Source organism: Coregonus clupeaformis, chromosome 4, assembly GCF_020615455.1.
Source record: "Coregonus clupeaformis isolate EN_2021a chromosome 4, ASM2061545v1, whole genome shotgun sequence".
NCBI classification, from domain to species: Eukaryota; Metazoa; Chordata; class Actinopteri; order Salmoniformes; family Salmonidae; genus Coregonus; species Coregonus clupeaformis.
The window spans coordinates 24536461-24638154 of record NC_059195.1 but is presented as its reverse complement, the minus strand read 5'-3'; the positions used below and the strand labels follow the sequence as shown (position 1 = coordinate 24638154).

Genomic DNA, 101694 nt, shown 5'->3' with positions numbered 1-101694 from the left:
CACCTTTACTCCACACACAGAGCGCATACAAAGCTCTCCCTTGCCCTCCATTTGGCAAATCTGACCATAACTCTATCCTCCTGATTCCTGCTTATAAGCAAAAACTGAAGCAGGAAGCACCAGTGATTCGAACTAATAAAAAAAGTGGTCAGATGAAGCGCGAGATGCTAAGCTACAGACTGTTTTGCTAGCACAGACTGGAACATGTTCGGGATTCTTCCAGACAGCATTGAGGAGTACACCACATCAGTCACTGGCTTCATCTGTGCATCGATGATGTCGTCCCCACAGTGACCGTACGTACACTACCCCCAACCAGAAGCCATGGATTACAGGAAACATCCGCACGAGCTAAAGGGTAGAGCTGCCGCTTTCAAGAGCGGGGACTCTAACCCGGACGCTTATAAGAAATCCCGCTATGACCTCCATCGAACCATCAAACAGGCAAAGGTCAATACAGGTCTAAGATTGAATCATACTACACTGGCTCTGGCTTTCGTCGGATGTGGCAGGGCTTGAAAACTATTACAGACTACAAGGGAAGCACAGCCGCGAGCTGCCCAGTGACACAAGCCTACCAGACGGGGCTAAACCACTTCTATGCTCGCTCGAGGCAAAGCAACACTGAAGCATGCATGAGAGCACCAGCTGTTCCGACGACTTGTATCCGCTCTCCGTAGCCGATGTGAGTAAGACTTTTAAGCAGGTCAACATTCACAAGGCCGCAGGGCCAGGCGGATTACCAGGACGTGTACTCCGAGCATGTGCTGACCAACTGGCAAGTGTCTTCACTGACATTTTCAACCTGTCCCTGACTGAGTCTGTAATACCAACATGTTTCAAGCAGACCACCACTAGTCCCGTGCCCAAGAACTCTAAGATAACCTGCCTAAATGACTACCGACCCGTGCACTGGCGTCTGTAGCCATGAAGTGCTTTGAAAGACTGGTCATGGCTCACATCAACAGCATAATCCCAGAAACCCTAGACCCACTCCAATTTGCATACCGCCCCAACAGATCCACAGATGATGCAATCTCTATCGCACTCCACACTGCCCTTTCCCACCTGGACAAGAGGAACACTCTACGTGAGAATGCTATTCATTGACTACAGCTCAAGCATTCAACACCATAGTGCCCTCAAAGCTCATCACTAAGCTAAGGATCCTGGGACTAAACACCTCCCTCTGCAACTGGATCCTGGACTTCCTGACGGCCGCCCCCAGGTGGTAAGGTTAAAACACATCTGCCACACTGATCCTCAACACGGGGCCCCCTCAGGGGTGCGTGCTCAGTCCCCCTCCCTGTACTCTCTGTTCACCCATGACTGCATGGCCAGGCACGACTCCAACACCATCATTAAGTTTGCCGACGACACAACAGTGGTAGCCTGATCACCGACAACGATGAGACAGCCTATGGGGAGGAGGTCAGAGATCTGGCCGTGTGGTGCCAGGACAACAACCTCTCCCTCAACGTGACCAAGACAAAGGAGATGATTGTGGACTACAGGAAAAAAAAAGAGGACTGAGCACGCCCCCATTCTCATCGACGGGGCTGTAGTGGAACAGGTTGAGAGCTTCAAGTTCCTTGGTGTCCACATCACCAACGAACTATCATGGTCCAAACACACCAAGACAGTCGTGAAGGGGGCACGACAAAGCCTATTCCCCTCAGGAGACTAAAAAGATTTGGCATGGGTCCTCAGATCCTCAAAAATTCTACAGCTGCACCATCGAGAGCATCCTGACTGGTTGCATCACCGCCTGGTATGGCAACTGCTTGGCCTCTGACCGCAAGGCACTACAGAGGGTAGTGCGTCCGGCCCAGTACATCACAGGGGCAAAGCTCCCTGCCATCCAGGACCTCTATACCAGGCGGTGTCAGAGGAAGGCCCTCAAAATTGTCAAAGACTCCAGTCACCCTAGTCATAGACTGTTCTCTCTGCTACCGCACGGCAAGCGGTACCGAGTGCAAGTCTAGGTCCAAAAGACTTCTCAACAGCTTCTACCCCCAAGCCATAAGACTCCTGAACAGCTAATCATGGCTACCCGGACTATTTGCACTGCCCCCCACCCCATACTTTTTACGCTGCTGCTACTCTGTTAAGTATTTATGCATAGTCACTTTAACTCTACCCACATGTACATATTACCTCAACTACCTCAACTAGCCGTACATATTACCTCAACTACCTCAACTACAGCCCCGCACATTGACTATCACGCAGTACCCCCTGTATATATAGCCTCCCTACTGTCACTTTATTCTATTGTATATATAGCCTCCCTACTGTCACTTTATTTTTACTTCTGCTCTTTTTTTCTCAACACTTTTTTGTTGTTGTTTTATTCTTACTTTTTTGTTTAAAATAAATGCACTGTTGGTTAAGGGCTGTAAGTAAGCATTTCACTGTAATGTCTGCACCTGTTGTATTCGGCGCATGTGACCAATAAAATTTGATTTGATTTGATTTGATTTGATTTGAACAATACATATGACAAAATGTGAGCACATGTGAAAACCCATGTGTCAAATATAATTGAGAATATTTTACTTTAAAAGGCATCATTTACATTAATTCAATTTAAACAGTCATGGTCCCCTGCAGGTTTTGTCTAGTTCCCGGTTTGTTCCAGGGATGTCCCCAAGAATGTATTTAGGACATTGTGTCATGGTTCCCTAGAGGTTTTTGTTTAGTTGCGGTAAAAATACAGTAAATGTTGTACTATTGCCGCGTTCAAAACAACTGGGAACTCAGAACTTGGAAATCGCAGACATCCGACTTTAGTGCTTTCAAGACAACTGGGAACTCGGGAAAAAGCAGCTCCGACTGGGAAAATGTATTTTGAAAGGTCATCCTACATCATCGGGCCTCTTTCTAGAGCTCTGACTTGCCGACCTCAAGATCACTGACATCATAATTCAACCAAGTTTTTTTCAGAGATCCCAGTTGTCTTGAACTCACCAATAATTTTGAATATAAGGTATGATGATCACTGTGCTTTGATAGGTGAATGTATTAGCATACTTTGGGGCGTGTTCATATATATGTGTATTTGTGCCAACAGTCATTGGAAGTGTTGTAGCAGTTTAAGTGTTTGATGGTTATGCTAATGTTGGTTGAGTGCTTCTTTTGACACTGTCTGTTCTGCAAACTTTGTGAGAGCAAACGAGCTGTCACTAACGAGCTGCACTGTAGAGAGGTTGTTGTGCATTTTCCAGTAACTTAATGGCAAGTTGTTGCCAGAAAGGTGTGTGAATTTGTAATTTCTTAACTGGAAACCATTTGACAGTAAGTTATTCTAAAATACACAATTTATTGGCAAAACGTTGCCAGTAACCTACAGGCAACTTGCTCCTACTAGCAATACATGCCAGTAACCTACTGTGCCTTTACTGACTCTTCTGTTGACACACATGCAACATTACTTGCTGATTGGCAGCATACTGTTGCACTGGTAGCCTATCAGAATATTGGATTAATTATCTATTTTTGGTCTCCTATGTGTGATAATGTCATTCCCGTTAATGTGCTCTGTTGTATTCTGTTCATAAACTTTAAGTTTGTAGGCAAACTCAGCTCCATCATTCATTGAATCAGATGGCTCATTCATCACAAAACCCACTGATATTTCCAATTGCTTTAATTATTTTTTTCATTGGCAAGATTAGCAAATTTAGGCATGACATTCCAGCAACAAACGCTGACACTACACACCCAAGTATAACAGATCACATTATGAAAGACAAGCATCGTAATTTAGAATTCCGTAAAGTGAGTGTGGAAGAGGTGAAAAAAGTATTATTGTCTAACAACAACGACAAGCCACAAGGGTCTGATAACTTGAATGGAAAATTACTAAGGATAATAGCGGATGATATTGCCACTCCTATTTGCCATATCTTCAATCTCAGCCTAGTAGAAAGTGTGTGCCCTCAGGCCTGGAGGGAAGCAAAAGTCATTCCGCTACCCAAGAGTACTAATGCCCCATTTTACTGGCTTAAATAGCCGACCAATCAGCCGGTTACCAATCCTTAGTAAACTTTTGGGAAAAATGGTGTTTGACCAGATACAATGCTATTTTACAGTATACAAATTGACAACAGATTTTCAGCACACTTATAGGGAAGGACATTCAACAAGCACAGCACTTACACAAATGACTGATGATTGGCTGAGAGAAATTGATGATAAAAAGATTGTGGAAGCTGTTATGTTTGACTTCAGTGCGCCTTTTGACATTATTATGGTTTTACACCCCCTGCTATATTGTGGAAAAAGAGCGTCTGCTAAATTATGTAAATGTAAAATAAAGAGTTACCTGTCTAACAGAACACAGAGGGTGTTCTTTAATGGAAGCCTCTCCAACATAATGCAGGTAGAATCAGGAATTCCCCAGGGCAGCTGTCTAGGCCCCTTACTTTTCACTCTTTACTAATGACATGCCACTGACTTTGAGTAAAGCCAGTGTGTCTATGTATAGGGATGACTCAACACTATAAACATCAGCTACTACAGCGAGTGAAATCACTGCAACACTTAACAAAGAGCTGCAGTTAGTTTCAGAATGGGTGGCAAGGAATAAGCTAGTCCTAAATATTTCAAAAACTAAAAGCATTGTACTTGGGACAAATCATTCACTAAACCTCAATTCAATCTTTGTAATAAATAATGCGGAAATTGATGAAGTTGAGGGGACAAAACTGCTTGGAATAACCCTGGATTGTAAACTGTCATGGTCAAAACATGTTGATACAACAGTAGCTACGCTGGGGAGAAGTCTGTCCATAATAAAGCATTGCTCTGCCTTCTTAACAACACTATCAACAAGGCCCTAGTTTTGTCGCACCTGGACTACCGTTCAGTCTTGTGGTCAGGTGCCACAAAGAGGGACCTTGGAAAAATGTAATTGGCTCAGAACAGGGCAGCATGGCTGGCCCTTAAATGTACACGGAGAGCTACCATGAATAATATGCATGTAAATCTCTCATGGCTCAAAGTGGAGGAGAGATTGACTTCATCACTACTTGTTTATGTAAGAAGTGTTGACATGCTGAATGCACTGAGGTGTCTGTTTCAACTACTAGCACAATACTCAGACACCCATGCATACCCCCACAAGACATGCCACCAAAGGTCTCTTCACATTCCCCAAGTCAATAACAGACTATGGGAGGCGCACAGTACTACATAGAGCCATGACTACATGTAACTCTATTCCACATCAGGTAACTGATGCAAGCAGTATAATCATTTAAAAAACAGATACAAATACACCTTATGGAACAGTGGGGACTGTGAAGAGATACACAAACACAGGAACAGACACACACATACGCACACACACGCTAGCATACTTGTTGTGTATTACAATATTGTATGGTTGTATTATACATTTTTGTATTGTAGCTATGTAGTGGTGTAATAATGTTGTATGATATACTGTTTTATATTTTGTTTTGTGTGAGATGTAAGTGCCTTAATGTGTTTGGACCCCAGGAAGAGGGGCTACTGATTCCTAATAAATACAAATACAAATACACAGTCAGTTCTCCAACCTTATTAAACATAAGTGCATGTGATACCAAAGAGCGATACAATATTTCATTTATAGCTAGTCATCATGTGATTGTAATACTCACCTCCCTGCTACACCATCAGGTCAGTGAGTGTGAAAAATTAGCTACAGTAAATCACTGTGAATTTTACAATAACCTACTTGCAACTAGTTGAAATTAAGTTATTGAAAATTAAACATTACTTCACTTTGAACCAGAGCTATTAAATTGTTAGAAGATGCACAGTAACCTCTTAACAGTGCATCACTTGATTATCACTAGTTCTTACAAGGATTGCAGAACTGACGATGTAAGAATATGTGACCAACCGCCTCGATTCGGTCTTATGTAGCAACATTTGAAATTGTGTTTTTTTACATTGGATGAAAGTAGAGACTCAGAGCTAGAAAATGGTATGTCAAACACTACAGTTGAGGAACAATGGGAAAGTAATTCTGCTTTGAAAGTTGATAAACTTGTAACCTCACTTTTGAGAAAATGGCCCTTGAATGTTTTGGTACACATACTGGAGAGCTCTTCTTTGTCTACACCCATTCAGCAACGTTCACACCCTCTTAAGCTTTAGCCCCACCCAGCTCTTTAAGGATTCACATGTGAGGCCATGTACAAAATAACCAAAGATTGATACTACGGGTGTCTTTAATTCAATCTGCAGTGCCAGTGTGCTCAGAGTGCGCTCTGGGCGTTCGTAAACTCAGAGGGTTGTCAGATTGTCCGTTAGTAAATTCAGAGCGGTTCGCTCTCGGAGCTTTCAGAGTGCACACTGGACGCTCTGGCCGAGGAGTAGGGTTGATCCGAGCGTTCTGACCTATCTACAGCAGTCAAGCACCCAAGCTAACTGGCTAACGTTGTCTAGCTTGCTAGCTACTTCCAGACACAAATGAGGGAACAGCTCACTCTGACCATTTTACTTGCCCTAGCAGAGCTGGTTAGGCTGTTTTTATGTTATCCAGAGCGTTGGTGACTGCAACTGTGCTCCTGGCAACAGTTTAATCACGCTTTTTTGCCAACGTTTACTGACACCGGCCATATGTGTGGGTGTTGAGCGTTCGTAAATTCGTCAGTTATTCTGCGCTCTGGCACACTCAGACGAGAGTGCTCTGAAATCGGAGTAGATAGCCAGAGTGAATTTACCAGCTACGTCTATCGACAGTTGTCGCATCGCAGTGACATCATGAGCATTCCATTGAAATGGTTACTTGCATAGTGGAGTCTTTTGTTTAGACATGTAGCTAGCTAGTTAACCAATGAACGATATTCCCAACTCATAATGTTACTACCCTGCATGAATCTGCAGGTAGCTAACCAACCAGGTTAATTATTAGCTAGCTAGCTAACATTAGGCTATAACTAGCAATGTAAATGGCACTGAAATACGAATAATATTACTACACATCATGCATATAACGTTAGCTAGCTAGCGAGCCAGCCAGCTAACATTGGCTAGCTAGCTAACAGTACGCTTTAACTTGAAATGAAAATACTTTCTGATAAAATTGAAACGTGTAATATCTGAAAATGTAGCTAGCTAGACTATCTTACCCGTATACATGGATGGACGCTTCTCCCTCTCCAGATGCCATGGTTGCCTTAGTTTGATGATGTAATCCGGAGATAGGTGTTTTATACAACAGCCTTCTGTGTGTTCTCTTTTCGACTCAGTCTGCATATTTGCAATCAAACGCCAGAATTTTCTCCATGTCCTTAGCTATCCATAGTGCATTCCACTGATTTCAAAACTCGGTCCTCCAGAAATTTGAGAGCTACACTTATGCAATTCTACTTAGTGATATCTTTCAACAAAGCCGCGTTAGAAAGGATTACTTACACATACTGACCAGCTCATGTTATAGACAGAAGGTGCTACATGGCAGACCAATCTGAACTCATCTCTCGGCATGTCCAGCCCAGCCATTATCTCAGCCAATCGTGGCTAGCGGGAAGGTTCCTGTCTTTTTCTGTGGCTAAACCAACTAGGCTCATAATTTAACCATTTTATTCGTATTTACAGATGGCATACATGTTTGTTATTAAGGCACATGAAAGTTCACATGTTCCAGAAGGCATTTCTGCCAGAAAACGCATTTTGATTTAAAATAATAGTTTTAGTTCAAATGGCTCTCCTGTGAAGTAGTAACGTGCGACATACGTCTAGTTTCCTGAAATGAGTCACATATATGCTCAACCTTCAGCAACACAACGATAAACCCCTTAAACTGGTGCAACATTTCAACTGACGGTTGGCACAAATACAACGTATTTTAGACAATGCCCCCAAATGTGCTAATAAGCCACTGCCAGCACATTGCCCCCACCTACATTTCAAAGTGCAGTAATGATTGTACTTTATATTGAATATATTGGGTAGAAAAATTGACCATTATACTAGATTTTCCAAACATGTACCCTAAAAGGTACTGACTAGTACCATGTGAGTACCTTTTGAAAGTACCTTTGACCTTTTTGTAAACCAGGGAACAATATTGTACCGTAACGGTACTCTTATTTTTGACTGTATGTGGATATACACTGAGTGTACAAAACATTAAGAACATAGACTGACCAGGGGAATCCAGGTGAAAGCTATAATCACTTATTGATATGACTTTTTAAATCCACTTCAATCAGTGTAGCCGAAGGAGAGGAGACAGGTTAAAGAAGGATGTTTAAACCTTGAGACAATGGAGACATGGATTGTGTGTGTCATTCACAGGGACAAAAGATTTAAGTGCCTTTGAATGGGGCATGGTAGTAGGTTCCAGGCGCACCAGTTTGAGTGTGTCAAGAACTGCAATGAAGTTGGGTTTTACACCCTCAACAGTTTCCCGTATCAAGAATGGTCCACCACCCAAAGGACATCCAGCCAACTTGACACAACTGTGTGAAGCATTGGAGTCAACATGGGCTAGCATCCCTGTGGAACGCCTTTGACACCTAGTAGAGTCCATGCCTTGACGAATTGAGGCTGTTCTGAGGGCAAAAGGGGTGCATCTCCATATTAGGGAAGGTGTTCCTAATGTTTTGTACACTCAGTGTATGTTCTTGGTATCAAATAAGTATCTGGTGGCACTGCTGAGACATTATTGCACTCCAGACCAAAAGGTTGCAAGGTAAAATCCCGAGAACATTTATGCACACTTAATTTCAAGTGTCCCTGAGCATTGCTTCTTTTTAGTTGGTGTTGTCAGATAATCGCACATCCCCCTTATGTAAAAACCACATAATTTCACATGTGGAAAATCACATGACACTTTACATGTGACACTAATATAAAGCTTGTTGAGATACTGTAAATATTCACCCCTCTGAGTCAATACATGTTAGAAAAACCTTTGGGAGCGATTATTACAGCTGTGAGTTTTCTTGTGTAAGTCTCATAAGAGCTTTGCACACCTGTTTTGTACAATATTTGTCCATTATTATTTTCAAAATTCTTCAAGCTCTGTCAAGGTGTTGGGGATCATGGTTAAACAGTCTTGCCATAGATCTTCAAGCAGATTTAAGTCAAAACTGTAACTTGGCCACGCGGGGAACATTCACTGTCTTCTTGGTAAGCAACTCCAGTGTAGATTTGGCTTTGGGTTGTAGGTTATTGTCCTGCTCAAAGGTGAAGTCCTCTCCCAGTGTCTGGTGTAAAGTAGACTGAAGCAGGGTTTCCTCTAGGATTTTGCCTGTGCTTAGCTCCATCCCGTTTCTTTTCATCTTGAAAAATTCCCCAGTCTTTGCCGATGTCAGGCATACCCATACCATGATGCAGCCACCACAGTGCTTGAAAATAAGGAGGCAGTTACTCAGTGATGTGTTGTGTTGGATTTGCCCCAAACATAATGCTTTGCATTTAAGCCAAAAGTGTATTAATTTGCCATGTTTTTTTGCAGTACAATATTTTTTTATTCTGTATATATGTATTCTTCTTTTGTCATTTAGGTCATTATTGTGGAGTCACTACAATGTTGTCGATCCATCCTCAGTTTTCTCCCATCACAGCCATTGAACTCTGTAGATGTTTTAAAATCACCAATAGCCTCATGGTGACATCCCTAAGCAGTTTACTTCCTGTCCTGCAGCTCAGTTCTGAAGGGTGACTGCATCTTTGCTGTGTCTGGGTGGTTTAATTATTAATAATTATTAATTTGATCATGCTGAAAGATATATTCAATGTCCGATTTGTTATTGTTACCCATCTACCAATCACGGCCCTTCTTTATGAGGCTTTCGAAAAGCTCCCTGGTTTTTGTAGTTTAATCTGTGCTTGAAATTCAATACTTGACTGAGAGACCTTACAGATGTTGTATGTATGGGGGACAGAGGAAGGGATAGTCATTCAAAAATAATGTAAACCCCTATTATTTCACACATAACTTATTATCTTATTTGTTATTTGCCAGATTTGACTTCTAAACTAATTTAGGCTTGCCTGAACAAAGGAGGTGAATACTTATGCTACGACTATATTTTAGTTATTACATTTTTATTAATTTGTAAAAATAGGTACAATTAAATTTTCACTTTGACATTATGGAGTGTTTTGTGTAGATCAATGACAAAAACAAAATACAATTAAATCTATTTATTAAATCAAATTTGATTAAAGTTCAAGGGGGTGTAGACTTTCTATAGGCACTGTATAATTCATCTCTGCACTTGGCACTATTTTGCTATTTTAGTTATCACTTAATCTGACTCATCTCTCATCATTTATTTCATTTACTTATTTCAGCAATTTGAGGGTCTGTATAGTTGTCTAATGTTGGTGGGGCATATTATTCTGTTTCGATGTTACTCCTGAGTTTTTTCTTGAGTGTATTTTTTAACAAAGCTTAGATTTACTTTGAAGTCCAAAGTGTAGTAATACATGTGAAATCAGTCATTAACAAAGACGTGGTGGCGTAGTTGAAAGATCATAGTGCAGTGAACCAAGTGGTATTGAGTTCAATTCCCAGGTGAAGACATGTTGAATAATAATTACTGTATAAATAAACAATGTAGTCATGTGTGTCAAATATGTACGTTGAAAACACTATGTTAAAAGCACTGTGTTTATCCTAACGACTCCTTTTTGTTGTCACATGAAGTGTTCCAAAACACTTGATTTCACACGCTTTTAGTGGTCTGAATATTGACTTTGACCTCAGGCCCTTTTTCATGAACGTGTCTTCTTCAGTTAGCTAAATTTAAATTTAGCTAAATGAACATATTCTTTACACAGCTTATCAGCTTGTGCTTATCAGCTTACACCCTTTGTTGATTATGCTTATAATGCATTACATTTGAACCAAAAAATTACATGTATACTTATATACAGTATATGAAATGAAATAATAATGAATTTTGATGTACAATATCTAATGATGTTGCAATACGATTATCAAAATAATAACCTGATATATTCAACATTCTGTAAACTATTGTCTTTTAACAGTTTCACTTCTTCATCCCTCATCGGCCTACTTACTATGACACACCCCCTTACGATGGTCATTGGTGTCCCGTGTGGCTCAGTTGGTAGAACACGATGCACGCAACTCCAGGGTTGTAGGTTCGTTTCCACCGGGGGACAAGTATGAAAATGTGTTGCACTCACTAGTATAAGTTGCTTTGGATAAGAGCGTCTGCTAAAAAAGTATTTGTCTACATAACCTGGTTCAAGCATTCATGATATTACCCTGAAGAAGGCACAGTAATGCTGAAACTTTGGTGTTTTACCCAATAAATTACTGGAAGCTTGGAGTGTGCGACTCTCTTTATTTTTATAGCCTAAAGTTTACTCGCCGTTAGTCAGCACCTCTACTAACTTGTTTAGGTGTGCGCCACCTCATGCTTGTCACTCCCTACTGTTATTTTATTTTACTCCTGCTCTTTAATGATTTGCTCTTTTTATTTTTTTCTTAAACTGCATTGTTGGTTATGGGCTTGTAAGTAAGCATTTCACTGTAATGTCTACAGCTGTTGTATTCGGCGCATGTGGCAAATAAAATTTGATTTGATTTCACATGTGAAATTTCAAATGTGAAATCATGTGTTTTTTCCATAAGGAGAGGACACAAAAGTGTGTTTGTGCTCTCTTGGGACATTCATAGTTTTTTTTTACTGGCTTGTGTTACTGACCAAACTGGGTTAAGGACAGTCCCTACTGTAGTTAAATATTAATAGAGAATGTCTCAGTCGCAAAAATTTTTGTACCGGGTATAAACACAATTTGCAATCGTACATGCATATGTGTGTGTGTGTTCATCATTGACTAAATTAGGTGGAATTTAAAAAATGACAAGCCAAGAAACTAAATCAAATATGGGTGGTATCACTTCTGAGGGACCTTATGTGAGGCTGGAGCTTTGTCCAGGATTCATCAGGAGGCATCCCCAGGCGACAATCCATGTGTTGGGTTGGGTATCGATCTGGAGGCCCATGGATAAAGGACTCCTTCCACCCAGGAAATATGGGCAAGGGACGGACCTGAACTGGTACCCCAAGATGAAAGCCTCTTGCTGTGTTTCTATCTGAGGGAGAACATGCTAGAGGAGATGGATGCACTGGATGGAGAGGCTGAGGCTAGCAGGCTGGAAAGGGCACTCTCAGGGGGGAACCTGCTGCCCTTACCGCCCTCTATGGCCCGTAGAGTCTCCTCCTGCTGTCTGCACCAATCCCTCACCTCAAAGTCAGGGAATATAGTAGACTAGAACACTGACAGATGCTTAAACCTATGGTGTCCATATTAGGACAGCATGAGGCTGACAGCTCCCTGTGAGGTTGACACCAACTCATTATGACTCTGAGGCGATCCTTGTATGGATACCATATACTGTATATAGCCTTGTTATTGTTATTTTATTGTGTTACTATTTCCTTTTTTTATTGAGCAAATTTTTCTTACTTTTTAACTTTGCATTGTTGGGAAAAGGCTCGTAAGTAAGTCACTGTTTCTATTTGGCGCATGTGACAAATACAATTGTATTTTATTTGATACTAGCTAGATAAAATGTGAATGATCTGTTTCACTTCTCCGCTCACCATATCAGTGTAGCGTATGAGAACTGGGTGAATCTCAAGTTCCATCAGCGGGTCTCCCAGCAATATCCTCCAATGGTACCTCTCCATCCTCAGCCTCCTCTCCAGCTCCAGACTCTGGTTGAGGCCCAGCTCCTTTCTTCCGCTCCCCACCTCAGTGGCCTCCTGCTGGGCCTCATGTTCTAACATCAGCCTCTCCTGTCGGAGCTTGGCCTGGAGGTCCTGGATCCTGTAGGTGGCCTTCTGTAACCTCACCTCCAGAGCTAGCACCCACTGCTCTTTCCCGGCCAAAGCCATAAGCTCCATCCTAGACTTCCTCAGTCTGGCTTGGGCCTCTCCGGCCATTCCCTCCCCTCCCCTCTCTACCACAACCAGGACATGCTGAGGTAGACCTCTTTGGGGGCTATCTGGATAACCTTCAACCCACCACACCCTACTCTCCTACCCCTGTGTCAGTGCTGGTGCAGGTCTACCCACTGATAGCAAGTCGGGCAGCCCTAGAGCTCTTATAGAGGATATCCGGTACAAGCCATTGGACCTTGATGAACCACTCAGTAGACTGAACTTCTCTGTCTTGATTGGACCAGGGACAAGGATCAAAGCCCATCTGCGTCGGGGGAACAAGGAGCTCATTGGCCACCTTGGTCAGAGACGTAGGGGGCGGGCCTTGAGGGTCAGAGTTCAAAGGGACAGTCCAATCAGAAGAAGTGGCAGTGTGCTCATCTTCGTCAATAACGTACAGGTTCTCGCAGAGAGAGGGACTTCCACTTTCTCGCCACAGGTTTATTTCATGGCGCCCAGATGTTAGACGAAAGAGAGAAGCCAGGTTTTGTGTCCGAGCCTCTGTAGCCACTGACTGCCACCACAGGCACCTCTGTAACCTCGGAGAGGAGAACCCACAGCTGCTCCAAGCTGTTGATTTCATCCTGCTGTTTCGTGGTCAGGGCACACAAGACTGACTGAAGAGCATCCATGTTGAAGGAGTGTTTACAGTGTTGGACATGGTCCTGGAAGGAGGCACTCTCTCTCTTGAGGCAGGTGTACAGGTTATCCATGGCTTCTGCTTTCCCGTCTAGCAGCACCAATCCGATGCAACATTTTCCATTACACCAATGAGACACAATGTCCAAACAACACATTCTTTCACTTTCACAAACAAGCCTTTTCAGTGCGGACCCTGTGCCATCTGTATGTTTGCCCTAACACTAACGATATTATGCCGACAACTAAGTGAAATGGAAATGTTTCCATATGACCATTCCTGCACATTTCACAAGTCGCTAATTGATTCTTATATTATGTGTATGTTGCCTAGCAGCTCGAGATGGATGTGCATTTGCGAAATCGTTGAATCATTACATTTTGCACTTAGGGAAAAAATACGTGATGGGGGTGCTGAAAGGTATTTTCACAGGACTCCTGAAATATTCATCTTTCAAGTGGTCGTCTAGTCAAGGCAAATGAAACACCGCACAATGGTGTTCAAATTTTCCATTGCTCATTCTTGAGTTTAATTGAAAGGAGCAGAGTGAAGAGAAGGGCGCTGTTTGGACGAAAGCTAACACCCAAAACAAACCATTTGACTGATGAGATCAAAGGTTTGAGGGGGAAATTGTCCAGCTTTGCTTTAATTGCTTGTTTAATTGTAAAGAAAGTGGGGGCCTCCAAGTCTAAAGGCTTCATGAGGAACAGTGGCAATTAGGCTTAAAAAAATGAATTAGAAAGGCAGCACGTTATAAGTAAGTATGTGTGTGTGTGTGTGTGTGTGTGTGCGTGTGTGTCTTAGCCTCTGTGTGTGTCCATGACTTACCGTGGTAGGGCTGGATGCTCATCAGAACATTCTGACAGTTGTGATCTGCAATCCAGGCCTCTTGTCATTCTTCAATCAATCTCGGGAACATTCCCAGAGTGCTGCATTCCAGAAAAATTGTCCTGAGACCCGAGATGTTATTAGAACAAGAGAGACTTATGGAAAAGTTAAACCACTCTCTCCTAGGAAACAACTACTGCCACAGCCATACAACCCTAAACAGTGCCTTTTTCAAAGTTGTTTGGACACTTCAAATTGACATTTAATTAATATGCTTCATAGTTTATGGAACAGATCACATTACCTTTTGGGACACATTACCTTTTGGGATTTAAGAATAACATTGACATACAGTACATACGGAGTGGACTATATTCTTGTGCTAGTGGCTGCCAAGCCATAAATATGTCTTCCACACTCTGGCAACCATAGGCTTAAACATGCTGTCATTAAGCAATGACAAAGGGGTGTGATAGCTATAAGTCACTCCCTATTGCACTGGCTCTGGGCCCTGTCAACGTGTTGAGAGGCGAGTGTCACAGTTTGCAGGACTTCTAAAAGCTTTTCTGTTTACACAGCTCTACGTCGGTTAGCAGTGTTTTAGAAGGTAAAGAAAGAGACAGACAGGCATGGACATAAACATAGGCTCATGAGTGAATGTGGCTATTTCACATAGCAGTACTGCTCCTTTGGGTATAGTAGTCGATCAAAAACAACGACTGAGTGTTGTCCCCTTTCAATTTTCCTTTTTCTCTTAAGTTTTAGGACATGATAATATTTTACTACTAGTTAAAAAGTCACAGAATTAGAAACATTTGAATTATTGAGAGTTTAAAAATAAATGAGACGGTTAAGTTATATTTTAAAGGCTTCTGTGGAGCATATTGACTACAGAGAGATTTATCATTACAAGTAAACTTTTTGCTTGATTGAAGGATTGGGTTGCGTTTGGTACCTTCCAGTATCAGGATTGAGAAACTCTTGGGAGCGTAATACGACTTAATCCATATCTGTCAGTGTGGTATGTGTGTTGAGAAACAACTTGCCTAATGCTGTGTGTGCATGAAATATATCTCTCATAATAGACAATCCAATAAAACGTAATGCAATGATGGTGGCGGTCGTAACGTAAAATTCAATTAAACTGTAGACACACCGTATCTTTTCTCATCCACTACTGCAGATAGATCTTGGGCCGATTTAGATCATATAAAATGTCACAATTCACATGGTTTTACTTATGACACACAACAACACTACACTACTACACTACTACCAGTGGCGGCTGGTGAAAAATATTCTCGGTGGGGCTGTGCCATACTTTTTTCCTGTAACCATCGCGATATATTTTAACACAAACTGCAGGACAGCAGTGCTCAGTGAAACATTCAGTAATTATTTAATGCCAATATTAAAAAGTTGAGGCATTCTTACACAAAAACATATTACACAAACCCAAGCCTTTCATTTGCATTTAAAGTGAACTTTTTTACCATTGGTAGTAAACAGGCAACGCAACAGGCATGCTGTCAGAACAGAGTGGAAAGTGGACAATAACATGAAATTATTATAAAGTTTATAGGAAATCTTACACTGTATAAAAGGATGTATAATATAGAAATGGATATCAAGTGGATGAACTCAAACCTTTGACTGGAAGAATAGCATACAGTATTTTATGATCATACTAAATGTGACTAATTGTTAATGTGCTCCAGAACTGCAACAATTAATTGATACAAAACAACATATATACAGTAATATTAGCAAAGACACTATTAAGACTTTCTAGAGTACCATATATAACTGGATTTTTTATGCTAAGGTCAACTATATACAAAGAAACATGCGGCCAGAGCTGCTCTGTGTGTGTGTGTCTGTCATCTTATTTGTACAGGAATTTTGCCCGTCTGTCCTTCTGAGTGGCAAACCTCTCAATGACCCTTTGATTAAAGTCAGGAATGTCCCTGACAAGTTTCTTCTCCATGGAGAGCATGGCCAGAGCGTTCAGGCGATCCTGTGTCATGCTGTTTCTCAGGAAGGTCTTGATCCTTTTCAGTGTAGAGAAGCACCTTTCTGACTCAGCAGTTGTCATGGGTGTGGTGATGAGGATCTTGAGGAGGCTGGCAGTCTCTGTGAAAGTGCTCTGAAGGTTGTTCTCCATGAAGAACTGGTACAGGGGCACTGCACCACTACAAGCCTTGAACTCACTGTTCTCATAGATGAGGGACAGTTCGGTTTTGAGCTTGGCCTTGTTCAACATGGGGTACGCCTCCACGGTTGTTTCAAGCGCTGTATCGGGAACTTCACACTGTGTTGTGGGAACAACTCTCCGTGCAATAGTGTTGCGCTGATGAGGTGCTGGGTGAAGGAGAACCTCTCTTTGGCATGACTCAGGATGGTATCACATACCTGTAAAAGATACATCATCAGCTTTAATTTGCAATTAAGCTATTTTGATGCAAGTGATCCTGACTGACACATGCCTATGTCCAACTCAAGTATATGATTACCAAGGTGCTGATTGTTCAGGGTTTTGGCTACATACTACCAGGCCTGAAAAAAGTTCTATGGGGAAACACTGACAATTACATCACAACTTACCTCTATAGCCAACCTCTGTTGTTCTCCTGGTCCCAGCATCCTCCGTCGCTTGATGGGCTGTTGCTGCTCGTCAGATGCGCTGTCCCCACACAAAGAGGGAATTGAGGCCCTGGGTCCAAAAAATAAAGTTTAATTTGATAACTTGCAATCAGACTTCTTAGCTCACTGTAATTCCCCCTCAACACACAACCAGTGACTTATATATATATATATATATATATATATATAGACAGACAGACAGACAGACAGACAGATAGTGTGTATATACACACAAACTATGTCTAGTAACTGCTTTTAACCTGTGATGTACATAATTAACTGATGTTATTACGTTTTAAAGCCTTTTTCTATTACATTTGTGAGAGGGATGCAACATAATTTTGTTCTGCTGTGCACTTAGCAATAAAGTTAATCTTCAATAACAACTAGGCCTCTTCTAGAAATTGACCTGGTGGACACCTGAATAATTATTACAAACTGTGTAGTACTTTCCTGCATTATTATCAACGTCTGATTGTGTCTTTTGGACAAACACTTGTTCTCGTGGTCGAGTAACAACAACTGCGCTCCTTGAGTGACGGGGTGGTACTTGGTGAGAGAGGGAGAGAGACGACCCAAATTGCGGAGTAAACTAGAAAAACGGACGTTACACATGGCGGAGTGGCATTACCACATTTAACAAACCAAACATTGAAATACCGTTATAGAAGGTAAAGTAAAAACCCAAACTGGTCTGTGCATCAATACCGGTATATAGTAATATATAGGCAACATACCGTAAATCTGTATCAATTATGTATCAGTTTTACATGTGACCCATATCAAATTTGCGCATTCACACTGAAGGAGCACACAAATGCAATGCTCATTTGGCGTGATTGTCGTGGGTAACACAGGTGAAAAAAATCCTGAATGGTATCCTAATGGCAGCCATTTTGGTTAGGGGAGAAATACAAACAACTCTACTGCCATACATTCCAATTAGACTGAAGGCATACAGTTGTGTCCAAATATATTGGCACCCTTGGGCTTTTTCTTAAATAATTCCCTATTTCTTCTAAAATCAGTTGAAATTTGAGAGGAAAAAATGGGTCTCCACACCTTTAATTATATTTCTGTAAACTTAAGTTTACAATTGTAATTTAGAAAATATAGACAAATGTCATGGACTAAATTATTGGCACCCTGGAGCTAGTACTTGGTTGCACAGCTTTTGGCCAAGATAGCTGCCAACATATGCTTATTGTAGACATCAATGAGCTTGCTGCACCTTTTCTGCTGGCAATTTGGCCCATTCTTCAGCAGCAAACTGCTGTAATTCTTCAATGTTTGAGGGTTGCACTCCACCAACTTCTTTTTCAGATCTTGCCAAAACTAATGTGGTCCCGTGTAGCTCAGTTGGTAGAGCATGGCGCTTGCAACGCCAGGGTTGTGGGTTCGTTTCCCACGGGGGCCAGTATGAAAAAATGTATGCACTCTTAACTGTAAGTCGCTCTGGATAAGAGCGTCTGCTAAATGACTAAAATGTAATGTAAATGTCTTCTCTTTCCTTTTAAAATACTAAAACAAATATAATTGTGACGGCTCTATGATAATCACTCACTTTGATGACCAGACACATTTAGGCTTTTAAACTGTTGTAAGTGAACTATTCATCTTTCTAACAGCATCTTTATCAGCCAATAGTAAATATAGTTATTTACCTGATTGTTAGCATGCTTTCTGTGAACCTCTGGACAAGTGCTTTAATGAAGACAGGGTCGATGTTCCTCTTCTGCAGCTGGCTGAAAAGCATGTCCACATTTGGCATGATCTTGTGGAACAGTGCCAGGAAAAAACAGAAAGCCTCGTCTTCGAGCATCCTCACAAAGCCCCCCGCCTCTCTGACAGTCGGGGCATCAAAGTTCCCAGAGTCTCTGATGGTCTGGAAACACGTTAGGAGGTCATCCCTGTACTCGTACACAGTGTTTACAGCGCGACTGTGGAAGTTCCACCGTGTTGTAGAGGCTCTGGGAGTCTCCTCGTGCCCACGCAAGGCCAACTCAAAAGCCCCACAGAACTTCACACAATCGATAATTTTGGATAGAATGTGCCTGTTTTTATCCACCTCCTCATTGTGTTTCCTCACCGCAATCCTGTGGCCGTCATCCAGCTGCGTAGCAATGTTCACCCTTCCTAATACAGCTAGCTTTACAGAGTTGTCCATGTGTGCCCTGGTGTTCTCATGTTTCTTTACCTTCTCTGACAGGTGCTTCATATCCCTCACTCCGGTACCTGTCCATGCTGAATCTGACCCCGCGCTTTTAAAAAAAGCAAGCACGGAAAGCAAAATAAAGCATTAGCATCAGTGCACCCAGCTAGCCAAGCCTTCCTGGTGTACCAGCTACGGGAGAAGCCGCGCATATACTGCTTCCCTTTCTCGCTAGCCTGCTGTCTGATTGAGAGGTCAGGTTGATCTGGGCCCAGCTCTTTCACCCGAACTTTCTCTGACAAAGTTCTCCTCTCAAACGGATCTTGGAGGAGAGATTTCACCGAGTTAGGGTTGGGTCTTGGAGGAGTAACGCTTATGCTCGCCATTGTCGTCTAGTAAAAATGGCGCCACTGGAGCCCGGTCCTTATTTTATCAGGGGCGAGCTTGGGGCGATAAAATAATCGCCCTCCTTGGATTCGAATTAAAATCGCTGATTAGCTACATTTTATGTCATACATTCATATCTTAAATTAGCAATTGGCTTAACTGCTACGTAGACCCGCCTCCTCGGGGCACTTTCTGTATCGCCCAGAGCTGACGAGGCGTTTGACAGGCAGAGGAAAGGTTGCGAATATGATTTTCTATCATATCTTACACATATTACTGTGTGCATTCCATATTTCAAACACACAAATATTGACATACTGATGTTTTTATAATTATTATTATTATTTTTATTTTTTTATTTTTTTTTAAAAAATAATTTTATTTAAGGGGGCGGCGCCCTAGCGCCCTCTATCGGCCAGCCGCCACTGACTACTACCCATTGTCTTGTGGCTTCCTATTAGCCTGGAGACACAGAGGGGTCAAGAGATGGTCTGGGAGCAGATTTATGGCATGTAATTACTTAGGAAATATCAGTAGGGGGGTGAAAACTTAACACTGTGTTACTCTCAGATAAATCTATTGCCTCTCCGTACTGTCCAATGTATTTAGGTAATATAGAACAGTAATACGATGCTTGAAACATAACTATATGGACATGAGGGGAGGGTGACTTTTTTAGTGGAACTGGGTCATCAATTTACAGCTTAACAAAACGATTATATTGGATGTTGTCTGTGTGTGCTTGTGCGTGTGCGTGTGTCTCTGTGTCTGTGTGTGTCTGTATGCACGTCTATGTGCCTACAATAGGGATGTGTTGTGGTCACTGTATGTGTGCTGTCTGTATCTGTCTGGTGTACAGTATGTGTTGGTTACCCCAGTACATGTTGCTGGTCAGGGGTAGAGAGTGGATCACCAAGCCTGTACCCTCTCTCCCCATCCCTTCTTCTCCCATCTAGGCCCCCCACCCCACCCCAACATTCATATACTGTACATTTTAACATACCAAAATGTAAGGCCTGCTTGCCCATTTCACTTGGGAATAGCCGGAACATGGGGTTAAGAATAGAAGCATGGGAAAAGAAGCAGCCTGACAATGGTTTAAAGCTGGATGATTGCGTAAGCACAACTCCCAGTCACACTGACTGATAAGACCCTGAATCGCCAAAGGGGTTCTCGATCGCAGCAGCCGTGCAACTGTTTCCTCGGTTAGTTGGTTTTCAGCAGCGACTCTACTTCACAGGAGACCGACTGGGCTACAGATTTTGCGTGTGACCTTCCCAGGGACAGAAGATGAATTAATGTACAGATATAAGTCAAGGTATGTGCCCAGTGGTGTAAAGTACTTAAGTAAAAATACTTGAATGTACTACTTAAGTAGTTTTTGTTGTTGTTGTGTATATGTACTTTAGTTTACTCCACTACATTCCTAAAGAAAAGATTTACCTTTTACTCCCATACATTTTCCTGACACCCAAAAGTACTCGTTACATTTTGAATGCTCAGGCAGGACAGCAATATTGTCCAATTTACGCACCTATTAATACAATGCCTTGTCGTCCCTATTGCCTCTGATCTGGCGGATTCACTAAACACAACAGTGCGTTTATAAATGAGTGTTGGAGTGTGCCCCTGTCTGTTCATAAATTAAAAAAACTAGAAAATTGTGCCGTCTGGTTTGCTTAATATAAATAATGTTATGTATAGCACTTACTTTGTACTTTTACTCAAGTAAATCGGCTGGGTGCAGTCAATTGCTGTACTTTTTTAACTAATTGTTTGGTGTTGATTGATGAAGGATCATAGGTGGAATTCATGGACAAAGTGTTTGTATATCTACTCACAACTCCCAGTATAACTATTAGCTTTAAATGACAAATCCATCCACTGTATCAGTTTTGACAGTGTACGTGGACACAACCCGTATATTAGAACATTCAGATAGTACATTTGGCTGCAGTCCTCTCCACATCTGTTTTCAGTGACTCCCATGTCCCAAGAGATAAATTCATTAATTTAGAAAATATACAGTAAACATCTGGCCATTCTCTTTTTACCAGCTGTTAAAGATAAGAATAGAAATGTTTAGTATCAAACAATACAAAGCAACTTGATATTTCAATCATATCAGAACTTAAGCGGATGTTCTCTCTTCCTCGTCAGTCATCAATTTCTAAAGAAATAAACAACACGACAAGCCATTATCCATTTGAGTCACTCTTATCTGCACCAAAAGTATGGTAGCCATTTTTTGTTGATTATTGAGGGGGAAGTGAAGTGTTTATTTGGCTAGGCAAGGCATGGATTAATAAGTCATTTTTTAAAGTGCCATGTGTCTGCCACGGGTTGAGGGAACATTATGAGTAAAAGCAGTTGCTGGCATGGATTTGCTAGACTGTAATGTAGTTATTTGTAGCCTGGTTCTGGCATCAGCCGGTTTTCAACCATATTGCTAGTGTACCATATGGTCTTAATGATGCCAGCCTGAGCCGTTTACTTTACATTTGCCTTGTAATCTAGAAGATCAAATGGTGGGGAGCAACATGTTGATGGTGATGATACTCAGTAGGACACACTATCTGCACACCTGATATGTAGTTGCAGGTGCAAACATTATGTATTGCCATTACTGAATTGTCATTGTCTGATTGACTATGGACAGTATCTATTTCTGACAGATGGAGAATCGACAGACCATTTTGACCAGCCTTATTGTGATCCTCATGGCCTTAACACGTGAGCAACAATTACACTACTTTGCCTGACTTGGTCCTCCAACCTACTTTTCAATGCCATTCTTTTAAGAACACAGTTGATTTTTAATCCTTCTACAGCAGTGTCTACAGCAGTCTAGTCCTCTAATGTCATGCTACAGCAAAAACATATTCATCAGTAATGGATATAATGCCATTAAAAGTGGCGGAGAAGGCAGTATATCTCCAAACTGTCCTATTCCAAATAGAAGAGCTTTGTGGTCCAACAGTCGTTTCGCTGTTAGTTTTTATACCACCTAAAAATAATGGAAAACACATTCTAACTAGTGTCTACTGATTCAGTAGTACTGAAAGAGGCATGCGAGACAGTGGAATATTTCACCACCTCTTCCCTCTCTCCGTAATGGTCTGTGATTTATATGAAACATAATTTGTTTGTGAACACAGCCATTTACAGACATGAAATCACCAACCCACTGCCTATACTTTTCAGTTCTATTGAATGGTTGATGTTTTTTTATCTTATGTTCTAATACATTGGGAGTTGGGAGAAATGGGTCTGCTGTCACAATGTATTTACTTTTCACCAACTCTTGTTTTTTTCTAGGGCTTAGCGAGGGAGGCTACGTTGCACCGTGCAACAGGCTCAAGTTCGACCACTACGTGCACGGTTACTGCCTCCCGAACTTCAACCAGAGCATGGAAGCTAGCAATTATCAGCACAGGTGTCCCTGGCCCACCTTTAAAGGGTGAGTGTGTCCCCCTACAACAGTGGGGTTTGGTGCAACCTGACCTGCCTCTAGCCTTCCTGCCTATTGTATGTTGACGGCCTGAGGTGCACGTTAATCGTTGCTGTCTGCGCCACCCTTCACATCTGGGGGGAGCAGCCTCTGAGCTCCTGAGCTCACAATGACATCTTCATGGCTGATGAGTGAGTGAGAACAGAGGAAAGGGCTAAGTATAGCCGCGTATGACCATTTTTAACGGCTCTTTCGGGAAGATATACGACCTTTAGTCATGGGAAAGTCCGACTTTTCCTGTCTCCAGGTTTTTTTTGTGTTACTTCAGGTTTTGAGCTAATTAAAAATGTTGGGGGGTAGCCTAGTGCACATGGCTAGCCACACTGCTCCCGCTCGTATTTCTCCGACATCACATGTTTGTTCAGAGTGAAGATGTAGTGCTAGCCCATTAATTACACTGTAATAATCCATATATTACTGTTGACATCGCCTGCGGGGCCCAAGCCCTGGAGAGCTAAATGGTGTGTTAGGGTGGTGTCTCTTTAACACGGGGAACAGAACGACCGGTTACACCCTGAAATTTGAGAGATTGGTTCACAGTAGTCCAGGCTGTTTAGTACATGCTACTTTTATTAGTCTGTTTTGACAGTGGCTCCGGCCCATTTCTGTCCCCTTTCTTCCTGAAGTGTGTACTTTCTTCCTGAAGTGTGTACTGAAGTGTGTACAGTGAAGGCTCCACTAAAAGGAATGGAGAGAAGTAGGGAAATGGAACATAGTTTTTACTCCTTTTCACCCTCAGCTCCTACATCATGTTGAAGCACTGTGTGGATGAAGTGGCCACCATTACCAGGTGTGTGGAGCCTTCACTGAAGGATGACATCTTCCTAGAGGTGCACCAGATGTTCTTCTCACTCTGCTCGCGTGTGGAGGACCCGGCTTTCGCTGTCCTGATGTTGCTGATTCTGCCTTGTATCATCACCACTCTGCTCCTCCCCCTGTCGTGTGTCCACCTTACCACCTGCAACACATCCACTGGGCTCTGAGAGCCAACCCTCTTGTGTGGACAAATCTTACAAATGCACACACACACAAAATACACTTTCACGTGAGACACACTAGACGAAGCAAACAGTAAGTTGGATGTCTGTTTTACATTAATAAACACATTTTTGCACACCCATATATTGTATGTTGAACAATGGTACTTATAGTGTTGTAATACATTGTTATCTACTTACATAAGTTTGGAATAAAAAGTTAATAGATTTATTTGAAACACATAATAAATATTTATTTTCAGACAAAAAAATAACAATTTGTTTTACAGTAGTTTGAAAACCCCTTTACAATAATAACAGGCTGAACCACTATTCAAGTATCCACATAACATAAGTATCTTTCAGTATTGCTAATGCTAAAGTCATTTATAATTTACCATAAAATGAACTCACATACTTTTTTTTTCTCAGACAGACAAACCCCACTTTATCAGGTATAGTTTTCAGAGCAGAAAGACTTATCTTTGTTTGTGTGTGTGTGTCTCTATATTTGTGTGTGACATGGCTTCAGGCTGATTTTAACACAGGTATAGCATGTATAAACCATACTCACCTTCTTAAGAGTGACACTAAAGACATTGTCCTTCATTGAGGGATATGTCATAAGTGCTTCATAACAAGTGAGCTGCAGGGAAATCCTTTAAATGCCACAAGACCGTCAATTAAAGTAAAAATTCACCTGCCTGACAATGAAGCCCTTTATCTACTTCCCCAGAGTCAGATGAACTAGTGGATATCATTTTATGTCTCTGCAGGAAGTTAAAGGTAATTTTACGAGTCAATGCTAACTAGCATTAGCACAATGACTGGAGGTCTACAGGAACAGCTAGCATGCTAACTGTTCCAGTAGACTTCCAGTCATTGTGTTAACGCCTTAGTTAGCATTGAGGTAACTAGCTCATAGCTTCATTGCCAAAATCTCCAACTATCCCTTTAAAGGGGACCTTCACCATTATAACTTTATATGCATTACATGGTGCAAACTTGGAGGACAAGTTAGGAATGACCCATTAATTCAAATGAAAAAAACTAGACATACAATAGGATGTTGCCGCAGGGTTAGCGGTGCTATCATATTACTTATGAGGGTAGATACATAACAAAGATATACAGGTAATCTAATTGCATACATTTCTGATTGTCTACAGTATTTCTTAATGGCCTTCACAAATGTCCTAGTCATCCAATCAAATAAAATAAAAAAAGTCCCAGAGACTTCAAGCGAGAGGAGTGTAGGTAACGGCGGTTCAAAAATAACAACGCTATATTCCTAGATTTTGGGTGGGTGGGTGGTCTGGTCTGTGCTAGCATGGAGGTATCAGGCGACAAAACGTTGTGGATTCCCAACGTCTAACATGCCAGGCCTTTTTCACGGGCCTATAACTATTTTATTTTCATGTCCCTGTTCCAAAACTTAAGGAATCCAGACAGAACAGAAGAAAGTGGCAACACTATACCTTTTTATTATCTTGAATAATAACCACACTTCCAATTCTTTCTTTTTTCCCAGTGACTGAGTGATTGTTTTGCTGAGTGTAGGCCTATCTATCCCCCCCTCCCCCACTACAGGGCCATGGGGATCTCTGGTAGCCCTCAACACACCAGCAAGCCCGTGTTCTCAAACAACAAAGACCTTTTGACTTTCTCCCCTTGCCCTTTTCCCATTTCTGGGTAAGCGGCATGTCTGCCGCCATGGTTGAACAATGGTACAATTGTTTCAATGATCCTTATAGGTTTAAGCTGCTCTTACAGAAGGAATGTGTCAAGACGGTTGCCTCTAGCTACTTCACAGAGTGTTGAATGAGAAGCCATTCGCTTCGCGCATTGTCTCCGTGCTGCTCTGCTGTTTGTTGCTACTTGGCTACCTGCCAAACTATTCACGTTTTACTTTTAATAAACGTTTAATTAATCTCTGTGTTCAACAAATTTACCAACTTTTTAGTTTTGTCCTCACTCATCTTTTTTCGTTAAACTTTTTCACCCCGGACGTTTATCCCGAGACAGAAGAGTCACTTTCCTGTGCGTTTTAGCTGCCAACTTTACGTTATTTTCCTTTTTCCATCGCAACTTTTTTCCCTTATTCAACTTTTTTCACTCCGGACGCTTCATCTGGACATGGTTCATCAACATCTTCAACAGCCGAAGCTAAGTAGTAACATTAACATGATGTCTTCTAATTGCAGTCGCTGTACTCATAATATACAGGAGAATTCTCCGCCTTACGGCGAGAATAGCTGTGCTACAAGCCCAGCTTCAGACGCAATCGTTAGGCAAGAGTAATATCAGTGTAGGAAAGGAAGAAACAGCGTCTGTGCCACCAGCAAGTACAGACAGTAACGTTAGTATAAATCCCCCCGCACAGTCCCCGCAGCCGGACAACTTTCTCATGGCTTCTGGAGGGAAATACTGTTGGAATGCTCAACCGGTGTCGCTCATTCAGCCGACAGAAACCTTCAACCGGTTTTCCCCATTATGTAGCGAGTCGGAGTCTGAGTCTGAGTCTTCTCTAGTCTCTACTCCTCCCTTTACGGGGTCTGAGACTCCGAAGGCTCCCCACCATTAGCTCTGACAAATTGAAAACCCTAGTCATTGGCGACTCCATTACCCGCAGTATTAGACTTAAAACGAATCACCCAGCGATCATACACTGTTTACCAGGGGGCAGGGCTACCGACGTTAAGGCTAATCTAAAGATGGTGCTGGCTAAAGCTAAAACTGGCGAGTGTAGAGAGTATAGAGATATTGTTATCCACGTCGGCACCAACGATGTTAGGATGAAACAGTCAGAGGTCACCAAGTGCAACATAGCTTCAGCGTGTAAATCAGCTAGAAAGATGTGTCGGCATCGAGTAATTGTCTCTGGCCCCTCCCAGTTAGGGGAAGTGACGAGCTCTACAGCAGAGTCTCAGCACTCAATCGCTGGTTGAAAACTGTTTTCTGCCCCTCCCAAAAGATAACATTTGTGGATAATTGGCCCTCTTTCTGGGACTCACCCACAAACAGGATCAAGCCTGACCTGCTGAGGAGTGACGGACTCCATCCTAGCTGGAGGGGTGCTCTCCTCTTATCTACCAACATAGATAGGGCTCTAACTCCTCTAGCCCCACAGTGAAATAGGGTGCAGGCCAGGCAGCAGGCTGTTAGCCAACCTGCCAGCTTAGTGGAGTCTGCCAATAGCATAGTCAGTGTAGTCAGCTCAGCCATACCCATTGAGACTGTGTCTGTGCCTCGACCTAGGTTGGGCAAAACTAAACATGGTGGTGTTCACCCTAGCAATCTTATTAGGATAAAGACCTCCTCCATTCCTGCCATTATTGAAAGAGATCGTGATACCTCACATCTCAAAATAGGGTTACTTAATGTTAGATCCCTCACTTCAAAGGCAGTCATAGTCAATGAACTAATCACTGATCATAATCTTGATGTGATTGGCCTGACTGAAACATGGCTTAAGCCTGATGAATTTGCTGTGTTAAATGAGGCCTCACCTCCTGGTTACACTAGTGACCATATTCCCCGTGCATCCCGCAAAGGCGGAGGTGTTGCTAACATTTACGATAGCAAATTTCAATTTACAAAAAAAAAAATGACGTTTTCATCTTTCGAGCTTCTAGTCATGAAATCTATGCAGCCTACTCAATCACTTTTTATAGCTACTGTTTACAGGCCTCCTGGGCCATATACAGCGTTCCTCTCTGAGTTTCCTGAATTCCTATCAGACCTTGTAGTCATAGCAGATCATATTCTAATTTTTGGTGATTTTAATATTCACATGGAGAAGTCCACAGACCCACTCCAAAAGTCTTTCGGAGCCATTATCGACTCAGTGGGTTTTGTCCAACATGTCTCTGGACCTACTCACTGCCACAGTCATACTCTGGACCTAGTTTTGTCCCATGGAATAAATGTTGTAGATCTTAATGTTTTTCCACAAAATCCTGGACTATCGGACCACCATTTTATTACGTTTGCAATCGCAACAAATAATCTGCTCAGACCCCAACCAAGGAGCATCAAAAGTCGTGCTATAAATTCTCAGACAACACAAAAATTCATTGATGCCCTTCCAGACTCCTTCTGCCTACCCAAGGACGTCAGAGGACAAAAATCAGTTAACCACTTAACTGAGGAACTCAATTTAACCTTGCGCAATACCCTAGATGCAGTTGCACCCCTAAAAACGAAAAAACATTTGTCATAAGAAACTAGCTCCCTGGTATACAGAAAATACCCGAGCTTTGAAGCAAGCTTCCAGGAAATTGGAACGGAAATGGCGCCACACCAAACTGGAAGTCTTCCGACTAGCTTGGAAAGACAGTACCGTGCAGTACCGAAGAGCCCTCACTGCTGCTCGATCATCCTACTTTTCCAAATTAATCGAGGAAAATAAGAACAATCCAAAATTTCTTTTTGATACTGTTGCAAAGCTAACTAAAAAGCAGCATTCCCCAAGAGAGGATGGTTTTCACTTCAGCAGTGATAAATTCATGAACTTCTTTGAGGAAAAGATCATGACCATTAGAAAGCAAATTACGGACTCCTCTTTGAATCTGCGTATTCCTCCAGGGCTTAGCTGTCCTGGATCTGCACAGATCTGCGAGGGCCTGGGATCGGGAGAGACACTTAAGTGTTTTAGTACTATATCTCTTGACACAATGATGAAAATAATCATGGCCTCTAAACCTTCAAGCTGCATACTGGATCCTATTCCTACTAAACTGCTGAAGGAGCTGCTTCCTGTGCTTGGCCCTCCTATGTTGAACATAATAAACAGCTCTCTATCCACCGGATGTGTACCAAACTCACTAAAAGTGGCAGTGATAAAGCCTCTCTTGAAAAAGCCAAACCTTGACCCGGAAAATATAAAAAACTATCGGCCTATATCGAATCTTCCATTCCTCTCAAAAATTTTAGAAAAAGCTGTTGCGCAGCAACTCACTGCCTTTCTGAAGACAAACAATGTATACGAAATGCTTCAGTCTGGTTTTAGACCCCATCATAGCACTGAGACTGCACTTGTGAAGGTGGTAAATGACCTTTTAATGGCGTCAGACCGAGGCTCTGCATCTGTCCTCGTGCTACTAGACCTTAGTGCTGCCTTTGACACCATCGATCACCACATTCTTTTGGAGAGACTGGAAACCCAAATTGGTCTACACGGACAAGTTCTGGCCTGGTTTAGATCCTACCTGTCGGAAAGATATCAGTTTGTCTCTGTGAATGGTCTGTCCTCCGACAAATCAACTGTACATTTCGGTGTTCCTCAAGGTTCCGTTTTAGGACCACTATTGTTTTCACTATATATTTTACCTCTTGGGGATGTTATTCGAAAACATAATGTTAACTTTCACTGCTATGCGGATGACACACAGCTGTACATTTCAATGAAGCATGGTGAAGCCCCAAAATTGCCCTCGCTAGAAGCCTGTGTTTCAGACATAAGGAAGTGGATGGCTGAAAACTTTTTACTTTTAAACTCGGACAAAACAGAGATGCTTGTTCTAGGTCCCAAGAAACAAAGAGATCTTCTGTTAAATCTGACAATTAATCTTGATGGTTGTAAAGTCGTCTCAAATAAAACTGTGAAGGACCTAGGCGTTACTCTTGACCCTGATCTCTCTTTTGACGAACATATCAAGACTGTTTCAAGGACAGCTTTTTTCCATCTACGTAACATTGCAAAAATCAGAAATTTTCTGTCCAAAAATGATGCAGAAAAAATTGATCCATGCATTTGTTACTTCTAGATTGGACTACTGCAATGCTCTATTTTCCGGCTACCCGGATAAAGCACTAAATAAACTTCAGTTAGTGCTAAATACGGCTGCTAGAATCCTGACTAGAACCAAGAAATTTGATCATATTACTCCAGTGCTAGCTTCCCTACACTGGCTTCCTGTTAAGGCAAGGGCTGATTTCAAGGTTTTACTGTTAACCTATAAAGCGTTACATGGGCTTGCTCCTACCTATCTTTCCGAGTTGGTCCTGCCGTACATACCAATACGTACGCTACGGTCACAAGACGCAGGCCTCCTAATTGTCCCTAGAATTTCTAAGCAAACAGCGGGAGGCAGGGCTTTCTCCTATAGATCTCCATTTTTATGGAACAGTCTGCCTACCCATGTGAGAGACGCAGACTCGGTCTCAACCTTTAAGTCTTTACTGAAGACTTATCTCTTCAGTAGGTCATATGATTGAGTGTAGTCTGGCCCAGGAGTGTGAAGGTGAACGGAAAGGCTGGAGCAACGAACAGCCCTTGCTGTCTCTGCCAGGCCGGTTCCCCTCTCCACTGGGGTTCTCTGCCTCTAACCCTGTTGCAGGGGCTGAGTCACTGGCTTGCTGGTGCTCTTTCATGCCGTCCCTGGGAGGGGTGCGTCACTTGAGTGGGTTGAGTTACTGACGTGATCTTCCTGTCTGGGTTGGCGCCCCCCCTTGGTTTGTGCTGTGGTGGAGACCTCTGTGGGCTATACTCGGCCTTGTCTCAGGATTGTAAGTTGGTGGTTGGGGATATCCCTCTAGTGGTGCGGGGGCTGTGCTTTGGCGGAGTGGGTGGGGTTATATCCTTCCTGTTTGGCCCTGTCCGGGGTTTCTTCGGATGGGGCCACAGTGTCTCCGGACCGCTCCTGTCTCAGCCTCCAGTATTTATGCTGCAGTAGTTTATGTGTCGGGGGGCTGGGGTTAGTTGGTTATACCTGGAGTACTTCTCCTGTCTTATCCAGTGTCCTGTGTGAATTTAAGTATGCTCTCTCTAATTCTCTCGTTCTCTCTTTCTCTCTGAGAACCTGAGCCCTAGGACCATACGTCAGGACTACCGGGCATGATGACACCTTGCTGTCCCCAGTCCGCCTGGCCTTGCTGCTATTCCAGTTTCAACTGTTCTGCCTGCGGCTACGAAACCCCTACCTGTCCCAGACCTGCTGTTTTCAACTCTAAATGATCGGCTATGAAAAGCCAACTGAGAGACCTGAGCCCTAGGACCATACGTCGGGACTACCGGCCGTGGTGACTCCTTGCCGTCCCCAGTCCGCCTGGCCTTGCTGCTATTCCAGTTTAAACTGTTCTGCCTGCGGTTATGGAACCCCTACCTGTCCCAGACCTGCTGTTTTAAACTCTAATGATCGGCTATGAAAAGCCAACTGAGATTTATTCCTGATTATTATTTGACCATGCTTGTCACTTATGAACATTTTTGAACATCTTGGCATGGTTCTGTTATAATCTCCACCCGGCACAGCCAGAAGAGGACTGGCCACCCCTCATAGCCTGGTTCCTCTCTAGGTTTCTTCCTAGGTTTTGCCTTTCTAGGGAGTTTTTCCTAGCCACCGTGCTTCTACACCTGCATTACTAGCTGTTTGGGGTTTTAGGCTGGGTTTCTGTACAGCACTTCGAGATATTAGCTGATGTAAGAAGGGCTATATAAAATAAAATTGATTGATTGATTGATTGATGGTAACCGCGATACCTTTTGCCTTTGACATGCCAAACGCACTGCCAGTAGCTGTCTCTTACACCAAGCCCAGAGCAAAGCACGACCACTTTGGTCTGAGATTCTATTGACTTAAGTCATTCCTTCAGAAGCCAAGTTGACACTAGCATACCTCCAGTTTAACAGAGCAGCGGAAGAGACAGTGCAGAGAAAGTAAAGACTATCAAAACAACATCCCTGGAAACTTACCATATAGGCCTATACATTCAATAAGTCTCACATGGTGGGGCTAAGTAGGTTGTACATACACAACATGCCATTGCAATCCCAGTATCTACACTCTTAGAAAAAAAGGTGCTAAGTAGAACCATATAGGGTTCTTCGGTTTGTCCCCATAGGGAAACCCTTTTTGGTGCTAGGTAGAACCCTTTTATGTAGGGTTTGTCATAGAATCCCCTGTATATGGTTCTACCTAGAGCATGCTGGGAAATCCTGTATGATATACAGTGGGGAAAAAAAGTATTTAGTCAGCCACCAATTGTGCAAGTTCTCCCACTTAAAAAGATGAGAGAGGCCTGTCATTTTCATCATAGGTACACGTCAACTATGACAGACAAAATGAAAAAAAAAATCCAGAAAATCACATTGTAGGATTTTTAATGAATTTATTTGCAAATTATGGTGGAAAATAAGTATTTGGTCAATAACACAAGTTTCTCAATACTTTGTTATATACCCTTTGTTGGCAATGACACAGGTCAAACGTTTTCTGTAAGTCTTCACAAGGTTTTCACACACTGTTGCTGGTATTTTGGCCCATTCCTCCATGCAGATCTCCTCTAGAGCAGTGATGTTTTGGGGCTGTCGCTGGGCAACACAAACTTTCAACTCCCTCCAAAGATTTTCTATGGGGTTGAGATCTGGAGACTGGCTAGGCCACTCCAGGACCTTGAAATGCTTCTTACGAAGCCACTCCTTCGTTGCCCGGGCGGTGTGTTTGGGATCATTGTCATGCTGAAAGACCCAGCCACGTTTCATCTTCAATGCCCTTGCTGATGGAAGGAGGTTTTCACTCAAAATCTCACGATACATGGCCCCATTCATTCTTTCCTTTACACGGATCAGTCTTCCTGGTCCCTTTGCAGAAAAACAGCCCCAAAGCATGATGTTTCCACCCCCATGCTCCACAGTAGGTATGGTGTTCTTTGGATGCAACTCAGCATTCTTTGTCCTCCAAACACGACGAGTTGAGTTTTTACCAAAAAGTTATATTTTGGTTTCATCTGACCATATGATATTCTCCCAATCCTCTTCTGGATCATCCAAATGCACTCTAGCAAACTTCAGACGGGCCTGGACATGTACTGGCTTAAGCAGGGGGACACGTCTGGCGCTGCAGGATTTGAGTCCCTGGCGGCGTAGTGTGTTACTGATGGTAGGCTTTGTTACTTTGGTCCCAGCTCTCTGCAGGTCATTCACTAGGTCCCCCCGTGTGGTTCTGGGATTTTTGCTCACCGTTGTTGTGATCATTTTGACCCCACGGGGTGAGATCTTGCGTGGAGCCCCAGATCGAGGGAGATTATCAGTGGTCTTGTATGTCTTCCTTTTCCTAATAATTGCTCCCACAGTTGATTTCTTCAAACCAAGCTGCTTACCTATTGCAGATTCAGTCTTCCCAGCCTGGTGCAGGTCTACAATTTTGTTTCTGGTGTCCTTTGACAGCTCTTTGGTCTTGGCCATAGTGGAGTTTGGAGTGTGACTGTTTGAGGTTGTGGACAGGGGTCTTTTATACTGATAACAAGTTCAAACAGGTGCCATTAATACAGGTAACGAGTGGAGGACAGAGGAGCCTCTTAAAGAAGAAGTTACAGGTCTGTGAGAGCCAGAAATCTTGCTTGTTTGTAGGTGACCAAATACTTATTTTCCACCATAATATGCAAATAAATTCATTAAAAATCCTACAATGTGATTTTCTGGATTTGTCTGTCATAGTTGACGTGTACCTATGATGAAAATTACAGGCCTCTCTCATCTTTTTAAGTGGGAGAACTTGCACAATTGGTGGCTGACTAAATACTTTTTTCCCCCACTGTATGGTTCTATGAAGAACCCTTCTTGACTTCCAAAGAATCCTTATTGCCTTCCAAAGAATTATCAAATAACCCTTTCCTCCAAAAATGGTCCTTAGAATGTTAAAGGTTATAGGTAGAACCCTTTGCCTTACAAAGAATCCTTGTCTTCCAAAAAGGGATCTTCAGATCAAAACGGTTCTTGGTAGAACCCTATCCCTCCGCAAATAACCCTTTTCTTTGTAAGGTCCTCTGTGGTCCTCTGTAGCTCAATTGGTAGAGCATGGCGCTTGTAACGCCAGGGTAGTGGGTTCGATCCCCGGGACCACCCATACGTAAATATGTATGCACACATGACTGTAAGTCGCTTTGGATAAAAGCGTCTGCTAAATGGCATGTTATATTATATTTTGGAACCCTTTTTTCTAAGAGTGTAGTGTTTGTACAAGAGTCAATAAGACAGGTGATGTTACATTTCTCTAGTGGGGTCTATAAAATACAAATAAATAACAGTATCATATTATATAATAAATAATTTCCTCAAATTCAGCAGATGCTTCAATATTTGAAACATGGCCTCCACTTCACGTGTATCAATTTGAACCTATGGTTCTGCAGCACAGTTCATGATAACGTAGTCCATTTTAAACAGACAGACAAACATTCTGTGTGGGGTATAAACTTGAACCTTGGGGTAAAGAGTCCATTCCAGTCACTGTACATGTTAAGCACATGCTAAGTTGTATTTACTGTAATCACTTCTGAACCACCTGTGTGTATAATTTTAAATATTTCCTTGACTGATTTGTGTACACAACAGGGACACAAAACCAATGGTCAATGATCTATTTGCATTTCAAAGGTTCGTTTTACCTGATGCTATAGTACCCTTCACATCCAACAGTTGCCTACAGAACATGGAAGTACACAATGACAGTGGTGCTATACAGTGATTTTGATACCTGTGGTATAATTCCAGTGACCGTGGCAAAGGTTTTTGAATAATGTTAATAATTGCAAATTCCTCCAACTAACATGCATTTAGAATGCATCCCACATGTCAATATGGCTTCATACAATTTTGGCAAATAACAAAAAACAAAAGTAAATAGGTAGGTCGAACATTTAAGTCCTCATGTACTGTATCTTAGTTTCAGGGAGAACTATATTGAGAGGGGTCATCGAATGTATCTTCTGTTCTTGGATAAGGGAACTGGTGTGGCAGTGCAGGTGAATCGCAAAGGTCAAAGGTGAACAAATCCTGTGAGGAGCACACAACTAAAGCAAGTGCACACAGTGAAAATAAATAAAAGGGAATGCCGAACTCCCTGTTTGGTTAACGTCGTCATCAAATTCCACTGACAATGGCTACAGTACGAAGAAGGGTAAAAAGGCAGTTACGCTGCGGAGGCAGTGGAGTATTGGCTCCCAGTGAAACCAGTGTGGCTGTCATACAACTAGTGTTCATTCCACCGGTGCCCCAAAACCAACCTACTGGAGTACTTGGGGTTGTTGTCATTGCACTTACGCCCGGAACCTGTAGAGAGCTTGACCGTTAAAAGGAAGGGGAAGAACCCATGTCCAGGGTTTGTGTGGGGACAAGTGTTTATGAATTATTGGTCTGTGTTTAAAAGGTGCAATGTCCATGGCACATACTTGAGGATTCCTGACACGCTCAGCAACAGTAGGGCAGTAGCGCTACTGACGTCTTTGAGAGAAAAAACAATGTTGTAGCAGGAAAAACAGAAACAAATTATAACAGTGGGGTTATTCCTTTACAGCATTTTTTGATCAAAGTACAGCAGAATTTGAATATATAATATATGTATATACAGTATATATACATAAGGTATCTCTGTTGGACGAAAATCCTACCATCATCTGAATGTTTTCATGACACAGCTACCCAGACATAATAAGAAGCTTGCTCGTGATTGGTAGGCGTTGGAAGATGGAGAGAGCCTATTGGGCCGTCTACACAAGCATGTGAATCTCATTATACTCGTCCCGACCATCCTCGTCAAAGTTGGGGGAGTCCTCGTTTTCCCCGTCGAGCTGTGGAGAGCGAGAGATGTTGGGATATCATCAGCATCTTGATTCATTTGATTAGTGTCTTGATGCTTTGGCCAATATAGTGAAACAATAATATAATAATAATAATATATGCCATTTAGCAGACATTTTTATCCAAAGTGACTTACAGTCATGCGTGCATACATTTTACATGTGGCTGGTCCCAGGAATCTAACCCACAATTCTGTCATTGTCAAAGTCTGTTCTCCAGGACCCCTGCATCCTGTTTATGTTGTTGTTTTCATTTAGATCATGTAGTTTGGAGCCTTGACTTCGACGAGATAAATATTTTAAAATTGTATTGTTAACTGAATTAAAGTACTGTGTAATATAGCATGCACCTTTCACAAATAAACACAAATTCCCTGCGAATACAGGACATCCGTGCTACTACTTGTAACGTGTGACCCAATGTTGCCTGGACCAGATGATTGTGCCAGAATTCAGAGAATTTCAGGAATGTCCACCTACCGCCTGGAGCTCACGCTCCTCAAAGATCCGGGAGAGGATGAGACGGCGGAGCGGCACGGTCATGATGAGGATGAAGGGGAAGGCGAGCGAGGCCACCGTCGACTTGACCACCCACAGTAGCACAATGCAGGCCACCTGGATGATGGTGAACATGTTCATACGCCACGTCTTAACCTGCGGCCCACGCACACACAAAAATGGGGGGTTATACATGCTTATGACAAGTCTTACAATGCATCATACCTGCAGGCTTTAAGTACAGCGTTACCCACAATTGAAATGAATTGAATTCCTATTTTATTTAAATTAATTTGTTTAGGAATAATGTTCTGGGCAGGACAATTAACACATACTGTTCATAGAGACGAGATAGACAGACACTGAGTGTACAAAACATTAAGAACACCTTAATCGGGGCATGGACTCTACAAGGTGTCGAAAGCGTGTTGACTACAATGCTTCCCACAATTGTGTCAATTTGGCTGGATGTCCTTTGTGTGGTGGACCATTCTTGATACACATGGGAAACTGTTGAGCGTGAAAAACCCAGCAGCGTCGCAGTTCTTGACACACTCAAACCGGTGCACCTGGCACCTACTACCATACTCTGTTCAAAGGCACTTAAATCTTTTGTCTTGCCCATTCACCCTCTGAATGGCACACATACACAATCCATGTCTCAATTGTCTCAAGGCTTAAAAATCCTTCTTTAACCTGTCCCCTCCCCTTCATCTACACTGATTGAAGTGTATTTAATCAAGGTGACATCAATAAGGGATCATAGCTTTCACCTGGATTTACCTGGTCAGTCTATGTCATGAAAAGAGCAGGTGTTCCTAATGTGTTTTGTAACTCAATGTAAATACATGTTATAGAACAGTCTTTGACTCTGGCATAATTCAGTCCCATCCTGTCACAGAGTTAGGAGTTGTTACCCTACCTATTGAATTTGTTATATAGAATTAGATGGATTGAGCTCCATCTAGTGGGTGGATCCCCTTCTGTCTTTTACTAACATTGACAGCCTGCACCTGACCAGACACGGATCAAATACTTACCTATCGCAAAACTGACATTAGATCAATGTCTAGGGTCAACTTCATCCTTTTATCATTTGATTGCAAATTAAGTCCACACAAACAATCCCACTTAAGTCCCACATCATGCACAAATAAACTCACAAACAAACAAACAAAACCAGGATACCAAACCAGACTTGGGCACAAATCTATAACAAAAACAGAGGTCGAGTAGACTCTCCTTCATATTCTGCTATTGGGCTCACCTTGGTCACGTATATGTGGTCGGGGTGGTGCTTGGCGGGCGTGAACATGAGTGTGATGCGCTCGTAGAGCTGGATGCCGGTGATCGACGTGACGCCCATGTAGAGGAAGATCCCGAACAGCACGGCCAGTGGGATGTTACGGAGCACGTCCGTCATCACGATAGACATGCCTTGGGAAAACACAAGTCAAAGGTGAAAGGTCAAATGTGTGAGATCCAGGTCGCATGGGGATCTGTAGAGTGGTTGAATTGAGATCAGCTGAGCCAGTTCATCTGTAATCTCGGTTAACCCGGAACTAAAATCATGCGGAATTTGGTTATATTTACATAGACTGTCCACGAGTGATTAGTTCAGGTGTAACACCAAACAAGAATGTAAATACAAGGTCTGTTAGTTTTAATCATAGAGAAAGCTATATACACAGATAAATTACACCTCTGGTATCAGAATATAGTCTCTATCAACTCATTAACTGTTTATTTTCCTATTTCTTAGTTTGCTGTCCATGTTACATTGCTGAGTCTCAACGGTACAGTACACCTTACAATATACCATATTCAAAGACGCCTCAGAATGGACCACTATCTACTGTGTTAAATGAGGCCTCTCCTCCTGGTTACACTAGTGACCATATCCCCCGTGCATCCCGCAAAGGCGGAGATGTTGCTAACATTTACGACAACAAATGTACAAAATAAAAAATAAAAATGACTGCGTTTTTGTCTTTTGAGCTTCTAGTCATGAAATCTATGCAGCCTACTCAATCACTTTTTAAAGCTACTGTTTACAGGACTCCTGGGCCGTATACAGTGTTCCTCACTGAGTTCCTTGAATTCCTATCGGTAGTCATGGCAGATAATATTCAAATTTTTGGTGACTTCAATATTCACATGGAAAAGTCCACAGACCCACTCCAAAAGGCTTTCGGAGCCATTATCGACTCAGTGGGTTTTGTCCAACATGTCTCCGGACCTACGCATTGCAACAGTCATACCCTGGATCTAGGTTTGTCCCGTGGAATAAATATTGTGGATCTAAATGTTTTTTGCTCATAATCCTGGACTATCGGACCACTATCTTATTACGTTTGCACTCACAACAAATAATCTGATCAGACCCCAACCAAGGATTATCAAAAGATGAGCTATAACTTCTCGGACAACCCAAGATTAATCTTGATGGTTGTACAGTCTTAAACTGTGAAGGACCTCAGTGTTACTCTGGACCCTGAACTCTCTTTTGACGAACATATCAAGAATATTTAAAGGGCAGCTTTTTTCCATCTTCGTAACATTGCAAATATCAGAAACCTTTTGTCCAAAAATGATGCAGAAAAGCGAATCCATGCTTTAGACACTTCTAGATTAGACTACTGCAATGTTCTACTGTCTGGCTACCCAGATAAAGCACTAAATAAACTTCAGTTAGTGTTACATACAGCTGCTAGAATCTTGACTAGAACCCAAAAATGTGATCATATTACTCCGCTGCTAACTTCTCTACACTGGCCTCCTATTAAGGCTAGGGCTGATTTCAAGGTTTTATGCTAACCGACAAAGTATTACATGGATTTGCTCCTACCTATCTCTCTGATTTGGTCCTGCCGTACATACCTACACATATGCTATGGTCACAAAACGCAGGCCTCCTAATTGTCCCTAGAATGTCTAAGCAAACAGCTGGAGGCAGGGCTTTCTCCTATAGAGCTACATTTTTATTGAATGGTCTGCCTATCCATGTGAGAGACGCAGACTCGGTCTCGACCTTTAAGTCTTTACTGAAGACTCATCTCTTCAGTAGGTCCTATGATTGAGTGTAGTCTGACCCAGGTGTGTGAAGGTGAACGGCAATGCACTGGAGTGACGAACCGCCCTTGCTGTCTCTGCCTGGCCGGCTCCTCTCTCTCCACTGGGATTCTCTGCCTCTGACCCTACTACGGGGGCTGAGTCACTGGCTTACTAGTGCTCTTCCATGCCGTCCCTAGGAGGGGTGCGTCATGTCGTGCCAGGCTTTTTTCGCTATACTCGACTTGAGTGGGTTGAGTCACTGACGTGATCTTCCTGTCCGGTTTTGCATCCCCTCTGGCTTGTGCAGTGGAGGAGATCTTTGTGGGCTATCCTCAGCCTTGTCTCAGGGTAGTAAGTTGGAGGTCTATTGATATCCCTCAAGTGGTGTGGGGGCTGTGCTTTGGCTAAGTGGGTGAGGTTATATCCTGCCTGGTTGGCCCTGTAAGATGGTATCGTCGGACAGGGCCAGTGTCCCCCGACTCCCCCCGTCTCAGCCCAACTATCTATACTGCAATAGTCTATGTGCCGGGAGGCTAGGGTCAGTCTGTCCTACAGTTGAAGTCGGAAGTTTACATACACCTTAGCAAAAATACATTTAAACTCAGTTTTTCACAATTCTTGACATTTAATCCTAGTAAAAATTCCATGTTTTAGGTCAGTTAGGATCACCACTTTATTTTAAGAATGTGAAATATCAGAATAATAGTAGAGAATGATTTATTTCAGCTTTTATTTCTTTCATCACATTCCCAGTGGGTCAGAAGTTTACATACACTCAATTAGTATTTGGTAGCATTGCCTTTAAATTGTTTAACTTGAGAGAAACGTTTCGGGTAGCCTTCCACAAGCTTCCCACAATAAGATGGGTGAATTTTGGCCCATTCCTCCTGACAGAGCTGGTGTAACTGAGTCAGGTTTGTAGGCCTCCTTGCTCGCACACGCTTTTTCAGTTCTCCCACAAATGTTCTATAGGATTGAGGTCAAGGCTTTGTGATGGCCACTCCTTGACTTTGTTGTCCTTAAGCCATTTTGCCACAACTTTGGAAGTATGCTTGGGGTCATTGTCCATTTGGAAGACCCATTTGCGACCAAGCTTTAACTTCCTGACTGATGTCTTGAGATGTTGCTTCAATATATCCACATAATTTTCCTTCCTCATGATGCCATCTATTTTGTGAAGTGCACCAGTCCCTCCTGCAGCAAAGCACCCCCACAGCATGATGCTGCCACCCCCGTGCTTAACGTTTGGGATGGTGTTCTTCGGCTTGCAAGCCACCCCCTTTTTCCTCCAAACATAACAATGGTCATTATGGCCAAACTGTTCTATTTTTGTTTCATCAGACCAGAGGACATTTCTCCAAAAAGTACGATCTTTGTCCCCATGTGCAGTTGCAAACCGTAGTCTGGCTTTTTTATGGCGGTTTTGGAGCAGTGGCTTCTTCCTTGCTGAGCGGCCTTTCAGGTTATGTCGATATAGGACTCGTTTTACTGTGGATATAGATACTTTTGTACCTGTTTCCTCCAGCATCTTCACAAGGTCCTTTGCTGTTGTTCTGGGATTGATTTTCACTTTTCAAACCAAAGTACGTTCATCTCTAGGAGACAGAACGTGTCTCCTTCCTGAGCAGTATGACGGCTGCGTGGTCCCATGGTGTTTATACTTGCGTACTATTGTTTGTACAGATGAACGTGGCACCTTCAGGCGTTTGGAAATTGCTCCCAAGGATGAACCAGACTTGTGGAGGTCTACAATTATTTTTCTGAGGTCTTGGCTGATTTATTTTGATTTACCTATGATGTCAAGCAAAGAGGCACTGAGTTTGAAGGTAGGCCTTGAAATACATCCACAGGTACACCTCCAATTGACTCAGATGATGTCAATTAGACTATCAGAAGCTTCTATAGCCATGACATCATTTTCTGGAATTTTCCAAGCTGTTTAAAGGCACAGTCAACTTAGTGTATATAAACTTCTGACCCACTGGAATTGTGATATAGTGAATTATAAGTGAAATAATCTGTCTGTAAACAATTGTTGGAAAGATTACTTGTGTCATGCACAAAGTAGATGTCCTAACCGACTTGCCAAAACTATAGTTTGTTAACAAGACATTTGTATAGTGGTTGAAAAACAAGTTTTAATGACTCCAATCTAAGTGTATGTAAACTTCCGACTTCAACTGTATCTGGTGAAATTCTCCTGTCTTATCTGCTGTCCTTTGTTAAGTATGCTCTCTCTAATTCTCTCTCTCTCTCGCTCTCTTTCTGTCTCTCTGTCAGAGGACCTGAACCCTAGGACCATGCCTCAGGACTACCTGGCATGATGCCTCCTGGCTGTCCCCAGTCCACCTGGTCGTGCTGCTGATCCAGTTTTTGCTGTTTTTCCTGTGGCTATGGAACCCTGACCTGTTCACTAGACGTGCCAACTTGTCCCGGACCTGCTATTTTCGACCCTCTCTCTCTCTCTCCCTCCCTCCCTCTCCCCTCTCTCTCTCTACCGCACCTGCTGTCTCGACCTCTGAATGCTCGGCTATGAAAAGCCAACTGACATTTACTCCTGAGGTGCTGACCTGTTGCACCCTCTACAACCACTGTGATTATTATTTGACCCTGCTGGTCATCTATGAACGTTTGAACATCTTGAAGAACGATCTGGCCTTAATGGCCATGTACTCTTATAATCTCCACCCAGCACAGCCAGAAGAGGACTGGCCACCCCTCAGAGCGTGGTTCCGCTCTAGGTTTCTTCCTAGGTTCCTGCCTTTCTAGGGAGTTTTTCATAGCCACCGTGCTTCTACAACTGCATTGCTTGCTGTTTGGGGTTTTAGGCTGGGTTTCTGTATATGCACGTTGCGACATCATCTGCTGATGTACAAAGGGCTTTATTAATACATTTTAATTGATTTTGATCAATGACACCTTCCTTCACATCACACCAGGGCCTACATCCAATCCAACCCTTTCCAGAAAAACAGCATCCTCCTCACCCACGAGCACGGCGACTACCAGGCCCGTCACCCGCTGCTCCTTCACCTCCTGGATCATAGGCTTCTCGCCAGGCGCCGTGGCCTTGCTCATGACAGTAAGGGCGTTGACATGCGTGACGGAGCGCACAGTGGCGGCTGTGAGCCAGGGCAGGCCTAACAGAGGGCACATGGCGCCCAGCGTGACAATGAGCAGCAGGTCCAGGTGGAAGCCCGATCCCTTGACCAGGTGACGCTCCTTCTTGCTGACGATTAGTCTAGGATGGGGGGATGGGAGGAGAGTAGAGCGAGGGGGGGTAAGGAAGGGGTAAGGGAGGTGTAAATCACACACACACCTGTATACATATATTCACACATATATCCACATGCATGTTTACGCACACACATACATGTATAAACACATATGTGCAAAATCACACACACAAACGTGAGTATGTTCACACACACACAAGCAAACACACAGCTCATTTATGCGGCCCAGGTCACCACATGTAGAAAGAAGCACTATTTTCATGTTCTTATTTGTTGAGTATTGTTACACACAAAGTATCTGGTTCTGTGCCTGTGATATGAAGTCAGTAATGACTGTGTAATGTCTTTACTCTTCACGCTACTCCAATCTGATTGGTAAATGCCAGAGAAGGAACACATGTCCGTTGGTTAATCATTATAGCCTGCAGCCAATTGAGAGTTGATATTGTTGAACTTGCAGTACCTCCAACTCTGTTTATAGATTTGCTCCACAACACCATCCTACCTATAACTGGTTTCTCCATAGCAACCCCTACACTGATATCACCATGGTTACCCACCCAGCATGTATGTCCTCATCGCAACCTAATCTAATCTAACAAATGTGACTGGCATAACCATGGTAATTGACCCTCTCTTCACTTCTAAAGTGACACACGTTACCATAGCAACAGGCAGCACTTACGAGGTGATCTGTGTCTCCATGAAGATGAGGATGAAGACGAGGAGGGCGGGCACCACCGAAGCCCCCATCATCCACAAAGGGAAGGGCTTCTGGTCACCGAACGGACTGATGAACCAGCCCCGCTTGTCAGGAGATGTGACCGAGAAACCAGATGGTACATTCAGCTTCTGTAAAACCACAAGCAACAGAAACAAGACCAGTCAGGGCAAAGTTATAACGAGTAAGAACATGAGAGTTTGTAGTGAGTGACTTTGTTTAAATGTTAAATGTGTATGTTACGGGTATGTGAGTTTTTGTAGTTATCAGGGATGTAGTGGAGCTTTTAGATATACGGATAGATGTAGGAGTTGGCAATGGCAGTTATGGTTACCTGGGTATAGGTGTTGGGGATGGAGTAACTCAACAGTACAGAGAAGAGGATGGAGATGGGGATGCCAAAGTCTCCGATGATTCTTCTGGCCTGGGGGGATCACATGATAAAACAGAACACTCTTCAGATCATAGGGTCACTAGTATAGATTATACTGTATACAGTAGGTGTAAAATAGGAAGCCTATATTTATACTGCATTTTGTGATAACATTGTTATTGTTATTAGTAAGACAGAAACACATGGAACAAAACCTATACATTTGATTGAAATGAGCCCATAAAAAACAAATGATGGGTTTCTGAGAAATTGGCTGCCATAGGTTACCTTCCCGCCCAGGAAGCGACTATTGCGCAATTTCCTGAGGAAGAAGGCCACAAAGAAGGTGCCAAGCATAAGGACGAGAGACAGCAGGGCTGTGTTGGGTTGGTTTAGGACCGGGCCGCCGGGGTCTGTGGGGTTGATGAAGTCCATACCGGGCAGGCTGAGAGCAGGCGGGTAGCTTCTCATCAAAGGATGCTCCTGGAATACCTGGAAGAAGGAAAAAGGCCCAACCATTTCATTGTCAAATGGACTGATCCCATGTGACCGGCTTGGACTACCCATATTATATGCCAAATACCACATCTGATCTATTCTATTCTATTCTATTATTTTCTATTCTATTCTAAAGCACAACAAAGTTACAGCCTCTTAGACTGTCCTCATGTAAAACATTGTCCATTGGTTTTACCTTGATGAGCTTCGAGAAGGTCTCGTAGATGAAGATGAGCGAGATGAGGAAGGCGAAGATCTCCTGGGTGAAGGGTGAGATGTATTTGACCAAGAAGCTGCCCTCGGCCGCTACTATCAACAGCACTATGAAGACGAGCCAGAAGCCGATCCACACCCGGCCAGTCAAGTACTCAAAGCCCTGGGCCTGGCAGAACTGAGGGTGGAAGAGGGAGGGAGAGAGAGACGGAGAGATAGGGAAGAAGAGAGGGATGAAGGGAGGGAGGAAGGGAGAAAGGGAGGCAGAAAGGGAGTGAGAAAGGAAGAGTGAAATAGATGTTTAATAGGCTCAGAACAGGGGCAAATGGGTTTTCAAATGGGCTGTGCAACATGAACTAGCCTATTAGATACACATATCTAACCCTTTTAACGTTATCAAGACCACATTTAAAATGCTTTAAATTATCATGATTTTTGGATGGATTCTTATCTACCATCGCCCTGCTGTAAGTGTGTTTATTTTCAGGTACCTTGTAGAAGGCCTCCTCAAACACCAGCAGGGGACCTGAGAATCCGATGATGAGCAGGGGCTGTCCGGCCAGCAGCGAGAACAGCACCCCCAGGGTCGCTGTGGAGATGATGAGCTCAGACACTCCCATCATGCCCTCTGTTTTCTCTCCTGTTTAATTGGAAAGGTAGGAGGATATTGACTGAGCGGTAGTTTTTAAACTTCCTTTATGTCTCTTCTCATTCAGTAACAGCTACTTTCTAGTTAATGAGTACAGTATTGAATATTGTACAAGATTAATGAACTAATCAGTATCTAAAACCTACAGTGAGGTTCAAGGAAATGGGAAAAACAGCTAGCTATGTTGTCGCAAACATTTTTAGCAATGGGGTGTTCTATCAAGCTAGCTGGTTATTTAGTTAGCTAGCACTTTATGGAGTACACATTCTCTTAGGACAGCTAGCAAACATTTCATTGTTTGTTCTGAAAAGTCGTTGAATCACATTGAGGTAGAAGGAAAACAAATATGTGCCACCATGCTCTCTTACCCAGCAGTCCTCCGAAGGTGATGGTGGGCGAGAGGGCTGCGAAGTAGATGAAAATGACGGCGGCGATGCACTGTGAGTCTAAGGCGTCTTTGATGTCACTGGCGTAGCGTGGGTAGCGCCGCTTGATGTCATGGATGAGGCCTCCGAAGGGGATGCCCGACCGCTTCATGGGGTCCACCTCCTGGTCCTCCACTTCCTGCTCGTCCTGGCTCACCTCTGTAGTGCAGTGAAACAGACAGACAGACATACGGTTACACATACAGTATGCCTGGGTTTTTCAATCTACTCCTGGGGAACCCCAAAGGGCTGCAAACAAAATAAAGAAATAAATACAATTATGATCACCTTTGGTCTCCTGGCCTGTTCCGGGGTTGGCGTGGGTCAGGCCCTTCTTAATGTTCTCTCTCTCCTTCCTCTTGCGCAGCATCTGCTTCTGGAAGGAGGCTACCGTCTTTAGAAGGTCCTTGCCCTCCACATCCGACGGGGGGATAACGATGCTGCAGTCCAGGAACTCGTTGATGCCGTTCAGCAGGTCCTGCCGGTCGTCCGCGAAGTAGGCCACCTCATGGAAGTTCTGGGGAAGTTTTGAAGAGATGAGCAATAGTCTATAAGATCTCTAAAGGCTGATTTCACTGACCCAGATTAAGCCTAGTCCTGGATTTTTAGAAGCACTTTCAATTTTGTCCAGGACTTTTAATATGTGTCTGGGAAACCAGCCCTAAATGTTTGTACTATTTGTACCATTTACAACTGAGAAGAATTGTGGGAAAAGTTGTGTGATATGTTTTTTTTCAGGTGGGCTACCTTGTCGGACATGAGGGTGGAGAAGGAGCGTCCGATCTCATGATAGTCCATGTTGGACTGAGCGGGGCCGAGTAGGGTAAAGAGGAAACGGACCGGCACCGGCACCTCCAGGACCGACTCCAGCAGCACCGCCTCACTAAGCCTGATGAAGGCCATGGCCGGCTGCTCCAAGAAATCCACACACCCTGAGGAATGAAACACAGTTGAGGATCTTTGGAAACAATGCTAATGCTAATAGGTAAAGGGTAATAGGTGAGGGATAAGGAAGGCAAGCTAGGCTAACAATGCAAGGATTGGATGTATCCAATGGGTGTTTCCAGGGCAAGCCATTTTGCCTGAGAAATTGCACCACACATCTGCTATCACTGTCAGTGGAGAGGTGAGTTGTGCCAATTAGAAATGAAATCAATGCTAACAATTGGTACACACTGCCTTAGGGCTGACGTGAATGGACAGAGACAATATTTACACAGGCAAATGTAGCCCTGAAAAGAAATGTACAGTACATCCAAACGCATGCTTCACACACACATACAGTGGGGAGAAGAAGTATTTGATACACTGCCGATTTTGCAGGTTTTCCTACTTACAAAGCATGTAGAGGTCTGTGATTTTTATCATAGGTACACTTCAACTGTGAGAGACGGAATCTAAAACAAAAATCCAGAAAATCACATTGTATGATTTTTAAGTAATTAATTTGCATTTTATTGCATGACATAAGTATTTGATCACCTACCAACCAGTAAGAATTCCGGCTCTCACAGACCTGTTAGTTTTTCTTTAAGAAGCCCTCCTGTTCTCCACTCATTACCTGTATTAACTGCACCTGTTTGAACTCGTTACTTGTATAAAAGACACCTGTCCACACACTCAATCAAACAGACTCCAACCTCTCCACAACGGCCAAGACCAGAGAGCTGTGTAAGGACATCAGGGATAAAATTGTAGACCTGCACAAGGCTGGGATGGGCTACAGGACAATAGGCAAGCAGCTTGGTGAGAAGGCAAACACTGTTGGCGGAATTATTAGAAAATGGAAGAAGTTCAAGATGACGGTCAATCACCCTCGGTCTGGGGCTCCATGCAAGATCTCACCTCGTGGGGCATCAATGATCATGAGGAAGGTGAGGGATCAGCCCAGAGGTCCCCCTGCTCAAGCCAGCGCATGTCCAGGCCCGTCTGAAGTTTGCCAATGACCATCTGGATGATCCAGATGAGGAATGGGAGAAGGTCATGTGGTCTGATGAGATAAAAATAGAGCTTTTTGGTCTAAACTCCACTCGCCGTGTTTGGAGGAAGAAGAAGGATGAGTACAACCCCAAGAACACCATCCCAACCGTGAAGCATGGAGGTGGAAACATCATTCTTTGGGGATGCTTTTCTGCAAAGGGGACAGGACAACTGCACCGTATTGAGGGGAGAATGGATGGGTCCATGTATCGCGAGATCTTGGCCAACAACCTCCATCCCTCAGTAAGAGCATTGAAGATGGGTCGTGGCTGGGTCTTCCAGCATGACAACGACCCGAAACACACAGCCAGGGCAACTAAGAAGCATCTCAAGGTCCTGGAGTGGCCTAGCCAGTCTCCAGACCTGAACCCAATAGAAAATCTTTGGAGGGAGCTGAAAGTCCGTATTGCCCAGCGACAGCCCTGAAACCTGAAGGATCTGGAGAAGGTCTGTATGGAGGAGTGGGCCAAAATCCCTGCTGCAGTGTGTGCAAATCTGGTCAAGACCTACAGGAAACGTATGATCTCTGTAATTGCAAACAAAGGTTTCTGTACCAAATATTAAGTTCTGCTTTTGTGATGTATCAAATACTTATGTCATGCAATAAAATGTAAATTAATTACTTAAAAATCATAGAATGTGATTTTCTGGAAATCAACTTCACAGTTGAAGTGTACCTATGATAAAAATTACAGACCTCTACATGCTTTGTAAATAGGAAAACCTGCAAAATCGGCAGTGTATCAAATACTTGTTCTCCCCACTGTATATACTCCTTGGGCTTACCAACTAAGACCACGGTTGCTTCGGCGTCCTTGGGAATCTTGGCTAAGAGTTTTGTGTGTTTGGTAACCTGATGGTCATGAGCCGTCGGCAGGGGGGGATGATGTGATTTCTGAAGTCACAAACCAGAAAATCTTTAACAGGTGAAGCGTAAACGTAAGGATGTATTTCATGCTAAGCCTGTGTAAGGCCTGTGCTAACTAAAAGCTTTGCCAGACAGTCACAGAACATGCACAGGCTCTCTCCTTGGCATTAGTTTGTCCAAACCCTACATTTGTCAATTTTACAGACTGTTATGAACTTCAAACAGTCGAACAGTGTCTATCTGACATTCATCAGCAGACACAAATGTGACAAAAGTACAAAATGGTAAAATCACTTTAAAATATTTTTAATACGACTGGAGTTTTAGATTTTTATGAGCTGTTTTAAATTTGCCAACGTTTCAAGCCACTGGGAACATTAAAGTTTCACAGTTAATGCATCAAGAAGTTTTAACATAAGCTGACTAAGAACATAATTCATCTCATGTGGAGTGGCTAATGGGAGTTTTTTTTTTTTTTTACCGTGGCTGCATTACTGAACTAGCCGCATATCTCCGATTATTTAGTACACTCTAATATTCACTGAGTGTACAAAACATTAGGAACACCTTCCTAATATTGAGTTGCATACCCTTTTGCCCTCAGAACAGCCTCAATTCGTCAGGGCATGGACTCTATAAGATGTCGAAAGCATTCCACAGGGATGCTGGCCCATGTTGACTTCACAGTTGTGTCAAGTTGGCTGGATGTCCTTTGGGTGGTGCACCATGTTTTATACACACGGGAAACTGCTGAGTGTGAAAAACCCAGCAGCGTTGCAGCTCTTGACACACACAAACCGGTGCGCCTGGCACCTACTACCATACCCCGTTCAAAGGCACTTAAATATTTTGTCTTGCCCATTCACCCTCTGAATGGTACACATACACAATCCATGTCTCAGTTGTCTCAATCATTAAAAATCATTATTTAACCTGTCTCCTGTCCTTCATCTACACTGATTGAAGTGGATTTAACAAGTGACATCAAAAAGGGATTATAGCTTTCACCTGGATTCACCTGGTCAGTCTATATCACATACTCAGTGTATGTGAAATACAGTACTATACAATGGAGAAAAAATAGAATATGACATATAGCATTGCATTTCCATTTCAAGGTGGAATTTTAGCAATATATCCTCTGTGTCTCAGAACTTGTAATCATCTACTCAGACCATTCTTCTTTTGTTTTCAAAGGAAATGGACAAGGCCATTGAGCCAAGAAGAGGTGTATTATGTCCATCTGAACAAATATTCAGGCTTGTAACTAAGACACAAAGACGCAGACACATATCAAATGCTAATTGGATCCAAAAAGCTAACAGTTTCGGACCAATAGCTTAAAAGGCACAGTGCACTCAAAATATGAGATTTTCCTGTGTTTTATATATACTGTATTTCCACACTATGAGGTTGTAATAATACTGTGAAATTGTGAAAATTATGATATTATCCTTTTAGTGTTAGAGCTGAAAAGACCGCCTGAAATTTCAGCCTGTTTTGGTGGGATGGAGTTTTAGTCTGCCTGGTGAGGTTAAAAGACCAATAAGAGAGTTCCAAACCTCTCTGCCAATAACAGCTAGTTTTCAGTTTTCCACTCCCCACTCATACCACTCCCAGACAGTCCTATAATTTTTTTAACTTGAGAAATGGCCCTTTGCTAAGAAGATATTCTTGTTTCTTTTTTAACATGTTAATTGAATAACATGTTAATTGAAAACATTCACAGTAAGGTATTTAATAGTTACATTTACATTATTTAGCAGATGCTCTTATCCAGAAATGATTTGATATTGAGATAAAAACGGCTGCATTGGGCCTTTAAACATACATCTCCACTCCAGCCTATAGATGTGTACAAGACTAAACAAACAAGCAACACTTTGCCCACACCACTCATAAACAAGCTCACAAACACCTCTTTGTCGTGCTCTGGTGCTTTGTTGTCATGGTGGTGGTGGACCGCTGCAAGGTCTTCGGCCACAAGGGGCAGCGCTGTGTCGGGAATGTGGTTGTGGTTGCGGTGGAAGCTGCCTTGAAGGCTATTAGTAGAGTGGTTGCGATGGAAGAGGCCCTCCTTTTCGTCGTTGGGGTGGCTGGAAGCAGGAGATACAGAAGGTTGTATTACAGTAGGATGTTGCCATGCAATAAGACTGGAACTTCATGAAGGTTGCTATACAATATAAAGTGGTTGTTATGCACTGCGATGCTATAATTTATTGCGTCCATGCAAGAAGTGGATGATAGTTAATGCAGTCAGTATCAAAAGAAACAAATCCTCCATTTCCTCTACATAACGTCCTAAGACTCTTATTAAGGATAACTTATGAAGACTCTCATTAAGCATATGCTATAAAGACTCTTATTAGGGATATGTTATAAAGACTCTTATTAAGGATTTGTTATAAAGACTCTTATTAAGGATATGTCATAAAGACTATTATTAAGAATATGTTATAAAGACTCTTATTAAGGATATGTTATAAACTCTTTCAAGGAAATCAAAAATGGACTCAACCTATTCAAGTGGGTGACATACTGGGAGTTTTCCTTGTATTCCATGGAACACACTGGATTGTGTTGGGTGTACTCCTCTTAACAAGACACAGCAGTGTGTGTGTGTGTGTGTGTGTGTGCGTGCATGCTTGCGTGTGTGTGTGTGTGTGTGTGTGTGTGTGTGTGTGTGACCAGGCCCCTCACAGCACACAGACAGTTTGATCACACTCGTGCTCCGGTCCAGAGGTGACATAACCTCCATCATTAGGTCCGTTTGGTCTCGTTACCCGCCTCCCAAGTTGGACACAATAGTTCAACAAAACAAAAGAACAAGGTGTGCCACCACACCGAATTGTGCTCAAGCTGCGCCCAGAGAATCTTTAAATGGGACTGAGTAAGCGATGAGCTAAATTCTACAGCCACCTTGATGTATTTCTTTCCACATCATAAATTCCTATCTTGGACTGGCTCAGCCAATTAGACAGCTTTTTCCCATGGAAAGCAGCTGGTGACATGGTGGGAAATGTTGCCAAAAGGTTGCAACTGATGGGGAGTGTGCAACGAGGCCTGGTGGCGGAGTGTTGATGACTGTGTGTTGTGTGTGTGTGTGTGTGTGTGTGTGTGTGTGTGTGTGTGTGTGTGTGTGTGTGTGTGAGAGAGAGAGAGAGAGAGAGAGAGAGAGAGAGAGAGAGAGAGAGAGAGAGAGAGAGAGAGAGAGAGAGAGAGAGAGAGAGAGAGAGAGAAGAGAGAAGAGAGAGAGAGAGAGAGAGAGAGAGAGAGAGAGAGAGAGAGACATAGTTTAATATATTCAACCAAGTGTGTTTGTTTGTGTGTAAGTGCATGTGTGTGTGTGTGTATGCTGCACATACAGTGCATCTGTCTAAATGGTTGACAATGGTTCAATCTGGCCCAGAGTTTGCTCTATGGTTGGTGACAGACTGCCAGGTGACCTGTCACTGACCCCTGGTGTAACATGGCTTACAGGGAGGTTGGCACTTGGCGCCATAAGATACAGACTAGGCAGGTTCCATTTCTGGGATGAAACCACAACCCATGTTTTGACAACAATGTCTGGGCTAAATACAACCTAAAGTAAAATGACACCGCTGGTCCTGCTCACACTGCCCTACCCTATGCTTTGACTTCTTTCTCCCCTCTCTCTCCAGATGAAATCTTGTGACTTGTGACGGCCGGCTGCCCAACAACCTGCCTGATTGACCCTATCCCCTCTCTCTTCTCCAGAACATTTCCAGAGACCTTCTCCCTTACCTCACCTCGCTCATCAACTCATCCATGACCGCTGGCCATGTCCTTTCCGTCTTCAAGAGAGCGAGAGTTGCATCTCTGCATGTCTGGCAGACATATCAGTGTGGATATCGGATCACCACATCAAGCTGAACCTCGGCAAGACGGAGCTGCTCTTCCTCCCGGGGAAGGACTGCCCGCTCCATGATCTCGCCATCACGGTTGACAACTCCATTGTGTCCTCCTCCCAGAGGTGCAAAGTACCTTGGCGTGACCCTGGACAACACCCTGTCGTTCTCCGCTAACATCAAAGCGGTGACCCGATCCTGCAGGTTCATGCTCTACAACATTCGCAGAGTACGACCCTACCTTACACAGAAAGCGGCACAGGTCCTAATCCAGGCACTTGTCATCTCCTGTCTGGATTACTGCAACTCGCTGTTGGCTGGGCTCCCTGCCTGTGCCATTAAACCCCTACAACTTATCCAGAACGCTGCAGCCCGTCTGGTGTTCAACCTTCCCAAGTTCTCTCATGTCACCCCACTCCTCCGCACACTCCACTGGCTTCCAGTTGAGGCTCGCATCTACTACAAGACCATTGTGCTTGCCTACGGAGCTGTGAGGGGAACGGCACCTCCTTACCTTCAGTCTCTGATCAAACCCTACACCCAAACGAGGGCACTACGTTCATCCACCTCTGGCCTGCTAGCTCCCCTATCTCTACGGAAGCACAGTTCCCGCTCAGCCCAGTCAAAGCTATTCGCTGCTCTGGCACCCCAATGGTGGAACAAGCTCCCCCACGACGCCAGGACAGCGGAGTCACTGACCACCTTCCGGAGACACTTGAAACCCTACCGCTTTAAGGAATACCTGGAATAGTATAAAGTAATCCTTCTTCCCCCACCCCCCATTAAAAAAAAGAAGGTGGTTGTCCCACTGGCTATCATAAGTTGAATGCACCAATTTGTAAGTCGCTCTGGATAAGAGCGTCTGCTAAATGATGTAAATGTAAATGTAAGTATTTTTATGGGGTGTGGGGGAAGAAGGATTACTTTATACTATTCCAGGTATTCCTTAAAGAGGTAGGGTTTCAAGTGTCTCCGGAAGGTGGTCAGTGACTCCGCTGTCCTGGCGTCTTGGGGGAGCTTGTTCTGATCAGAGCCTGAAGGTAAGGAGGTGCCGTTCCCCTCACAGCTCCGTAGGCAAGCACAATGGTCTTGTAGTAGATGCGAGCCTCAACTGGAAGCCAGTGGAGTGTGCGGAGGAGTGGGGTGACATGAGAGAACTTGGGAAGGTTGAACACCAGACGGGCTGCAGCGTAGTAGCAACAGGTATAAAAGAACACACTAATATAACACAACAATCAATCAACTTCAGACACTGATCGCAATAGGCCTAGTATCCATTACTTCATCCCATCATCCAAAAGGCATACCATTAAGATAAAAATGGATGATTGCTTGAAGCAAACCCAGGAACACACCACAACATTAGTAAGAAAACCATGACTGATGAGTCTCTGCAAACCATTAATGTTCCACCACAGAGTACCTCGAGACACCATGCAAAGTTAATACTGTTAATGGCCAAACATGGTACCATTCTGTTCTCTTCTTTACTGGAGGGCTTGAGTCGGGAGCTGGGACCAAGCTGGGCCTAGGGACCAAGCTGGGCCTAGGAAAACTGAATCTGAGTACAGAGACAGATAGAAGGGAGAGTTCACACAAATTTGAAAGGTGTGTGTGCGTGTGTGTGTGTGTGCGTGCGTGAGTGAGTGTGCATGTGTTTATGCATGCGTATGTTGGAATGAGGCCTGTGTCCCAACTTAAGGCGACTTCCTGGGTTGTATTCAACTATGGCAAGCCACCACATTGAAGGCAACAAAATACAAATAGGAAAAGTCCTCCTTTATCCTTCATTCATATGCTCATGCTGCTCATCCCTCAGCCTTTATTTCAAATTGACTGCTGACATTCATCAAGTCTTTTCTCCCCATATATAAGTCTTGGTGAACTCTGTCATGTGCCGTCAATGCAGCAGCACTGTTAGGGCACATGTGCTGTGGTGGTAAAGAACACAAGGTGATGTACTGTAGATCAATAGATAGATAAACCAACAAAAGGGCTTACCAAGAAAAACTTCAAAAGGACTAATTGGAGACTGGATAGATAAACCAACGGAGGCTGGAGGGGAAGAGGGTGATTGGCGTTGGGGTGATACTCTTTAGTATTTTCATCTAGGACCGAAATGATTTAAATTGTTTGGATGATTTAAAACAGTGTGATCCTTTATTTAACCAGGGAAGTCACATTGAGATTGACCTGTCTCTGTCAAGTGAGATTTAAAAAAATGTTTTATCTGGGCTATGTAGGGTAATAATCAATGCTATTTACTATTGATCTCCCACTACTTATTCTATCATTTGGTTGTAGGTCCAACATCACTTACTGTAATCCCTATATGCATCCCAAATGGCACCTTACTCCTTAAATAGTGAACAACTTTTGACCAGAGCCACAGAGCCCTATGTGGATTACATAGGGCAGGGCTCTCCAACCCTGTTCCTGGAGAGCTACCCTCCTGTAGGTTTTCACTCCAACCCCAGTTGTAACTAACCTGATTTGTCTTATTAACCAGCAGATTATTACAGCAGATTATTAGAATCAGGTGACCTAGATTAGGATTGGAGGTGACCTAGACTAGGGTTGGAGCTACCGTCCTGAATTTATAGGACGGTAGCTCTCCAGGAACAGGGTTGGAGAGCCTTGCCATATGGAATATGCTGCCATTCGGGACACAGCCATGGGCTTCCATTCTCTGTATGAGATCTGATGGAGACTTAGGGATGAGGATAAACAAATATATTGTATACAGTGAATTCGGAGAGTATTCAGACCACTTTTTCCACATTCTTCTCATCAATCTACACACAATACCACATAATGACAAAGCAAAAAGCAGGTTTTTATACATTTTTGCTCATTTATAAAAAATGTTATAACTGAAATATCACATTTACGTAAGTATTCAGACCCTTTACTCAGTACTTTGTTGAAGCACCTTTGGAAGCAATTACAGCCTTGAGTCTTCTTGGGTATGATGCTACAAGCTTGGCACACCTGTATTTGGGGAGGTTCTCCCATTCTTCTCTGCAGATCCTCTCAAGTTCTCTCAGGTTGGATGGGGAGTGTCGCTGCACTGCTATTTTCAGGTCTCTCCAGAGATGTGAACTCAATTTCGAGTCTCATAGCAAAGGGTCTGAATACTTACGTAAATAAGGTATTTCTGTTTTTTATTTTTAATACATTTGCAAAAAAATCAAAAAACCTGTTTTCGCTTTGTCATTATGGGGTATTGTGTGTAGATTGATGAGGAAAAAAATGTATTTAATCAATTTTAGAATAAGGCTGTAACGTAATAAAATGTGGGAAAAGTGAAGGGGTCTGAATACTTTCCAAATGCACTGTATAAGAGGATGTGGCGTCTTATTTTTTTGTGGTTTAGCTCTCTGAGCAAAAGCCTGGGCAGCTGACCACTCACTGGTGTTTGAGCAGCAGGGCGCGGAGCACGTTGGCACGGTCCTCTGCTCTGATCTGGTCTGAGATGATCATGGTCTCCACCACCAGATGGGCAATGCCAGGCAAGGTGGTCTGCTCCAGGTCCAACAGGACGGCACCTTATGGGGGAAGGCAGGGGGAGAGAGAAGGGCACATATTTGTAGTGGAATTTCAAAGTTTTATCAGTAGTAAGTTTGTGACTGTGTGTGTATCTGTATGTTTGTGTGTGTGGTGAGGGCGTCACCATGTGTGATGGTCCTGCGGAGCTCCAGCAGGCTGCGGAAGGAAAGCGAGGCCACGTGGGGTTTTCCCCAGCGGTCCGTCTCCTCCTCCACATCCTCCTCAAACTTGATCCAACGGGCCATCTCCTTCCAGCGCATTTCCTGGTTCTTATCCACTATCAGCTCATTGAGCTCCACAAACACCTATAGGGACCAAACAGACACCTAGTTATCCATGACTTCAAATATGGCTCATCCTTTCTTTTTCTTTTCTTTTTTTTTAAGTCCAAGAACTGAGAAAGAAGTAGAAAATCTATTGGATCTATTGACTGGGATCTAAGTGAATGTTGTTATTCAATTCTAATTCAATTCTATTCAAGTCTATGAAGTAAAGCAGAATGTTTTCTTATTAAGTCAAAGGAAAACGTTTTATTTTGGTCTAATTTACATATGTGCGTTTGCACTGTAGGAGGCTTAATTAAATGTTTCTGCAAGGAATGTTCTTGGAGCACACAGCAAGCTAACAGAATCAATGTTAGCTTCAACCTTCCTGGAACATTAAAGGGACCAAATAGACGGCGATCCCTCCTTTGCCAGACCATGATATCATACAAATGGGATACAAGGGAGCTACTCAGATAACACTTTGATAGAAATAGTAAACAAAGTTAGAAAATATGTTCCAAAGGTCACTGATTAGATTATACAGTCTCAAAATATATCTCCTAAAGGTTATGACTGAAGGGTTATGTCATGACTCCAACTGTAAAGTGAAGTCCCCTGGCTTTAGATCTGCAAAATCTTTAGCAAACAATTACTAGGAAGATCATATGTTTTTAATGATTTAATATTTCCAATCAATCAATTAACCAATCAACTGGTGCCGTGGAGTTTGATCTCTCACCTCATGGGTCTTCTTGTCAGCCGTCCTCTTCTTCTTCACGCTGGACAGTTGCGAAGAGCTGTTGGTGTTCTGGAGGAGCTGGCATCGAGAGGACTTCTTCACCAGGTGACGCCTCACCCCAGGGTTGTCCTCGAACCGGTGACCTTAAAGCACAACAACAGGAGCTATTGTTAACGACACTGGGAGGTCAGCTGCAGAAAAGGTAAACTGTGTTCACACAAAGGCCTAGTATAGTACACACTCAGGTTGTATGACGCATTTGCCATTTGTTTTTATTTGTCTGCACAACACAACCGTTGTGTGGTGTCAAAAAAATGTTGTGCAGGTATCACAACTCTTATGTCAAATGTGTTATACAACCTGTGTGTACTAGGCAAAATACTGGCTGAGTACTGTCTCTATGGGGGAGCTATGTTTTATGACAGAGAATAATACATTAATCTGATTATTGATGTTTATTAAAGGCGCAATAGCAGTTGAAACAATAACAAAGCGTACTCCCTGCCCCTGTTTCAGTAAAAAGCTGAGGAATGGGGCTGGAGAAATGTAACCAATCTCAAATTCATGTTTTGAGGCTATAGTGTTTATTTACATTTACTTTGCTTACAAACATTGGAGCAAAACAAGCTTATATTTGGGGTTCTGTCGGGGTACTTCAAGAATCAATGGGTACATATCATGATTGTCGATTGCCCCTTTAAATTTTCCATGGGAAATAAAGAGAAAATTTAAATTAGGCACGCAATAGGTACATGGGGTAACAGAGGATCGGTCCCCAGCTAGGCAAACAGACAGGGGTCGTTATGTTGGGTGTTTTTTCGCCCACCACAGACCTTCAGAGGCTAAAAAAGCCTGATTCAATTTGAAGTTCTTCAGGCCACAAACCATATTTTATTGAATTTCGCGTAATTGATGCTGTCTACTCCCTAGGAGCGGGGCCTGGCGATGGGAGTGGAACGAGGAAGATGGCGCTCTAAGGACAAGGGTGTGTGTGTGCGTGTGTGTGTGTGCATGCGTGTGTGTGTGTGGGTAGATGCTAGTTACACTGCCAATCAAAGGGCTGGTTTTGCAGACACTCTGGGGAGAAGGCCAGACCACCTCTAGGCCTCAGCTGCTTTGTGTTGTGTTGTAGTCACACCCACCACAGAGTGTACCATAAACAAAGTGTAGGAGACAAGTTGTTTTGTTCCCTCTCTCATCCTCCATCCCTCTGACCCCAAGTTCATCCTTCCATCCTATTCTTTCATTCTTCTTTATGTGGTGTTGTTCAGACAATATAATCATAATAAGAAACGCTCTATGCTAACAGGTCTTGGAGTGCTCCCAGGGATAACTTGGTATTGAACTGGCAGAGATGCCCTTTGGCTGGACTCACTCTGAGCTTTGCTAACTAAATAAAAGTTATTCTGCTGCTTGTAAAGTGCACATCAAATTCCCCAGTGTTAAATGAAAAATGAAAATGTGGACCCATATAGACACTGAACAGTGTTGAACTAAAGCTTTATTTGCATATTTCCCAGAGTGCCTTTCAAGTAAATTGTAGAGTTACCACCCATGACTGAATTTGTTAGCGACAGAGACATGCTTGTTGCATTCATCAATGTTCAGTCCAATGAATTTCACCAAGTGCAATCCTAAGTGAATGTTGTCATTAAAATCATATTATTTAACATATTACAATGTATTTCCTGAGGCCCTACACTCTAAACATAATAATTAACTCTGTAAGTGTTGAATTAACACTCATTGGAGTAAAATAACCCTAGTGTTGGTGTTAACACTTTCCCGTGCATAATTTGGGGGTATCCCCGACATGGAACTCGAACACGGGTCCAACAACTGTCAACCCAACATCTTAGCCGTTACGTCAAAAGATCAAAACCTCTTGGCGAGGTCGATAGGTGTTGGGTTAAGGTCGCTACAATATGCATGTAACTGTTATATGTAAATGTTAATTCAAGTCATCATCATCATAACTTCCCAAAGTATTACCTGTGCTCTTGAGTAGCTTCTGAATGCCCCTTCTACAGACCCTATCTGCACTCTATGCCCCCTCCTATGCCCTATATAACCCCACTTCTCTCCCTCTGTGCCCCTTCTGTGCCCTATTTGTGCCACTGAGTATGCCCTCGACAACCCCACTTTTCTCCCTCTCTGCTCCCTTTGTTTTCGATTCTACAATTACCAGTCTGGATGGAAAATATTTTATACAGACTAACACAGTACTGAACATAGTGTATGCCCTCGGTAACCCCAATTATTTGCCATATTAAGCGACCAGTGTCTGTATCTCCAATGCCCTCTGTAGCACCCCAAGCAGCTTCTCCCTCTGTGAATCCTCTATTGCCCCTTAGTGTGGAACTCATGTCAACTCATTCTGTATTCCCCCACTGCTCTCTCTGTAGCCCCTCTATTGCCTTTTAGTGAATAATGTGTATATGTGGTTTATACATCTTGTATATTGTCAATTCCTGGCAGCAGAGTGACTTTCCCAATCAGGACAAGTGAGATATTGATTAATCAACATCATCAACGTTCAGCTGCAACACAGTTGACCACAAGCTTCCTCCAGTAGCTACGGTCACTAGCAAGGTTTGCAATTTGATGTGGTTGTGAATGACCAATAGGTGACTCCTCTATTGGCTCTCTCCCATTAGTAACCCTTGTCCCTTCTCTTTTGTATCTCTGGGAATGCTCTGTAGCTGTTTATATCCCTTAGGTAACCCATTTATCGCCCCTATACGTACCCCATGGATGGTGTAACGTATATTCAGTATGTAATATCTATACAGAGGGGCAGAGAGACATCACAAAAGTCAACCAAAGAAACTAGATGATGAACCAGAAAACAGATGATACCTCTCTTGATACCTGTCCTATTTCTCCCTTTTTCACTCTCTGATGAGCTCTTTGGGTCCATTCTGGTCGTCACTGGACACCAGTCCCACAATGTAATTGCGACCAGCACCTAGCTAACCCTCACAGCACTACTGCGGAAGTGTCCAAATCCAATGCCAGTCATAAAAACAACAGTATAGTTTGTCAATGGGATTTCTTTCCGCTCCAGTAATGGAGGGGCCCAGGGCCGAACAGGGGCCACACTATCAATAGTTTAGCAGCGAGGGGTAGAGAGGGTTCCAATTCACCCATGACCCGGGACTTGAGAGAGCTTTGATTTCCCCACCTCCACTGCCAGGCCAACCAAGCATTGGCTGTAATTAGCTTGTGTTTGTCTCTTCATACAATCAATAAAAACAACTCTGAATTCTCACTAATCAATTACCAATGTCAGGACTTTCCACCAAAAGGGTAGAGTGCTATTCTACCACTTCAGACACACATTCTCCATTCGTTAGTATGGAAAGGAGACGCGTTCTGTCTCCTAGAGATGAACGTACTTTGGTGCGAAAAGCGCAAATAAATCCCAGAACAACAGCAAAGGACCTTGTGAAGATGCTGGAGGAAACAGGTAGAAATGTATCTATATCCACAGTAAAACGAGTCCTATATTGACATAACCTGAAAGGCCGCACAACAAGGAAGAAGCCACTGCTCCAAAACCGCCATAAAAAAGCCAGACTACGGTTTGCAACTGCACATGGGGACAAATATCGTACTTTTTGGAGAAATGTCCTCTGGTCTGATGAAACAAAAATAGAACTGTTTGGCCATAATGACCATCATTATGTTTGGAGGAAAAAGGGGAACGCTTGCAAGCCGAAGAACACCATCCCAACCGTGAAGCACGGGGGTGGCAGCATCATGCTGTGGGGGTGCTTTGCTGCAGGAGGGACTGGTGCACTTCACAAAATAGATGGCATCATGAGGAAGGAAAATTATGTGGATATATTGAAGCAACATCTCAAGACATCAGTCAGGAAGTTAAAGCTTGGTCGCAAATGGGTCTTCCATATGGACAATGACCCCAAGCATACTTCCAAAGTTGTGGCAAAATGGCTGAAGGACAACAAAGTCAAGGTATTGGAGTGGCCATCACAAAGCCCTGACCTCAATCCTATAGAACATTTGTGGGCAGAACTGAAAAAGCGTGTGCGAGCAAGGAGGCCTACAAACCTGACTCAGTTACACCAGCTCTGTCAGGAGGAATGGGACAAAATTCACCCAACTTATTGTGAGAAGCTTGGGGAAGGCTACCCGAAACGTTTGACCCAAGTTAATCAATTTAAAGGCAATGCTACCAAATACTAATTGAGTGTATGTAAACTTCTGACCCCACTGGGAATGTGATGAAAGAAATAAAAGCTGAAATAAATCATTCTCTCTACTATTATTCTGACATTTCACATTCTTAAAATACAGTGGTGATCCTAACTGACCTAAGACCCCTAGGGAATTGTTACTAGGATTAAATGTCAGGAATTGTGAAAAACTGAGTTTAAATGTATTTGGCTAAGGTGTATGTAAACTTCCGACTTCAACTGTATGTACAGTTTTTCTCTGAGGTCTTGGCTGATTTATTTTGATTTTCCAATGATGTCAAGCAAAGAGGCACTGAGTTTGAAGGTAGGCCTTGAAATACATCCACAGGTACACCTCCAATTGACTAAAATGATGTCAATTAGCCTATCAGAAGCTTCTATAGCCATGACATCATTTTCTGGAATTTTCCAAGCTGTTTAAAGCCACAGTCACACAACTTAGTGTATGTAACTTCTGACCCACTGGAATTGTGATACAGTGAATTATAAGTGAAATAATCCGTCTCTAAACAATTGTTGGAAAAATTACTTGTGTCATGCACAAAGTAGATGTCCTAACCGACTTGCCAAAACTATAGTTTGTTAACAAGACATTTGTGGAGTGGTTGAAAAACGAGTTTGAATGACTCCAACCTAAGTGTATGTAAACTTCCGACTTCAACTGTATGTTACAGTATGTTACACAGTTATCATAGCCTAAAACAAGGTCAACATAATACCAACACAGCAAATTCTGAGTGTTAAATTAACACTGAAAGTGTTGACCTGTATAGACCAATGGAACAGTGTTAAATTAAAGGTCCCAAACAGTTATTCTGATTCCCATGTAAAATAGCCTTTTGAGTGACTAAAATATTGACCTGTATAGACCAATGGAACAGTGTTAAATTAAAGGTCCCAAACAGTTATTCTGATTCCCATGTAAAATAGCCTTTTGAGTGACTAAAATATCATCCATAATATTTTTGGGTGATAGAAATGTTGTTGTTTTTTTGAAAAATTATTTTTTCTCTCATGGCTAACTAACAGGAAGCTTGAAAAGAGGCTGAGTGGGCAGGGATCTTATATTAATGAGCTCGCCTTTACTGACAGCTCTTTGAAATGCTTATGTTAAGAAACTTGGATGCAGTGCGCAGCGTTGCAGTAAAATCATCTCATGAGAATCTGGCGATACACAAAGCAACTCAAACAATATTACAATTGCATAAATTATGTCAATTCTTTTACACCTCCCATTTGGCATGTCTGTTGTGATGTGGTTCACAGCAGCACTGACGGATATGTTGACATGACAACTGCATCAGAGTTTTGAACGACCTTCCCCCCTTTTTGTTCCATGCTGGCTGAAGACCTAGCTAGCCAGTAACTAGCTAACACCAGACACAGATGAAAGGGGAGACATATAAGTATCTTTGCCATGAATGAATAGTTTAAACTTTTAATTATATTTGCTGACACCTACATTCAAATGATTGCACCAGTAGAGTAGCTATCTAGCTATATAAACCACGCCTCTCCGCAAATACGCCTTCGCCAATGTTGGTTACAAGCCAGTACTTATTTAAATTTGGTAAGAGAATATCATGTTACCACTGGTGTATTAAAATGATAATAATAATCCAGCCTCCTGAATCCAAGTGTTTCACATGGGGGAGGGGACCAGCAACTTTATGATCAAACTTTATCAATGTAGAAGTAACAGTCATTTTTCATACTTTGGTCATCATACATTGATCTGGTTTCATCCAAATATCATAAAATGTCATGACAAACATGATTTTGACTCTTCATGACCTTTAACACACTGCTTGGTGTAAAGCCTTGTTTTGCAGAGAGCATTTCAAGTGAATTGTAGAGTTACCACCCATGACTGTATTTGTTAGTGACAGAGACATGGTTGTTGCATTCAGCCATTTTCAGTCCTCAGAACTTCACCAAGTGAGATCCTGAGCGTATATGTTATCATTAAAATAAAATTATATAACACAATACAAACATTAATGTATTTCATTATTTTGAGGGCCTAAACTCTAAACATTAGTGTAACATAACCACAGTTCAAACAAAACCTTATTATTTTTTTCATACTGGCCCCCCATGGGAAACGAACCCACAACCCTGGCGTTGCAATGCCATGCTCTACCAACTGAGCTACATCCCTGCCAGACATTCCCTCCCCTAACCTGGACGACGCTGGGCCAATTGTGCACCGCCCCATGGGTCTCCCGGTCGCGGCCAGCTACGACAGAGGCTGGATTCGAACCAGGATCTCTGGTGGCACAGCTAGCACTGCGATGCAGTGCCGTAGACCACTGCGCCATTCGGTTAATTTAACAATACATTTCTGTAAGCTTCATTAAAGCTACAGTAGAGTTAGTGTTTGACCATAACATGTCATAACAATTCAACAGAACCGATGAACCGGAATGACATTTACTCTCACAGGTGGCTAAAAATTACTTCCTGAAATCCACACCCCTACTAAGCCAAGCCTCCAGTCTTCTGATCTGACCCGCTTGGTCATATCTCAATAACCCAGCCTCAACAAACCAACCTTGCTCTTTTTAAAAATGCCTGCAACCCAGCAGTTGGGTCATCCAAACAACCCAGTAGTTTTTTATTGTAAGCCCTCAAAATAAGGCCTTATAAAATACATATGAGTGGGTTAAATACGTAATGGGTTAAATAATTACATGGTTATGATAACATATTCACTTAGGATCTCACTCGGTGAAGTCCATAGGACTGGAAATGTATGAATGCAACATGCACTAAGCAGTGTGTTAATTCAACACTGTTCAGTGTCTATAAGGGTCCACACTTTCAACACTGGGGAATTTGTTGTGAAGTGTTGTCCATTCTTCCATGGCCACACACTGCTTCCCTCTGGGAGGTGGGAGCCCTGGTACTTACGGATGGGCTCCAGGGGGTCTGGGTCCTCAGGGGACCCCAGGTGGTCATGGATGGACTCCAGCAGGTCATAGTCGTCGAAATCAAAAACAAACTCCTCAAAGTCTTCCAAGCCCTCCATGTTGAACTGAGAGGCGCGGTGCACAACCTCTGCTCCCTCGCTATGCCGGAGGAGCACAGGGGGACACCGGGGTGAGGTGCCCAAGGTCCCTGGTCGGTGAACGTTGGTGGTTGCCTTGGTGTTGGTCCCTTCTGAATAGGGATGTTTGTCTCCAACCACCTCCTCCGAAGAGGGGGCTGGTGGTCCCTTGTTCTCTTGCCCCACGGGGTCTGTCATCTCCTGGGTCGGCGCCGGTGTCTGTGGTGCCTCCTCCCCACCCTGCTCCAGGTGGGCGCCCTGCTCATCCAGGGTTCTGGCGTTCTCTCGCCTGCCGTCTCTCGCCGAGGGGTTGGTGTTAGCTGTCAGCCAAGCCTGGGCGTCTTCTGTGTTATTCGTCAGGAACAGGAGCTGGAGCACAAGCAAAGCTGGTGTAGTGGCTGCTGGTTACCAAAAGGCTATGTCCACTTTGCAGACTACTATGAGTTCAGGTGAGGTTTTTTAATATGTTTTTTGTCAGGCGTTTTCTCGCTGGCTGCCCCAGAGTTGATTCTATAGGTCCTATTCTGGACTAGCTGTTGTCACTGGAAATCCACTATACCATGTGAGGATTCCCTTTGGAGTTCTAAGAATGGAAACGAGGGAAAAAGTGTGGAGAAAAGGTCAGACAAAAAAAGACTAAAAACAGATATTTATCTTCTCAGCGTCCTTATACTTTGCCCCAATACATATCAAAAGCGGAAGAGAAATGTCACACTGCTGCTATCCTCCCATCGGCGCAGACAGAGGTGTAAGTGGTGTCGGTAGTAGAGTTAGCGGTACAGCCTCAGGCAGGGCAGGCTTCAGCAGGCAGAAGTTTAAAGCTCTGAAGCCCCCCCCCCCCGTGCTGGTCCCACAGCAAGAGTAACAGAGGGCTCGAGCTGTCATTCCAAAAGGAAATACTGATACAAACGGATCCACTTTTTTTCAGACCTCCCTCTAATCTATTGGGCCAATCCACCCGTTTCCGTGACGTTGGCTGTCCATTGATCCTGGGATGGACGCTTGGCTGTGGCAGGGCATGCTGGTGGGGTGAGGGCAGGCAGCAAGAGCAGAGTCAAGGCTGAATCAGAGGCTCAAGAGGAAAACATTGAAGTGATTGCTCTCTTCTTCTCTCAAAAAACATCCACACATCTGAGAAAATTATCATTCCGTAACACAGACACAGAGGCACAGTCACATACAGACAAACAGTAGGCATACTGCTGTTGCACAGCATGGTACTCCGCTTTGGAGTAATCTCCAGCACAGGTCTCCATGGAAACTGTGATTATTTCTAATGGCCTGTCACTCTTCGCCCACAACGGGTACCTGAGCTGAACACTGACCTTTCCTCAAACCTGTGTTTACAGTGTGTGTGTGTGTGTGTGTGTGTGTGTGTGTGCGTGCGTGCGTGCGTGCATGTGTGAGCATGTGCATGTGTTTCACTTGCTTAGAGGCATTCTGAACATAAGCACCAGTTTGTGAAGCTTCAAAGCAACCCTGCTCTATAGCATTGTCAAGCATGGTCACTAGTAGTCCACATCACAACCCTGCTCTATAGCATTGTCAAACAGGGTCACTGGTAACCCACATCAGCCATGTTACTCTCAGTGAATGAACAAGTACACTCTCAGTGGGGCAATGGAACTCACATTGCCATGGGCAAGACAAGACAAATCTCTGTCAACATTTCAAATGGTTATCATGAATGCTATACTACTAGATTCAAATGCAGTGCTACATCCTGGATGTTTTAACCCTGCTGTGACAAGACTCTGCTGAACAAGTCAAACAAGTGAATGGTCAGGTGGAACAGTTTCATTTGCTTGGAATAGCAATTAATGAAAGTTATGTCCTGTTAAAAAAAACAATGCTAGGGCTTGCCTTACATAATGCCAGTTAACCATTTTCAAACGTCAAACCATCACCCCGTACCACATCAAACTATCATTGTAAACCACATATATACTGCTGTGTGCTGCGACTGAATGACAATATGGACTCGTCAGAGTAGAAAGGGACGGGGAGGAGGTGGTATCCCCTAAATCCAATAGCTTGTTTGTTTCAAAGTGGGTGCCCTGTTTCTTGTTCTATTTCCATCTACTCCGAGCATCCGGTCAATGCTTCCCGTGCTGGGTGGGTAAAAGCAGGAAGGGCCTGGGGCAGGGTTGCTGTCAAGAAGAATCGACAACTGATCTCTTCTGATAATTATTGCCCAGGGATCATGGGACGGGTGGGATGGGCCAGGGACTGCTACCCATTTATTTGTCATACAAATAAATAGAGTTGCACACTCTATTTACAGTACCAGTCAAAAGTTTGGACACACCTACTCATTCAAGGGTTTTTCTTTATTTTTACTATTTTGGCCTGTCAATGGCCTGTCACAAGAGAGAGATCAAGAGTGAGCTATAGAGCGGCAGACAGTGAGAGAGAGAGACAGTAAAAGAGAAGGACACATACAGTGAGAGAGAGAGAGAGAGAGAGAGAGAGAAATATATATATATATATATATATATATTGTGATGTCACGAGAGGCTGTGTCCTGGAGGGACGTTACATCCCCCTGAGATGGCTGCAAACCCAGACAGCTATGGCTCCATCTGCTGGTATGGTCGGGAACTCCAACCCTCTATGGCCAATCTTCCCACGCAGCTGAAACCAATCAGGAGCTGATGAGCTGAAGGTTTGTTGAAGGGAAGAGACACGGTCTCCAAGCTGGGCTCTCTGGAGGACAAGAGTGCTGCACGTCCACTTCCATGAGGAATAAGGATTTGGAGATACTTACCTTTGGGAAATACTCACCTTTGGATATATGCACCTGTGGAAATACGTGTGGGACATTTGGAAGGACGTTTTGCTGGGTTGGCCACTAGCTGCAACGTGGAATACAGTAAGACTGGGGAAAAGTTATTTGAGCGAGGGAGAGTTATGATTTTGGATGTGGAAGAGACATCCCTGAACTGTTAACCCTTAAAGAGCCACCAGAGAACCGAATTGTGTTATACTTTCGTTAGTTTCCCAAGACCTTTAATAAAATCCTTGTTTTGGTTGAACCTGGTCTCCTTGCACTACTTGAGCAATCCCGCTGAAAGCTGTGTAGCCTCTCGTGACATCACAGATGGTGGAGAATACAGGCACGCTCAAGCGTTAATAGTGCATGTCAGAGGAGGATACCGAAGGTTTGATCACCCAGTTTTCCAAGTTGGCCGTAGGCTCCCCGCCGACTGAAATGGAGGACATATTGAAAGCCCTTGTTGCTGGCCAGCAAGCCCAGATGCAAGCAAACGTGGCTCTCTTGGAGGAGCAAAAGAAAGCCAACCTTCTGAAGGCAGAGGAATTGCAGTTGCAGAGACAGAGGGTGGTCCAAAATACCCGCCCAATAAAGGCAAGTGACTTTATATCTAAGATGGGAGCTACCGATGACATTGAGGCATACCTGCATGCATTTGAGGCCACGGCCACTAGGGAAGCCTGGCCCAAGCAACAGTGGGTTGGTCTGTTAGCCCCCTTTCTAACCGGGGAAGCGCTGAATGCTGTCCGGGACCTGGGCCCTGACCAGGTTACTGACTATGATGCCCTGAAGTCTGAGATCCTCAGCAGATATGGACTCACAAAGTTTGGTATGGCCCAGCGCTTTCACAGTTGGACCTTCCAACCAGACCAACCTCCTCGGGCGCAGATGCATGAACTTGTCCGAATCGCAAGGAAATGGCTGGATCCGCAGAGGAATACAGCAGCGGCGGTGGTGGAGGCCGTTGTGGTGGATCGTTACCTACGCGCCCTGCCTTATGAGGCAAAACGGTTCATCAGTCAACAGGCCTTGACCACGGCTGATCTGACCGTGGAAGCTGTGGAAAAGTACCAGGCCACAGCGGAGATGCTGAATGCTTCCCGAAAGGACCCCAAGGTCTCGAACCCCGCCGCGTCAGGACTTATCCCGGCTCCAGGGGGAGCCAGAAACCAGGCGGGTCCAAGAAGAGTACACCAGGATGGGGAACCTCGACAGTGTTACCGGTGTGGGGAGATGGGACATATCTCATGGCAGTGTGGGAAACCAGCCGATGAACCTATGCCCACTGCGGAGTCCTCCAGCTCAGCACCCACACATCGTTTTGCCTCGCTCTTGGGAGTCGTAGATGGCGGCCCAGATCGACCCCCCACCTGCCCGGTAACTGTGAATCACCATGATGTGGAGGCCTTACTGGATTCTGGTAGCCGGGCCACCCTGGTGCGTAAGGATTTGGTGGGCCCAACGTGTCTGACCCCGGGGAAAGTCCTCCCAGTTTCCTGTGTCCATGGGGACACCAGAGAATACCCCATTACTGAACTTACAATGACCAGCACACGGGGAACCATACACACGACGGCGGGGGTGGTTGATTCCCTCCCCGTCCCTGTCCTAATTGGACGAGAGACTGCCCAGCCTTTTACCCACTCTGGAGAGAGTCTCAGGAGAGGATAACCCGAGTACCTCGGAAACGGAGAGGCAAGACTCATCCTGGGAAGGCTCCGGTGCAATCCTCCGAGTTACTCACTCCCGCCCGGGCTCTGATAGGGATGGCAGGTGCCCAGACCGACACCGAGACTGGTCCGGATACGGGAGAAGAGAACGCAGCCCAGGAAAGTGCTCCGTTCTCCAGTGAAGAAGACGTCCCAGGCACCCAAGAGCTTCCCCTCTCACAGGCCAGTATGGTACGGCTCAATTACAAGATCCTACTCTTGCAAATGCCTTAAGAAATGTGCAGGTATTAGAAGGTGTAGTGTTAGGTGATAAGACAACCCCTACTTACCCCCATTTCGCAGTAAACCGGGGGTTAGTATATCAGATAGTCAAGAAAAATGAGGAAGTGCATGAACAGCTCCTCGTGCCACAGCCCTATCGGGCCACAGTACTCAACCTAGCCCACACACACCCGCTAGGGGCCCACTTGGGGGTAGAGAAGACTAAGGAAAGAATCATGCAACGTTTCTTTTGGCCAGGAGTACACAAAGAGATAGAGAACTACTGCCGTAGTTGCCCTGAGTGTCAGCAGGTTGCGCCAAAGCCCACATATAGAAACCCGCTCATTCCCTTGCCCATTATCGAAACTCCTTTTGAGAGGATTGGATTAGACATAGTCGGGCCCTTACCGAAAAAGTGCCAGGGGACATCAATACATTCTGGTCATTCTGGACTATGCGTCCCGGTACCCGGAGGCCATTCCGCTGAGGAAGGCTACATCCAGACAAATCGCCAAGGAGCTGTTCCGTCTCTCAACTAGTCTGGGAATCCCAAAAGAGATATTGACGGACCAAGGGACTCCATTCATGTCCAGGGTGATGAAAGAACTCTGTGCTTTACTGAAAATCAAACAGCTGAGAACCTCGGTCTACCACCCCCAGACAGATGGCCTAGTCGAACGTTTTAACAAAACACTAAAATCCATGCTGCGGAAAGCGGTAGGGGAAGATGGGCGCAACTGGGATCAGCTGTTACCATACATATTATTTGCGGTGAGAGAGGTACCTCAGTCTTCTACTGGTTTTTCACCCTTTGAGCTCTTGCTTTCCTACAGACCCAGAGGACTGCTCGACATCGCCAAGGAGGCCTGGGAGGAGCAGCCATGCCAACAGCGGACACTGATCGACCATGTAGGGGCTATGAGGGAGAGAATGAAGGCCATCTATCCCATGATGCGGGAACACCTGGAGGCCAGTCAGCGGCAACAGCAAGCCTCCTACAACAGATCTGCTCAACCCAGGGAGTTTAAGCCGGGGGACAGAGTGCTGGTCCTGGTGCCAACCGTTGAGTGCAAATTCCTGGCAACCTGGCAAGGACCATATGAGGTCATTGAACGCATGGGAGAAGTAAACTACAAGGTGAGGCAACCAGATAAAAGGAAAACTGAGCAGATTTATCATGTTAACCTTTTAAAGAAGTGGCACGCCAGAGAGGCGCTGTTCAGCTCTCTACCCCCACAGAGACCCAGGAACCGCGCGAGAAGAGGTTCAGCTGGGTCCAAATCTGTCCCCACATCAACAACAGATGGCCCTGGAACTCGTGGAGCAGAACCAGGATGTCTTCTCCTCCCTTCCCGGTCACACAGAGGTGGTCCAACATGAGATCCGCACCATGCCTGGCCGAACGGTAAACCAGCGCCCGTACCGCGTGCCAGAGGCTCGTAAAGTGGTTATACAGAAGGAGGTAAGGAAGATGCGGGAGTTGGGAGTAATCGAAGAGTCCCACAGTGCCTGGGCAAGTCCCATCGTACTAGTTCCCAAGCCAGACGGTTCAGTACGATTTTGTAATGGCTATCGAAAGTTGAATGAAGTGTCTGAATTTGATGCATACCCAATGCCTCGTGTCGATGATTTAATAGACTCCTTGGGGCATGCTCGTTTCCTAACCACTCTTGATCTCACAAAAGGCTACTGGCAGGTGCCCTTGACCCCGGCGTCTAAGGAGAAGACAGCCTTTGCCACCCCGGGAGGGGCTCTACCAGTATACCCGACTTCCGTTTGGTCTCCACGGGGCACCTGCCACGTTCCAACGCCTGATGGATCGAGTCCTTGCGCCCCACAAGAGGTACGCAGCGGCTTATTTGGATGATGTTGTTATACAAAGTCAGGATTGGGCCAGCCACCTACCCCGGGTACAAGCGGTGCTGGATTCGCTCAGGGAAGCAGGGCTCACGGCAAACCCGAAGAAGTGCAAGGTGGCCTTCAGTGAGACAAACTACCTGGGGTACACCATTGGGCGGGGGTTGGTCAAACCACAGGAAGCCAAACTGCGGGCCATACAGGACTGGCCGCAGCCCATCAACAAGAAGCAAGTAAGGTCATTTTTGGGGCCTCGCTGGCTACTATAGACGCTTTATTGCAGATTTTGCTACCATAGCTGCACCGTTGACGGAGCTGACGACCAAACGCCACTCACGAATGGTGAAGTGGAACCCTGCGGCGGAGGCGGCTTTCCTCAACCTGAAGCGAGCACTCTGCTCCAGTCCGATCCTGGTGGCACCAGACTTCAAGAAGGAATTCATTGTCCAAGCGGATGCTTCGGAGGTGGGTCTGGGTGCTGTCCTCACCCAGGCACAGGACGGTGAAGAACATCCCATTCTCTACCTAAGCAGAAAGTTACTTCCAAGAGAGAAGAACTATTCAACGGTGGAGAAAGAATGTCTGGCTGTAGTCTGGGCCCTGGAGTCCCTTCGGTTCTATCTCCTGGGCCGACGTTTCATGGTGGTATCTGATCACGCCCCTCTGCAGTGGATGGCCAAGAACAAGGAATCAAACAGTAGAGTAACCAGATGGTTTTTGAACTTGCAACCGTTTAACTTTTCTGTTGTCCACAGGGCTGGCAAGCACCACGGCAATGCGGACGCCCTCTCCCGGCGTGATGCCTTCTTCGCTGCCTTTACCCCGACGAGGACGTCGGTCCCGAGGAGGGGGATGTGTGATGTCACGAGAGGCTGTGTCCTGGAGGGACGTTACATCCCCCTGAGATGGCTGCAAACCCAGACAGCTATGGCTCCATCTGCTGGTATGGTCGGGAACTCCAACCCTCTATGGCCAATCTTCCCACGCAGCTGAAACCAATCAGGAGCTGATGAGCTGAAGGTTTGTTGAAGGGAAGAGACACGGTCTCCAAGCTGGGCTCTCTGGAGGACAAGAGTGCTGCACGTCCACTTCCATGAGGAATAAGGATTTGGAGATACTTACCTTTGGGAAATACTCACCTTTGGATATATGCACCTGTGGAAATACGTGTGGGACATTTGGAAGGACGTTTTGCTGGGTTGGCCACTAGCTGCAACGTGGAATACAGTAAGACTGGGGAAAAGTTATTTGAGCGAGGGAGAGTTATGATTTTGGATGTGGAAGAGACATCCCTGAACTGTTAACCCTTAAAGAGCCACCAGAGAACCGAATTGTGTTATACTTTCGTTAGTTTCCCAAGACCTTTAATAAAATCCTTGTTTTGGTTGAACCTGGTCTCCTTGCACTACTTGAGCAATCCCGCTGAAAGCTGTGTAGCCTCTCGTGACATCACAATATATGGTTACATTCTCCATGCCAATTAAGCCTTTTGTATTAATTTAATTGAGAGAAAGAGTGGGAGAGAGGATGGACCATTTTGACAAATAAGAAGAAGATGCTGAAACGTTGGTTGTTTACCCAATAAATTACTGGGAGTTTATATACAGTACCAGTCAAAAGTTTGGACACACCTGCTCATTCAAGGGTTTTTCTTTATTTTTACTATTTTCTACATTGTAGAATAATAATGAAGACATCAAAACTATGAAATAACACATATGGAATCATGTAGTAATAAAAAAAGTGTTAAACAAATCCAAATATATTTTATATTTGAGATTCTTCAAATAGCCACCCTTTGCCTTGATGACAGCTTTGCACACTCTTGGCATTCTCTCAACCAGCTTCACCTGGAATGCTTTTCCAACAGTCTTGAAGGAGTTCCCACATATGCTGAGTACTTGTTGGCTGCTTTTCCTTCACTCTGCCGTCCGACTCATCCCAAAACATCTCAATTGGGTTGAGGTCGGGGGATTGTGGATGCCAGGTCATCTGATGCAGCACTCCATCACTCTCCTTCTTGGTAAAATAGCCCTTACACAGCCTGTAGGTGTGTTGGGTCATTGTCCTGTTGAAAAACAAATGATAGCCTCACTAAGCCCAAACCAGATGGGATGGCGTATCGCTGCAGAATGCTGTGGTAGCTATGCTGGTTAAGTGTGCCTTGAATTCTAAATAAATCACAGACAGTGTCACCAGCAAAGCACCCCCACACCATAACACCTCCTCCTCCATGCTTTACGGTGGGAACTACACATGCAGAGATCATCCGTTCACCCACACCGCGTCTCACAAAGACATGGCGGTTTGAACCAAAAATCTCCAATTTGGACTCCAGACAAAAGGACAAATGTCCACCCGTCTAATGTCCATCACTCGCGTTTCTTGGCTCAAGCCGGTCTCTTCTTCTTATTGGTGTCCTTTAGTAGTGGTTTCTTTGCAGCAGTTCGACCATGAAGGCCTGATTCACACAGTCCCCCCTGAACAGTTGATGTTGAGATGTGTCTGTTACTTGAACTCTGTGAAGCATTTATTTGGGCTGCAATTTCTGAGGCTGGTAACTGTAATGAACGTATCCTCAGCAGCAGAGGTAAATCTGGGTCTTCCATTCCTGTGGCGGTCCTCAAGAAAGCCAGTTTCATCATAGCGCTTCATGGTTTTTGTGACTGCACTTGAAGAAACTTTCAAAGTTCTTGAAATATTCAGTATTGACTGACCTTCATGTCTTCAAGTAATGATGAACTGTTGTTTCTCTTTGCTTATTTGAGATGTTCTTGCCATAATATGGATTTGGTATTTTACCAAATAGGGCTATCTTCTGTATACCCCCCTAGCTTTTCACAACACAACTGATTGGCTCAAACGCATTAAGAAGGAAATAAATTCCACCAATTAACTTTTAAGATCTGTTAATTGAAATGCATTCCAGGTGACTACCTCATGAAGCTGGTTGAGAGAATGCCAAGAATTTGCAAAGCTGTCATCAAGGCAAAGGGTGGCTATTTGATTTGTTTAACACTTTTTTTGTTACTACATGATTCCATATGTGTTATTTCATAGTTTTGATGTCTTCACTATTATTCTACAATGTAGAAAATAGTAAAAATAAAGAAAAACCCTTGAATGAGCAGGTGTGTCCAATCTTTTGACTGGTACTGTATATACAGTGGGGGGGAAAAGTATTTAGTCAGCCACCAATTGTGCAAGTTCTCCCACTTAAAAAGATGAGAGAGGCCTGTAATTTTCATCATAGGTACACGTCAACTATGACAGACAAATTGAGAAAAAAAATCCAGAAAAACACATTGTAGGATTTTTTATGAATTTATTTGCAAATTATGGTGGAAAATAAGTATTTGGTCAATAACAAAAGTTTCTCAATACTTTGTTATATACCCTTTGTTGGCAATGACACAGGTCAAACGTTTTCTGTAAGTCTTCAAAAGATTTTCACACACTGTTGCTGGTATTTTGGCCCATTCCTCCATGCAGATCTCCTCTAGAGCAGTGATGTTTTGGGGCTGTCGCTGGGCAACACAGACTTTCAACTCCCTCCAAAGATTTTCTATGGGGTTGAGATCTGGAGACTTGCTATGCCACTCCAGGACCTTGAAATGCTTCTTACGAAGCCACTCCTTCGTTGCCCGGGCGGTGTGTTTGGGATCATTGTCATGCTGAAAGACCCAGCCACATTTCATCTTCAATGCCCTTGCTGATGGAAGGAGGTTTCACTCAAAATCTCACGATACATGGCCCCATTCATTCTTTCCTTTACACGGATCAGTCGTCCTGGTCTCTTTGCAGAAAAACAGCCCCAAAGCATGATGTTTCCACCCCCATGCTTCACAGTAGGTATGGTGTTCTTTGGATGCAACTCAGCATTCTTTGTCCTCCAAACACGAGTTTTTACCAAAAAGTTCTATTTTGGTTCATGTGACCATATGACATTCTCCCAATCCTCTTCTGGATCATCCAAATGCACTCTAGCAAACTTCAGACGGGCCTGGACATGTACTGGCTTAAGCAGGGGGACACGTCTTGCACTGCAGGATTTGAGTCCCTGGCGGCGTAGTGTGTTACTGATGGTAGGCTTTGGTCCCAGCTTTCTGCAGGTCATTCACTAGGTCCCCGCGTGTAGTTCTGGGATTTTTGCTCACTGTTCTTGTGATCATTTTGACCCCACGGGGTGAGATCTTGCGTGGAGCCCCAGATCGAGGGAGATTATCAGTGGTCTTGTATGTCTTCCATTTCCTAATAATTGCTCCCACAGTTGATTTCTTCAAACTAAGCTGCTTACCTATTGCAGATTCCGTCTTCCCAGCCTGGTGCAGGTCTACAATTTTGTTTCTGGTGTCCTTTGACAGCTCTTTGGTCTTGGCCATAGTGGAGTTTGGAGTGTGACTGTTTGAGGTTGTGGACAGGTGTCTTTTATACTGATAACAAGTTCAAACATGTGGCATTAATACAGGTAACGAGTGGAGGACAGAGGAGCCTCTTAAAGAAGAAGTTACAGGTCTGTGAGAGCCAGAAATCTTGCTTGTTTGTAGGTGACCAAATACTTATTTTCCACCATAATTTGCAAATAAATTCATTAAGAATCCTACAATGTGATTTTCTGGATTTTTTTTCCTCAATTTGTCTGTCATAGTGTACCTATGATGAAAATTACAGGCCTCTATCATCTTTTTAAGTGGGAGAACTTGCACAATTGGTGGCTGACTAAACACTTTTTTTCCCCACTGTAAACTCCCAGTAATTTATTGGGTAAACCACCAACGTTTCAGCATCTTCTTCTTATTTGTCAAAATGGTCCATCCTCTCTCCCACTCTTTCTCTCAACTAAATTAAATTCAAAAGGCTTTATTGGCATGGAGAATGTACCAAATATACACTGCTCAAAAAAAGAAAGGGAACTCTAAAATAACACATCCTAGATCTGAATGAATGAAATAATCTTATTAAATACTTTTTTCTTTACATAGTTGAATGAGCTGACAACAAAATCACACAAAAATTATCAATGGAAATCAAATGTATCAACCCATGGAGGTCTGGATTTGGAGTCACCCTCAAAATTAAAGTGGAAAACCACACTACAGGCTGATCCAACTTTGATGTAATGTCCTTAAAACAAGTCAAAATGAGGCTCAGTAGTGTGTGTGGCCTCCACGTGCCTGTATGACCTCCCTACAACGCCTGGGCATGCTCCTGATGAGGTGGCGGATGGTCTCCTGAGGGATCTCCTCCCAGACCTGGACTAAAGCATCCACCAACTCCTGGACAGTCTGTGGTGCAACGTGGCGTTGGTGGATGGAGCGAGACATGATGTCCCAGATGTGCTCAATTGGATTCAGGTCTGGGGAACGGGCGGGCCAGTCCATAGCATCAATGCCTTCCTCTTGCAGGAACTGCTGACACACTCCAGCCACATGAGGTCTAGCATTGTCTTGCATTAGGAGGAACCCAGGGCCAACCGCACCAGCATATGGTCTCACAAGGGGTCTGAGGATCTCATCTCGTTACCTAATGGCAGTCAGGCTACCTCTGGCGAGCACATGGAGGGCTGTGCGGCCCCCCAGAGAAATGCCACCCCACACCATGACTGACCCACCGCCAAACCGGTCATGCTGGAGGATGTTGCAGGCAGCAGAACGTTCTCCACGGCGTCTCCAGACACTGTCACGTCTGTCACGTGCTCAGTGTGAACTTGCTTTCATCTGTGAAGAGCACAGGGCGCCAGTGGCGAATTTGCCAATCTTGGTGTTCTCTGGCAAATGCCAAACGTCCTGCACGGTGTTGGGCTGTAAGCACAACCCCCACCTGTGGACGTCGGGCCCTCATACCACCCTCATGAAGTCTTTTTCTGACCGTTTGAGCAGACACATGCACATTTGTGGCCTGCTGGAGGTCATTTTGCAGGGCTCTGGCAGTGCTCCTCCTGCTCCTCCTTGCACAAAGGCGGAGGTAGCAGTCCTGCTGCTGGGTTGTTGCCCTCCTACGGCCTCCTCCACGTCTCCTGATGTACTGGCCTGTCTCCTGGTAGCGCCTCCATGCTCTGGACACTACGCTGACAGACACAGCAAACCTTCTTGCCACAGCTCGCATTGATGTGCCATCCTGGATGAGCTGCACTACCTGAGCCACTTGTGTGGGTTGTAGACTCCGTCTCATGCTACCACTAGAGTGAAAGCCCTGCCAGCATTCAAAAGTGACCAAAACATCAGCCAGGAAGCATAGGAACTGAGAAGTGGTCTGTGGTCACCACCTGCAAAACCAGTCCTTTATTGGGGGTGTCTTGCTAATTGACTATAATTTCCACCTGTTGTCTATTCCATTTGCACAACAGCATGTGAAATGTATCGTCAATCAGTGTTGCTTCCTAAGTGGACAGTTTGATTTCACAGAAGTGTGATTGACTTGGATTTACATTGTGTTGTTTAAGTGTTCCCTTTATTTTTTTGAGCAGTGTATATTCTTTATCTCTTTCTCTTTCTCTCTCTCTCTCTCTCTCTCTCTCTCTCTCTCTCTCTCTCTCTCTCTGTATTTGTCTTTCTCTCTTTCTTTCTTTTTTACTGTCTCTCTCTCTCACTGTTTGCCGCTCTGTATCTCACTCTGGATCTCTCTCTTGTGACAGGCCATTGAACTGCTATATTCCCCGGACCAACACTCGTACAGGTCCAAAACAAAGCTCTCACCTTCAAACATAAACACTTGTACGGTCCAGCAAACAAGCACAAGCCCCCTGACATTCATCCACGTGAGGTACAGTAAACAACAAGCAGCCTCCTGATTTCCTCACTCAAATAATGTGGCTCTCCGTCCCCAAGGGCCAGTCATCATACAGGCCAACATTCATACAGTCCAGTAGTCAAGTATCCCACCTCCCAAATGCCCATGCTTGCATGGGCTAGTCAACATACACACACACAGTTGTGAATCGTTTCAGGAAACTAGGCGTATGCCGCGCATCACTACATTTAGAATTTTTTTACATTTAAGTCATTTAGCAGACACTCTTATCCAGAGCGACTTACAAATTGGTGCATTCAACTTAGGAAAGCCAGTGGGACAACCACATCTTGATCACAGTAAGTACAGTTCATCAAACAAGCAGCTGTGAGCAAAGTCAGTGCAATCAGGGACAACTACATCTCGATCACAGTAAGTACATTTCTTTAAACAAGTCAGTGCTAGCAGGTGAAATAAGTCAGGTGTTAGTTTAGACAAAACAAAGTGGTAGTAAAGGGGGGGGTAGAAGGATTACTATTATACTATTCCAGGTATTCCTTAAAGAGGTAGGGTTTCAAGTGTCTCCGGAAGGTGGTCAGTGACTCCGCTGTCCTGGCGTCGTGGGGGAGCTTGTTCCACCATTAGGGTGCCAGAGCAGCGAATAGCTTTGACTGGGCTGAGCAGGAACTGAGCTTCCGTAGAGGTAGGGGGGCTAGCAGGCCAGAGGTGGATGAACGTATTGCCCTCGTTTGGGTGTAGGGTCTGATCAGAACCTGAAGGTAAGGAGGTGCCGTTCCCCTCACAGCTCCGTAGGCAAGCACAATGGTTTTGTAGTAGATGCAAGCTTAAACTGGAAGCCAGTGGAGTGTGCGGAGGAGCGGGGTGACGTGAGAGAACTTGGGAAGGTTGAACACCAGACGGGCTGCAGCGTTCTGGATAAGTTGCAGGGATTTAATGGCACAGGCAGGGAGCCCAGCCAACAGCGAGTTGCAGTAATCCAGACGGGAGATGACAAGTGCCTGGATTAGGACCTGTGCCGCTTTCTGTGTAAGGTAGGGTCGTACTCTGCGAATGTTGTAGAGCATGAACCTGCAGGATCGGTTCACCGCTTTGATGTAAGCAGAGAACGGCAGGGTGTTGTCCAGGGTCACGCCAAGGTTCTTTGCACTCTGGGAGGAGGACACAATGGAGTTGTCAACTGTGATGGCGAGATCATGGAGCGGGCAGTCCTTCCCCGGGAGGAAGAGCAGCTCCGTCTCAGCTTGAGGTGGTGATCCGACATCCACACTGATATGTCTGCCAGACATGCAGAGACGCGATTCGCCACCTGGTTATCAGAAGGGGGAAAGGAGAAAATTAATTGTGTGTCGTCTGCATAGCAATGATAGGAGAGACCATGTGAGATTATGAAAGAGCCAAGTGACTTGGTGTATAGAGAAAATAGGAGAGGGCCTAGAACTGAGCCCTGGGGGACACCAGTGGTGAGAGCACGTGGTGCAGAGACAGATTCTCGCCACGCCACCTGGTAGGAGCGACCTGTCAGGTAGGACGCAATCCAAGAGTGAGCAGCGCCGGAGATGCCCAACTCGGAGAGGGTGGAGAGGAGGATCTGATGGTTCACAGTATCAAAGGCAGCAGATAGGTCTAGAAGGATAAGAGCAGAGGAGAGAGTTAGCTTTGGCAGTGCGGAGAGCCTCCGTGACACAGAGAAGAGCAGTCTCAGTTGAATGACCAGTCTTGAAACCTGACTGGTTAGGATCAAGAAGGTCATTCTGAGAGAGATTGCAGGAGAGTTGGCTAGAGACAGCACGCTCAAGAGTTTTGGAGAGAAAAGAAAGAAGGGATACTGGTCTGTAGTTGTTGACATTGGAGGGATCGAGTGTAGTTTTTTTGAGGAGGGGTGCAACTCTCGCCCTCTTGAAGACGGAAGGGACATAGCCAGCGGTCAAGGATGAGTTGATGAGCGAGGTGAGGTAAGGGAGAAGGTCTGGAGAAGAGAGGAGGGGATAGGGTCAAGCAGGCAGGTTGTTGGGCGGCCAGCCGTCACAAGTCGCAAGATTTCATCTGGAGAGAGAGGGGAGAAAGAAGTCAAAGCATAGGGTAGGGCAGTGTAAGCAGGACCAGCGGTATCATTTGACTTAATAAATGAGGATCGGATGTCGTCAACCTTCTTTTCAAAATGGTTGACGAAGTTAGCTTGGGTGCTTGACTGCTGTTATTAGGTCAGAACGCTCGGGTCAACCCTACTCCTTGACCAGAGCGTCCAGTGTGCGCTCTGAATGCTCCAAGAGCGAAACGCTCTGAATTTACGAACGGACAAGCTGACAACGCTCTGAGTTTACGAATGCACAGAGCGCACTCTGAGCGCACTCTGGCACTCCAGATTGAATTTACAAACACACCCGTAGTATAAACCAGCCTTTAGTCTTGAAATCTTTGGTTGTTTAGTACATGGCCTCACATGTGAATCCTTAAAGAGATGGGTGGGGCTAGGGCTTAAGAGGGTGTGAACGATGCTGAATGGTTGTAGACAAAGATGAGCTCTCCAGTAGGTGTACCAAAACGTTCAAGGGCCATTTTTCTCAAAAGTGAGGTTACAAGTTTATCAACTTTCAAAATAGAATTACTTTCCCATTGTTCCTCAACTGCAGTGAACGATATACCATTTCTAGCTCTGAGTCTCTACTTTCATCCAATGTAAAACACACCATTTCAAATTTTGCTACATAAGACCGTATCGAGCCGGTCAGTCACAATTGTTCACATGTGCACACACACACAAACACACACACACACACTTCCAATCACACATGGCACATTTTCTACTCCACTGACCCACACACATTCACACCGTTCCTCTCTTTCTCGATTGTTTCCTTTTGATTCACATATCCACCCACCCTATCAAATCTCCAAAGGTGTCACAGTATATCCTACTACATATATAAACAACATACCCTAAATAGAATATCACACAGATAATATTATTAGACAGATGTGTAATATATTTTTACATCAATAGAGGGTGCCCTACAATTGCATATTTTCCCTACACTTTTTACCTTCAGGAACATGATCTACGGCAGGGTTCCTCAACTGGCGCCCAAGCTTTTTTATTTATATTGTTGGACATAAAAGACTGGGTAAACACTGGCAAATCAGCTCGAAGTGATTTTAATTTTGGAAATATATTCCAATGTATTCCCACGCATAATAGAGATATATGTAATCGTATACAAAAGTAAACAAGGTTAGAAATTATTATGTTTTAGTCAAATATTATATCTGTTTGGGCTTCTTGCTGTGAATTTGTAGTCAACAAATTATTTGTAACTATGTTCTGGCCCCCTGACCTTCCACTCAATAAAAAATGTAGTTGATGATCCCTGATCTACGGTAATACAGTATCATTAAACATATTGCCATACTTATCTACACTCGACAAAAAATGCTGGGTTGCTAGCTCTGGGAAAAGTCTTGGTGGTTCCAAACTTCTTCCATTTAAGAATGATGGGAGGCCATTGTGTTTTGGGGGACCTTCAATGCTGCAGATATTTTTTGGTACCCTTCCCCAGATCTGTGCCTCGCACAATCCTGTCTCGGTGCTCTACGGACAATTCCTTCGACCTCATGGCTTGGTTTTTGCCTGACATGCACTATCAACTGTGGGACCTTATATAGGCAGGTGTGTGCCTTTCCAAATTATGTCCAATCAATTTAATTTACCACAGGTGAACTCCAATCAAGTTGTAGAAACATCTCAAAGATGATCAATGGAAACAAGATGCACCTGAGCTCAATTTCGAGTCTCATTGCAAAGGGTCTGAATACTTATGCAAATAATACAATTTCTAATAAGCTGTTTTCGCTTTGTCATTATGGGGTATTGTGTGTAGATTGATGAGGAAATTTTTTTTATGTAATCCATTTTAGAATAAGGCTGGAACGTAACAAAATGTGGAAAAAGGGAAGGGGTCTGAATACTTTCCGAATGCATTGTATTTGTAGAATATTCTAAATCCAGAAAGGGTATGTGTCAACATGCTTACATATCTAAGACTTTATACTTAGGCATGAACGAATCCACATATTTTCAGACATGTATCATATCTGTATTAATTACATTTTATATATTGTATTTCGGGAAAAAAAGCATAATTTCAATAGATATCCTTACACGATGTGTAATATTCATCCTTGTGTGTCTGATCGAAAATGGGTTAAATCAGACTCATATGAAATGTCCAGCGCTGTTCAGGCATCGGAAATAATTGCTTCTTCACATGAAGGTGCCATATCTGAGCATACATTTGCACCATATTCAGTAGTAGGCTATCCAAGGCACATAAAGGCAAACATCGTCATATTTAATCCAAGTTGCTATTTCCAAAGCACATCTCTGCTATTTTAGGTTTTAAAATGCAGCACAGCAAATCCAGAGCTCCAATCGCAACACCTTTTCTGTAAAGATGCAAATGTAGGCTAATCTTTGCTAAAAATGTATTTTACTTATTTAACAGAAGTTGCACACCCTCAATGAAGGTTAATGAATATTAATACCCCTGCCTGCCCTGTTTGTTATGGACGATGGATGCGATGGGTGCAGATTGGGTCGTCAGCGGCGGCCCTTCGCAGTCCAGACCCAACGTGGTGGTAGTGTTGGTCTGTGATCCACTCCAAACTAACAATGCATACATCATCAATCAAAAGTGTATAGAACTTGCAAGAAAATATTGTCATTTCACATAACCATACATACCACAAGGTAGTTGCTAGTTAGCTAGCTAGCTAAGTTAGTTAGCTAGTGAAGCATATATTACCAGTAATACAAAATACTCTTAAACATTTTAAAACATTAGGTATCACCTTGAGGCTTGATAGGGGGTAAACATGTTTTTCCAGAAGTGAAGGCAATTTTGTTATTTGTTAGCTAGCTAGGCTTTCAGTTAGCTTTTAACGTTACCCCCTATCAAGCCTGGCTAGCAAGCTAGCCCTACTGGCTGCTGGCAAAATTAGCTAATGTTCTTGATTCTAGTTACTAAGATAAATAAAACATTTCAAATTAGCTACTCACTTTAGCATTTACTTCTATGAGGTATTTTCTGAGCAGCTTCTCACTTCTTTGTTTCTCCAGTTGTCAGTTCGACCACACACTGTTTACACTCATTTGTGGCAACCAAATTCAAAAATGACAGTTGGTACTCCACAGCAGAAAATACGTGATTCTTGTTGCTAGTCTACCAGTCACAGTGCTTTTAGCTTGCGGTTTGCGCACGCCTTTATCCATAGGGAATACAACAATTATAGCTAGTGTATGATAGAATGATATGGATTTAATGTTTGTCAAATTATTGAGCATGTCCTCAAAACTCAAATAAGCGTCAGAAATTGTCCTTATTTAGCATATCAAAATGCATATCAAGATCCTGAAATGGACCTCAGTCAAGAGCACATGCATTGTATGTGCTGAGAAAATATACTATGTAGGCCTACTGTCAGTATTTGTCATCATATAGAGAAAATAAGATGTCCACACAGGATATCTAATGAGTCAAAATCCAGCCATACCATGTATGATATCCGGAGGGAATCCGGAGGGAATCCAAAAATGTAATATTTGTCCAATTGTTAAGCATGTGCTGAAAACTCAGAAATCGTCCATATTTTCAGCATATTGAAAAGCATATCAAGATCCAGATATGGACCTCAGCCAAGAGAAGCATATCTAGAATCAATATAGCTTAATATCTTGAATGTGCTGAGAAAACACATATATGCAAACATCTCATTCCAAAATCATGGGCATTAATATGGAGTTGGTCCCCCCTTTTGCTCCTATAACAGCCTCCACTCTTCTGGAAAGGCTTTCCACTAGATGTTGGAATATTGCTGCGGGGAATTGCTTCCATTCAGCCACAAGAGCACTAGTGAGGTCAAGCACTGATGTTGGGCGATTAGGCCTGGCTCGCAGTCAGCGTTCCAATTAATCCCAAAGGTGTTCGACTGGGTTGAGGTCAGGGCTCTGTGCATGGCAGTCAAGTTCTTCCACACCGATCTCGACAAACCATTTCTGTATGGACCTTGCTTTGTGCACGGGGACATTGTTATGTTGAAACAGGAAAGGGCTTTCCCCAAACTGTTGTCACGAAGTTGGAAGCACAGAATCGTCTAGAATGTCATTGTATGCTGTAGTGTTAAGATTTCCCTTCACTGGAACTAAGAGGCCTAGCCTGAACCATGAAAAACAGACCCAGACCATTATTCCTCCTCCACCAAACCTTACAGTTGGCACTATGCATTGGGGCAGGTAGCGTTCTTCTGGCATCCGCCAAACCCAGATTCGTCCGACGGACTGCCAGATTGTGAAGCGTGATTCATCACTCCAGAGAACGCATTTCCACTGCTCCAGAGTCCAATGGTGGCGAGCTTTACACCACTCCAGCCGACGCTTGGCATTGCGCATGGTGATCTTAGGCTTGTGTGCGGGTGCTCGGCCATGGAAACTCATTTCATGAAGCTCCCGATGAACAGTTCTTGCGCTGACGTTGCTTCCAGAGGCAGTTTGGAACTCGGTAGTGAGTGTTGCAACCAAGGACAGATGATTTTTATGTGCTTCAGCACTCAGCGGTCCTGTTCTGTGAGCTTGTGTGGCCTACCACTTCGCGGCTGAGATGTTTCCACTTCACAATAACAGCACTGACAGTTGACCGGGGGCATCTCTAGCAGGGCAGAAATTTGACGAACTGACTTATTGGAAAGGTGGCATTCTATGACGGTGCCACGTTGAAAGTCACTGAGCTCTTCAGTAAGGCCATTCTACTGCCAATGTTTGTCTATGGAGATTGCATGGCTGTGTGCTCGATTTTATACACTTGTCAGCAACGGGTGTGGTTGAAATAGCCAAATCCACTAATTTGAAGGGGTGTCCACATACTTTTGTATATATAGTGTATGTCTAAAAGACACATCTGGATTCAGAATTTGTCAGGACATGGTGCATATCCACAAAACTCAAAATATGCATTGGAAATGGTGTGTATTCTCTAGAATATCAAAAACGTGTCACGTAAAGATATCCCCTGATTTGGACCCTTTTCGCCCAGTGTTTCCTGTACAAAGTGCAGCCAGGGAACGAACATAAGCCTGCTATTGTTACCATCTCTTTTTCCACTTTGCGTAACTAACTTTACCTGCGATAGGCCTAACTCTATCAACTTTCGCACCAGCTCCTTCTTCCACCAAATAAGTCGGTGACATCAAGCTCCATATAAGGGCATATCTTGAGCAGGGTTTTCCCCACGAGGGCGCACATGCGCAGTTGTTACCCATCTCATCTCCTGTGGCAGTCGGCTACATAAAATAATTTCTAAAATAATCGAAGATGTTTTAGGTGGAAAAGAACACATTTCCTGACTCAAAACCGATAGTACGTTTGACAAAAATTGTAATAAACATTTAATAACATTATTTCAATATTTTAACAAGGTAGTAACTAGCCCAACATTTGGTTATGCTTAGGAACTCATACTCTTCTATTATTAGAACTACAAAAGTGTCAGTGTACAACATTAGCATATAGTGAAGACAACAGACGAACCGGAATGACATTTACTCTCACGGGTGGCCAAAAATAACTATCTGAAAGCCACGCCCCCACTTAGCCATGCCTCCAGTCTTCTGATCTTACCCGGTGGATCATAGCTCAATAACCCAGAATCAACAACCCAACCTGGCTCTTTTAAAGAAAACAATGGGTTGTTTGTGAGCCAACTGGCTGGGTCAAAATAACCCAACGTGTGGTCTGTCCAATATTTTCCCAAATTAGGTTGTTTTTAACACAGGATTTTTTTTTTGTGTACTGTGGTATTAGTACATCTTGCTGTGTGTGGGGTAAGTGATTTATGATTGATCTTTTATCCCTGTACTCAGACCTGCTGCAAACTGGCACCTTCAATCTCCCACCACAGAACAACTGGGAATGCAACTGGAGCATGGCCTCCAATTGGAGCAACCTGTTTTTTTCAGGCGTGAAGGATGCTGACTGGGTTTTGTCCTCCCTGTCCGTCAAGGTGCCGAATGTGGAACCGAGTTTGGGTAAAATGTATTTAATAAGTTCCAAGTCGCAAGGTATGCCCTAGTTTTATTTTAACTAGCACCACCAAAACATTGAATGCCTTTCAGAAAACAGGGTCTAAGCAATGCATGGGTGGTCAACCCTCCTCCAGGAGCTGGGTGTGCAGGCTTTTGCTCCAGCCCAACATAAATACACCTGATTCAGCCAATCAAGGTCCTGAGAAGCAGCTGATTAGTAGAATCAGGTGTGTCAGATTAGGGCCACTGGGGGGCAGCTCTCCAGCAGGATGGTTGGCTAGAGTGGTTGATTTGGGGACTGGTCCGCTCTCTCTGTTTAAGTGTGTGTGTATGTGTGTGTGTGTTTGTCTTACTTTTCATGTCGTCTAGGTCGGCGCTAGCCAGCATCTGAGCCTCAGCGTCGTCAGTGGGCACTTTCTGGTACACGGCTGTTTCCATGGCCGTCATGCTGCCGATGCAGATGCGCTCCCGCAGGTCGTAACTGGCCCGCGGTGCAGGGTGGAGGGGATTCCTCCTGAACCAGCTGCAGGTAGTCACGCTAGGGGGGTCCGCAGAGGGGGGGCACCTGGGGAGGGGAGGACAGTGGGGATCACTTGAGTATGTGTGAAAATCCATCGTAGTGATCATATTGTATTTGATTCTTCCAACATTTGCTTTATTGCAAATCTCTATCATGAAGGACAAGCAGCCATAAACCAGTTCAGAGTGGTGCTTTTTATCCCAAAGTATTAGAACTTGAGTATCTACTTTCTACTTTTTCTTCTTCAAAAATGAACATGAGCTCAGCCTATACAAACAAACATCTTGACTGGCACACACACAGCATGAATCATCTGGGAGGGGTCAGATTGTTGGGTGTAGTGTGGTCCATCTTGCAACAGAGGGCGCCATAACACAGCACAGCAGCACAATATCATCACCACAACACTGGCTTCCTCACAGGGTGACTCGTTGGCTGCGTTCACTCAGGCAATGATAGCATAACAGTACATGACATTGTTACTACATTCCTTGTTCGCTTCAGCAATAATAATACATCAGTGAGATTAACCGCCCTGCAGAGGGGAGAGACAATACCTGGTTTGTGTTCATTAGGCTCCAAACGAATTTCCAATTAGAAATGCTCATGTTTCTTTTCATAATAATAATATGCCATTTAACAGACGCTTTTATCCAAAGCGACTTACAGTCATGCGTGCATACATTTGTGTATGGGTGGTCCCGGGGATCGAACCCACTACCTTGGCGTTACAAGCGCCGTGCTCTACCAGCTGAGCTACAGAGGACCACACTTTTCCGTTGCAAAATGTTTTGCTACGTTGTGCCCTAATGAATATGATCCTGGGCTCCACACAGGCCCTGACCTCCCAGGATGCTTCCATACGTTATCCAAATTATTACCAAATTATTCATATTCTCATAGCTGTATGTGGTTATGAGCCAGATGCATTTACTCATACAGCACAGATCATATCTAGGATACGTGCCCCCCGAGACATAATTGTGACAGGCACACTTTGGCCATTTGAGGCACATACAATGAGTGCCTTGCAAAAGTATTCAGACCCCTTGGATTTCTTCACATTTTCTTGTGTTTCAAAGTGTAATCATAATTATTTTTTTTTGTCAACAATCTACACAAAATACTCAAAGTGGAAGAAAAACGCAACAAAAAATAGATTTGATTAAGAAAAAAGGAAATATATTTGTTGCATAAGTATTCAGCTCCCTGGCTCCATACATGTTAGAAACACCTTTGGCAGCAATTACAGCTGTGAGTCTTCTTGGGTAACTCTCAAAGAGCGTTGCACACCTGGATTGTCCAATATGTGCCTATTATTCTATTCAAAATTATTAAAGCGCTTTCAAGATGTTGGGGATCATGGCTAGACAGTAATTTTCAAGTCTTGCCATAGATCTTCAAGTTCTTGGTAAGCAACTCCAGTGTAGATTTGTCCTTGTGTTGAAGGTTATGGTCCTTCTGAAAGGTAAATTAATCTCTCAGTGTCTGGTGTAAAGCAGTTTGAAGCAGGTTTTGCTCTAGGATTCTGCCTGTGCTGAGCCCTATCCTGAAAAACTCCCCAGTATTTGCCAATGACAAGCATAACCATATCATGATGCAGCCACCACCATGCTTGGAAATGAGGAGGCAGTTACTCAGTGGTGTTGTGTTGGATTTGCCCCAAACATAGGGCTTTGCATATAGGCCAAAACGTTTCTTCCTTTTGTATATCTTTGTTCTTCGTTTCGCTTCATTTAGGTCATAATTTTGGAGTCACTACAATGTTGTTGATCCATCCTCAGTTCTCTCCAATCACAGCCATTGAACTCTGTAGCTGTTCTAAAATCACCAATGGCCTCATGGTAACATCCCTGAGCAGTTTAATTCCTGTCCTGCAGCTCAGTTCAGAAGGACGACAATATCTTTGAGGTGTCTGGGTGGTTTAATACATAACGCACAGCATAATTATTATCTAGACTATAAAGATTAAAGATATTCAATGTCTGATTTGTTATTGTTAGCCATCTACCAATCACTGCCTTTTTTATGATGCTTTCGAAAAGCTCCCTGGTCTTTGTAGTTGAATCTGTGCTTGAAATTAAATACTTGACTGAGGGACCTTACAGATGTTGTATGTACGGGGGACAGAGGAAGGGTTAGTCATTAAAAAATATTGTCAACCACTATTATTTCACACAGGGTCCATGTAACTTTTTATGTGATTTGTTAAGCCAAATTCTACTCCTGAAGTAATTTAAGCTTGCCAAAATAAAGGGGCTGAATACTTATGCAATGACTCTATTTTCGTTTTTTTATTTAAAAAAATATATGCTTTTCTTCCACAAAAAATGACAATTAAATCCATTTGAATCCCACTTTGTAACACAATAAAATGTGAAGCTCTGCGGCCAGCTAGCTCCTCCCTCAACTTCCGGACTTGTCTCCGTGCTGATGTGCTGTTTGTTGCTACTTGGCTATCTGCCAAAGTTTTCAGTTTTTACTTTTAATACATTTACCAACGTCTTAATTTTTCCTCGCTCAACTTTTTGTCATTCAACTTTTTCACCCCGCTTTATCTGGACATGGTTCTACAGAACCTCCACCAGCTGAAAAAGCTAAGTAGTAACATTAACACTATGCCATCCAATTGCAGTCGCTGTACTCATAATATACAGGATAACTATTGCCTTATGGTGAGGATCACCGTGTTGCAAGCGCAGCTTCAGATGCAATCGTTAGTCAAGGGCAATTTAAGTGTAGGAAAGGATGAAACAGCATCTGTGCCACCAGCAAGTACAGATAGTAGTATAAATCCCCTTGCACAGTCCCCGCAGCTGGACAATTTTCTCAAGGCTTCTGGAAAGAAATGCTGTCAGCGTGCTCAACAGGTGTCGCTCATTCAGCGGACAGAAGTGTTCAACCGGTTCTCCCCATTAAGCAACGAGTCAGAGGCCGAGCCTTCTCAGGTCTCTCCTCCACCCATTACGTGGGTCTGAGCCGCCGAAGCCTCCCACCATTAGCTCTGACAAATTGAAAACCCTAGTCATTGGCGACTCCATTACCCGCAATATTAGACTTAAAAATAATCATCCAGCGATCATAAACTGTTTACCAGGGGGCAGGGCTACCGATGTAAAGGCTATTCTGAAGATGGTGCTGGCTAAGGCTGAAACTGGCGAGTGTAGAGAGTATAGGGATATTGTTATCCACGTCGGCACCAACATGTTAGGATGAAACAGTCAGAGTTGCAATATAGCTTCAGCGTGTAAATCAGCTAGAAAGATGTGTCGGCATCAAGTAATTGTCTCTGGCCCCCTCCCAGTTAGGGAGAGTGATGAGCTCTACAGTAGTCTCACAACTCAATCGCTGATTGAAAAAAAAATTCTGCCCCTCCCAAAATATAGAATTTGTAGATAATTGGCCCTCTTCGTGTGACTCACCTACAAACAGGACCAAGTCTGGCCTGCTGAGGAGTGACGGACTCCATCCTAGCTGGAGGGGTGCTCTCATCTTATCTATCAACATAGACCGTGTTCTAACTCCTCTCGCTCCACAACGAGATAGGGTGCAGGCCAGGCAGCAGGCTGTTAGCCAGCCTGCCAGCTTAGTGGAGTCTGCCACTAGCACAGTCAGTGTAGTCAACTCAGCAATCCCCATTGAGACTGTGTCTGTGCATCGATCTAGGTTGAGAAAAACTAAACATGGCGGTGTTCGCCTTAGTAATCTCACTGGAAAAAAGACCTCCTCCATTCCTGTCATTATGGAAAGAGATTGTGATATCTTACATCTGAAAATAGGGCTACTTAATGTTAGATCTCTCACTTCAAAGGCAGTCATAGTCAATGAACTAATCACTGATCATAATCTTGATGTGATTGGCCTGATTGAAACATGGCTCAAGCCTGATGAATTTACTGTGTTAAATGAGGCCTCTCCTCCTGGTTACACTAGTGACCAGGAGTTGTTAACATTTACAACAGCAAATTTATATTGACAAAAAAAAGTCTGCGTTTTCGTCTTTTGAGCTTCTAGTCATGAAATCTATGCAGCCAACTCAATCACTTTTTATAGCTACTGTTTACAGGCCTCCTGGGCCGTATACAGCATTCCTCACTGAGTTCCCTGAATTCCTATCGGACCTTGTAGTCATGGCAGATAATATTCTAATTTTTGGTGACTTTAATATTCACATGGAAAAGTCCACAGACCCACTCCAAAAGGCTTTCGGAGCCATCATTGACTCAGTGGGTTTTGTCCAACATGTCTCCGGACCTACTCATTGCCACAGTCATACCCTGGATCTAGTTTTGTCCCGTGGAATAAATATTGTGGATCTAAATGTTTTTCCTCATAATCCTGGACAATCGGACCAACATCTTATTACGTTTGCAATCGCAACAAATAATCTGCTCAGACCCCAACCAAGGATCATCAAAAGCCGTGCCATAAATTCTCTAACAACCCAAAGATGTCTAGATGCCCTTCCAGACTCCCTCCACCTATCCAAGGATGTCAGAGTACAAAAATTGTTTAACCACCTAACTGAGGATCTAAATTTAACTTTGCGTAATACCCTAGATACAGTCACACCCCTAAAAACAAAAAACATTTGTCACAAGAAATGTGCTACCTGGTATACAGAAAATATCAGAGCCCTGAAGCAAGCTTCCAGAAAATTGGAACGGAAATGTCGCTCCACCAAACTGGAAGTCTTCCGACTAGCTTGGAAAGACAGAACCGTGCAATATCGAAGAGCCCTCACTGCTGCTCGATCACCCTATTTTTCCAACCTAATTGAGGAGAATAAGAACAATCAAAAATATATTTTTGATACTGTTGCAAAGCTAACTAAAAAGCAGCATTCAACAAGAGAGGATGGCTTTCACTTCAGCAGTGATGAATTCATTCACTTCTTTGATGAAAATATCATGATCATTATAAAGCAAATTACAGACACCTCTTTGAATCTGCGTATTTCTCCAAAGCTCAGTTGTCCTGAATCTGCACAGAAATGCCAGGACCTAGGATCAATGAAGACACTCAAGTTTTTTAATCCTGTATCTCTTGACATGTTCATGAAAATAGTCATGGCCTCTAAACCAGGGGTGTCAAACTCATTTTAGCTCAGGGGCCACATGGAGGAAAATCTATTCCCAAGTGGGCCGGACCGGTAAAATCATGGTATATATAACTTAAAAACAACAACTTCAGATTGTTTTCTTTGTTTTAATACTATCAACATAAAACATAAAGCTGGAGCCTGAGGACAGTGTGTCCAAAATAGTACAAGCACAACATCACTATTAATCATAAAACACCTGAAGTTTATTTGAAAATTCTAAAGAAAAAAGAACACACAAACACACAATGCCTCAGTGATTCACATAACTGTTTCACAGATCACAGAACTATATCAGGGTGTCATTTCTCAGGCAGAAATGTAGATACAAATAATGAAATCCTGTTCCCCAAACAAGTGCAAGAACCACAGAGTCAAGAATAGGTTAAATATACAAATAAAATAAAATCAATTAAAAACAATAGCACATCAACATAAAAACATATAAACATAAAGCTGGAGCCTGAGGACAGTGCGTCCAAAAGCACAACATCACTATTAATCATAAAACACCTCAAGTTATTTGAAATTCTGAGGACAAACAACACACAAACACACAATGCCTCAGTGATTCACAGAAGTATATCACAGATCACAGAACTATATCAGGGTGTCTCATGCAGCACTTTAAGTGGGGTTGCATAGTTTATTTGACTCCTGATACCTGGCATCTTTTAGCTTTCACCAGCGCATCAATATCAGGCGTCACATCCTGAGTGGCAGCCAACTTCAGGATGTGACTCAAGTGCTTGTGCGTGAGCCTTGAGCGCAGCTTTGTTTTATTCATGACGTTATCCATCTTTAATGACTTGCAACACAAAGCCTCCTGGTGCAAAATACAGTGAAAAGTCCAAAAATCACGTCCTCCATTTGCAGATTGCACTTTCTCTCTGAACTTTGTCACAACGCCTGCTTTTTTCCCGATAATTGAGGGCGCACCATCTGTAGCCAGGCTGACAGCGCGGGACCAGTCCACTCCGACCCTGTCCAGCGCGCCCGACGAGTGCAGTGAAAATATCAGCTGCTGTCGTTGTATCTGTCATCGGCACCAACTCCACGAACTCCTCGGTGACGGTCAATGTGTCATCAACTCCGCGGATGAAAATGGCCAGTTGTGCAACATCTGTAATGTCCGTGCTTTCATCAATTGCAACCGAAAACGCAATAAATGACTTTACTTTTGCTTCAACTGGCTGTCCAAATCCACTGAAAGATCGGAAATCCTGTCTGCAACTGTGTTTCTTGTCAGGCTGATATTTGCAAAAGCCTGGTGCTTTTCAGGGCACACAATCTCTGCTGCCTTCATCATGCATGTTTTTACAAATTCACCCTCACTAAATGGTTTTGAAGCCACTGCGATTTCATTAGCAATGAGGTAGCTAGCTTTCACTGCAGCGTCACTGATGTCTCGGCTGTGAGTAAACACAGACTGCTGTTTCTTCAGACCCACCAACAGTTCATTCACCTTCTCTCTTCTCCGCTGTCCTTGAAAGTTGTCATATTTGTCGGCATGAAGACTCACATAGTGGCGACGAAGGTTATATTCTTTCAGCACTGCAACATGCTGTGAACACACCAAACATACAGCTTTCCCATTCAATTCCGTGAATAAATAGAAGGATGACAATTTTTCTTGGAACACTCTGCACTCTGCGTCCACTTTTCTCTTTTTTGACAGAGACATATTGGGGCAATGAGGGTGCCAAAGCACATAATGTTAAAAGTAGAAGCCGTAATAAATATCGCGGGCAAAACAAAGTAGCTCACCCGGACTGGCTGCACTTGCTTGACCTATTTGCTCTGCCCCGGTATAAACAGTTTGCTTGCTTAACACAATTGCTATTGTGCCATCCAGTGGACACAATTGGAACAGCAGTTTCTTTTATTGAAAAATTGCAGCTCGCGGGCCGGATTAAACCCGTTTGCGGGCCTGATCCGGCCCGTGGGCCGGACGTTTGACACCCCTGCTCTAAACCCTCAAGCTGCATACTGGACCCTATTCCAACTAAACTACTGAAAGAGCTACTTCCTGTGCTTGGCCCTCCTATGTTGAACATAATAAATGGCTCCCTATCCACCGGATGTGTACCAAACTCACTAAAAGTGGCAGTAATAAAGCCTCTCTTGAAAATGCCAAACCTTGACCCAGAAAAATTTAAAAACTATCGGCCTATAGTGAATATCCCATTCCTCTCTAAATGTTTTGAAAAAGCTGTTGCGCAGCAACTCACTGCCTTCCTGAAGACAAAATAATGTATACGAAATGCTTCAGTCTGGTTTTAGACCCCATCATAGCACTGAGACTGCACTCGTGAAGGTGGTAAATTACCTTTTAATGGCGTCAGACCAAGGCTCTGCATCTGTCCTCGTGCTCCTAGACCTTAGTGCTGCTTTTAACACCATCGATCACCACATTCTTTTGGAGAGATTAGAAACCCTAATTGGTCTACACAGACAAGTTCTTGCCTGGTTTAGATCTTATCTGTCAGAAAGATATCAGATCATCTCTGTGGATGGTTTGTCCTCTGACAAATCAATTGTAAGTTTTAGTGTTTCTCAATGTTCCGTTTTGGGACCACTATTGTTTTCACTATATATTCTACCTCTTGGGGATGTCATTCGGAAACACAATGTCAACAATTAACTGCTATGTACATTTCGATGAAACATGGTGAAGCCCCAAAATTGCCTACCCTGGAATCCTGTGTTTCAGACATAAGGAAGTGGATGGCGGGACATTTTTTACTTTTAAACTCAGACCAAACAGAGATGCTAGTTCTAGGTCCCAAGAAACAAAGAGATCTGCTGTTGGATCTGACAAATAATGTTAATGGTTGTACAGTCATCTTAAATAAAACAGTGAAGGACCTTGGCGTTACTCTGGACCTTGATCTCTCTTTTGACGAACATATCAAGAATATTTAAAGGCAGCTTTTTTCCATTTGTAACATTTCAAAAATCTGAAACTTTTTGTACAAAAATGCAGAAAAGCTAACCCATGCTTTTGTCACTTCTAGATTAGACTACTGCAATGCTCTACTCTCCGGCTACCTGGATAAAGCAGAAAATAAACTTCAGTTAATGCTAAACACGGCTGATAGAATCTTGACTAGAACCATATTACTCCAGTGCTAGCCTCTCTACACTGACTTCCTGTTAAGGCTAGGGCTGATTTCAAGGTTTTACTGCTGACCTACAACGCATTACATGGGCTTGCGCCTACCTATCTCTCTGATTTGGTCCTGACGTACATACCTACACGTACGCTACGGTCACAAGACGCAGGCCTCCTTATTGCCCCTAGAATTTCCAAGCAAACAGCTGGAGGCAAGGCTTTCTCCTATAGGGCTCAATTTTTATGGAATGGTCTGCCTATCCATGTGAGAGACGCAGACTCGAGATGAGTCTTTACTGAAGACTCATCTCTTCAGTAGGTCCTATGATTGAGTGTAGTCTGGCCCAGGGGTGCGAAGGTGAATGGCAAGGCACTGGAGCAATGAACTGCCGTTGCTGTATCTGCCTGGCCGGCTCCCTTCTCTCCACTGGGATTCTCTGTCTCTGACCCTATTACGGGGACTGAGTCACTGGCTTACTATTGCTCTTCCATGCCGTCCCTAGGAGGGTTGAGTCACAGACGGGATCTTCCTCTCCGGTTTTGCGCCCCCTCTGGCTCGTGCGGTAGAGGAGATCTTCATGGGCTATACTCAGCCTTGTCTCAGGGTAGTAAGTTGGTGGTCTGTTGATATCCCTCTAGTGGTGTGAGGGCTGTGCTTTGGCAAAGTGGGTGGGGTTATATCCTGCCTGGTTGGCGCTGTCCGGGGGTATCGTCGGACGGGGCCACAGTGTCACCCGACCCACCCCTGACTCAGCCTACAGTATATATGCTGCAATAGTCTATGTACCGGGGGACTAGGGTCAGTCTGTTATACAGTGGGGGAAAAAAAGTATTTAGTCAGCCACCAATTGTGCAAGTTCTCCCACTTAAAAAGATGAGAGGCCTGTAATTTTCATCATAGATACACGTCAACTATGACAGACAAATTGAGAATTTTTTTTCCAGAAAATCACATTGTAGGATTTGTAATGAATTTATTTGCTAATTATGGTGGAAAATAAGTATTTGGTCACCTACAAACAAGCAAGATTTCTGGCTCTCACAGACCTGTAACTTCTTATTTAAGAGGCTCCTCTCTCCTCCACTCGTTACCTGTATTAATGGCACCTGTTTGAACTTGTTATCAGTACAAAAGACACCTGTCCACAACCTCAAACAGTCACACACCAAACTCCACTATGGCCAAGACCAAAGAGCTGTCAAAGGACACCAGAAACAAAATTGTAGACCTGCACCAGGCTGGGAAGACTGAATCTGCAATATGTAAGCAGCTTGGTTTGAAGAAATCAACTGTGGGAGCAATTATTAGGAAATGGAAGACATACAAGACCACTGATAATCTCCCTCGATCTGGGGCTCCACGCAAGATCTCACCCTGTGGGGTCAAAATGATCACAAGAACGGTGAGCAAAAATCCCAGAACCACGGGGGGTACCTAGTGAATGACCTGCAGAGAGCTGGGACCAAAGTAACAAAATCTACCATCAGTAACACACTACGCCGCCAGGGATTCAAATCCTGCAGTGCCTGACGTGTCCCCCTGCTTAAGCCAGTACATGTCCAGGCCCGTCTGAAGTTTGCTAGAGTGCATTTGGATGATCCAGAAGAGGATTGGGAGAATGTCATATGGTCAGATGAAACCAAAATATAACTTTTTGGTAAAAACTCAACTCGTCGTGTTTGGAGGACAAAGAATGCTGAGTTGCATCCAAAGAACACCATACCTACTGTGAAGCATGGGGGTGGAAACATCATGCTTTGGGGCTGTTTTTCTGCAAAGGGACCAGGACGACTGATCCGTGTAAAGGAAAGAATGAATGGGGCCATGTATCGTGAGATTTTGAGTGAAAACCTCCTTCCATCAGCAAGGGCATTGAAGATGAAACGTGTCTGGGTCTTTTAGCATGACAATGATCCCAAACACACCGCCCGGGCAACGAAGGAGTGGCTTCGTAAGAAGCATTTCAAGGTCCTGGAGGGCCTAGCCAGTCTCCAGATCTCAACCCCATAGAAAATCTTTGGAGGGAGTTGAAAGTCTGTGTTGCCCAGCGACAGTCCCAAAACATCATTGCTCTAGAGGAGATCTGCATGGAGGAATGGGCCAAAATACCAGCAACAGTGTGTGAAAACCTTGTGAAGACTTACAGAAAACGTTTGACCTGTGTCATTGCCAACAAAGGGCATATAACAAAGTATTGAGAAACTTTTGTTATTGACCAAATACTTATTTTCCACCATAATTTGCAAATAAATTCATTAAAAATCCTACAATGTGATTTTCTGGATTTTTTTTCTCATTTTGTCTGTCATAGTTGACGTGTACCTATGATGAAAATTACAGGCCTCTCTCATCTTTTTAAGTCGGAGAACTTGCACAATTGGTGGCTGACTAAATACTTTTTTCCCCCACTGTATCTAGTGTAATTCTCCTGTCTTATCTGGTGTTCTGTGTGAATTTAAGTATGCTCCCTCTAATTCTCTCTCTCTCCCTCTCTCCCTCCCCTCCCGGAGGACCTGAGCCCTAGGATCAAGCCTCTGGACTACCTGGCCTGATTACTCCTGGCTGTCCCCAGTCCACCTGGTCGTGCTGCTGCTCCAGTTTCAACTGTTCTGCCTGCGGCTATGGAACCCTGACCTGTTCACCGGACATGCTACCTTCTCCCGGACCTGCTGTTTTCGACTCTCTCTCTCTACCACACCTGCTGTCTCAACCTCTGAATGCTCGGCTATGAAAAGCCAACTGACATTTACTCCTAAGGTACTGACCTGTTGCACCCTCTACAACCACTGTGATTATTATTTGACACTGCTGGTCATCTATGAACGTTTGAACATCTTGAAGAACAATCTGGCCTTAATGGCCATGTACTCTTATAATCTCCACCCGGCACAGCCAGAAGAGGACTGGCCACCCCTCAGAGCGTGGTTCCTCTCTAGGTTTCTTCCTAGGTTCCTGCCTTTCTAGGGAGTTTTTCCTATTCACTGTGCATCTACATCTGCATTGCTTGCTGTTTGGGGTTTTAGGCTAGGTTTCTGTATAGCACTTTGTGACATCTGCTGATGTAAAAAGGGCTTTATAAATCAATTTGATTGATTGAAGAAATCCAAGGGGTCTGAATACTTTTGCAAGGCACTGTAAATGCTTTGATGTTTTTAGATAAATCTACTGGAATCGGGCATAATGAGCATTGACTGTTTGAAGTGTACAAAAGTAATAGCATTGTAGGACGAGCTGGTATTTGCATTGATTGATGAGATCTTTAAAGATCTTCAAATGTTGAGTACTGACCTCTGTCATACAAAATAAATATTGTAGGCACTGTCCTATTTTTGTGCACTTCAGTTTTGTGTTTTCTTAATGTATAATTTATTAAGCATATAATCTAGCTAGTAACATCCTAGTTTCACCTATTGCCTTACGGCGAGATGTGCTAACAAAATAAGAAGTGTTGGATGGTTGCTGGATATTGTAGTGAACAATACAATTGCCTGATTTGAAATTACTAATTGTTTCACACCACTGCCAATATACTGCCAATTGTCTTGCTAGCTACTGTAACACTGCTGGGCCCACCTGTTGTTGAACTCTTCATCACCCTCCTCATCCTCCGGTTGCTCCCGAACCTCCTGTTCCTGCTGCTGCTCCTCCTCCACCACCACCTCCTCTGCCGTGGCCAGTGTGGCCTTCTCTGGCGGCAGATGTTGATGTTCGCTCTCCATGTGGAAGGAAGTGAAAGGGAGAGCCGGTTCCAAATCCTCCTCACTCCCCAAGCTAAACTGAGAGGAGAGGGAGTTGGTTACAGTTGTCCTAGTACATGGAATCCCTAACAGCTTCATCTGAAGGTTCAATCTAAAGGCCAGTTGATTGAGTTCAAGTGCCTGGACCGTGAGTGTCAGTTCAAGTCAGGTGCTGTCCTGTCCCAGTCAGGCGAACAAGGTGTCGAACATAGGACTCCTAACTCTCCATCTCTCCAACTCTCTCTCTCTCTCTCTCTCTCTCAGGCACCTGTTAGACTAGTACTTGGCAGATCTTCATCTTTCCTGTGTCAGCTACTGCCCGCTTTTTATTAAAGGTCTCATATTACACAGTAGACAAAAATTCCCAGCCAACTTCACACACCACATGTAGAGTGTGACAGACATTTTTCTCTGGAGTGTCTTTGAAATTAATATACTGAATGAATAAATAACAAATTAATATACTAAACTAGAAATCCTATATGGATGGTGTTAAGAGATAGATGGGAGGTATTGAATAGAGTTGAAGGATGGGACTAATAACAAATAACAACAAATAATAACAAAGATAGCTAATAATGTAAGCATACTGTGTCCATAATAAGTATATAGGTTGTATGTTGGGAGCTTTTGGGAAAGAGCACAGTTAGAAAGATATGGCATTTAGAAGCAAACCGGATGGACATCATGAAAATGATCGGAGAGGTTGAGAGTAGAAGAAGTTCAGGAGCAAAAAAAAAAATATATATATATATATAGAATTATTGTAAAATTAACTCTGTCCATAAGTTATAGATAGTAAGTATAGACCGGAAGTAGAGGCCTGGGCATTGTTGTTCACTAATTTACTCCAAGTAGGGAAAGGATGGTGGGGTTGAAAAGTAATAAAGGGGAATATATATATAAAAAATAAAAATAAACATGGGGGATTGGAAGTGATGCAGACAATTACATTGATAGAAGATACAATCTATCTGCAATATTAAGCTGATCCATTCCCCCCAATTTTTTTTTTTTTTATTTTTAAATTTAAAAAAAATTAATATACTAAACTTCAACTTGCAACACACAAAACATTGTATCGCACTGTATAAAGAATAAAGGATAAATAACAATAACACACAGCAAATTCTCCAGTGTTAAATCAACACTGGGGAATTTGCTATGCAGGCATTTTGATTGGCCATCAGACGTTATCGCAACTTTCTGTTAAATTACCTGTGGTTGGTCGTCAGGCTGCTCTGTGGGCGTGGCCGCTTGGCCCCACCCCTCTGACTCAGACTCCGCCTCCTCCTCCTCATCTACCTCATGGATGGTGGGCGTGACCTCTGAGGGCGGCATGGAGGTCTTTTTTTTCTTTCGCTTCTTCTTGCGCCGGCGGTCGCGGTCCATGCTGAGCACCCGCTTGCGTAGGCGCTGGGGCGGGGGCAGGTGGGTGGACAGGGGGTGGTGGGTGTGGTGAAAGGTGTGCCGATGATCTGTGAAAGGGAAGGTAGGAGTTTAAGTGAAAATAATGGCAAAGCATGCCGGGATAGTGCATTGTATTTGTGAGCTTTATAACATCTTATAGGTTGTTTTCAATAAAATGTCACAATAAGGTGTAGAGTGTTCGATTTGCCTGCTGTGGGGCAAGCAAACCCACAGCTCCGCTAAAACCATTGACAACTGTGTGCCGTTTCCAAGTGATAGTTAAATAAATGTTAACTATTTGGTTGTAATATCATCGCCTCTTGAAGAGCATAGTCAGACCTACACATTTCAGATTATTCCATGCAAAACAATTGCTCACATTTAGCTCTATCATCAGAGATACAGCAAGTAACTGCATGCTTTTCATGATCAGTAAACATCAATTGATCATGTAATTTCAGCTATGTATGGTAGCCTCACGATATCTTTCAATATTGGCCACCATTAATTTTATATTTTAATGATATAAAATAAAAGTGAACTATACCTGACAAGTATGAGTGGTTTAGGTTAATTTCCCATCTTTGTGGGCTCTGTCTGTCAAGCAGCAGAAGGGCGAATTTGCCGTGGTGCTGTTAGTTTATGTTTACTTTGCAAGCTACCGGTAGAAACTTTGTACAGTTGCCTAAACATATAGTGGTAAGTAGACCTAATGTACTTTTTTCTCCAACCAATGTAGGCCTACCTAGCGAAGTTAGGTAACATGATCCCCTTATCTTTTTTTTAAATTTAAAGATCATTTAATTACAATCGCTGCTGACAGCCATGATATAAACTACATTGATTGATGGACCACGTCAAATTAGCTAGCTAGCGAATAACAGATCACTACAATATGGCTAGTTAACAAGCATACTTTCAAGGGATAAGCTACACTATATCCAAATACTGTTTCATTTGCTTGCCATCTATAGTGGTGATGACAGTAGTCCAACTGACAACTTTACCAGGATGAGGACTTGCCGATATCAAGCTCTTTCCAAAAGCCTAATCTCTGATGAAACACACTATGTAAATTATGTTGTTTGCTTAGCTTGTTACATGCCAAATGGATAGGCTACCTTCACGTATCTGAAATTACATGATCATTTTTACTGATCATGAAAAGCATACAGTTACTTGCTGTATAACTCTGAGGATAGAGCTAAATGCATGGAATTATCGGAAATGTGTAGTTCTGACTATGCTCAATAGGTGATGATATTAAAACGAAATAGTTATAACAATTATTTAACAATCCCTTGAAAATGGCACGTAGTTGTCAATGGTTTTAGTGGAGCTGGGGGTCTCCTTGTCCCCCAGTAGCCAAATCGAACATATTGTGACGTTTTATTGAAAACAACCTATAACCATTGCATAACGATAGTTAAAAAGGATGGGGGGGTCAAAGATTCTGACAAAATACCAGCCATGTTGAGGCAGGTGAATGTTGATACACAGACAGAGACATGCCACAGAAATTAAATTACGACGACGCATATGCTTATAACAAGTTATAAAGCATTAAAGCGGCAGGCTTAATTAACCCCAACACTGATTTCTGTTAGCAAAAACTGTTATGAGCAGACATTCTGGGAACCTTTTCCCTGTGTTCTACAAAAGCATACCGGTATAGAAGTCTACAGATTGGTGAACGGGCTTACACTCAAAATCTTTTTCGTTGAAGTTTCGGCCCATCTTTTCTCCGCTGCTGAACGCGGACTCAGTGATGATGTCCCCGAACCTCTCCACTGATAATGCCTTCTCCCAGTCCTCCTCCTCTTCTTCTTCCTGCTCCTCTGTGGAACCTTCCTCATCCTCCTCCTCCTGTGCAGAGAGAGAGAGAGAGAGAGAGAGAGATGGGGAGAGAAATAGGGGAGTTTGTGTATATGTTGTCAATGTCACATATTCTGCAGCTAACAAGTGGTTTATAGTCAAGCTACATCAATCAAGTTCCTAGGTATGTAATTACTCCAATGTATTACAATATTGACCAAAATAAACCAACTTTCAGTGTGTAAGCGAGTAGTCACAGACAGTGCAGTCCATTCACCATGTGTGTGTATGTGTGTATGTGCATATGTGTGTATGTGTGTAGGGTAAGTGATAGGAGGGGTAAAGGTCTGTAACAGTAGCATGACCCACTATACCAGATAAGAGAAAACAAAATGCATTGACAGACAGTATCAGTGTCTGCTCGTTAGTACTATGTATACACAAGGGGACCTGTCATTAGCCAATCTACTCATGTGCAATGGATTGATGCAGCAGAGTGCTGAGAGAGAGGGTGAGGCTAGCCTAATGTACTGCTGATGTTCTACTAACACACTACTGTCGCTAAAGGGTGTCCTTCCTTAATCTGAGAGACAGTCCCAATGCCTGGCTGCATTTACACAGGCAGCCCAATTCTGATATTTTGCCCAATTATTGACAAAAGAGCTGATCTGATTGGTCAAAAGACCAATTAGTGGAAAGAAATATCAGAATTGGGCTGCCTGTGTAAACGCAGCCCTATAGCCTCTGTCTCAAT

At 43.7% G+C, this 101694-nt stretch overlaps 1 protein-coding gene across 1 annotated transcript; it reads right to left on the bottom strand.

Annotated features, from left to right (window-relative positions):
- Positions 1-33958: 33958 nt before the first annotated feature.
- LOC121554971 (anion exchange protein 3-like) lies at positions 33959-100993 on the bottom strand. The gene is made up of 21 exons (XM_041868710.2): positions 100829-100993; positions 98934-99193; positions 97552-97754; positions 85595-85806; positions 56592-56734; positions 55711-55891; positions 55450-55585; positions 50087-50264; positions 48087-48195; positions 46068-46252; positions 45609-45837; positions 45264-45479; positions 44738-44886; positions 44230-44424; positions 43824-44027; positions 43497-43586; positions 43127-43293; positions 42193-42446; positions 37419-37588; positions 36134-36307; positions 33959-35644 (listed from the first exon to the last, which is right to left on the bottom strand). Exons 1-21 carry the CDS (start codon positions 100860-100862, stop codon positions 35564-35566), a joined length of 3570 nt encoding a protein of 1189 aa, XP_041724644.2. The 5' UTR covers positions 100863-100993; the 3' UTR covers positions 33959-35563.
- Positions 100994-101694: the final 701 nt, after the last annotated feature.

Bases quoted from the DNA above. Each gene is read 5' to 3' on its own strand.
- LOC121554971 (XM_041868710.2), bottom strand. From the start codon at position 100,862: ATGGGCCGAAACTTCAACGAAAAAGATTTTGAGT. The intron at 55,586-55,710 runs GTGACGCCCTCA...TTCCCCCATAAG, and splicing joins CCGCAGGACCATCACACATG to GTGCCGTCCTGTTGGACCTG. The intron at 35,645-36,133 runs GTAGGTGGACAT...CGCTCTCCACAG, and splicing joins AGGAGCGTGAGCTCCAGGCG to CTCGACGGGGAAAACGAGGA.